Source organism: Jaculus jaculus, chromosome 6 (assembly GCF_020740685.1).
Source record: "Jaculus jaculus isolate mJacJac1 chromosome 6, mJacJac1.mat.Y.cur, whole genome shotgun sequence".
Lineage (NCBI taxonomy): Eukaryota > Metazoa > Chordata > Mammalia > Rodentia > Dipodidae > Jaculus > Jaculus jaculus.
The window spans coordinates 91,464,349-91,602,422 of NC_059107.1; the positions used below are offsets into that span (position 1 = coordinate 91,464,349).

Consider the following 138,074-nt stretch of genomic DNA (forward strand, 5'->3'; position numbering starts at 1 on the left):
AATGTGTTTGAAGTTCATTGAAGTGGCTGGAGGCCCTGGCATGCCTATTCTGTCTCTCTTCTCTCTATCTCTCTCTACTTACAAATAAATGAAAATGTATTTTGCCAGGTGTGGTGGCGCATGCCTTTAATTCCAGCACTCAGGAGTCAGAGCTAGGAGGATTGCCCTGAGTTCAAAGCCAGCCTGAGACTACATAGTGAATACCAGGTCATCCTGGGCTAAAGGGAGACCCTACCTCAAACAACAACAACAACAAATATATATATATGTATATGTGTGTGTGTTTAAAAATACAACTACAGCGGGAGGGAATTACCATGGGATATACTTTATAATCATGGAAAATGTTAATAAAAATTTAAAAAATAAAAAAAATAAAAATACAACTACAAAAAACCCAAAACAATAAAAGTCCACTAATCTAGGTTCCTTTCAGCAAGCATCCCTTTTACCCTTTTACTCCAGGATCCCTCCACCCATGCCGCTCCCACCCAACACCTATACTATGATCCATCTTTTTGGAGCCTAGTTGTCTGAGACTCGGCCACTCAGCCTGTCTCATCTTCGTACCCCTTCATTGAAGACTCAGCTCCCTACCACAATGACATGTACAGGTTGACACATGCCGCAGGATGACACAAGGTACCCAGGGCGACAGAATGGCATACACTTAATCTCCGCACTCACATACTCACACACTCCCACCTCCCAACTCAATTCTAGACCTATTTCACCCCGCAGTGAAGCTTCTGGGTCTCTGCTGTCATAGTCACCACTTCCTGACACACTGCCTGAGGCAGTGACTGTGGCAAGATGAGTTAATGATCTGTCTGTCCGGAGCTAAATTTCAAAAAAATGTGGGTTTTTTTTGTTTGTTTTTTATTTTTTCCAGGTAGGGTCTCGCTCTAACCCAGGCCGACCTGAAATTCTCTGTGTAGTCTCAGGGTGGCCTTGAACTCACCGCGATCCTCCTACCTCTGCCTTCTGAGTGCTGGGATTAAAGGCGTGAGCCACCACGCCCGGCTCAACATCCTTTAGAAAGGGTTCCAAACGTCCCTGTCTCCAGAACTAGACGCTTCTGTACACACCAGTACCCAGAAGAGTGCGCCCTCAGAGCACCTGTGCGTTCTCGCTGCACCCGCAGTTACCCTCGCTTGCTAGCCGTGCTCTCCTTCTGGGTTCATGTGCAAACGCTGGGCTGCTACAGGTTTGTCTCCGCTGCCAGTTTGGCTTGGTCAGCTCACCCCTCCACCCCACCCCTCGGGAGTCCCTGACCACAGCTCCACCCATGCCCTGGATCCCCCTTTTCTCTTCTCGGCCCAGCCGTCGGGGGTTCCTGGGCGGGGAAAGCGTCTCCGCGGAATCTCTGGCCAGAACCACAGCTTTCTTTCCGCCATTCAGAATGGGTGAGAGCCGGGACGCGGGCGGCGGGGCCCCAGGTGACGTCGTCGAGGGGATAGCCCTGTCGAGGCGCGGCGAGGCGGCGGAGCGGCTGGGGGAGGTTCTCGGTCAGCACGTCGTTCCCGCGCCCCCTGGCGGAGGCTGGTCCCCGACGGGCCCGGCTCCGGGCGCCGCCGCGAAGACGGACGAGAGCGGCGCGGCGCGCGTGGGAGGGCGTCCCAAGGGGAGGGGTCGGCGGCCAGTGCAGACCTGGAGGCGGGGGCCACCAGGCAGGGGGCGGGGGGCGAGCCCCGACGGCCAGCCTGTCAGCTCTTTGCTCAGACGGGCGGGAGCCACGGCCCCGCTCGCTGCTCATTGTCTGCAGCCCTGACCGATGCACCCTGGTGCCATAGTTCCACCCGGAGGGGCAGCCTCTTCTCGTCATTGCAACTAGCGCCGCAACTATAAGAGGCGGTGTCACCCTCAGTGGCAGCCTCGGCCCACCAGCAGGGACAGCGAACCATGCTGCCCGCCGCCCGCCTCCGGGGTTGTTAAAGAGTCAGACTGCGAACTCTCGCACCGTCACCGCCGCGTCCGGTCCCACCGCCGCCCGTGGGCAGCAGCCAAGGCGAGGCCATGGGACCTTGGGCGCTGCTGCCCAGCTGGGTTTCTGCTACATTACTACTGGCACTGACCTCTCTGCCCGCAGCTCTGGCTGCCAACAGCAGTGGCCGATGGTGGTAAGTGAGCTGGTGCGGGGGTCGCCACTTGTCCTGGGGCGCTGAGCCAGGAGCCAGCCCTACCCAGCTCCCACGCTGCAGGATCGTCAGCCCACAGACTCTTCTGCCCTCTGACTTCACCACAACGAGGGTGCTCTCGCCTGGAGCTGCCTCGCGGAGGCTTCTGGCTCTGCCCAAGCGGGGCAAATCATCTGCCCAGATACTCCAGGCCCCAAGCCCACTCCCATTTAGCATAGCATTTCCCCTTTAGGTGCCAGTTCTAGCCTCACCAAGGTGGGTGTCCACAGGTTTCCCCAGATCTTGAAGTGAAGGAGCAGATGTTATCTTAGGAAGGAGGTGAGAAGAGGGTGGGACTCCTAAGCATTTCAAGGTGGGCCAGGGCTGCAGGCAGGCCAGGATTTCCGCGCAGGGGCAGAAGGAAGCTGGGAGAGTTTACACTGATGTAGTTCCAGACTTCTCCAAACCTCCTCTTTCCAGTCACCGAGCTCGGACTTCTGGTGCACAGTTCTAACAAACTTCTGAGCCACAGAACACGTAGTCATCACGTTATTATGAATCTCTCTGCAGGCACATAACCCCAGAGAGAGGTCAGGGTGGGCACGACTTTTATGGTTAATGCGCAGTCCCCTTCCCCAGACAGAGCTCTCATTATATGTCCCACCAGGGGCATCGTGAACGTAGCCTCCTCCACGAACCTGCTGACTGATTCCAAGAGTCTGCAGCTGGTGCTAGAGCCCAGTCTGCAGCTGCTGAGCCGCAAGCAGCGGCGTTTGATCCGCCAGAACCCGGGGATCCTGCACAGCGTGAGCGGTGGGCTGCAGAGTGCGGTGCGCGAATGCAAGTGGCAGTTCCGGAACCGCCGCTGGAACTGCCCGACAGCTCCTGGGCCCCACCTCTTCGGCAAGATCGTCAACCGAGGTGGGTGCCCAGGAAGGTGACGCTTCCGGGATTAAAGGGAAAACAGGGTCACCTCCAGGGCATAGGCGGGCGAGTGCATGGAAGATGCCCCAGCCACAGGGTCTCCTGCCTGCTGAACGCCTCACTGTAGTTCGGGCCAAATTTCACACAAGACTCTTTCCAGCCGTGACCTTTGGGCACAAAACTTAACTTTTCTGAGCCACTGTGCCAGAGAAAAGGAATTCCGGATCATAGGCACTAGGCGACCCTGACCTTCCCTCAGCCTTCTTCACAGGTGTTGGGGAAGCTAGCTGCTCGCTGCGGGTGGGTCGTGCTTCGTGACCAGCAAAGCTTGCACCGCCAACATGGGCTGAAGGCTTGGGCTACCAGGGGTTTTGGCGATGCAGATCTTTCTCTCCTTTCTGGGTTTTCCTCTGTGGAGCTGCCCACTACCGCTGTAGAGCCAAAGAGTGCCCCGAAGAGTTCCAGTAAGGCGTGATCACGAGCATGCTCGTGGATGCGTGCCCAAGCATGTGTTTTCTCTATGAGATCTGGAGACCAGATTTCCTGCACTACTTTGGGTTCAGCTCTCAGGACCCCAGGGACGGGAGTCCAAGTGTTAGACTGCAGGGTGCCAAGTTCTCCAAAGAGGGCTTGACCCGGCCGGGCACGTCGTCTCACTGCCTCGTGGTACTTTCACCCACAGGCTGTCGGGAAACAGCGTTTATCTTCGCCATCACCTCCGCTGGAGTCACCCATTCGGTGGCGCGCTCCTGCTCGGAGGGTTCCATCGAGTCTTGCACGTGCGACTACCGGCGGCGCGGCCCTGGGGGCCCTGATTGGCATTGGGGGGGCTGCAGCGACAACATCGACTTCGGCCGCCTCTTTGGCCGGGAGTTCGTAGACTCTGGGGAGAAGGGACGGGACCTTCGCTTCCTTATGAACCTTCACAATAACGAGGCAGGCCGCACCGTGAGTAGTCTCCTGGACAGGCCCCGCACCAGAAGCGCAGTGGCGGGGGCTCAGGGAGCAGCGGTCAGCGATTCTTCCAGGGGCCCAAGGAGAGGGCGACCTGAAGGAGTCTTGAAGGGAGAACGAAAGAGATGGTGGTGGAGGGCAAAGGAATGCCTAGGCCTAGGGCAAATAGAACAGAGGAGGTCAACAGGCGATGCGACACACGGATTGTAGTGTCTAAGGCCCTCCATTTCACAAGTTTGAAAAATAAGGCTGAGGATCTGAGACTGCGTAAAGCAGAGTTTCGTCACATGTCCACGTCTCCCAGGGACCTTTGAAACCTCCTTTCCCTAGGACTCAGTTAGGGTTAGGCCTGGGCCTTTGCAGACGTTCCTTTAGTGTCCGAGAGGGGGCGGTCTCTGGGATGAAGGCTTAGGCCCTTGGGACACCTTTTCTTCCTTCCTTCCTCCAGATCGTGTTCTCTGAGATGCGCCAGGAGTGCAAGTGCCACGGGATGTCCGGTTCCTGCACGGTGCGCACGTGCTGGATGCGGCTGCCCACGCTACGCGCCGTGGGCGACGTGCTGCGCGACCGTTTCGATGGAGCCTCCCGGGTTCTGTACGGCAACCGAGGCAGCAACCGCGCTTCCCGGGCCGAGCTGCTGCGCCTCGAGCCCGAGGACCCGGCGCACAAGCCGCCCTCCCCTCACGACCTGGTCTACTTCGAGAAATCGCCCAACTTCTGCACGTACAGCGGACGCCTGGGTACGGCGGGCACCGCAGGGCGCGCCTGCAACAGCTCGTCTCCCGCGCTGGACGGCTGCGAGCTGCTCTGCTGTGGCCGCGGCCACCGCACGCGCACGCAGCGCGTCACCGAGCGCTGCAACTGCACCTTCCATTGGTGCTGCCACGTCAGCTGCCGCAACTGCACGCACACGCGCGTGTTGCACGAGTGTCTCTGAAGGCTGCGCGGGGCTTGCAGCCCCAGGAACACCCTCCCCAGACAAACTCGCTGGCACTCTAGGATCTCGGCCACATTCCTGCGGTGCATTCGGGTCCCCGGTTCTCCCACCTCCTCCTACCTGGGGACTCCTCAAACCACTTGCCTGGGGCGGGCACGAACCCTCTGGCCATCACCCTGGGGGCCCTGCTCCATCCTACCTCCCTCTCTCTCCGCAGATGACCACTTGTTGCACTGCCTCCTACTCGGCCAGGAAGTGCGAGAAGGATTAATCCCTTCCCCCGTTAGGGTCAGCTCCTGACAGCGATGCAGTCCCTGCTCCACTGCGCCAGCAACCTTTTTGCCTGTCTCCCCTTTGGCCGCCCATTCTCTCCCGTGTCCTTACAGGCCCATTCCCATTCTCCAGACCCTGAACACACAACGGGACAACGGGGCCTTTCCCTTTCCACCTGCAGCTGAAACGGGAGGTTCCAGGGTGAAAGGGCAGCTGTGGTGATGTGGAAAATGATGTTGGGGAACCCAGCAGAAAAACTCCCATTGTCCCAGTCTCTGTCACGGAGCCATTGAACAGCTGTGAACCATGTCTCCCTTGGCCACCTCCTACCCCTTCCTGTCCTGCCTCCTCATCAGTGTGTAAATAATTTGCACTGAAACGTGGAACAAAGCCACGAGTTTGGTTGTTGTAAATAAAACTATTTATTGTGCTGGGTTCCAGCCTGGTTTGCAGAGACCACCTTCACCTCAACCTATTCCCTTCCATTCTTCTCTCCTTTTGCCCTCCTGCCTCCCACTCCTTGGTGTCTCAGAGTTGCCATTGCCCACTAGAATCAGTATTTCCTTCCACTGTAGCTATTACTGGCTCTTCACCCCCACCAATGTAGTGTCTTCCTCTGTAGAATAAAATTTCTATTTTTATCAAAGACTTGGTAATTTTTCCTTGATTCCAGATCTCAGCATGGTTTATGGTGTCCCCTTCCCCTCTGGGGTGCTTGCTTCTCTTAAGTTTGCTCAAGTGTAGGTACATCATTGGGGGAGCTATTCCTCCCCCCACTGCCCCACCCTGAAAGAGAATCCTGAGGCTCTGACCCTTGGATGACCCTAATGAGGCCCCTGAGGATTCAGGTCTCCAGTGAGAAGAGCCTGGTCAGAAGCCAACGGATCCTGCAGGTTTCTTGTATCTAAGTAGCAGCTGGTTGTGTGGTATGGATAAGTACATCCACGTGATGGATGATGGAGCTAACCAGAGACTCTGGGCCTGCTTTTCCTACCTGGAAGAGTTGTGAAAATAGTGAGTGAGACCTGTGACCATATTTTGAAAAGCAGGAAGAAAACTCAAGCAGAAAGGGTGCCATTGCCACTGAAGTGGAGCCTGTCTTCTGCTGGGGACTGGGCATTGGGTGGTGTACCCTTCCACGACACAAGGAATCTTGGGCTGAGGACAATCCAGGTAACAGGTGACCTGGACCCAAAAGCTTAAAGATGATGGTGGTAGGAGAGATTACAGTAGCAGAAGGCTTAGAACCCAAACACAGGTGAGGCTTAAAGTAACATAACCAAAAGGAAGTTCAAGCATGGTCCATAACCAAATCATTAAGTTAGCCATTCCTGCAAAGAACCAAAATGAGGACACCTCTGTTGACATAAGTCATCAGTTCAGGGAGATGCTAATCTCACCCATATTCCTAAATCTAACTCCAATTTGCTTCCATCCAGGGTGAGGTTGAACTATGCCTTAACCCTAAATCCAGATGAACCCTTTCCTAAACTTCAATGTTTATTCTTTTTTAGAGGAAAAAAAAAAAAACCTTAAAAAAAATTTTTTTTTTATTTGGGGCTGGAGGGATGGCTTAGCGGTTAAAGTGCTTGCCTGCAAAGCCAAAGGACCTCGGTTTGATTCCCCAGGACCCACATTAGCCAGATGCACCAGGGCCTTCAGCCCCTGCAAATGAACTCCAGACTCCTGATGCATGCACTGCCTCATGCATCTGGCTTATGTGGGTCCTGGGTAATCAAACCTAGGTCCTTTGGCTTTGCAGGCAAGGGCCTTAACCGCTAAGCCATCTCTCCAGCACTCAATGTTTATTCTTAACCCTCACACCCCGCCCCTCCAGGACCAGAAAGGCAGCAGTGGGAGCTAAAAGCACCACCTCCAAGGATAACAATTGATCTTAGCCTACTTGAGAATTTCCTCTTTCCCCCAGGACTCCTTTTGCTATCTTTGCAGCCTTTTACCTCTCCCTGGAAGGTATGTATGAACTATGACCCCTGATGACCTTTGGGTCATGTATGGGGCTAGAGGAGTAGATCCAGGGCCTTCTTAAGACTACAGTGACTTCATTTCTCTCCATTGACCAAGGCAGCACCATCTCTGCTCTGATGAGATCTGATCTTGGGTAGAAGGCACCTGAGAAGCCATGGGTTTCCAGTAAAGAGCATCCACAGAGAATGGCCAATCTTTAGCCCAAGAGCTATTAGATTCCCCCAGCTCACAAAGTAAGACATTAATGGGCTGCCTCAGGTGTCTGGGGATTGGGCCACTGCTAGACAGTGCCCAGAGTCAGGGAGAAGCACCAGGGTGGGGAGTCAAGACCTGGCAACTATCTCTAACAACTCTCATTTAACTCCTAACTCCAAAATTTGAAGCTTTCAGGGTTAGAAGTTGGGATGCTCTGAGCTGAGTGAACTTGTAGGAGCTGGAAGAATATCAAGGAAAAACAATGAATCCTCTTTTCTTTTCTTTCTTTTTTTTTTTTTTTTTTTTTTGCCCTTAACTAGATAGTAACACATCTCTTGGTTTCTCAGTTTCTGTTGCTTTAACCATTACTCAGAGATGGTTATCATTATCTATCCTATCTATCAGAGAGGTAATAGAGTCCAATGAGAAGTATACATGAAAGCTTGGGTCATCTGAATACTTACTGACACCTATTCTGTACCTAGCACATACCAAATGCTAGTAATACAATGGTATGTAAACCGGAATTCCTGCTTAGAGGAGTTTATAGTCCAGCCAGGGAATCAAGCATGTTAATACACATTGTCAGTATAACGAGGGAGTACAATGAAAGGCTGGGTAGTGCATAAAGCCCCTGTATGTGAACGAAGTTTAAGGACAGAGTCCTATACCTAAGCCCTCATGGTGGAGGCCTTCTCTTCTAGGGGCTGGGACTTGGAAGAAAAGCGCTACAGGAAAGTGAAGAATAAGGCTAGGCCCTAATAAGTCATGTGCTCATCAAATGAAATACTTCAAATAAAGGGCAGGGGGAGTGTGGTTCAGTGGTGAGCATTTGCCTATCATGTGCAAGGCCCTGGGCTGATCTCCTAGCACTGGGCCCTTGGGAGCAGGAGGTTATACTGCATAGGGGTGAACTGCTTCCTTATGGTGATCATCTGTGCTATCTGTACTGTTCTCATTATGGACTAGAGTGGGTAGACCCTGGAGAGAAAACTAGCTGCACCTAGAAAGAGTCTCACAGAGGTCTCAGGACACAAACCCTAGGTGGTGGCCATAAGATAGGGCCATCAAGAATGTACCTGATGTTCTGGTTCCCACTCACCTCTGATCTTCAAAACTCCCTCTCTCTCTCTCTCTCTCTCTCTCTCTCTCTCTCTCTCTCTCTCTCACACACACACACACACACACACACACACACACACGATCTGAGGTTGGCAGGGACCCTGGACACAAGATTGACCTCAGTAAGTGCAGGAGTCCTGAAATATCCTGAGGGTGACGGAAAAGCTGAGAGGACTGAGATGGCAGGCCTGCACAGTCCCCAGGGGGTCATCAAGCTGGCACCATGCATACCCTGACACACGCACCCTGGAAAAACCCTGTCAGGGCTGCAAATACCCTAGGGTCCAGCCTCTCCGCCCCCCACCCTCCCGCCTGAAGCCCCATGGCTTTCTCAGTCCTCCCCTCCAGGTCAGAGGGAGAAAAATAACAAAATGAGGAGAAAATAAGCTGTTTGGCTGTGGTGTGAGCAGGAATATCCATGCAGAGCTGCCCACCACTCACCCTTACTCACTCTTTCCACACCCAGCCTGGGCCCAGCATGAGACAGACCACCCTCCTGCCCCCTCCCCCGTCTGGGCTAAAAGCAGACATGCTGGTGAGCGAGCAGCAGGTTATAAATATGCCCAGGGAACTGCCGCCAACTCTCCCCTGTCATCCCCTGGGAGGGGGTAGGGTGGCTCCTAGGGAGGAGCTAGGACTGTCCTGCTCCCTGAGGCCGAGGAAGAAGCGGGGCTCCCAATACAATACTGCGATTTATTCATTTTATTTTATTTTATTTTTGCCTTTTCCAGGTGAGTGAGTCACTGCCATCCCATTTTCCCTAGGCATCTGTTATATCTCCTCAGATATGGAATCACCACCCCTTCCTGTGCCATGGCCATTAGGTTTGGCCAGTGGCAAGAAAGGATCCAAAGCCACCTACACTGGTGTCATGCACAGTGCCACTTCCCGTCTTCACACCCTTAAGAAGACAGTTCATTCATTCATTCACTGAGCAGGCATTTACTGAGGTGCACGTGCCAGTGTATGTTCACAAGCTTACGTATATGTGTATGTGCAGCGCACAGCTGTCCCATATACCTTCGTGTTCAAATTACCTGCAGCTCTAGTCTCATCCCCACCCAGGAAGCTCTGGCTTTAACCTGGCAGCCTCTTAAGGAAAGGCAACTGTGGCTCTGTAATGCCTCAGTAGAGCAGGTGATGTGGGGGGTTGGAAAAGGGGGACTGGGAATCGAACCCCGCCGCGCTCATCACGAGGCCTCTAGTACTTCCCAGGACAGATAAGAAGGTCCTTGGTCCTCGCCATGCCCAGCCAGCTTGCCGGGTACCAACAGGTGGGCGGAAAGAGCCATTCTGTCAAGTCCTGCGGGTACCTGCCCGGGCACCTGCGCGTGCTGCCTCGCAGACCCGGGCCCGGTAGGTGCGCGGCGAGCCGCGCGGGGCCGCGTCGCGGGGTGGAGCTCCGCAGCCCTCCTCCCGCAGGGATGGCCCTCCCTCCTCCCGCCGCCCTATTAATCCTCGGAAGTGAAGGGGCCGTCCCTGGCGGCCCTTGAGCCCTATTGTGGCCCCTCGCCCTCCTCGGCTGGCGTCTAATTAACTCCTCCTGCCCCTGGTTTTGTGTGCCCCCCTTACCCTACCTTGTCGGCCCCGCCCCTCCGCTCGGTGCGCTCCCCCCGCCCGCCCCACGGACATTCCAGCCAGGCCGGGCCGGTGTGCCGGGGCAACCAGGGCCGGGCCGAGGCCTAATCCCCCCGCCGCCCGGCCGGGCTCGGGGAGCCCCACTCACCTCCCTGCTCTCTGGGGGCTGCGCGGCTCTGCTGTGGCGGAGACACACAATCGGGACAAAGGCGCAGCCCCCAGGGGGCTAACTCAGCCTTCACGCCCAGGTTGTGCGGCATTTGGGGAGTTTAATGAATTGTCCATCACGCCTTTCAGGGCCCGCCCGTCAGCCTGGATTAATCTTCGGAGCCCTGGTGGGGTAGGAGACACTAAGCCTGTATTTATTACTCTCCCATTGTCACTAATTGAGGTAATTATCTGTGACTCTGGCCTGGCCAACAATGCGGCATTCACTCCCGGGGACCTCGATGGGCCTGGCTCCCACTCTGGGCACCAAACCCTCCCTCCCTTCCTCTTCCAAACCCGCCAAGGGCTAAGATGGGCCGGTGAGCATGTTGGGAAAGTGGACAATGTCCCACAATGCTCCAGCTCCAACCGGTGTTTCCCACAGACACCATCACCACCATCACGGAGGTTGTGTTCAGGGAGAAGCCTGGTTCTCCTAAGGTGGGAGAAGAAGGGAGACAGGTTTGACAGGCAGAGCCTTCAGGCCCCAGAGGGGCAGGCTTGATTTTTCTAGACCCTCCAGCTAATTTGTGGGTAGGTGACCTCAGGGTCTCACAGGGCCTTTTTGCACCCACACGTCCCTGTAGCCTCCAGAACTTTAGGGTGCTATGAAGTACTAGTCTGTACTAGGTGTACTCCGAGAAAGATCTTAAATCTACCAGAGCGGATAGAGTGACTGCGGGTATGTTAGAGGCTAGGAGAAAGAACAGGAAAGGGTGTGTCAAAGAGCTGAAGGGAAGGATGAGGAGCCACCCTGGGAAGGAACATTCAGAGCTAGAGCATTCCCCAGGGTCAGGTTGACACTAATATGACTGTGAGTCCCATGCCACTAGCTCAAGGAAAAACCTTGAGTGTGGTGCCTAAGAGTAGTTGACATTTGGAGATGGCTTCCCTGTGTGTGTGTGTGTGTGTGTGTGTGTGTGTGTGTGTGTGTGTGTCTGAGTGCATGCATGTGTCTAAGAGGAAGAGATAGCTAGAGAGGTGGCTCAAAGGTTAAAGGCACTTGCTTACCAAGCCTGATGAACTGGGTTGGATTCCCCAGTACTCACTTAAAGCCAGATACAGTTTGTGGCACATGCATCTGGAATTTGTTTGCAGTGGCTGGGGTTCCTGATGTACACATATTCTCTCTCTCTCTCTCTCTCTCTCTCTGTGTGTGTGTGTGTGTGTGTGTGTGTGTGTGTGTGTGTGTTTGTCTCTCTCATACACATTGAGAGATGGCTCAGCAGTTAAGGACCTGAGTTTGATTTCCCAGTGCCCATATAAAAGCCAGATGTAGTGTATGCATCTGGAGTTCATTTGCAGTGGCAGGAGACCCTGGCGTACCCATACTCACTCTCTCTGTATCTGTCCCACCCCCACTCTCAAATAAATAAAATTTAGAAGGAGAGAATGTTAGCCAGGCCTGGTGGTCCAGGCCTATAAAAAATAAATAAATAGGGCTGGAGAGATAGCTTAACAATTATGGCACTTGCCTGCAAAGCCAAAGGACCCATGTTCTCCAAGACCCACATAAGTCAGATGCACAAGGTGGTCCTCACATCTGGAGTTCATTTGCAATGGCTGGATGCCCTGTATGCCCATTCTCTTTCTCTCTACCTGCCTCTTTCCCTCTCTCTGTAGTAAATAAATAAATAATAATAAATAAATAAATAAATAAATAAAATTTTAAATAAATAAATAATTTTTTTTTTAAGAAATAAACTGGGTGTGGTGGTACACACCTTTAATCCCAGCACTCCAGAGGCAGAGGTAGGAGGATTGCTGTGAGTTCAAGGCTAGCCTGAGAGTCAGCTTGGGCTAGAGACCCTACCTCAAAAACAAATGCGGTTGCAGGGGGTGAGGGTGGAGAGTACCTACAACCCCAGCATGGGAGGGAGGCAGAGACAGGAGAATCCGCCACACACAGCTCACAGGCCCTCGAGCCTGGTGAAAAGGAGGGATCCTGCCTCATAAAGAGGGCGAGTGAGGACCGATAAGCAAAACTTGTACCATGGCACACATGCAACTATACACACACACACATACACACACACACATTCAGTGACCTAACAGTTCTTGTGCTCCCCAAGGACCTAGTCTAGTCCTACCCAAATCTCCCATTCTTAGTCTTATTTCTCTCTCTCTCTCTGCTTTTGTTTGTTTGTTTTTATTTTTCTGAACTCAGGTATTCATGCTTATGGGGCAAGGGTTTTATTCACTGAGCCACCTTTATGACACACAGTCTTTTTTTTTTTTTTTTTTTTTTTTTTTTTTTTTTAGTTTTTCTGGTCCAGGCTAACCTGGCATTCACTATGTAGTCTCAGGGTGGCCTCGAACTCACAGCAATCCTCCTACCTCTGCCTCCCGAGTGCTGGGATTTAAAGGCGTGCACCACCACGCCCTGCACACTCATGTTTTTACAAGACCCTTGCATTGTAACTTAGTTGTAGGCACTGTCAAATAAATGATTAGATAACCTGTTCTTGCACTAAGGTTAGAGATCTATCAGCTCTTCTTTTCCATGGCTGCATTCAGGCTCTTTGTTCCCTTAGTATTTTCTGGAAGGAGGTGTCTAGACCATTCCTGGACAACTCTTGCATGAGCCCTTCACCAGCTAAAGCACTAAGGACCCAGGCAGAACTCAGAGGCATGGTTACAACCCTGCCAGCTTGTGGTGCCTTTTTGGAGAATTTCTGGACAGACTTCAACAAAGAAGGCAGAATGTCTCAGGAGCTGACAGGTAGGTGTCACACTTAGCACAGCCAGACCTCTTCCTTTATGCTTGATGCTGCATTAGCATGATAGTATTCCTATGACAAGTTTTTTGTTTGTTTGTTTTGGTTTTGCTGAGGTAGGGTTTCACTCTAGTCCAGGCTGACCAGGAATATGTAGTCTCATGGTGATCCTCCTACCTCTGCCTCCCAAGTGCTGGGATTAAAGGCGTGCATCAACACACCTGGCTAGCTTAATAGTTTGTTTTATTTTTTTAAATCATTTTCCTTTCTTCTGTCATCATTCTCAGTGTACCTGCTCCATAGCAAGTTTACAGGCACTTGAGAGTTAGATCAAAGGCATGACCCTTGAATAGTTCATAGTCTAGCAACAGACTCCATATAGTAATAAAATGAACAAAGACCATGGGCTAGGGATGTAGCTCAGTTAATAAAATGCTTGCCTAGCATGCACAAAGCCCTGGGTTTGATCCCTAGCACCACATAAAACAGTAATGGTGCTGCATACCTGTAATCCTAGCCCTGTGAAGGAGGAGGCAGGACGATCAGGAGTTTAAAGTCATCCATCCTTGGCTACATAATAAGTTTGAGGCCAGCCTGAGCTATATGAGAACCTGTCTTTTATTTTTATTGAAGTACGGTCTTACTCTAGCCCAGGCTGACCTGGAATTCACTATGTAGTCTCAGGCTGGCCTCTAACTCATGGCAATCCTCCTACCTCTGCCTCCCAAGTGCTGGGATTAAAGGCATGTGCCACCATGCCAGGTAAATTTTTAAAATATTTTTATTTATTTATTTGAGAAAGATAGAAAGAGAGTGAGTATAGGCATGCCAGGGCCTCCTGACATTGCCAACACCAGATGCATGTGCCACTTTGTGCATCTGGCTTTACCTGTGTACTGGGGAATTGAACCCAAGCCTGCAGGCTTTCAGGCTTTGCAAGCAAGTGTCTTTAAATGTTGAACCATCTCTCTAGCCCTGAGAAACTGTTGTTTTCTTTGTTTTGTTTTTGTTTTTGTTTTTTCAGTGTGTGTGTGTGTGTGTGTGTTTGGTTTTCGACGTAGGGTCTCACTCTGGTCCAGCCTGGCCTGGAATTAACTATGTAGTCTCAGGTGGCCTTGAACTCTCAGCGATCCTCCTACCTCTGCCTCCCGAGTGCTGGGATTAAAGGCGTGTGTTGTTTGGGTTTTTTTTTTGAGGTAGGGTTTCACTCTAGCCCAGGCTGACCTGGAATTTACTATGTAGTTTCAGGGTGGCCTCAAACTCACAGTGATCCTCCTACCTCAGCCTTCCACAGTGTTGGGATTAAAGGCATGTGCCACAACACCTGGCTCCATTTTTGGTTTTCCCTGGTAAGGTCTTACTCTGTCTTAGGCTGACCTGGAATTCATTATGTAGTCTCAGACTGGCTTCTAACTCACAGTGATCTTCCTACCTCTGCCTCCAGAGTGCTGGCATTATAGCATTAAAGGTATGCACCACCATGCCCAGCCTGTTTAAAAAAAGAAAAAGAGCCGGGTGTGGTGGCACACGCCTTTAATCCCAGCACTCAGGAGGCAGAGGTAGGAGGATTGCTGTGAGTTCAAGGCCACCCTGAGACTACATAGTGAATTCCAGGTCAGCCTGAGCTAGAATGAAACCCTACCTCAAAGAAAAAAAAAAAGAAAAGAAAAAGAAAAAGAAAAAAATCAAGCCTGGTGTACACCTTTAATCCCAGCCCTTGGAAGACTGAGGCAGGAGGATCCCCATGAGTTCAAGGCCAGCCTGGAACTACAGAATGAGTTTCAGGTCAGCCTGAGCTTGAGTGAGACCCTACCTTGGAAAACAAACAAAAAATAGGGCTGGAGAGATGGCTCAGCTGTTAAAGGCACTTGCTTGCAAAACTTTATGGCCCATGTTCAATTCCTCAGTACCCATATAAAGCCAGATGCAGTAAGTGGCACATCTGGAGTTCATTTACAGTTACAAGAGGCCCTGGTATGACCATTCTCTTTTTCTCTTCTACTCCCCTCTCTTCTCACCAATAAAAATATTTTTTAAATTTTTTGTTTATTTTTATTTATTTATTTGAGAGTGACAGAGAAAGAGGCAGATATATATATATAGAGAGAATGGGCGGGCCAGGGCCTCTGGTCACTGCAAATGAATTACAGACGCGTGTGCCCCCTTGTGCATCTGGCTAATGTGGGTCCTGGAGAATCAAGCCTTGAACCTGGGTCCTTAGGCTTTGCAGGCAAGTGCCTTAATCACTACACCATCTCTCTAGCCCTTAAAAAATATTTTTATTGGGCTGGAGAGATGGCTTAGCGGTTAAGTGCTTGCCTGTTGGGCTGGAGAGATGGTGTAGTGATTAAGGCACTTGCCTGCAAAGCCTAAGGACCCATGTTTTACTCTCCAGATCCTGTTAGACAGATGCACAAAGGTGAGGCAAGTACAGGTTCCCATATGCCCACTTGGTGGCAGAAGCATGTTGAGTTCGATTGTGGTGGCTGAGGCTCTGGCACACCAATTCTCTCTCACTCTCTGTCCCTCTCTCTTTCCTCTGTCGCTCCCCCTATCTCACTCTCTCGTTCTCTCTAAAAAAATAAATAATAAAAATTTAAATGTTTTTAATTTTAAAAACAGGAACAACAGCAACAAAGTCATTGCCAGGAAAAGAAGTCATTGGTGGGCTGGAGAGATGGCTTAGCGGTTAAGGCGTTTGCCTGCAAAGCCAAAGGATCCTGGTTTGATTCTCCAGGACCCACGTAAGGCAGATGCATGAGGGGGGCACATGCATCTGGAGTTCTTTTGCAGTGGCTGGAGGCCCTGGCACACCCATTCATTCCCTCTCTCTCCCTCCCTCTCTCCCTCCCTCCCTCCCTCCCTCTTTCTCTCTCTCAAATAAATAAATAAAATATATTTTTTAAAAAGTCATTGGTATTAAGAAGACCCCATTCCTGACTAGAATATTCTGAGCTCAGAAAATCTTTGTCCAGTCCGGGGTGGTGGCATACACCTTTAATCCCGGGACTTGGAGGTAAAGGTAGGAGGATTGCCATGAGTTGGAGGCCAACCTGAAACTACATAGTAAATTTCAAGTCAGCCTGTACTAGAGCAAGACACTACCTCGAAAAACAAAACAAAACAAAAAAAACAAGTAAAAAAGTCTTTGTTCTTCATCTCTTCCTGAATTCCTCTCATAAAATCTCAAGTTTCTTTGTTTGGTCTGAGGTAGAGTCTCAGTGTGTTTCCCAGTGTGGCCTTGAACCAGACTTGGTATCCTCTTGTTTCAAGTGTCCAAGTAACTATAATTACAGTGCATACCACTGTCAAGTATTTCATTCTTGCTCTCAAGAATCACTTCATGGGATTGAAGAGATGGCTGAGTGGTTAAAAGGCACTGTTTGCAAAACCTGCCAAACTTAGTTCAACTCCCCAGTCACCCATATAAAGCATGCAAAACGTGGTACAGGTGTCTGGGGTTTATTTGTAGAGGCAAGAGACCTAGTATGTGTCCCTGCACCCCATGTATGTGCAAATAAATAAGTAAAACTTTAGCCGGGCATGCCTTTAATCCCAGCACTCGGGAGGCAGAGGTAGGAGGATCACTGTGAGTTCGAGGCTACCCTGAAACTACATAGTGAACTCCAGGTCAGCCTGGGCTAGAGTGAGACACTACCTCAAAACACCAAAACTAACTAACTAACTAAATATAAATAAACATTTAGCCAGGCATGGTGGCACACACCTTTAATCACAGCACTCAGGAGGCTGAGGTAAGAGGATCACTGTGAGTCTGATGCCATCCTGAGACTACATAGTGAATTCCTGGTCAGCCTGGAAAAACCAAATAAATAAATTTAAAAGAACCATTTCAGGATTTGTTTCCCACCTTTCTCCAAGACCCCATTCTTCTGCAGCCCCTCTGCTCCCTGGAAAAGCCATATGCTGTCCCACACCCTGGAATACACCTCTTCCCCATCTTCCTGCTGAAACATGCCTCAACTATCCCTTCCCTGTGAAGGCACTTCTGAGTTCTCTTGGCTATGTGACCCTGACTGAGTTCAAGTAGTACTTGGCATGGGGTTTTCCTTGGCAGCAACTATTGGGAATTGGTTGGCTTATCTGTGCATGCAAGCCCGTGCCATGCAGGGGCAGGGATAGTACCTAGGTTGAAACTTTCTCACTGGCATGTGCACCCTCAGCTCCCTCTCTCCCAGAGGCATCACACACTCGCATTCCCTGTGAGTCCTAGTCTGGGAACTCTGCCCTCCGCCCTGCTCGCCGGCCCTCAGCAACATCGTGAAGCTACATCACACTATCTCCATGGGCTTTCTCTTCCGCATCCTTCCCTACTTCACATACATCCTAGGGCATGGGCTTCACGAAGGTCGAAGGCACGCCTGTCTCCTCTGTGTTGCCTGCACACATGCTTAATGGGCAAGTGAACAAATGAACAACGGAGGGAACACAAACCCTGGTCTCAGGATATTCTAGGGTTTTCCTGAGTTTGAAAGAGAGAGAGGGTTCTTGGCTTCTGTAATGCCATATTAACAGGGATAAAATGTAGGGCAGAGGGGGCTTCTGGGAGGGACATCGGGTCCTGTGTTAACCTAAGGTCTGCTGCCCCAAACTGAGCGCTCCTCCAGAGACTGCTGTCCATCTTCCTGATCACTGAGGCTGTTCCAGGGAAGGGGGTGGTGGCTGTGGCCTCTGTCAAGTGGCTTGCTGGCTAGCAGACACAGCCATATTTAGAAGTCATTTTCACAGCAGGGAGCCTCCAGCCTCCCACCCACAGGGCAAGGTGGGGCCAGCCTAAGATACTTACCACGGGCTGGCCCCCAAACCTGCAGTTGCTCCTCCCCTTCTTTTTCGTTTTTCCCCTAGAATTTTGGCAGCTGGTTCTGACTTTATCTTCAGATAAGGATGGAGGACACACCGAGAGGAGTGTATTGCTCTCATACCTTAAACACTTGAGTGCTTCCTGTATACAGGGAAGGGCTTATATATCTTTTATTTTTAAAAATATTTTATGTTTATGTATTTATTACAAAGCAAGAGAGAGAATGGGCACACGAGGGCCCTGCAAACAAACTCCAGATGCATGTGCCACCATGTACATCCAGCTTACGTGGGATCTGGGGAATTGAACTAAGTCATCACTCCAGCCCCACACTCAGATTCTCTTGATGTGCCTGTGGCCTCTACTGCCTGTTTCTCCCCTCTTTCTCTTGTCCCCACATCCTATTATTAATGAAATAACTCTAAAATCAGAGCTATTATTTATGTATCACATACTATATACCATGCATTGTTTTATTTTATGTAGTGAACCATTTAATCTCAAAAACTCTGTGAGAAGAGTGCTTTTGTTGTTGTTTTCTTTCTTTTTTGTTTCTTTCTTTCTTTTTCTTTCTTTCTTTCTTTTTCAAGGTAGGGTTTCACTGTAGCCGAGGCTGACCTGAAATTCACTATGTAGTTTCAGGCTGGCCTCAAACTCACAACCACCCTCCTACCTCTGCCTTCTGAGTGCTGGGATTAAAGATGTGTGCCACCATGCCCAGATAAAAGAGCTGTTTAAATATGTCTCTGTGTGCAGTATGTAGTATGTGTGTGCACACTCCATGCATGCAGAGGCCAGAGGAAGACAACAGGTGATCTATTCTACTGCTCTTTCCCTGAGACAGAGTCTCTCACTGAACTTGGAGCTCCTTATTTATTTATTTATTTATTTATTTTGAGGTAGGGTCTTGCTGTAGTCCCGGCTGGGCTGGAATTCACTATGTAGTCTCAGGGTGGCCTTGAACTAATGGTGATCCACCTACCCCTGCCTTCCAAGTATTGGGATTAAAGGTGTTTGCCACCATGCCTGGCTGTGTGTGTGTGTGTAATTATTGCTGACGACTCCACATGCTTGGGCTGCAAGGTCACTGAGAATTCAAGCTGGAGCTGTGCTGAAAATCCCCTCCCTATAGACTAGCTAACAGAAAGCTGGAAAAAGTGGGCCGGAGAGAGGCCCAGGTATGCCTATTCTCTCTCTATTTGCCTCCCTCTCTCCCTCAAATAAGTAAGATACTTTTATATTTATTTATTTATTTGAGAAGAGAGAGCACAAAAAAGGATGTGCATGTCATGGCTTCTAGCCACTGCAAATAGACTCCAGACGCATGTGCCACCTTGTGCATCTGGCTTTACATGCGTCCTGGGGAATCAAACCAAGGTCCTTTGGCTTTTGCTGTTCAATGCTTTAACTTCTAAGCCATCTCTCCAGCTCAAGAAACACACTTTTTTTTCTTTTTCTTTCGAGGTAAAGTCTCACTCTAGTTTAGGCTGACCTGGAATTCACTCTGTCTCAGGGTGGTCTTGAACTAACGGCATTCATCCTACCTCTGCCTCCCGAGTGCTGGGATTAAAGGTGTGCGCTACCATGTCCAGAGAAAAGCACTTTTAAATAATTTACTTTTTTTAGACAGGATCTTGCTACATAGCTCAGGATTGCCTCTAGCTCACTATGTGGCTCAGGTTGGCCTCAAATGTACTTATGTAGCCCAGACTGGCTTTGAACTCATGAACCTCTTGCCTTAGCCTCCTGAAGGTTGGGTGTTTCAGATATACACCACCACACGAGTAATCACCTCATTTTATAACGAAGATACTGCAACATAGAATAAGTGACTTGTGCAAAGCCACACAACTATTGAACCAAATAAAGACAACATTTAAACCAGTTCTTTTAAACACAAGATTATTTCAGTTCCCCAATAATGGTGGCAGTGTGGATGAGTCATAGAAACTGGGCTTAAGCGTGTAATTCTCAAAGGGGCTCAGGCAGCCAGTGAACCCAATTCTACTGGCCAGTCCTCCACTGTTCCTTGTAGTTTCCCTCCTCTATCAGCTCCAGGATCCTGGAGCCCCTCAGCTTATCATCATGTGCTCTGCTTACCACTGCCCTGGCTGTCCCTCCATCCTAGCCTGAAGCCCACCTGTTTTCAAGCCAAGGGTCCCATGCACAAGTCTCCTGGCCTAAGTTTTTACTACTGTCTGATCTTCTGAAATTTGTCTGGATGCCCTCTCAATGGCAGACAAACCAGACCATTTGGGGATTTTCTTTCTTTCTTTTTCTTTTTAAGAGGGAGAGAATAGGCATGTCAGGTCCTCCACCCACTGAAAATGAACTCTACTGCATGCTTGTGCCACCTTGTGCATCTGGCTTTATGTGGGTACTAGGGAATCAAGCCTGGTCCTTAGGCTTTGCAGGCAAGCACCTTAACCCTAAGCCATCTCTCCAGTCCCTCCTTACAGTTCTTAACCTAAAGTGTTCAGTACTATCATTTGTGTATTTTCACCTTCACCCCATTGCCAGGCAGGCCTCGGCTCCTCTCTTCCCTGTAGTCTAGTCCAGACCCTTGTTCCTAGTGGCTCTCAGTAAATTGCTCAGTCGCGTTTAGAACTGCCAGTTAGAACTGTAGTGGAAGGGAGACAGACATAGGATCTAGGATCTTTGATATTTGTCCAGGTGGCCCGCCTCCTCCAGAGCCACTGGAGATCTGACCGTGTAGGTTTTAGCCAGGCTCACAGGGGCACGTGGGTCTTCCCGAGAGCAGTGACCAGTGTTCTCTTCTAGCTTGGGTAACCCGAAGGGGAGACTTTTATCTGCTGAAGCAAGGCCAGCCTCAGGCTCAGGGTTGTCAGTGGCCTCCAGGCAGCCCTGCCCCTTCTTGCGTCTTGTCCAGTGTCTCCCTTGGTGCAGGCAAGATAATTGAAGCCTAAAACCATTAGTGGTTTGAGAGCAAGCGTGAAGACCAGAACACAGAGTGGCAGGAGTGGGGACAGAAGCTGGCCAGGACCTGGCCACTGAGTCTAGGCGAAGCCCCCGCGCCTGCCCAGGCAGTGGCTATATTTACCGGGGCTGACTCAGCCTTTGCCCGGAATGGGGGGCGGCGAGAGTGAGCTGGGGGCAGTGGGAAGAGCCGGTAGGGGTGCGGCAGGGGGTCAAAGAAGGGATAGTCCCAGACAGGGAGACAGGATGGGCCTGGAGGAGTTTCCACCAGAGAGGAGTCCTCCTCCCCCTCACAAGAGCGGGAAGGAGCTGAACAGCCTGGGGGAAGGACACCGTGGGGAGGGGTCAGAAAAAGGAAGATGCCAGAGCTGTGTAAGGGAAGCTTAGATTTATTAAGCGCCTACAGTGACAGGCACTGTGCAAGGAGCTTTATATACATTACCGCATTAAATCCTCACAACAACCCTGCGAGGTAGGTGTTTATTATAAACCCCATTTGACAGATGAGGAAACTGAGGCTCAGGGAGGTGAAGTGATTTGGCCAAGGTCACATGGCTAGTAAATGGCAGACACAGAGGAAGTGCCTAGGGTCGGAGAGAAAAAAAAGACTTGAGTGTCAGTCTCAAACTGGTTGTTGTGGGTGAGCACAAAGGGGCTCTGCTCACTCCAGAGGCCTGGGAGCGCGCCTGGAGGCGGCACGGCGGAGGACCGGCGAGCGGTAACTATGGATCCAATTGACTGGCATCGGGAGGTTGGGGGGAACTCGGGCACCAGCAACTGGGGAAATCTGCGACCTGCGCGCGCCCCACAGTGGCTATGGCGAGTATCACACCCCACACCTACAAGCTTCTTGGGACCAACCTCCTTTCTCGCCCGGCCATTTTCTGGAGGAAGAGATGCAGAAACTCTCAGGGTCCTGTCGGGTGGACGATGTCACCTGAGTGGGGAATCATGGTAACGCCTCAGAGTATCACTGTGGGACACAGGGGCGGAGGAAAAAGGGACGGCCTAAAGAGGTCCCAAGCTGATTCATTGGCTGCCTTCCCTCCCCAGCTCGGACCACCACAGGCCAGGGACCGTGACAGGGCCACACTATCCTGTCCTGCCTCGGGGAAAACCCACCTGAACCTGGGAGGCGGGGATTTCCCACCTAGACCTTCTGCAAGTCTCCGGAATCGAGGAGAGTGCAGGTGACAAGGGGCTCCCTCTCAGCTTCTGTTCACTTAGCCCCAAATCTCTTGGCTTGTTGAGGAGTATGAGATGGAGCTCCCCCAAAGACCCCAAAACTCCCGAGACAGAAAGATGGTCCATAAAACTCCCTGATTTTATGTACCAGAAGTCCTGAGGCCTGGAGAGGGAAAGTGGCTGGTCTAAGGCCAACCAGCAAGTCAGTGTGGCAGGATGGAATTGAAACTCAAGACTTGGAGTAACCAAAGCGAGCTCTTCCGGCTTCCTTCTGAACCCACTCCTCTTTTTGCCAAGAACTCTTTTGCCACTTTCTCACTCTCAATAGCTCCAAAGTCTCTCCATTACTTTCTCCCTCCTGCCCAGAGACCCTGCTGGGACCTTAGCTTTCCTATGGCCACCACCATCTCTGCCCTCCTGCTTGCCTCTTTGCTGGGCTCCATACCTAGTGCATTCGCTCCTGAGAAAACTTTAGTGTATGCCCTGAACTCAACAGGAGTTAAATCCACTGCTCATCTTCACCCTCCCTGAAATAAAGCCATGAATCGGCAACGCTGCCTTTTTCCTTTCCCTCTTCCCTCTCTTTTCCTTTCCGTTTCACTCACGGGAACGGGTATGGGTAGGGAGAGAAGGAAAAGAGGAGCAAAGGTAGCCTGTGGGGAAGAAAGGGGGCGGTGAGTCCAAGGATGAATGGGCTTCGGGACACACAGGTACAAGAACAGGGCATCTCTCCGCGCCTCTCCCTATTTCCCTACGGAGTTTCCCTGGCGTCCCTCGCTGAGAAGAGGGCCTCCTGGGCTTGACTGAAGACCCGGAGCACGTCTGCGGTCTTCCCGCCTTCCCCGGGCCGCGCGTCCCCGACTCCGGGCAGGGACCCCTGACTCCGCCAGGAGGCGCCAGGGGCGTCTGTGTCGCTTCCACCGGAGGAGCCGCTGTGGACGCTGAGCTCCTCAGCTTCGTCGGAGTCCGAGTCCGGGGCCGTGTGGCGGCGGATGCGGGACACGGCTTCCCGGAGCGCCCCCGCGTAGGGCCCCGGGGTCCGCGCCCAGGCCCCCGCCGCGCGCCGCGGGCCCCCCGCCGCCTCCCAGCCCTTCACGCCGCCCGCGCATCCCCGGGCCGCGGGGACTGAGGCTGGGGGCTCCGGGCTACCCGGCTGCGTGGGGGGGTCTCGAACGTTTCCTTCTCTGACCGGGAGCCCTAAACTGCGGGCGTCCCCTGGCTTTCCGCCTGCGACCTCGCGCTCTTGACCCGCGCCCGGAGGGTGGGAATCGCCATCGCTCCACGGTAGCGTTTGGGGAACGGAGGGGGAGACGACAGCTCCCTCGCCCTCCCTGCAGGGCTTGGGTGGCCTGGGGCCGTCGCCCACAATGCATGGCTCCCCAGAGGGCAAAAGCTGCGCCTGCTGGGTACGATCGGTCGGAACATACTTGGACTTGATCACCACGCACGTGGCGTCAATTACAAAAATGCCTTCTCCACGAGCCGGACCCCGGGAAGTGCGGGGAAGGGTGTGGGCGCGTCGGGTCTCCTTCCAGACCTCCGGGGTCTCGGATTCTGCTCCCTGTCTAGGACCCAGGATTTCTCTCCATCCCGTGCCTCCAGGAGCCCAGGGCCTGGGGAGGGTCTGGCTATGCCTGGGCTGCTTTTTAGGGGAAGAAATCCAACCTTTGGAACGCCAGATCTGTTCTCTTCCTTCTTTCCCTTCCCTGGAGCCCCGGAGGTGGTGCCTGGCCCTGGGAGCGGGACGCGGGGGGCTGCTTTGAACCGTGGTCGCGCACCCAGCCGCAGGCGCTAGCTCTGTGCCGGGATTCCCGGTGGGGTTGGCTTGGGAACGGCCTTCGCTGCCACGGTGGAGAGGAGCAGCAGCAGCAGCAGCAGCAGCAGCTAGGCCCAAGCTTTTCTCCGCAGCCCCCGGGCTGGGCTCCGGCTTCGCTCCGGTCGCCCCACAGCCCGGAGCTCCTCCTAAGAGACCCCGCCCCTGTCGCAGACCCCAAGCCCCGAGGACGTCCCGATAGATTCGAGGATCCAGCCTCTTCTTTGGACGACCTCCACCATCTGTCCTGGTCGTGGTGACAACTGGGGTGGATGGGGCGGGCGCCTGGGAGGGCTCGGGGCCTCGCTTCGTCCCCAAGGTCCTGTGGGGGCCTTCGTAAGAAGGAGGAGCCACGTAGGGCGGTGGTCGGTCCCAGCGGCGTCTCGGGGCCGTGCTGGCGGCACCTCTCAGCAGGAGGTGGGCCTCGTAGCTGGGGGGGCCCGGCCTCCGACCTCCCCACGGCCCCGCCCACGCCGCCCGGGGCTCACCGTGCGGTGGCGCGGATGGACGGGACGCTCGGGCCACCTGCCCCGAGCGGTCGACTCGCGCGGGACCGGGGAGCCCCGCAGACTGGGCCGCCCGTAGGGCGTTCCGGGGCTCGGGGCGGGGCTGCCCCAGGGGGCTCCGTCGGACCCCTCCAGCCTTGCGCTTTTTTCTTTCGGTCTCCTTGGTCTCCCGCTCCTGCGATGCCGCTTTCCTTTTCTCTTGCTCCCGGGCTCGGACCTCGGCTGGGGGCCCCGGCCGCCAGTTGGTGGCCTCCTGCAGCACCCTGGAGGCCCAGGGTCGGCGGGGTGGCGGCTCAGGGGATCCCTGGCGCGGCCGACACCTGGAACAATGAGCGGGAACCCAGGTAAGCAGTCGGCGGAAGGGAGGGTGCCGGGGTCCTGAACGCTGGGAGCCCCGGAGACCACCAGGGGCAGCCGTGGTGAAGGGTTCGTGTGGGTGTGAGTGTGTGCACGTGCGTCTGTGTTAGGGCTGAAGTGGAGATGACACTCCTCGCACACTTTACCAGCGACTGCCCTAATTCACCTCGCACCCCTTTCCGCTCCCGCTCCTGTCCCCCAGAACAGCGCTCAATGAGTCAGGCCCCAGCCCTCAAGGAGTGGGAGAGGGAGGCACGGGAAGAGAAAGAACCACTGCCTGCTGGTGTCTGTGGGGATGTCTGAACCCCACTCCCCGCCCCACCGCCGGCTCCCCTTCACTCCTTTCACTCACGTGCGGTTCTGGGGCCTGGGAGCCCAGTGGATGGCCTGGACGTCCATGGACTGTCGAGAAGGGGCGCGGCGACTGTAATGACAGGAAATAGTCTTCACTTCGATCACCAACAGCTTGGACTTCTGCACCCAGAGGCAGCTGCCAGACTCCTCATCCTGGAGCTCCTGGGGGCTGCCGGGCCCCTCGGAGAAGAGCGGGCCATCCAGCATCCTGCCCCACCCCACCCCGGCCCCCCACCCTCCCACCCGCCCCGTGAGCCCCCTCCCAGCCCAGGGAGCCGGCGCCCACTGCAGAGCGGTTGGCCTAGAGACTGGGAACTATATATACCCAGGCACACGTGTGTGCCTGTCTGTGTGTGTGTGTGTGCGCGCGCGCGCATGTGACACGCCGCGGATGCTACCTCCCCCATGTGCACGGCCGCCCCCTGGGGCTTGGGATTGGACGCCCCTTCCCACAGCTCTTGTCCTCCAAGCCTCATGGGACCCGCTCGGGTGCGAGAGCGTGGGGGAAGGACTTCTGGTTCTTGCCAAGCTTCTAGTGTCCCCTACTCTAGCCCCCATTTCTTCATCCTCCTGGCCGATTTAACCCTTTGCTCTCCTGCTTGTCAGATTGGCCACTGGGGTTCCACCTCTTGACTTCCTGCCTGGACTCCTTTACCTGACCAGGAGTGGTGAGAGTAGAACTCAATGGCTCTGCCTGGTACTCGGCTGGTTTCCATGGGTTTGGGGTGCAGGAGGGGCTGACCCACAGTTGGGGGCGCTATTTTTAGCGTCAGTGGCATTCGGGTGCGGGTGCAGAGATGAGTAACTAGCTTCTAAGCGGAGGAGAGGAGGCGGTCGTTTTTAGGAAGCTTTTGTGAGACTCTGGGGGACAGCTGCTCCCCTAAGCTCAAAAACCGGTGTCTCCTGCACCCTTTACTCTCCGTTTCACTACTGCTGGCACAGCAGTGGCCACACAGTCAGTCTTGGCCACCTGAGCTGCTCCCATTCTAGATATTTGTCCTTGGACACCCAGGAGCTCCCCTCAACCAGCAGCAGGCCCTTTCCCACCCCCCCAATCCAGAAGCCAGGATTCTGGGGTTGCACGGTTCTGTGCCCACACAGCTCTGCTCAACCTTATGGAGGACGGATTACTTATATACCCTTGCACACTTACATGGGGCGGGGGGGGAGGAAGACTGGTGTGCTTCCTTGGCAAAGCCAAATCCCCTAGCAACTAAAATAATAAAAGTGGCTTCTCTTTCCCAGTGTGGGGTTCTCCATCATAACCGCCACTATGCCTAGTTCACTAAGCCTGTCTGAAGGGGAGTTCATCTTCCGCACTCAGTCTCACCTGGGGGTTGTTGCTTACATCCACGTCGTCCCTCCCCCTGAGCCTATACCAAGTGTCCCGATTCACCATGGTAATGTTAGTGGCAGCACAACCCACGCCAACCCTTCCGTGCAGAGACATAGCAACCATGCTTGGCAACCATGGCAGCAGCTCCAAAGGAAGAAAGGGATGTGAGGAGGGGTGCAAGGAGGGGGGACAAAGAAGGCAGACATGGCTCCTCAGGAAGAAGGGACCATTTGCCTCTCTTAATAGAAGGTAGGCGCTGAGCTTCAAAATTGTCGTTTTTCCACTTCAGTTACATCCTCAGACTCTGAGACTGGTTGGTGGGGCTTTAGGGGGAAATGGGAAAGCAAGAGCTCCCAATTTGTTAAAACTATATAGAATATTTGGGTATAGGCCCTTTTAGAGGGGTTAGGGACCAGGATTGTTGTGGGGCAAAGGCAGGATTTACTGAGAAATAATAAAACCCAGGCCTCCTGCCCCCTAACTTGAACCTTAGAGAGAACCTAGACATCCCTTGTTCCATCCACCTCTCCCTCTTATTCCCATGTACCTACCAGCTGCACTGATGATGGCTTCTAAGCACTGTCATTCAGCTTTGGGTTCTACTAGAGTTCCACAGCTTTTTAAAGTCCTTACCTCCTCCCTAAACAAATCTTCCTTGAGGACGGTGACGAGACAGCTGCCCTTTTCACCATGCACTCCTCAGAAAATACTCTAATAGCTTGGAAGCCTTCCTCCCTCAAGCTTGGGAATGTGCTGAGTGAGCTGTGAAGGGGTGAACACAGAAGCAGGGGCTTGGCCATGCTGCAGCACTGGAAGCTAAGCTCTGAGAAGCACTTCCAGGTGCCCAGCTTCCCTGCGGCCCACCAGGAAGTCTGCTTTGGAAGAAACAATATGGTGCAGCAGGAGGTTCCTAAGAAGGCATAGGCACAGTGGTGGGTGAGCCAAGGACTCGCCAAAAAATGGCTCCTGACTTAAGATGGGAAGTTGTGTTGTACAGAAAAACTGGTGAAATGGTACCCAGGACTTGGCATCATGGTATATGGTGCCACTGCTACAGTCCATGTAGTTTCAGCAGATAATGGGCCTGATGGGGTAACCAAAATCTTGTTCTTCCTCCAACTCTGAGCCCATTCTTATCTTGGAATAAAGGTAAGGAATTTGTGGGCTAAAAATCCAGTCTAAGCCAAGCTTGGTGACACACACCTTTAAATTCCAGCACCTGGCTGTTTGAGGTCACCCTGTGACTACAAAGTGAATTCCAGTTCAGCCTGGGCTAGAGCAAGACCCTTAAAAAGACCTTACAAAGCAAAATAAATACATCTTTAAAAAGTGAAATACTGCCCGGCATGGTGGTGAATGTCCTTAATCCCAGCACTCAGGAAGTAGAGGTAGGAGGATTGCCAGAAGTTTGAGGCCACCCTGACACTACATAGTAAATTCCAGGTCAGCCTAAGCTAGAGCAAGACCCTACTTCGAAAACCAAAAAAATAAAAGTAAGTTTATTATTTTTTTAAATTGCTCATTTTTATTTACTTATTTGAGAGTAACAGAGAGAGAAAGAGGCAGAGAGAGAAAATGGGTGCGCCAGGGCTTTCAACCACTGCAAATGAACTCCAGATGCGTGCACCCCCTTGTGCATCTGACTAACATGGGTCCTGGAAAATTGAGCCTTGAACGGGGGTCCTTAGGCTTCACAGGCAAGTGCTTAACCACTAAGCCATCTCTCCAGCCCGATAAGATTATTTATTTGCAATGAGAATGAAGAGCAAGAGAATGGGCAAATTAGGGCTAAGGAACTCCAAATACATGTACCACTTTGTACATCTAGTTTTACTTGGGAATCAAACCTGGAACATTTGATTATGCATACAAAGGCCTTTAACAGCTGTGCCATCTCCCCAGACCTTTTTTTTTTTTTTTTTTTTTTTGGTGAGGAGAAAAACAAGCAAAGACAGACATACACTTTGAGTATGCCAAGGCCTTATGCCACTGCAAATGAACTCCAGAATCATGCACCACTTTGTGCATCTGGCTTTATGTGGGTATTGTAGAGTTGAGCCTGGACTGGCTCAAGAAGTGCCTTTAACCATGAAATCATCTCCTCAGCCCTAGCTTTGCTTTTTACTAGCTGTTTGGAGCTAAGCTAGCTGCTGAGTCTATAGCTCACTTTCTAAAATTCTGTTAAAATTGGGATACTAATATTATCTAGTATTATTCTTATGATTTTAAATATCCTTACTCAAAAAAATCTGGTATCTGAGCCAGGTGTTATGGCACATGCCTATAATTCCAGCACTTAGAAGGCTGAGACAGGAGAATTGCTGTGAGTTTGAGGCTTGACTGGGCTACATAATAAATTTGAGGCCTGTCTGGTGTGTATTATGAAACTGTCTCCAATAAAATAAAATAAAAAAATAAAATAAATTGAGGGCTTGAGAGATGGCTTAGTAGTTAAGGCACCTGTCTGCAAAGCCAAAGGATCCAGGTTGGATTCCCTAGGATCCACAAAGCCAGAGACATGAAGTGGCACATGCAGCTGGAATTCATTTGTAGTGGCTAGAGGCCCTGGCATGCTCATTCTCTCTCTCTATCTGCCTCTCTCTCTAAATTGATAAATAAAATAAAAATACTTTTAAAAATTGATAGGCTGGAGAGATGGCTTAATGGTTAAGGCACTTGCCTGCAAAGCCAAAGGACCCAGGTTCAATTACCCAGTACCCATGTCAGCCAGATGCACAAGGTGGCACGAGTCTGGCATTTGCTTGGATTGGCTGGAGGCCCTGGTGCACCCATTCTGTCTCTCAAATAAAATAAAAATTTTAAAAAAAGTGAAAGCTGGGTATATTAATGCATGCCTTTAATTCCAGCACTTGGGAGGCAGGGGTAGGATCTCCATAAGTCCAAAGCTAGCCTGGGACTACATGATGAATTTCAGGTCAATCTGAGCTAGAGTGAGACTCTACCTTGAAAAACAAACAACAAAAACCCCCGAAATTCTCTAAAATACAAAACACTTATGGTCCCATATATTTTGGGTAAGGAATACATAATCTGTGTAGTTAAAGCATGTAAATGTTGCCTGGAACGGTGTGTGTGTATTATTATTGTTGTTAATGAGTTGAAGAAACTACAAGGAAGAATGGAGGAACTATCTATCAACTGTACAAATAAAACACTGCAATACCATGATGACAACCTTGTCGTTTAATTAGACTCACCATGAAAAGCAATAATCTCTGTTAATCACTCTTTCCTCCTCCACATAATCATCTACCTTCATATGCACCCTGCACAGGAACTCAAAAGTGCACCTCCCCACTTGAATCATGGGAAGAAATGGACACAAATGGACTCAGCCTCCTCCATACAGCACAAAACAGGATGAATGAAAACATTTTTATGAAGACTTTCAGTGTGCTATTATCTTAAGGTAGAGTCAGCAAAGAGACAAAGACAAAAGGCAGGGTGAAGTCTAGGGATCTCTCAGAGATCAGAATTTGCCGGAGGAGCACAGAGGTCATGGATCACCCAAAAGGGGGCTATGACTAAGGGAACATGGGGCAGGATTGGCTAGGCTTAAAGTTTTTCTCAAGTATATGTGTGAGGGAAAGGGCAGCTAAAAATACTTTCTCTTTTTTTTCCCTCATGTCTTCCCTAGCTCACAGGCAGCAGGTTCCTGAAAGAGAACAAACTCAGTTCTCCCAGGATTTCATCCGATTCCCAGAGCTTTTGGCAGGCAGCAAAAGGTGGTGTCTCCCCTGGGGCTGCTGGACCCTTCCTGTGCTCAGGGCTTCTCTCCACCTGTGAGCACCAGTGCCTGCAGGATGTCAGACAGGGATACAATTCCCTTGACCACATCATTCTCATCCACCACTACCAGACGGTGAACCTGGCACAGAACAAGGAGGAATGTTTAGTGTCAGTTTAAGCTAGGGCGAGCCCCTCAGTCCCTACCCTCCTTGCCAAATCCCTCTCTCAAGACCACTCCCCTAATTTCCTTTGGTGTGGCTGTCCTACCTACCTCTGCTTCTACCAGCCTGTTGATGATGGTTTCCAGAGTCTCATGCAAGTAGCACTTGAGAACACCCTCAAAGTAGTGTGATCGATGTTGTAGGGCTTTGGTCACAGACACATCTAGGTTGTTATAGGTCTTTTCTGCTGCCAAATTCTGGGGAGAAAGAGAGAGGAAGGGCTTGCAGTGTAACAAGGAAGCTCATCCCCAAACCCTGGGCCAACCCAACCTCACTTGAATTACTGAGAATAATTTTCAGCCCAGCCCATAAACCACCTCCTGGAACTGTTCAATACCAGCAGGTCACAGAAGAGATGCCTCCTTCTGCTCCCTCTCCACATCTCAACACCCCCTCCCTGCTTCCCTACCTCCCAGGCCCTCCACAGTCACTCACGATCACATCAAACTTGGAGTAGATGTCCACCACACGCCCTAAGGGTTGAGAGGCAACTCATGAGGAGGATCTGGCAGCATGGCTTCCCCAACCCATTAAATTGCTTTCCAAACTGAGCTGAGGGGAAAGCAGGATCTCCTGGAGCCCTCCTTCTCCTTGCCCAATCTCTTACCTTTTTCATCCACTACTGGCAGGGCAGAAACTCGATGCTGTACAAAGATGCCTAGAGCCACATAGACAGGGGTGGTAGTGCGGACCATAGCAATATTGGCATAGGTACCAATCTGTAGCTCTTCCAGAGATTTAGACATGAATTCTGGCTTTGGGAACTCTGTGATCTGAGGAAAAAACTATCAGCTTTCTGGAAATACAGGAGTGCAGCACAGTGATAGAGCACTTGCCTAGCATGCATGAGGCCCTAGGTTTAATCTCCAGTACCAAAACAAAGAAAGCAAAACAAATTTTAAAAACAATCAAAAAAAGAACCAAGAGTTTGGCTTTTAGGATATAACCTCCAAGCTCGTATGTGAGAAATAAGGTGTGAGTTGAGGAGCACTTACAAACAATTTGAGAAACTTGAGGATTCGCTTGTGTGTAAGGATGTACAGAGTGTTGCCTGATTCTGGGTCAATAACTGGCAGCCTGTGGATCTTATTTCGAATTAATGAAGAAACAGCATCAAACAGGCTGTGAAGAAGTAGAAGATAATGAATATTAAGTTCCAGAGTGCTAAAGCCAAGTTACATAGCTTCTTAAGAGTGTGATTATGGGGCTGGAGAGAAGGCACTTGCTTGCAAAGTCTACAGACACTTTTTTTTTTTTTTTTTTTTGAGGTAAGGTTTCACTGCAGCTCAGGCTGGCCTGAAATTCACTATGTAGTCTCAGTGATCCTCCTACTTCGCCTCCCAAGTGCTGGGATTAAAGGCATGAGCCACCACACCCGGCCAGACCCATGTTTTATTCCCCAGTACCCACATAAGCCAGATCCATGCACAAGGTGGCACATGTGTCTGGAGTTCATTTGGAGTGGTCAGAGGTCCTAAAGCACCCATTCTCTCCCTCCCTCCTCCTCAATCTACCTCTTTCTCTCTCAAATAAATAAAACTTTTTTTAAAAAGTGTGATTATACACAGGAAAAACTCATGGTTAGGGGAGGGAGGCAATGTTCAGCCAGATTGTGTGTGCACATCTGAATTACCACTAGGGAGACAGGTAGGATTGTGAACTCAAGGCCTTTCTCCAAATGTAGCTAAACTGGTAGAGTTGCTTGCTTAGTATTCGTTAAGCCTTGGGTTCAATTCCCAGCACCACATAAAGTTGGGCATGGTGGAACATGCCTGTAATCCCAGTACTCAGGTGGGAGAGGCAGAAGGATAAGAAGTCAGGTCCTCCTTGGCTACATAGTGAGTTAAAGATCATTCTGGGATATTTGAGACCCTGCCTCAAAATTAATATTAGTTGGGGGGGCGGGTGTTGGAAGGAGTATCTTTTCTCTGTTCTGCCCCTTTCCTAGATCTTTAGGTATTTAGGGTTTAGCTATGCTGATGGCAAGGCTACTGCCCTTTCTGGATAAACAGATAACTAACTCACCTGGCATTAGGAGAAATGCAGACAAGTGGCTTAAAGGAATCCTGCAGGTACACCTCTGAAGGGAAAAGGGTTGGTTCACAAAATATTGCCATGGAAAAGTGTTTCCCAGGAAGTCTTCCATCCCTTCACCCTTTATAATCCCTAATTCCCTGTGTACCTCTCCAAGTTTCTATCTTGTGTTCTTCCAGTTCATAGATTTGTACCTAGAAGCAGAAACAGCGGATTTAAGACTTTATCTCTCTTCTTCATTAGTCACTGTGTCTTGTTTGAAGGATAGTAAACAGGAACCCAAAGGCAGGGACTAACAGGAGGGAAAGCAAGGTTGACCTTACCAAAGCTGACTTATAGTAGCGGTGCAGGATATTGATGAAATCAGTGATAGTCAACATGCCTAGAAGCCAAGACAAAAGCCTTTAGAGCAGCTCAAAACTTCAATCCCTGACCAGTAAAAGATGCAAATAAAAGCAAGTTCTAGATACTTTTGCTCACCCACAAAACTTTGCTTCTTACTATCCCACAAAGGAGCAGCACGTACACCATTAGTCACCAGAGCAAAGAAAGCTTTCTTCACCTGTAGCCAAAAGAGTAACAGCTTGAAGGAAAATCCAGAGGAGGCAGGACTGTAACGAAGAAGAGGGGCCAGCAAGCCAGGGAAAATCTGGGACTAGCCCCATAGGACAAGGCTATTCCCCCTGGATGGGATCAATGAGAGTCGGTAAAGCAGAGGCGCTAAGGAATGGGACAAAAAAAAGAGGGTTCTACCCACCTGCAGAGAAGTATCAAATACAACCAATTTGGAGCTTGTGGGAATCAGGTCATAGCAGCGATGAGATTTCATGAAGGAGGTATACACACTATTGTTGGATTCTGGGGTCTCTGTATAGGGTGGGATAGTTAATGGCTTTTTTCTATGAAACAACCCCAGAGACCAAAACAGTGGTCTAGCTTCTGAAATATTGACAGCCTCCCCCACCCCTCCAATAGGTTCTCATTTTAGCCTAGGCTGACCTGGAATTCACTATGTAGTGGCCGGGTGGCCTCAAACTCACAGTGATTCTCCTACCTCTGCCTCCTAAGTGCTGAATTAAAGATGTGCGCCACCATGCCCAACATTTTTGTTTTGTTTTTCAAGGTAGAGTCTCACTAGGCCAGGCTAACCTGGAATTCACTATATAGTTTCAGGCTGGCCTTGAACTCACAGTGATCTTCCTACCTCTGCCTCCCAAGTGCTGGGAATTAAAGGTATGCACCAACAACCCCTAGCTCAAACTTTTTTGTTTTTCAAGGTATGGTCTCGCTCTAGTCCAGGCTGACCTAGAATTCACTATGTAGTCTCAGGGTGGCCTAAAACTCTTATCAAACCTCCTACCTCTGCTTCCTGAGTGCTGTGCCACCGTGCCCAGCTCAAAGCGTTTTTTATTTTTATATTATTTATTTATTTATTTGAGAGGAAAGAGAGAGAGAGAGAGAGAATATGGGCATGGCAGGGCCTCCAGCCACTGCAAATGAACTCCAGATGTATGAGCCACCTTGTGCATCTGCCTTACATGGGTACTAGGGAATCAAACCTGGGTCCTTACGTTTTGCTGGCAAGTGTCTTAACCATTAAACCATCTTAGCTCCCAGTGATTTTTTTACATGTGTGTATAATATGTATGGCGTGATGTGTGTAGCGTTATATGCACATGTGCACAGATGTGTGCATCCCAGAGGCCAGAGGAAAATGCAGGTATCCTCTTCTATGGCTCTTCACTTGTTTCCTTCAGACAAAGGCTTTCACTTAACCTGGCTGCTACTTTTGGTCAGATCAGCTGTAGTGGTTTGAATGTAAAAGTCTGCCATAGCCTCATGTGTTTGCATACTTAATCCCAAACTGGTAGTGATGTCTGGGAAGGTTATGCAACTTTTACATGGTTTGGCCTTGCTGGAACAAATATACTACTGGGGACTGGCCTAGACATGTTATAGCCAAGCTCTGCTTACTCTTACTTTCTTCTTGCTGATGTAAGATCACATGTCTGCCCCTGCATATTTCCCCTACCATGATATAAGTCCCCTCAAAACTGTAGGCCATAGTGGTTAAGGTACTTGCCTGCAAAGCCAAAGGACCCAGGTTCCAGGTAAGCCAGATGCACAAGGTGGTGCATGTGTCAGAAGTTCAGTTTGCATTGGCTAGATGCCATGGCATGCCCATTCTACCTGCCTTTTTCTTTCTTTCTCAAATAAGCTAATAAATAAAATATTTAAAGAAATTAAACAAACCCTATAAGCCAAAAATAAACCCTTGCCTTTCTTAAGCTGCTTCTGGTTGGGTATTTGGTTCCACCAACAAGGAACTGATGATACACACTGGCTAACCAGTGAGCTCCAGCTCCTGTTTTCTGCTCCCCACAGGACTGAGGGTACGAGTGGACATGGCCACCACTCACTTCATTTGGGTGCTGAGCATTGAGTCTCAGGCTCTCATGCTATATGGCAAACACTAGTTGCCTGCTGAGCCATTTCCCCAGTCCTTTTTTTTTTTTTTCCAGGTCTCACTCTAGTGCTCAGGCTGATCTGGAATTCACTATGTAGTCTCAGGGTGGCCTTGAACTCATGGAGATCCTCCTATCTCTGCCTCCCGAGTGCTGGGATTAACGGTATGTGCCACCACGCCTGGCAGTGCTCTGTTTTTTTGTTTTTTTAATATTTTTATTTATTTGTTAACAGAGAGAAAGAGAAAGTGAGCAAGCAAACATAGGCATGCCAGTGCTTCTGAAAACAAACTCTAGATGCATACACCATTTTGTGTATCTGGCTTTATGTAGGTATTGAATCTGGCCTAGCAAGCTTTGCAAGCAAGCACCTTTATTCCATGTGCCATCTTCCCAGTCCAGCCCTGTTTTTATTATTTATTTAAATTTTTGTTTATTTTTATTTATTTGAGAGTGACAGACAGACAGAGAAAGAGGCAGTTAGATAGAGAATGGGCACGCCAGGGCCTCCAGCCACTGCAAATGAACTCCAGATGCTTGCGCCCCCTTGTGCATCTGGCTTACATGGGACCTGGGGAACCGAGCCTCAAACCGGGGTCCTTAGGCTTCGCAGGCAAGCGCTTAACCGCTAAGTCATCTCTCCAGCCCCAGCCCTGTTTTTAAAAAGTGACTTTATTTTTATTTATAGTGCTGAGGATCAAATATAGAGCTTCATACATGCTAAACTCACGCATTCCACTAGCCAGGTACACTCCCAGCCCTTGTTTTCTTGAGATAAGATCTTGCTGTATAGCTTACGCTATAAAGTCCAGACTAGTCTTGAATTTTTTTTTAATTTTAATTTACTTATTTGAGAGAGGGAATGAGGTGAGCGCACATGCACACGCGTGTGCACACACATACAGAGAGAAAGAGAGAGAAAATGGGTGCATCAGGGCCTCCAGCCACTGCAAATGAACTCCAGATGCATATGCCACCTAGTACATCTGGCTTACGTAGGTCCTGGAGAATCAAACCAAGGTCCTTTGGCTTTGCAAGCAAAAGCTTTAACTGTTAAGCCACCTCTCCAGCCCTGGTTGTGAACTTTTGATCTTCCTACTTCAGCCTCCCTAGTGCTAGGATTACAGGCATATATATACTACCACATTTTTTGTTTTGTTTTGTTTTGAATGCAGGGTCTTGATATATAGACTAGGCTGGTCTCAAACTCTCTTGCCTTCATCTCCTTAGTGCTGGGGTTATATATGTGCATCATCATACCCAGCAGTTCTCATCTCCATGTCTTTAAATTACATGCTTGTATTGCTACTTTCTAGTGTGTTGTTTTTGAAAAACAAATATTTGAGATAGGGTCTCTCTCACTCTAACCCAGGCTGACCTGTAACTCTTGAGTGCTGGTATTAAAGGCATGAGGCACAATGTCAAGCTTGTATTGCTACTTTCCGATTTTATTTTATTTTAAAAAATATTTTAAATTTATTTATTTGACAGAGAAAGAGGAAGGGAGGGGGAGAGAGAGAGAGAATGGGCATGCTAGGCCCTCCAGCCATTGCAAATGAACTCCAGACACGTGTGCCCCCTTGTGCATCTGGCTAATATGAAGCCTGGGGAATCGAACCTAGGTCCTTTGGCTTTGCAGGCAAACATCTTAACCACTAAGCCATCCCTCCAGACCTTATTTTACTTTTTAAAAATCTTTTTATTGCCAGGCATGGTAGTACACACCTTTAATCCCAGCACTCAGGAGACCAAGGTAGAAGGATCACTATGAGTTCAAGGCCACCCTGAGAATACAGAGTGAATCCGAGGTCAGCCTACACTACAGTAAAACCCTACCTCCAAAAATAAAAAATAAAAATCTTTTTATTATTATTGTGTGTGTGAGAGAGAATTGGCATGTGAGGGCTTCCAGTCACTGCAATCGAGCTCCAGACATATATGCCATCATGTGTGCACATGCAACCTTGTGCACTTTTGTCACTTGGTACATCTGGCTTACACAGGACCTGGAGAGTCCAACATGAGTCCACAGGCTTCACAGGCAAGCTCCTTAACTGCTAGGCCATCTGTCCAGCCTTTATTTCACTTTTTATTATTATCTATTATCTTCCTAACAAACAATACAAGAATTTTTAGCTCTCTTTCCTAAGTGTTACAAACATGTACTACCTACTCTACAGCCCCCATCTTTTGAGGAGTTAATCCCTAATGTTGGCTACTATAAGTTACTCTCTCATTGCTGGGACGAAATACTTGACCAGAAGCAGCACAGAGAAGGAGAGAGTTTATTTCAGCTCATATTTCCAGAAGGTAGAATCCATTATGATGGACAAAAAACAGCAGGACAGGAAGCTGACATCATACACACATCATCACATCAGCAGGGAGGAAGTAAAGAATGGAACGGGGAGCCTGTCTACAATACCTCCAAGTCTGCCCTCTTTGACATCCTTCCTCCACGTCCCAACTTTCCCAAAGAGTGCTACTGAGGACTAAAAATTCAAACATGAACCAATGGGGAACATTGTATCTCCAAATCCCCACAGTTAGATCAGTATTTAAAACATTTGGCTACATAATCATCAGAGCAAAGCCAAATAGCAAACTTTGATCTTTTTCCTTTGACAACTTTGTTGTCCTTGGAGTTAATAATGCTATTCTTTAGTTTGTTTAAAATTTCTATATATAGTACTCATAACTAACTAAACCCCAAACACATTAGTTACTTGAATCTCCTTTCATGAAATTTAGAAACATCAAATATCAATTAGAAATACTGAAAAAGCTTGCCTTGGAGCTTCCTGACATGGTCAGATCAGTGCTGGTTTGCCTGGGTGCACCACTGCCATCCTGGGGTCTTCCTTCATCACTGTCCAAGGGACTCTTTCATGCCACTCCTTTATTGGCACTCCTGTTTCCTGTGTTCATACTTTGTGATTACTTGTTTTGATGGAATGTACCTTCTAGTAACTTCTTTGGACAGGGTACAGAAAGGTAAATTTTTAGGTCTTGTAGCCTGTAGATATCTTTATTTTACTCTCATCTTTCCTTGATTTTATTTATTCCTTCATTTGGCCCTTGGACCTCATAGACTGATCCTTTCAGGTCTGGATGTTTTGGTTGTTTCTAGAGTTTGTTGTTTTTAAAATATCTCTTCTGTGTTAGGAAGTAGCTCAATGGGAGAGCACTTGCCTGGCATATACAAGGCCCCGGATTATAACACCAACACCATCAAAACTAAAAAAAAGGAAAAAATAAGGATAGAGAGGTGGCTCAGTGGGTAAGAGCAAATGCGACACAAGCATGAGAGCCTGAGATCACCTGAGTTTATTCCCCAGCACATACTCTGTAATCGAGCTGAGACCAGAGTTGCTGGGGCTCTCTGGTGAGCCAGTTTGACTGAAAATGGGACCTCTGGATTCAGTGAGACTGTGTCTCAAGGAAATACACAAATGAATGACAGAGGAAATTATCCAACATCCTCCTCTAGCCTCTGCACATGTGCAAATGGGGCATACACATTTGCACACATGTGCATGTAGCACACATGTATATATACACACATGTACACACAAAGGATAAAACAAAACAAAAATCAACAAGATTTTCTCTCTGCTTTAAATCTTGAATTCTACTTTCTGAGAGATTGCTTTACCTTGATTCCTTCTAGATTTTTAAGTCTTTGCTATTATATATTTAATATTTTTTTGGGGGGGAAAGCGTTTCATATAACTCAGGCTGGCTAAAACTTGCTATATAATCAAAGCATTTCTAATCTTCCTACTTCCATCTCAAGTGCTGCAGTTATAGGCTTGTACTGATTATCTCATGCAGTGGATCAAACCCTCTGTATATATGTATGTATACATATATGTACATACACACATACATAATATTTATTTGCAAGCAGAGAGAGAATATGGACATGAAGTGCCTCCAACCACTGCAAACAATCTCTAGATGTATGCACCACTGTGCATCTGGCTTTACATGGGCACTGGGGAATTGAACCCGGGTCATGAGGCTTTGCAGGCAAGGGCCTTAACAGCACCAAGCCATCCCTGCAGTTCTGGTAGTTTTTGCAAATGTGAGGTGTGCATGAATGTGTTCATGTGTGTGCGTACAAAGGCCAGAGGGTTGACATTGAGTGCCTTCCTTGATCATGTTCCACCTCATTTATTGAGAAAAGGCCTTTCAATTGAATCCAGAGTTCAATAACTTGGCTAGTCTAGCCTGGGGGGAATCACCTATCTGCCTCTTTAGGGCTGGGATGTGCCACACTTACCTGGCACATATGGGCACTGGGGATCCAAACTCAGGTCCTTACACTTGTACAGCAAGCACTTTACTGACTGAGCCATCTCTCTAGCCCTCAAACCAGGGCTTCTTGCATGCTATGCAAACCTCTACTGAGCTACATCCCAGTCCTGAAAATGCCTTTTATTTATTTATCTATCGGTTTTGTTGAAATAGGGTCTTGCTCTAGCCCATGCTGACCTGGAATTCACTCTCTAGTCTCATGGTACCTTGAACTCAAAACCATCCTATCTCAGCCTTCCAAGTGCTGGAATTAAAGGTGTGTGCCACCATCCCTAGCCTCTGAAAATGCTTTCATTTTATTTATTTTTTTTTGTCTATTCTTTATTTATTTATTTGAGAGCGACAGACACAGAGAGAAAGACAGATAGAGGGAGAGACAGAGAATGGGCGCGCCAGGGCCTCCAGCCACTGCAAACACTCCAGACGCGTGTGCCCCCTTGTGCATCTGGCTAACGTGGGACCTGGGGAACCGAGCCTCGAACCGGGGTCCTTACTTAGGCTTCACAGGCAAGTGTTTAAACACTAAGCCATTTCTCCAGCCTTTATTTCATTTTTTTGAGGTAGGGTCTTGCTCTATCCCAGGCTGACCCGGAATTCACTATGTAGTCTCAGGATGGCCTAGAACTCACAATGATCCTCCTACCTCTGCCTCCCACCATGCTTCATGACTTTTGTTTATTTTTTCCTGACCAACTGAATTTAATTAGGATTGCTTGCATGAGTATGGGTAGGGAGTTGCTTACTAAAGCAAGGGCAACTTACTAGTGGCTACAACACTAAATAAAATAATTTCCCCCTCTGCTGGCAACCATTAATTACCAATAGCTCCTAAGCAAGGAAGAATGCAAGATATTCACAACAAAAGGGGTCCCTCTGGAAAGTCCTTTGAAACTTAAAAAAAAATTGTGTTTATTTATTTTTTAATTTTTGTTTATTTACTTTTTTATTTGAGAGCGACAGAGAGAAAGAGGAAGAGAGAGAGAGAATAGGTGCGCCAGGGCTTCCAGCCACTGCAAACGAACTCCAGATGCGTGTGCCACCTTGTGCATCTGGTTTATGGGTCGTGGGGAATTGAGCCTCGAACCGGGGTCCTTAGGCTTCACAGGCAAACGCTTAACCACTACACCTCCCTCCAGCCCTAGTTATTTATTTGAGAGCGGCAGACAGAGAGAGAAAGAGGCAGAGAGAGAGAGAGAGAGAGAGAGAGAGAGAGAGAGAGAGAGAGAGAATGGGCTTGTCAGGGCCTCCAGCCACTGCAAACAAACTCCAGATGCATGTGCCACCTTGTGCATCTGGCTTATGTGGGTCCTGAGGAATCAAGCCCTGAACCAGGGTCCTTAGGCTTCACAAGCAAGCACTTAACCACTAAGCCCCAAACTTTTTTTTTTGTCATCTATTTCCTGGTAAAGCATGTCCTTTTACCAGAGTATACAGTAATGTTACTATTTTCTTTTTGTTCTGTGTATTAACTTTTCCCTCAGCTGCTTTTTTTTCTGTTTGTTTCCTTTTACTATTATTTGGGATAGATGGCAGTTTGAATCATTTTTCTTCACTTTCCTTAGGTGGTTGTTAATTCTTGGTTGAAAACGGGGTTGAATGAAATCATAATTTTGTGTTGCCTATATCTTATCTTATGAGGTGAGGTTTAGCCAAGCATGGTGAGTCACACCTGTCATCCTGATAGGAGAAAGAAATTGGCTAGGCAGAGCCGGACATGGTGGCGCATGCCTTTAATCCCAGCACTCAGGAGGCAGAGGTAGGAGGATTGCCATGAGTTCAAGGCCACCCTGAGACTCCATAGTGAATTCCAAGTCAGCCTGGGCCAGAATGAGACCTTACCTCAGGAAAAAAAAAAAAAGAAAGAAGGAAGGAAGGAAGGAAGGAAGGAAGGAAGGAATTGGCTAGGCAGTCAGGGTAACAGAATCTCCAAAGTAATGGTGTTGTATTCCTTAACCAGAAGTTGGAAATGTCACTAAGCTTACAGATACCTGGATGTTACACCCTCCAGGAAGAATTTCTAGATTAAGCTTGCACCCTTCCTAGATGACAAAAACTCTGACCCATGGGGTGGAGAGATGGCTTAGAAGTTAAGGGTTTTACCTGCGAAGCCTAAGGACCCAGTTTTGATTCCCTGGTACCCATGTAAGCCAGATGCACAAGGTAGCACATGCACTTGAAGTTTGTGTGCAGTAGCTAGAGGCCCTGCTGTGCCTATTCTAATAAGTAAGTAAACAAAAAACTCTGATCCTTACTAAGATCATTGGCAAAGCTATAACATCTGGTCTTTGTCCAAAGTGACCTGCTGATCTGGTCTTCCTCACATGAAAAACCCATGAAAAACACAGATCTGAGTGCCAGGGTGATCTTCTCAAATCCCCTCTTACTTCCCTGTGCAAGAGCTTCACCTTGCTTCTTTCTCTTATGTTCTAGGCTTTAAACCCACTTCTCTTCATCCTCCTAAGGCCTTAAACTGTAATAAAATCTTGTTGAACCTTATCTTCTGGTCCATGGACTTAATTCTTTGAATTTATAGGACAAAGATCCAGGAACACCTTAAATTATTGTGAACTGGAATACCAGGAACCTACAACTTCTGTATCATTTTTTGGTGCACTGGCCAGGAAGGTCAGAAGCTAAGTGGTCACCCAATTCCTGCCTTCCTCATGGCAGGAGGCATGATTTACTCTATCTCTAATTCTCCATTTTCTTCTGTTCAACTTTCCTCAATTTGTGAGCTGGGCACATTTAAAACTTCATAAAGCCGGGTGTGGTGCCGCACACCTTTAATTCGGGAGGCAGAGGTAGGAGGATCACCATGAATTTAAGGCCACTCTGAGACTACATAGTGAATTTCAGGTCAGCCTGGATTAGAGGAAGAACCTACCTTGAAAAGAACAAAAAAGGGAAAAGAAACCTTTATAGATCGTAGATTTGGGAAATTTCCATGGAAGACATGAATTAGAACTTTTGTTTTCTCTTTCCACCTGCATATATGTAAATGCTGTGTATAGAAGGTTAACTGAGTTTTGTCAGGAGATAGTTTGTGCTTGCTCTGTGAAACACTGACCTGAATTTCAGATCTTAATGACCACTGCTAGTCTGTGGGAAATGCAATTCCAGCTGTGCTAGCTTGTGTCTGCAGCAGTGCTATGGGACATAGACTCAGACAGTGTGGGCAGGGGCCCATGCTGGCAGGACTTCATGGGGCTCTGCGTGTCGGGATGTGCTGTGGGGTGCACAGACACAGCAAGGCTATGACCTATGCAAGATGGCAAACAGCAGTAGGATGATGGTAGAGGGAGGACCCATGTCACAGCCAGACACAAGGGCTGGGAGCCTGCAACCATGATTTACTAGAGAGATCTAAACTAGAGAATAGAGCATAGACAAGAAATTATAAATCTGAGGTACAGAGTCAAGAAGAGCTCTAAGAAAATCTCTGAGGCTCAACCTGTGAGGGTTCTAGGACCATCCCTGTTCATGTAGACCTCAGAAATTATCAGATTTCCCCAACACCTAAAGGCTTAATCCAGTTTTGATGATGATTTCTGTGTGGAAAGGCAAAATACAGAAAGAGGTTAATCACGGGGGTGTTAATGAAGGGTCACAATGGTGAAGAATGGCTCAATTCCATATAGGCTCCACTTCCTCATCATGTCACCAAGGATGGGGCCAAGGATACAGGGTGTACAGACCACACTGGTAATTGGTGAGTAAATCCAAAAGTCCCGTTTCTCCTAGTTGCCACACCAAAAAGAAATTAAGGAGGCTCTGGAGCAGAAGACAAAAGGCATTTGGAAGACGTTCCAGTGTTTTTGTTTTGATTTTTTGTTTATTTTTAATTTATTTATTTGAGAGTGACAGAGAAAGAGACAGAGAGAGAGACAGAGAGAGAGAGAGAGAGAGAGAGAGAGAATAGGTATGCCAGGGCCTCCAGCCATTGCAAAAGAACTCCAGATGCGTGCGCCCCCTTGTGCATCTGGCTAATGTGGGTCCTGGGGAATCGAGCCTTGAACCAGGGTCCTTAGGCTTCACAGGCAAGAGTTTAACCACTAAGCCATCTCTCCTGCCCTTTTTTGTTTGTTTGCTTGTTTTGTTTTTGAGGTAGGCTTTCACTCTAGCCCAGGCTGACCTGGAATTCACTATGTAGTCTCAAGTTAGCCTTGAACTAACTAATGGAGATCCTTATACCTCTGCTTCCTAAGTGCTAGGATTAAAGATGTACATTAGCACACCCAGCTCCAGTATATCTTTTTGTCTTCTGGATGAGTAGTCATGTGTCTTGGACAAAGGCTCCCCTAGACTGTATCCTTACCCACTGGGATTTCTTTGATTCAAAGAAAAAGAAGTGCCTGATATGCTGCACCAAGCCTGGCCTGAGTATAAACTAGAGGAAAGAGAGAAATGGCCTCTAGAGGAAATATTAACTTCATACAATTTCATAATTAGACTTGTTCTAATAGAAAATCTAAACTTATATAGGAAGTACAATATAGATTCAACTATCCTAGCAGCCACCACATCAAGGCAACCCCTTACAGGTACAGCTACCTCTGAAACAGAAAGAGGCATCTCTGCCCTCTTGTCCTCCCTATCCCAATCCCCAAAGCATGCTAGGGCTTCCCAGTCCTCTTCAAATACATCTTTCTCACCTACCATTACAGGTGACAGGTACTGAAACAAGATCATAGTTGGGTGGGAAGCTTGAAACACAGGATCAGAGAACAAGTTGGGTCCTAAAATCTTCCAGGTAAAGGCTGGATGCCAGTCACCTAGTAACTGGTAGCTTTACTCAATGGTTAGAGATACTTGCTAGTGATTGACACTATCTCACTGTAATATAAATTATACTAATTGTGATAAGCTGTTTAAATCCATGGTAAACTAGATTCTGAGAAATGTGTGGTCCCCCTAACTCATACCCCAAGCCTGTTTAAAACCATGTGTCATCCACACCTTGTCCTTAGGAAAATTGGCCAATTGCCTCTGGGTAAGGAAAGGGAAAATGACTAGTAGCATATTGTTTTTGCACATCCCCCCCTCCCTCACACACACCCCTCTCTCCCTCCCCCTCCCTCCTTTCCTCCCTCCCCCCCTCATCTAAGATCACTAAAACATTGCTAGAATACAGTTCTCCAACTTTTGTAAAACAGAGAACATATAACAAGTGAGCAACAACCAGATCTAACTAGGGTTTATAACATGTTAGAATTTTGTGATCTAGTAATATGTGAACAGGCTGGGCATGGTGGCACATGCCTTTAATCCTAGCACTCAGGAGGCAGAGGTAGGAGGATCACCCTAAGCTCAAGACCACCCTGAGACCACAGAGTGAAATCCAGGTCAGTCTGGGCCACAGTGAGACCCTACCTAGAAAAACAAAAACAAAAACAAACAAAACAACCAATATGTGAACACAGGTAATCTTTGCTATATCCTAAACATAATTCAAATCTGCCATTACTAATGAAACCATTTCTGGGCGTGTTATATTAATTTTACCTGCATTTACAAATTCATGCTTTTAAAATATATTATTTCAGAGGATCTATTAAAAAGAGGAATGTTGGGCTGGAGAGATGGCTTAGCGGTTAAGCGCTTGCCTGTGAAACCTAAGGACCCCGGTTCGAGGCTCGGTTCCCCAGGTCCCACGTTAGCCAGATGCACAAGGGGGCGCACGCGTCTGGAGTTCGTTTGCAGAGGCTGGAAGCCCTGGCGCGCCCATTCTCTCTCCCTCTATCTGTCTTTCTCTCTGTGTCTGTCGCTCTCAAATAAATAAATAAATAAAAATTAAAAAAAATTTAAAAAAAAGAGGAATGTCTCCAATCAACAGGTTATAAAGTCTAAAATTCAATTCACAGATGTTGTTTTTACTCATGCTAACAGTTATAAGAACTGTCTTCAAAATATGTAATCAGTTTCTATGCTAAGCTTTTTGTTTTGTTTTGTTTTGTTTTGAGGTAGGGTCTCACTCTAGTCCCAGCTGACCTGGAATTCACTATGTAGTCTCTGGGTGGCCTCCAACTCATAGCGATCCTCCTACCTCTTCCCCCCCAGTGCTGGGACCAAAGGCATGCACCACCACACCTGGCTTCTATGCTAAGCTTTTAATTACTAGAGAAATGGAGTACTAATATGATCAAGACTGACTTACTAAAAGTGTTCATCGCTGTGTTTGTATCTAAGGTTTACAAAAGAAATAATCTAACTTCATTCACTGTAATTTTTGTTCTTAGGGAGACAAGGAAGTCTCCCCATATTCTGATAACCCATGTGCTTTCTCAAGTTTTGAGGAGCTCCATTAACAATTCTTAGGTCAAAGTCTATGAATCTCATGTGATCAAAGCTTCATCTATTTTAATAGTCATGGGTTACAAGAATAATAAGACATAAAATCAGTTTATGTTAATCAAAGTAACCCTAAACAAGGTGCATCAAATTGATTGCTACAGATTCCTCTATCAGGATTAAGTTTAAGTTTGTGTCAGGCCAGGTATGGTGCCGCACCTTTAATCCCAGCACTTGGGAGGCAGAGGTAGGAGGATTGCCATGAGTTCAAGGCCACCCTGAGACTAATGAATTCCAGGTCAGCCTGGGCTAGAGCCAGACCCTACCTTGAAATAACAAAAAAACAAACAAACAAAAAATTTTGTGTCTACTCCAGTTTAGACAAAAGATTAAAGCCGCTAAAAATGTACACAGGTACACATATTTAAATGTGACTCTAAGTTATTAAAGATAGACTTCTAAGGTTTTAAAAAATATTTTATTTACTTATTTGAGAGAGGGGGGCAGAGAGAGAGAGAGAAGGAAAGGGAAGGAGAGGGAGAGAATGGGTGTGCCAGGGCCTCCAACCACTGCAAACAAACTCCAGACACATTCACCAGGTTGTGCATCTGGCTTAAGTGGATACTAGGGAATTGAATTTGGGTCCTTAGGCTTCACAGGTCCTGCTACAACAAGTACTCTGATTTTCTTTTTTTTTGTTGTTTTTTTGTGGTAGGGTCTCACCCAGCCCAGCTTGACCTGGAATTCCCTACGTAGTCTCAGGGTGGCCTTGAACTCATGGCAAGCCTGCTCCCCCTTAGTAGTTTTAGATATATGTTTTTTAATTTTAATATCATTATTAATAGCAACATATTTTGTATGGATACACCATGTGTTAGTACCCTCTTTTCCCTCATCCCTGCCCCCATTCCATTGGGGACCCTCCTCACTGGGGTTGCAGGTTAAGTACAAAAGAAATTCTGAAAATTCAACTTAGATCGCCTACAGACTCAATTAAAAGGTTTAAAAAAATTAGATGGTTTTAACACTTACTATAATAATATCTTTTTTTAATTTTTTTTTTTCAAGGTAGGGTCTTACTCTAGAGTTCAGGTTGACCTGCAATTCACTAGGTAGTCTCAGGGTGGCCTTGAACACATGGTGATCCTCCTACCTCTGCCTCCCGAGTGCTGGGATTAAAGGTGTGGGCCACTCCACCCAGCTATAATAACTTAAATTTCTTTTTTTAATAAAATATTTTAATTTTAATTTATTCATTTGAGAAAAAGAGGGAGGGAGGGAGAAGGAGGCAGAGAGAGAGAATGGGCATGGCAGGGCCTCCAGCCACTGCAAATGAACTCAGATGTATGCACCACCTTGTACATCTGGCTTACGTGGGTCCTGGCGAGTTGAACCTGGGTCCTTTGCCTTTGCAGGCAAGTGTCTTAACCGCTAAGCCATCTCTCCAGCCCAGTAACTTAATTTCTGCAGATTGCTTAACTTAAGTTTGTGGAGAGAACAATGTAACATGGTTATAGAAGTTAAACAGATAAAAGTTTACTCGTTAATGACAAAGGCCATTGTTATTTGTCCCATATTCAAGTTCAGATCCTCCAGGGTATGAATACCATCCTTCTCTGTGCCCCTACAGAGGTCTCACAAGAGAGTGATGATTTCATGTTGGGGCTCCATTGGAGACCCACTCTCTCCTACATGAAACTAGACCTGGTTTTCCTTATACCAGGTAACAGACACTCTAGCAGTAAGAAAACTTGGCACCTCCAAAGGACGATAATATTCTTCAGCTAGACCTGTTTTACAAAAAAGGGAAAGAAATAGACTGAGTTGTTTTATCTCTGAGACCATCCAAAACTGACCCAGAGGCATGGGTTAGACCCCTCAGGCTTCTCAATTTCCTGACAGATAGAGCTATAAGACCTTAAATTCCAGGGCTCAACTGTGCCAAGACACTATAAAGTATTTAAGATCAGTTTTGTCAGAGAAACTGGGGCATTAATGAAAGGAGAGGAGGCCTACATCTCCTGCTCATTCCCTGGGACCCTTAAGTAACTCAGGACATTCTTTAGATTCACAAGGTTCATATGTGGCAGAACCTGCCAGTAAAGAATTACACAAGAAATAGAGACAAAAAATCCAGAGTTTAGCTGGGCATGGTGGCGCATACCTTTAATCCCACCACTAGGGAGGCAGAGGTAGGAGGACCACTGTGAGTTCGAGGCTACCCTGAGACTACATAGTGAATTCCAGGTCAGCTTTGACTAGAGCGAGACCCTACCTCGAAAAACCAAAAATAAAAAATCCAGAGTTTGAGGCCCACAATTCCTGTATCAATCCCAGCACTTAGGAGGCTGAGGTAGGAGGACTGCTGTGGGTTTAAGGCCAACCTGAATTACAGAATAAGTTCCAGGTTAGCCTGGGCTAGAGTGAGACTCTGCCTCAAAACAAAAGAGGTGGTGCTTGAATGCTGACTGGACGCCTTAAATGTAAAAGTGGGGCTGGAGAGATGGCTTAGCAGTTAAGGCACTTGCCTGCAAGACCTAAGGACCCATGTTCGATTCCCCAGTACCCACATAAGCCAGATGCCTAAGGTGGTGCATGTGCCTAGAAATTGTCTGCAGCAGCTAGAGGCCCTGGGATGCCCATTTTTTATCTGCCTCTCTAGCTCTTAAATAAGTAACTAGTGAACCTTTTTGACTGTGAGCCATTCAATAGTTGTATTTTTAAGGTTTCCCCTTAAGGGGGTTCTAGACAGGATTATTCAGTTCTGAGCTTGGAAAAGTGAAGTCTGTGGAAGCACTGTGGAAGTTGAATGGGCAAAGGGCTGGAGGCTCAGCACCACTGCAGTTCACTTTAGACTCCCATTGTCAGCAAAGTACCTCAGGTCATCCCTGTATTTTTTTTCTTTTCTGAAATGTTATGTGTGCGTGCACATCAAAGTCTCTTACCAACAAATGAAATCTAGTTTTACATAGGTCGCTGGGGAATTGAAGCTAGACCAGCAGACTTTGCAAGCAAGTGCCTTTAACTACTGAACCACGTCCCAAGGCCCTCTGCAGACCCTACCATTTTCCTGGGTGAGAAGGGACAAGTTTCCAATATTACACAATGGGATAGGAAGTCAGTATCTAACTGTTTCTTGGATTTTCAATACTTCTTGATTGTCCTTATAGTTAGCTTTAACCCTGTGATATCAGATCAGCTGTCATTTAATATTCTTACATCTACTTTCCAGCCTCCAAAATTCTTTATTATTATTTATTTATTTTGAGAGAGAAAAACGCAGAGAGAGAGAATATGTGTGTGCCAGGACCTTCAGCCTACTGTGAATGAACTCCAGACAGTTGCACTCCCTTGTGTGCATGTGACATTGCATCACTGTGTGTCTGGCTACATGGGACCTGAAGATTTGAACATGAGGTTTTAGGCTTCACAGGCAAGCACCTTAACTGCTAAGCCATCTCTCCAGCCCCCAAAATTCTTTTTTTTTTTTTTTAATTAAAGACAGAGGGAGAGAGGAAGGGAGGGAGGGAGGGAGGGAGAATATGGGTGTGACAGGGCTTCCAACCACTACAAACAAACTCCAAATGCATGCGCCACGATGTGCATTTGGCTAATGTGGGGCCTGGAGAGTCAAACCTGGGTCCTTAGGCTTTGCAGGCAAGTGCCTTAACCACTAAGCCAACTGTCTAGCCCCCCAAAATTCACCTGTTCCATTTTGGTGGGTTTGTAGGGTTTTTTTAATTTTTAATTTTTAAAAATTTTTTATTTATTTTTTTGAGAGCGACAGACAGAGAGAGAAAGACAGGTAGAGGGAGAGAGAGAGAATAGGCGCGCCAGGGCTTCCAGCCTCTGCAAACGAACTCCAGACGCATGCGCCCCCTTGTGCATCTGGCTAACGTGGGACCTGGGGAACCGAGCCTCGAACCGGGGTCCTTAGGCTTCACAGGCAAGCGCTTAACCGCTAAGCCATCTCTCCAGCCCGGGTTTTTTTTTTTTTTTTTAAGTACTATTTATTTATTTGAGAAAGAAACAGAGAGAAAAAGAGAGGGTGTGTCAGGGCCTCTAGACACTGCAAACAAACTCCAGATGCATGTGCTACCTTGTGCATCTGGCTTACATGGGTCCTGGGGAATACACACACAAGCAGAGGCCAGAGGAGACTGGCAGGTGTTCTCTTTTGTTCATCCATGTACTTCTTTGAGATAGAATATCTCACACAGCTGCTGTTTTTGTCAGCCCCAGTGGTTCTCCAGTTTCTACTCTGCTCCCCACAGGATTCAGATTACTGGCATGCATGGCCACATCCAACTATTTACATGGGTGCTAGGTAATCAATCTCAACCAATCTCAGATTCTGGCAGACCCTCATGGTTTCCAGAAAGTGTTCTTAACCCCTGAGCCATCTCCTCTGCCTTAAGAGTTTAGTTTTTACACATACATACATACATACACACATACACATAAATTCCAGGTTGGGAAGACAGCTCAGCAGTAAAAGGTGCTTCGCTTATCAAGCCTGCCAATCCTGGTTCAATTCCCGGTAACCACATAAAATTGAATGCACAGAGTGGCACAAGCATCTGGAGTTCATTTGCAGCAGCAAGAGGCCCAGATGTGCCCATGTGTGTGTGTGCTCTCTCTCTCTCTCTCAAATTAATGCAAATTTTTAAAAATTCCTTTAGAGACCTGGTGTGGTGGCACACACCTTTAATCTCAGCACTTGGGAGACAGAGGTAGGGGAATTGTCGTGAGTTCAAGGCCATCTTGAAACTATACAGTGAATTCCAGGTCAGCCTGAACTGGAGTGAGACCCTACCTCGGGGGGAAAAAAAATCCTTTAGGGGGCTGGAGGGAAGAGATGGCTTAGCTGTTAAGGCATTTGCCTATGAAGTCAAAGGACCCAAGTCTGATTTTCCAAGACCCATGTAAGCCAGATGTACAAGGTAGCACATGTGTCTGAAGGCCCTGACATGCCCAGTCTATCTGCCTCTCTCTCAAATAAATAAACAAATAAATAATAACTCCTTTAGAGTAACTTAAAGAATATTTATTTATTTATGTGTGTGTGGTGTGGTGTGGTGTGGTGGTATATACATGTGTGTGCAGATGCATGCACAGGAACTGTCTGGTGTCCTCTTATCATTTATCTGCATATTTTCTTTCTTTTTTTTTGGTTTTTCGAGATAGGGTCTCACTCTAGACCAGGCTGACCTGGAATTCACTATGGAGTCTCAGGGTGGCCTTGAACTCACAGCAATCCTCCTACCTCTGCCTCCCAAGTGCTGGGATTAAAGGCGTGCGCCACCACGCCTGGCTCATCTGCATATTTTCTTAAGACAGGGGTCTCTCCCTCAATCCACAGCTGCTGTCCACCAGCCAGCCCCCAAAATTCTCCAGTCTCTGCCCCCATGGGCTGGGGTTACAGATGTGCATGGCCACACACAGCTTTTTACAGTGGTTCTGGGGACTTGAACTTGGCAGTTTCTGCCAAACAGGGCCTCATGTTTAGGTGGCAAGTACTCTTAAATGCTTACTTATCTACCCAGCTTAATTGCTTTTTCGTTTTGGTTTTCAACTCCAGGCTGATCTGAAATTCACTGTGTAGTCTCAGAGGGACCTTGAATTCATGGTGATCCTCCTACCTCTGCTTCCTGAGCATTGGGATTAAAGGCATGTACCATCATGACTGGCCTTTTTTGCTTGTTCATTTTTATTTTGCTTTTAAAACATTTGATTTACTAAGGAATAGAACTAGGTCCTTAGGCTTTGCAGGCAAGCACCTTGACTAATGAACCATCTCTCCATCCCCTCTCTTCTTTCTGTGAGGTAGGGATTCACCCGAGCCCAGGCTGACCTGGAACTCACCAAGACCCTGTGCCCATATCCAGCTTTTTTTTCTTTCAGTTTATTGCATGAAATTACAGTAGCCCAAATTAAGAAAGAGAAACAGAATGGGCATGCCAGAGCCTCTAGCCACTGTAAATGAACTCCAGATGTGTGTGCCACCATGTGATTCTAGCTTATGTAGGAGGGAATCAAGCCTGGATCCTTAAGGCTTTGGAGGCAAGTATCTTAACCAGCCCCTTGCATTTATTTATTTATTTGTTTATGAGAGAAAAAGGCAGATAGAGAGAGAGAGTGGAAAAAAGTAAAAAGAAAAAGGACACCCCAAGGCCTTTAGCTGCCACAAATGAACTTCAGACTTAGGCTCCATCCTGTGTATCTGGCTTACATGGGTACTGGAAAATTGGACCTGGGTCCTTAGGCTTCACAGGCAAACACCTTAACCACTAAGCCATCTCTCCAGCCGCACCCCCCCCCCCCGCCCTTTATTTTTACTTTTTTTTTTTTTGGTTTTCTGAGGTAGTCTTGCTGTAAGCTCAGGCTGCCCTGGAATTCATTATTTAGTCTCAGGGTGGCCTTTAACTCATGGCAATCCTCCTATGTCTGCCTCCCAAGTGCTTGGATTAAAGGTATACGCCACCACGGCCGGCTCAGAATCTACCAACTTTCATTGGAAGGCATCATTATTTTACAATGAAAACTAAGAGTCAGATGTAGTGGCATACACCTTTAATGCCAGCACTCAGGAGGCAGAAGTAGGAGGATCGCTGTGAGTTGGAAGCCAGCCTAAGACTATGACTACATAGTGAATTCCAGGTTCCCTTCTTCAGTTCATTTCACAGTAAACTTACCTTGAAGGTACTCATTTGCCAGAGCTGAGGGGCTAAGAAAATAATGTTAGATTTAAAAAATCTAAATTATCAGGGCTGGAGAGATGGCTTAGCAGTTAAGCGCTTGCCTGTGAAGCCTAAGGGTCCCAGTTCGAGGCTCGATTCCCCAGGTCCCACGTTAGCCAGATGCACAAGGGGACGCCCACGTCTGGAGTTCGTTTGCAGTGGCTGGAGGCCCTGGTGCGCCCATTCTCTCTCTCCCTCTACCTGCCTCTTTCTCTTTCTGTCTCTCACAGTCACTTTGAAATAAATTAAAAATAAACAAAACATTAAAAAAAAATCTAAATTATCAGAATTACAAGAGGTAACAAAAATAAATCCTGGGCTAGTGAAATGGCTCAGTGGTTAAAGGCACTTGATTGCCGAGCCTGATAATCAGGTACCCACATAAAACCAGATGTGGCCGGGGTGGTGGAGCATGCCTTTAATCCCAGCACTTGGGAGGCAGAGGTAGGAGGAACAACATGAGTTCAAGACCACCCTGAGACTACATAGTAAATTCCAGGTCAGCCTGAGCTAGAGTGAGACCCTACCTTGAAAACCTAAAAAATAAAAAAAATTTAAAAAGCCAGATGCACAAGGTGGCACATGCGTCTACGTCTAGAGTCTGTTTAGAGGAGGCCATGGCATACCCATTCTCTTTCTCCATCTCTTTCTCAAGTAACTAAGTGTTAAAAAAAAAAAAAAAAAAATCCGGGCGTGGTGGCTCACGCCCTTAATCCCAGCACTCAGGAGGCAGAGGTAGAGGATCGCCGTGAGTTTGAGGACACCCTGAGACTACATAGTGAATTCCAGGTCAGTCTGGACTAGAGTGAAACCCTACCTCAAGAAACCAAAAATAAAATAAAATAAAATAAGGCCAGGTGTGGTGGTACATGCCTTTAATTCTAGCACTTGGGATGCTAAGGCAAGAGAATGCTGTGAGTTCGAGGCCACTCTGGAGCTACAGTGAATTCCAGGTTAGCTTGGGCTAAAGTGAACCACTACTTCCAATAAATAAATTCCAGTCAATAACTGATAGAGGGCTGGAGAGATGGCTTAGCGGTTAAGCGCTTACCTGTGAAGCCTAAGGACCCCAGTTCGAGGCTCGGTTCCCCAGGTCCCACGTTAGCCAGATGCACAAGGGGGCGCACGTGTCTGGAGTTTGTTTGCAGTGGCTGGAAGCCCTGGCTCGCCCCTTCTCTCTCTCTCCCTCTATCTGTCTTTCTCTCTGTCACTCTCAAATAAATAAATAAATAATGGACAAAAAATATTAAAAAAAAATAATAACTGATAGACCCCTAAATAATATATCCTAAGATCTCTGACAGTATACAACCTCTTGAAACTTGTACTCAGCCCCTATTTTAATCCTCTCGGAAAAAATGTATACCTTAATGCCATAAAGAAGCTGGGCGTGGTGACACACGCCTTTAATCCCAGCACTCGGGAGGCAGAGGTAGGATGATCACCGTGAGTTCAAGGCCACCCTGAGACTCCATAGTGAATTCCAGGTCAGTCTGGGCCAGAGTGAGATCCTACCTCGAAACCCCCCCCCAAAACAAAAATGTACTAGGAAGAATAGGAGTGTTCCTGAACCAAACCCTTCACCAGAAATGCTGTCAATTCTCCTTCCCTTCCCTTACACTCCCACTTCCATCTCTTTTCTTGAACTTAGGGCTCTGAGCATGATAGGCAAGCATTCTATTATGGAGTTAAATCACCATCAATTTTGCCTCTTTCCCTGGAAGAACCCTAGGAGACTCAAAGTACTACTGAAGACAAGTTACAGTCAGGCTATGGTTTTCACATACAAATTCCCTTCTTCAGTATCTCACAGTAAACTTACCTTGAAGGTACTCATTTGCCAGAGCTGAGGGGCTATCTGAAGTGACCTAGGATGAAAAGAGAGACAGAAAAGTCAGCTTTGCATAGAATCCATCCATTTTAGTCTATAGAAACATTAGAAAAAGGGTACCTGGGAGGCTAAGGCAGAAGGGTCACCACAAGTTTGAGGCTATCCTAGACTAGTAGTAAACTCCAGACCAGCCAGAGTTGCACAGCAAGACTGTCTCAACAACAACAAAAAAAGGCGGGGGTAGAGAGATTGCTCAGTGGATAAAATGCTTGGTGCACAATTGTTTCTCCAGTGCCCATAATAGTGCCAGGTGGGTGTGTTGGCCCACCTGGAATCCTAGACCTCATGAGGCAAAAAGAGGGGATTTGGGGGGTTAGCTGGATAGCCAGACAAGCCAAATAAGCAAGCTCTAGCTTCAAGTGAGACCTTGCTTCAGTAAATAAAGTGGAGACAATAATAGAGACCCAGTGTCAACTTCTGGCCTCCACACACATGGATAAGTACATGCATGTACTCTCTCACATGTATTTGCACGTACACACATACACACACAAAGGCTAATGGGTGTAGGACTATCGGTCAGTCATACAGTGCTTGTCTAGCATGCATGAGGCCCTAGATTCAATCCCCAGTACCTAGAAAAAGGACTAGAGAACTAATGTCTTCCTTTCAAAAGCACTGTTAAGGCCCTTCAAGAAATATTTCAGCCAGGTGTGGTGACACACTCCTATCATCCCAGTACTTGGAAGGTAGAGGCAGAAGGAACAGAAGTTCAAGGCATGCCTCAGCTACAAAGCAAGTTTGAGGCTAGACTAGGTTATATGAGAACCTGACTCAAAAATAAAACAAGAAGCCAAGCGTGGTATTGCACGCCCTTAATCCCAGCACTTGGTAGGAGGACTGCTGTGAATTTGAAGTCTACCTGAGACTACAAAGCAATTTCCAGTAAGTCTGAGCTACAGTGAAACCCTACCTCCAAAAACCAAAAGAAAAGTTCAAACCTGGGCTGGAAAGATGGCTTAGCGGTTAAGGTACCTACCAGCAAAGCCCAACAGCTCAGGTGTGATTGCCCAGTACCCACATATAGCCAGATGCACAAAGTGGCACATGTATCTGGAATTCATCAGCAGTGGCTAAAAGCCCTGGCATGCCCATTCATTCTCATTCTCCCTCCCTCCTTGCAAATAAATAAATAAAATATTTTTTAAAACTCTCTCTCAGCCAGGTGTGGTGGCATACACCTTTTATCCCAGGCAGAGGTAGGAGGATTGCTGAGAGTTCGAGGCCACCCTGAGACTACATAGTGAATTCCAGGTCAGCCTGAACTAGAGTTTGAGACCCTACTATGAAAAACCAAAAACAAAACAGAATTTATAAAACCCCCTCAAATAAATAAAAATTAAAAAAATATATATATATTGCCAGGTGTGATGGCGCATGCCTTTAATCCCAGCACTCAGGAGGTAGGAGGATCACCATGAGTTTGAGACTACACAGTGAATTCCAGGTCAGCCTGAGCTAGAGTGAGTAAGACCCTCCAAAAAATAAATAAGTAAATAATAAGTTAATTAAGATACATATTTTAAAAAGGGCTGGAAAGATGACTTAACATTAAGATTCAATTCCCCATTACCCATATAAGCCAGATGCACAAGACTGCATACATGTCTGGAGTTTGTTTGCAGTGGCTGGAGGCCCTGGTGTGCCCATTCTCTCTCTCAAATAAATAAATAAAAATTTAAAAATATATATAATTAAGAAACTCAAACTAAACCAACCATTAAGTATCAAAAGCTCAGAGTAGGGCTGGAGAGATGGCTCAGTAGTTAAGGCACTTGCCTGCAAAGTGTAAGGACCTGGGTTTGATGTCCCAGTACCCACATAAAGACAGATGCACAAGGTGGCACATGCATCTGGAGTTTGTTTGCAGTGACTGGAAGCCCTGGCCTGCCCATTCTTTCTCTCTCATTCATTAATTTAAAAAGCCAAGACTAGGGTGTAGGGAGATGGCTTGGTGGGTAAAGCACTTGCTGTACAAGACTGAGGCTCTGAGTTGGGACCCATGAAAACCCACATAAAGCTGGATCCAGCAGCATGACTACCTGTAATCCCACTTACTGCTCCTACAATGAGGTGGGAAACAGAGACAAGAGATTCCCCAGAAGCTCACAGGCCAGCTAACCAGACAACATAGCAATGAACAACAAAGAGACTCTGTTTCAAACAGGTGGACGGCAAGGACTGACAGTCAACATTGTCATCAATGTGCTATGGGATCCATGCATCTGTGAACACACACCCACACACACAAAAGCTAAAACTCAAGCCAGGTGTGGTGTTAGTTACACCTAAAATCCCAGAATTCTGGATACAGGGATAGGAGAAAAGTTTGAAACCAGCCTGGTCCACGTCTCAAAAACTGAAATAAATAAAAAGGCTGGGCATTATGGTGCACCTTTAGTAACAGCACTCACGAGGCTGAGGGAGAAGAATCACTGTGCATTCAAGGGCAGTCTGAGGCTACAGAGTCCCAGGTCATCCTGGGATAGAGACCCTGCCTCAAAACACCCCCCCAAAAGATACATACATGGTATTTACCATAGTCCCATAACCTATACAAAGGCACAGAGCCGGGAATGGTGGTGCACGCCTTTAATCCCAGCACTGGGAAGGCAGATATAGGAGGATCACTGTGAGTTCGAGGCCACTCTGAAACTACATACTGAATTCCAGGTCAGCCTGGGCTAGAGCAAGATGCTACCTTGAAAACACAAAAAGAAAAAGGCACAGAAATAGCTACTTCTGAAAATTATGACACCCATCCTATGATTCTTTTTTTGTTTTGTTTTTCAAGGTAGGGTCTCACTCTAGCCCAGGCTGACCTGGAATTCACTATGTAGTTTCAGGGTAGCCTCGAACTTATGGCAAGCCTCCTACCTCTGCCTCCCAAGTGCTGGGATCAAAGGTGTGTACCACCACACCCAGCTCTAATGTTTTGTGGTTTTTTTTTGTAATCATTTGTTTTATTTATTTGAGAGAGAAAGAGGTAGAGAGAGAGAGAATTGGTGTGCCAAGGCCTCTAGCCACTGCAAACTAACTACAGACGCATGCGCACCAGTTGTGCATCTGGCTGTATATAGGTACTGGGGAATTGAACCTGGGTCATTTGGCTTTGAAGGGAAGCACCTCAACTGCTAAGCCATCTCTTCTGTCCTCTAATAATGTTTTGTACTTGTATAGTACTGTGATACTTTTTCAGTCCCCTGTCATTTTTTAAACATATTTAATTTATTTATTAGAAAGGCCAGATGAGAGAGAGAATGGGTGAAGTAGGACCTCTAGCCACTGCAAATGAACTGCATATGTATGTGCCACCTTGTGCATCCAGCTTACATGGATACTGGGGAAGCAAAACTGGGTCCTTAGAGGTGGCAGGCAAGTGCCTTAACAGCTAAGCCATCTTGCCAGGCCCCATTTTTGTTTTTGAAACAAGGTCCCATGTAACTTAGGCTGGCCTCAAATTCAAGAGGTAGCCAAATCTGGCCTTGAACTCTTAATCTTCTTGCCTCCACCTCCTGAGTGCTAGGATTAACAGTGTGCACCACTACACCTAGCTCTCAGTATCCTGTCTTATTAAAACTGTATTAGAGACACAGGTTAGACCCGACACATAGGAGCAATTTCTTCTAAACTCTTGATCCATAGTTGTAATTGACAGCCATAGTTGATAGAGTCAAAATGTTTTAACACAGAACATTTGTCCCTTCATTCCTATTATCATCTCTTTTATTTCATTGCTATATTCACAGGTGCCTAAGACTTTAGTTGATCCTTCCTAACTTATACATAAGGGCCTCAAACGCTGAACTGTATACTACAACTGTCCCTCTTCATTTCTAGTCTAGACTTTGAACTTGTATTTTTTCACTTCTGCAATATTCTCTAGGCTCTTTTATTTTATAGTTTTGTGTGTGTGTGTTTGTGTGTGGGTGTGTGGTAGGAACTGAAGACTGAAGCCCGGCCTGTGCATGTTAGGCAGGTGTTCTTCCACTGAGTTATATCCCCAGCACTGCAGCATTCCCTAAATTGTCTCCTTGCTGGAAATACAGCTTCTACATCTTTTGTGCTTTCAGCAAGTTCTCTCAAGAATGCAGCTCATTTGGGGGGGGGGGGCTGGAGAGATAGTTCGGCAGTTAAGGAGCTTGCCTGCAAAGCCTAAGGATCCAGGTTTGATTCCCCAGTATCCACGTAAAGCCAGATGCAGAAGGTGGTGCATGCATCTGGAGTTTGTTTGCAGTGGCTGGAGGCCCTGGCATGTCCATTCTCTCTCAGTCTGTCTCTTTCTCTCAATTTTTTTTTTTGTTTGTTTTTTGTTTTTTGTTTTTCAAGGTAGGGTCTCACTCTAGCTCAGACTGACCTGGAATTCACTCTGCATTCTCAGGGTGGCCTCGAACTCACAGTGATCCTCTTACTTCTGCCTCCTGAGTGCTGGGATTAAAGGCATGCGCCAACACGCCCGGCTTCAAATAAATAATTTTTAAAGCAACTCATTTGGAAAAGATTTTCGCCTCCAGGCACCTAAAAGTACTTTATTTTTTAAATTTTTTTTTTTTTTTTTTGAGGTAGAGTCTCACTCTAGCCCAGGCTGACCTGGAATTCACTATGTATTCTCAGGGTGGCCGCAAACTCACAGCAATCCTCCTACCACTGCCTCCCGAGTGTCAGTGCTGGGATCAAAACAAAAACCAACAACCAAAATTCCAACCTTGTAGCTTGGGTCTGAGTTATAAGTTTATATAAAAAATTAAAAACTATACAACGTTCTTTACTAATCCCAGTGCATGTGCTATCACCCCCAGTTCTTTTTTATTTATTTAAGAGAGAAAGAAAGAGGCACAGAGAGAGAGAGAATGGGTGCACCTGGGCCTTCAGCTGGGGCAAATGAACTCCAGATGCATGTGCCCCCTTGTGCATCTGGCTTAAATGGGTCCTTTGGCTTTGCACACAAGCACCTTAACCACTAAGCCATCTCTCCAGCCCCTGAAAGCACTTTCTAAAGTGGTTCAGTCCAAACAGAAAGCTGTTAAGAACATTCTTCAAAGTACACGTACTACTTTGCTTATCTTCCTCTGTCCCTTCCTACAAAACAAAGGTTAGAGCCAGGTGTGGTGGCACAATCAGTGCTGTAATCCCAGACTGGGCCAAGAGGATTGCCACAAGCGTGAGGCCAACCCGGGACTACTGAGACTGCTCAAAATTAGCACAATATGCAATTCCAATCTCCAAGATGGCTTACTTTTCTAGTCGTTTCTTATGTGACCAAACTCCAAGGTTCTGACACCACCACGCTCACTCCTAGTTATTCTCTGTATACCCCCATCTCTATGCCCTTGCTCACTCTGCAATGCCTCTCCTAGGTCCACTGTAATTTCTCTTTCCTCTATACTTCCAGTCCTTTGCATACTGATGATAGCACTTTCTATAGTCTACCTTAACTCATAGTGTCACTAGCTCTCTCCCACCCCCTTCCAACCCAGTACATAAATCATTAGGGCTAAATTCAAAAAATACACATAATCTTCTGAAACTGTAATAATCTGTAAATAAATGAAAAATGTTAATGTTATTTTGAACTTATTGGAATCAGACTATTTCTACTCAAAATACAGTTTGGGCATGGTGATGCACACCTTTAATTCCATCACTCAGGAGGCAGAGGTAGGAAGAACACCTTGAGTTTGAGGCCACCCTGAGACTATATAGTGAATTCCAGGTCTTCCTGGGCAAGAGCAAGACCTTACCTTGAAAAACAAAAATAAAAAACAAGCAAACAAACAAAAAAAACACGTCTTGCTCTGTAGAAAATGATCCCCTTGGATGGATGATGATCAATTGGGTATCACTTTACCACTTTAGTCTGCTTTCTTGTTTATAACCTAAGACAGGCCACCTTTGCATGCAAAATATGCGGCTAAGAATTACTCTGGGCATCGAAGTAATTGATCCAAAGAAAAGTGAATCTGCAGTCCTCACACAACTACACAGTAGCAAATGATAAAACATGAGCTGTCTGCAGAGGACAGCATGGTTAAAAACCGTACTGCACAGAGTTCTAGAGTGCCAGAGAAAGGCTCCTGAGAATGAAGTGGATCAAACACAGCAGACAAACCTGCAGCATCTGTAAGAGGGTGACAGGGACCTGCCACTATTGGTTAATGCTGCTCGCCAAGAACAAGCTATGTCAACATGCCTGCTTTAAAGTCCCAGAGCAGGAAACGACCTAAACTTGTCCAAGGGACACTGTGGCCTGCAACACTGGGATTCCCCTCCCCCCTTCGGAAACCTCAATTCTGTCTTATTTAAGGAATGTAACTACCTTGGACGCAGTATAAGTCTTTTAGATGTCCCTCCTACCACCAGGAATTGCAGGAAAGACACCACCAACCAGGGTCCAGGAGCTGCCTGCAAGCGGGAGTCCCCCGCGTACAAAGCCAGATTACAAGCCCGCTCTCTCACGCAAACTTCTGGAAGGGCCTGAGGGGCTAACCGGAAGGAGATCCGAAGCTACCAAGGAGTACGTGGGCTCCGAGGAGGGAGCCAGGATCACAGCCCACTCGGGCTGAGGAGATCCCGGACCCAAGGCCGGCACGGGCGTGGCCCAGTCCTAGGAAATGCGGCAGCGAGGGAGCCGAGGGTCCGCGCAGGACAGACCCAGTCACCCGTCGCTGGCTCGACACCAGCGCTAACCCCTGCCCGGCCCTCCCAGGCTCCTAGCCGGGGTCTCGGGCTCTACAGCGCCCCCGCGCCGCCCTGCTGCGCCGCTCACCGTCTCCATTGCAAAAGGCGCCAGGCGGCTCCGCTCGCTTTGGGAAGCGCTCTTGGGGCCGACCCCGCCCCATGTCCGGTGCAGCTACGCCACTTCCGCTTGCGTCACGGCTGACGCAGGCCCAGGGCGGACGGCGGGAGCCCACCCTTCCGGCGGCAGTGGCTTAGGCTGGCCCGGACTACCGCCCTCCCGGAGTCCTCTAGGGCCTTAGGATCTGGCTGACGGCGAGGGTCATGGGTCGGAGCCGCTTGTATTTAAAATGTTCTTTTTTTATTTGTCGTTTAAAAACAAACTTGGAAGAAGCAAAATCCAAAACTTGCCCTTTGCCTCTCGCAACATAAATTATGTACAGTTCAGAATGATCGCTGATACAAAACATGCCAAGGACAGGGACGCTGGGGGTGGAGGGAGAGAGAGCGCTTTAAAAAATGGAACTATTTCATCCGTTGTTACGAAGGACCAACCTTGCTGTACAGGTACACACAACACAAAATAAAGTCTTCACGGGATTCACACTTGTCAGCGATTTATTTTTTTTTTTAAAAAAAGAGGGAGGGTCCTGGAGGTGAAGGTAGAAGAAGGTAAGGGGGAAACTGAAAACTGAATATGTGCAAGTGTAAACCAACCCAAAATACAAACACGGGAGGAGGGGAACTCTGATGCAATTATACAGGCAGGGTACTTTAAAAAAAAAAAAAAAAAACCAACAACCAAAATTCCAACCTTGTAGCTTGGGTCTGAGTTATAAGTTTATATAAAAATTAAAAACTGTATAACGTTTCTTCACTAAATTCTACAGGACTATCGGATACCTAGCATACGCTTACAACGTCTGTCCCATCTCCTTTCCCCAGTTCAGGGTCCAAGCCCCAACTAGAGACTGACTCACAGGAACCAAACTTCCCTCCCTATGCCTAGACCTTGTCGCTCTAGCTTTGGGGGCCACAGCCTTGTCTTCTCACTCTGATCTTATTACAGTGGTTCCTGTGGGAGTGGGGTATGTTACTCTCTTTGAACATTTGCAGCTTGAAACAGTTGAGGAAGCAGCTTAAAAAAAAAAAAAAAAAAAGGAAAAGAAAGAAAGAAATCTCCCTACCCCCATCAATCCACAATCCCCCAAATTCAAAACAAAACAAAAACAAACCTAAAATCACAACAGCAACCATGCTCCCCCTCTAGCAGGCCTGCCCATTTGCCACCATCAAGCCCAACCCTACCTACACTCCAGACGGCTGATTCTTGAAAGTATTAATTACAAAATGCCCTTTGCCCACAGCCCCTAGAAGAGAACTGCATATAAGCTTCATCTTCATCCCCGTGGCTCCCTACCAAAGAGGGGTTTGGGCCTTACCCACTCCCACCCCCAGGAAGAGGTTCAACTGCAGCACAAGCTTGGGCAGAATGAGGAAGGAAAGAAAGGCAGAGAACCCAAAATTCTCTGGCTCCCCCTGGGGCCAGCTCACTTTTGTGCGTTATTACATAGTCCAACTATACAACGGGGTGCGAATCACCCAGCCTCTCTCTATACCCCCACCTTACAGCAGTCACAGCCAGGGGGTGGGGAGTGGGGGGGTGAGGAAAGGGCGGTAGGTTGGGTAATGGAGGGGGCTCCCCCACAAGGGGAGCTCCATGTATCCGCCCCACACCCCCCTACCATTTATAAACTGGTTTTGTAAAAAGAAAATAGATATATTTATATAGAATATATAAAGCACAAAATTAGTAGTTTTACATTTGCTCTCCCCGGGGGTGGGGGGAGAGGGGAGGGTTCTCACCTCCTGCCGGCTCCCCCATGCCCCACAAGACTATGTACAATCCCATGTATAAATAGATAAATACCCCCCACCCTCCCCGTGCTGACACTAAGCTCCCCACCCCCACATCACCACCCCTTCCCACCAGACCAGCAGCAGTTTGGTGACTGAGGGAAAGTGGGAGCTCCGGGCCACACCCTGCCTCACTGGGTATGGGCATGCCACTCAGGGATAGCCCTCACCCTACTCCCCACCCACCCTATCCAAGGGCTGGAGGACAGATGGGCTTATGATGAGGTTGGGAAAACTAGAGATTTCCTGGTCCTAGGTTTAGCACACCCCTCCTGCCTCCATGTCCAGATGGAGAAGGAAGGCCTAGAGCAACTAGGGGCCAGTCATCCCCTATCTTCATCACCATTTGCCTCAACCACCATCCCATGCCCATAATTAAAAACAAAGATGGATTTTTTTGTTGTTGTTTTTTTCTTCCTCCTCCTACCCCCCTTCCACCCACTCAGAAGAGGGCAGTGAGGTGGGGGAGAGGGATGGGGCAGTAGGGGGCTTGGAGAGGGTCTCACATTTCAAAACAGCAAAAAATCCAACACTTAAATGAGGTAGGTGTGGGTGCGGGGTCTCCTTGCCCGGCTTGCCCAGCTTGCCCTCATGGGCATCTGGATGCCTCTTTCCCGTTCATGTTGCATTTGTCAGAGTGGAAAACAAGGAAACACAACCCATAGAGAGACAGAAACACAGAGGAGAAGAGGGAGACAGAGACAGATCTAGAGGGAAGGGGATGGGGGTGAGGGTAGGGGCAGGACCCGGCAGGCAGGGCCAGGTGTGGGACCCGGCCTTTGGGATTGTCAAGCTTAGTCAAGTCTCTTTGCAGCCTTGAGTTGGGCCGGAGAGGTTGGTGGGGGCAGCAGGGCTATGAGGCCCGGCCACACATCCTCCCCGCCCCCCACTGCTGCCCCCCAGATGCTTCTGGGTAGTTCCCGGCCCATATCCCCCTCAAACCTGAGATGCCCAATGGCTGCTTCTGTCTGGCCCCTCCTGGGGCTGGGGGCAGAGATGCCAGCCTGAGGGCTGGTGGTGGGGAAGAAGGTTGTCCCTGGTGCCCAGGGTGGGCTTGGCCTAGGGCCCTCTGCCCCAGCCTCCTGCTCCAGGGGCTCCGGTCAGCCGGCAGCCCCAGCCCTGGGTCCTGGCTCTGGCTGCTACCTCTCTTCCCCCTCATCCCTTTCAGGGAAGAGGCTGGGGTTGGGGAAACTCCCCTGCCTGGTAGCCTCAAAGCTCCTTAGTTCATCCATTTCCGACAATTCCAGGCTCCACAGTGACAGGGGATCTTGTGCTGATCGTCCTCAAAATCAAACTGATAGTCATAGGTCAGCTAGAAAGAAAAGAGGGCAGAATCAAGGTTTGCTCCCAGAGGAAGGGGTGAGAGGTTTAGATTTGGAACCAGGTCCTGGGGAATGGCAGAGGGGAGAAAAGGAGGAGCTGCTTTGTCACCTACTCTGAATGCTTCCTCTCACCTCCTCTCCTTTGGGGATTCGCCGGCTGGAGATGATGATGATTTTATCCTCTTTGTCAAATGTCACGACTTCCGCCACACAGTTAGGGGCACAGGAATGGTTAATGTACCTGGGTAATGGGACAGAGTCAGTAATGTGAGGCAACTGACTGGAGACAATGTTCCTTGTTGGCCTATACCCAGAAGGCCTTCCTGAGGGATCCCTACCCTAAATCCCTTTCTCTCACCTGGCAGGGCCTCCTGTCAATGTAGCATCAATCACATGTTCATTGTTTATTCGAAACATGTAGATCCCTCGATTCTACAGAGGAAGAGGTTGCAGAAGAAGGGACAATTTTACCAAGAAGCAGACTTAGGCAGTAGGCTTATCTGGCACATCCTTCATTTCTCTTACTTCCTTCCCTCCCTGCAGTTTTCTAGCTACCCTCCTGGATCTAAACCTGCCCCTTGCTCCTTGGCTGAGGTGTACCACGACAGCCCCTCAGCCAGCCCATACCTGCTCCTCATAGATTTTCTCCCGGCGATTGGCCACCTCATTGCGAATGATGGTACCAATGTACTCGATGACCATAGTGTGCTTTTCTAAGTCCTTGGCTGCATAGAGCCCCAGGCCCTGGATACGGGAGCGAGCCAGATAAACGTTGTTCTTCCACTCAGTGCGCAGACGCCGGTACTGAGATGACTTGGAGTGCACAAACTGCTTGCTGTATGGGGTGTTGGTCTCGCCTGTGAAGGTGCTCTGATATGCCTTAGACATGCTGGTGCTGTTCAAGGTATGGGGCCTGGGAGGTGATACAGTCCATGACAAGACAGACTAAGCACACACTGCCCGCCTCCACCCTGGGAGCACAATGTGCCAGCTAGGATGTGTGCTGCAGGCAAGCACTGGAAGTGCTGCCCTGGGAATGAAGTGAAGGCACCTAGGTCTCTTCTCTGGAGAGGCAGTAACTGGCTATTGGGACCCTTCTGGATACCCTAAGTAGCAGAGACACCCCAGGATGGTTATGGACAGGGAAAGGGGCATCAATTCCCCTCCACTGAGCCTGCTCTCCCATTTCACTCTTCTGCCACCCTCCTGCCAAACCATGCACAGGCCATGCTCCCCTGAGAGGTCTTCCCCAAGCAGCCCAGGCCTGGAATTTAAGCTGATGGTTTGCTCAGATGTCTGAATCCTATCTCCTGCACATGCTATAAACCCTGGAAATGGGGGTTGTCTCTACTACAGTGGCTGGATCTCATTTTCAACTGGTTGTGAATTTGCAGCCTAAAGGTGGCACCCTTGCTTTTCTCCAGGCTATCCCATTCTGTAGTACAGCACTGGGCTCTGTGCAGATGGCTCAGTGCAGGGGATGACTGCCACCTGGAGGTAGCCTTTTCACCACCCTAGGGCACCAGCCAAATTCTTGCCCATCCCAGAGCAGTGGTTTTCAAACATTTGGGGTTCTTTCTTATTTAGTATAATTCTTCTTTTAACAAAATGTTGATTGGAACTCCAATCCATAAACTAGGTTAAAAATGGAGGTCCTTCTAGCTAAATCCAATTTGGGAAAGATAGAGTTACATACACATGGGAAGAGCCAAGTACCTACTGGTTTCTGTGTTGGGGCTTCTGAAACAAAGTACTAATAGTTTGAAAACCACTGTTGTAGAGCACCAAGGACTACTACCAATGGGATGGTCTCTGACACTCTATGACAGCCTAGAAGCCACCAAAGGCCTTCATAAAAGCCCTGCTACCATGGGTTCTGCCTCCCTCTACCCAAGAACCAAGGTTAGACTACTGCAGTACACAGAAAGAACGTGACCCAAAATTAAGAGGTAAGGGTCTGTCTGGTCCCAGCTGTGTGACCTTTATCTAGTCACATAGACTTTCTGGGCCTCAGTTTTCTGAGCTATAAAATGGGGACCATACCACCTGCCCTACCTACCTCATAAGGTTGTTGTGAGGATCAAATGAGATAATGGATGTGAAAACGCTTTGAAAAAAAAAGTATAAAGTGCTATACAAATGTAAGGCTTTATTATTTTTTTTCTATAATAGTTCTAATTATTTATTTCTAAACCAACTCAGCTGTAGGAAGGAAAGGTGGACCCTAGTACTCATGGGGTATCTGAGGTTTGGGAGAATTACTGGCCCCTCTGGAAGCAAAACCAAAGAAGTGACCAGTTCCCATCTATATTTCACAAAACTTCATCGTTGTCTATCAAGAACCTCCCAAGCAGCCATTCCCAAGGTACCCCAAGAGAACTGTGTCCTATACCTCAGTCAACTCAGTACATCTGAGCTGACTAAGGAGGAAAGGGATACCCTAGTGACACTTGTGTACCCTCTAATCAGGTCTGAGTGACTCTCAAGGTTGTCAGAGGAAACTCTGATCTGTACCTCAAACCCTCATAGTGTGGCCAGAGGCTCCTACCCACATCCACCCATACCAACATCCCATGGACCCTAGCTCCACAAGCTCACCGTTTGTAGTGTGTGAGGATTTTAGGCTCTGATCGGGCACAGCCAGTGGGATTGATCATGAGTGGTAACTCCATCAGAGGGTGGCGCCCATAGCGGAATAAGTAGTTCTGGCAGCTCTCTACTCCAGGCAGCTGTGGGCATACACAATGCTTACCTTAGCCTGTGCTCCTATACGGAAGGGCCAAGGTTCCCAATGTCTACCTGCCCTAACCACCCCTCACCCAACTCCTTGCTTACTGATTCAGCTATGCGAAGCACAGCATGCACAGTCAGCCCGAAGAGCTCCTCGCCTTTCAGGTACTCAGGGAAGAGCCTCAGCATGTCAGCCTCTTTTCTCATAGCAGCCACAGGCTCAATGATGCGATTCCACACAGCTAGAAGATAAAGACAGCAGCCCTTAGAGCAAACTCTGCTCACTACTTCCACAACATAGCCCCATTCCTGAGCTGTAGTTTTTCTATGGCCTTCACCTCTCCCTGTGAATCTTTAGGATCCCCTCTCAGTCTCCTAGTCCCAGAAACTTTAATTTTGGAGGGGAATCACAGAGCCTGTGACATGGAAACACAAACTCAGGTCCCAGAGACCCAGGAGGGGCCATGGTCCTTGTTGAAAGAGCAGGTTTAGAATGGAAGTTTAGAATTGAAGATTTAAGTTCAGATTTTATACTGGCCTTAGGACCTGTATCAAATACCTAAGTTTCTTTTTAAGACTGTTTCTAAATATCTATATTGGGCATAATTATAGTACTTACCTCACAGGGTTACATGAGTTTGTGGTCCATATTAATATGATTAATAAAATATACTTCTTGCTGTCTTGTTATTTAAAAAATATTTATTTACTTAATTGAGAGAGAGAGAGACAGAGAGGCAGATAGAATGAGAGAATGGGCACATCAGCCACTGCAAATGAACTTCAGACACTTGAGCCCCTTTGTACATCTGGCTCACGTGGGTCCTAGAAAATCAAACTGGAGTCCAAGTCTTTTGGCTTTGCAGGCAAGCACATTAACCACTAAACCATCTCTCCAGCCCTGTCTTGTTTTTGTTTTTTTAATTTTTTGGTGTTACAAAGTAGGGTCTCACTCTGGCCCAAGCTGACCTGAAATTAACTATGTAGTCTCAGGGTGGCCTCGAACTCATGGATGGGAATCCTCCTACCTCTGCCTCCCAAGTGCTGGGATTAAAGGTGTGCATCACCACGCCCAGTTGTCTTTTTATTATTTTTAAAAATATTTTATTTGAGAGAGAGACAATGGGCATGCCAGGGACTCTAGCCACTGCAAATGAACTCCAGACGCATGCACTCTCTTGTGCATCTGGCTAACATGGGTCCCAGGGAATCAAGCCTTGAACCAGAGTCCTTAGGTTTAACAGCTAAGCCATCTCTCCAGCCCATTGTTATTTTTGTGTGTGTGTTTTGTTTTTTCATTTTTTTCGAGGTAGGGTCTCACTCTAGCCCAGGCTGACCTGGAATTCACTAAGTAGTCTCAGTGTGGCCTCAAACTTATAGTGATCCTCCTACCTCTGCTTCCCAAGTGCTGGGATTAAAGACATGCACTACAATGCCCGGCTCTGTTTTGTGGGTTTTCTTTTATTATTAACTTCCATGATTGTAAACAATATCCCATGGTAATGCCCTCCCTCCCCTCACCTTCCCCTTTGAAACTCCACTCTTGTTCATATCCCCTCCCTCTCTCAATCAGTCTCTCTTTTACTTTGCTGTCATGATCTTTTCCTCCTATTATGATGGTCTTATGTAGATAGTGTCAGGCACTGTGAGGTCATGGATATCCAGACCATTTTGTGTCTGGTGGGGGGAGTGCTTTTTTTTTTTTTTTTTTTTTTTGAGGAAGGGTCTCACTAGCTAAGGCTGAGATGGAATTCACTATATAGTCTCAGGGTGGCCTTAACACAAAATATAAGATGAGGGCCAGGTGTGACGGTGCATGCCTTTAATTCCAGCACTCGGGAGACAGAGATAGAAGGATCCTCCTACCTCTGTCTCTCGAGTGCTGAGATTAAAGGTGTGCACCACTATGCCCCGTCTACAAAGGTATTTAAAGTGACTCAGGGACTGAATCTGGTTCTGTGGAGATTTTAAGAGATCAGTGCCTACTCAAGGAACAAGACAGTCACAAGAAAGCTCACAGACTTTTTTTTTTCGAGGTAGGGTCTCACTCTAGCTCAGGTTGACCTGGAATTCACTATAGAGTCTCAGGGTGGCCTTGAACTCACGACGATCCTCCTACCTTTCTGCCTCCCGAGTGCTGGGATTAAAGGCATGTGCCAACATGCCTGGCAAGAAAGCTTAGACTTTCTTGATACTGTAAATGACCACTGAAAGAAGCTTGCCCAATTCTCTGTAACTATTTCAAGCATACAGTACTCACCTTGGGGAGACTCATCGGTGAAGACCAGGTCTTCTAGACCCTGCTCCATGACTTTGATCACAAACTCTGGCCGCCCGTTATTTTCGCTGATGGAGCAGCGGTAGCAGCAACGGCGATTGTTGGTACGGAGGCTCCAATAGATGCGTGTGGCCTCATAGCCCACAGGATAGAGGGCAGTAGCACTGTGGAAGTCAGCCATCTGGTGTGGGAGCAGCTGTCCAATGGCATGGAACACAAGGCCTCCAACACGGAACATGTGCAGCCGCTCTCCCCGCTGGATGATGCTGGCAATCTGTTTCACCTCATCTCGCTCAATGTAGACCCGCCGGAAGACAGCAAATGAGCTTAGCTCCTGTTCACAGGGCCCCTTGATCTTATGCATTGGACATAGCATAGTCTTGTCTTTGAAGAACATGCACTTGGCACGAATGGCACAAGCAAAATGATAGACGTTGGGACAACGCATGCGATTGCAACTGCTGGTGGCACCAGTTCGCTGGCACAAGGAGCACTTGGTTAGTAGTCCTCGGTGCAGGGCAACCTCTACATTCATCAGTGCCCCACCCTGGGTTTCATACACCTCTGTGGACCACAGGGCACAGTTGAGGTGCACCCAGAGGTCCAGATCCAGATTGAGCAGACGGGCAGGGCCATCAGTAGCCCCATCCCCCTCTTCATGACAGAAGCAGCAGCGCCGCATGTCTCGAGGCACCTTATCAGGTCGCAAGGCTGTACCAAACTGCTCCATAAACTCTGCAACCTCTCGCGCATCCTCTTGCCGCCCACTACTCTTCTGGATGGTCAGCAACAGCCGCAGCCGCTTCCAGCGCACTCCCTTCCACTTTTTGAGGCGTGGAGGGCGGGAATCCTCACTTTCCTCAGAGGGCCGGGCTCGAGGCTTGGGTCGGGCAGATTCAGGGGATGAGGCCAGTGGTAGGGGAGAGGGAATTGGTGGCTCAACAGAAGGTTCAGCCTGGAGTTCAACCAGGGGCTCAGCAGGGGGGCTGGCAGGAGAGGGTGCCAAAGGGGATGGAGGTGGGGAGGGTTCTTCAGGAGGTGGGGCAGACAGCTGTCGCACATCCAAGTTGGAGACATTGCAGGTATAGTTGTGCTGGGTTGGCGGTTCTGGGGCAGGACTCTCCTATAGGAGAACACCTTGGATCACTAGTACCAGTGCTTCAGCTATCTGACCCCTCCCTCGGCTCACCCACATTCTACTCCCTTAAAAGCCCTTTGCCTTAGGCAGCAACTTCCCTCTTCCTCTATGAGACCCACCTGCTTCAGGAGGCTCAAGATGTCTAACTGGCTCTTGAGTGTATAGCCAGGCAACACTGCATCGAATTGCTTCAACCAATCAGGAACAGTGTCTGGGCTCTTCCCACTCAAACCCTTTTCTTTCCCACCTAAAAAAAGAAAGGGTCAAGCCTGGCATGGTGACGCATGCCTTTAATCCCAGCACTCAGGAGGCAGAGGTAGGAGGACTGTCATGAGTTCAAGGCCACCCTGAGACTACAGAATGAATTCCAGGTCAGCCTGGGCTACAGGGAGACCCTAGCTCAAAAAGAAAAAAAAAAAAAAACAAAGTCAGAGCCTCCCACCCAAGCCCTTCCCCTCCAATACCAAGGTGCTCTCCTGCACCACTCACCAGGACACTCAATCTCCCCCTTTTTAGGCTCAAGGCCTGCCCGGGTGGGGCTTTCTGAAAACAGCACTTCATAGGAGTTGGGAATCTTCATGCTTAGTAGTTCTGCCACCGCTACCATCACACCATTCAGGTTCTGCTAGGGCAGGTCGAAGGACGGGAAAGACAATCATCAATGTCCTCAGTGAGCCCTGCTAGTCTGCCACAAGGACACCCCAACTGCCAAAGGGGATGGTGAGTGCTGTCTATAACACCCTAGTACTCCTCATACATCCTTTCCCAAACCACTGCAGTTCAGGAAGAAGGAAATGATGCCCACTGCACTCACAACTTGGAGCTATTTACAAAGTAAGGACCTGAAGGGTCTTGTAAAAAAAATCAATACTAGTGTTTTGACTGAGTTTTCTGATTTCTTGGACCACAAAATATTGAAAAAAAAATCTTGCAGCTGAGTTCCACCAAATATGACTTTTGCCAAATTAAACTGTTTTTATCCCTAAATGATAAGCTACTGAAGGGCAGGAACTTGCTTCATTTACCCTTATCCCCCAGTCCTTATTCCAGGAGGACTCAGCACAAATATAGGTACTCAATACAATTTTTTGAGCCCTCTGACCAGAGTCTCCTCAGTCAAGGTACCTGTAGGCCATACCTTGGCTGCAGCAGCAGAGACTGTCAGCATGACTGACACCTCACTTCCTTTGCTCTTCTCCCAAGCTGTGGCAGGTAGCTTTCCAGGGACCTCCAGGTCAAGGGCCCCAAAAGGTTTAGTATCTGGGAAAACTGGATAAGAAAGAGGGACTTGTATAGAGTCAATGGCCTCCCTGCACCACCTCCTGGCTTTTGAACACTCAGCCAAGCTAGGCCTAGCTCACATCTAAAGCAGCACTTACTCGGGATGCTAGCTCGAGGAATGATGGGGATAACAGGGGAGAGGGCCCTGTTGTCCTGCTCCCACCGGCTGGAGCCCAGCTGAGGGAAACGTGGGGCCTCCTCCCCCAGGATGCTCTCAGGGGATGAAGCTGGCACAATGCTGTCAGGAGAATCACTGTCCTCATCACTCTCCATCCTGCAGGCCAAATGAATACAGGTGTTGGTACAGTCCATGATCCTCCCTCTCCAAGTTGGAGATGAACAGGTGTCACAAGCTGAACTGGTATCTGCCACTGGCCAAGGAAAAAAGAAGCCATCTGTCCTCCACCTCAACCCCATCCCCATTATTTCCAGGTTCACTGTCACCTGACATCCTCAGTTTGATTATGAGGGGGTGTAGGCAGAGCGGCCAGCAGGTCTACACTCTTCACTTCTGATGCATCTGTGGGGTGGGTAAGAAGTCAAGATGGTCATCAGATCACATAGCACTTCCCCAACATTTCAGGCTCAACTAGCATGAAGTCTTAGCTACAATGATTCACCATCTATTCACCTACCAGTTTGAGGCAGATAAGTTAAACTTATTGAGCCTTTCCTGTTTACCAGACACTGGGCTTGGCTTTAGGTATACCTTTACTTTTATTTATTTATTGGAGAGGGGGAGGGGGGGGAAGGCAGACAGAATGGGCACACCAGGGCTTCTAACCACTACACACAAACTCCTGATGAATGTGCCACCTTGTGCATCTGGCTTACCTGAGTACTGGGAAATCAAACCTGGGTCTTTAGGCTTTGCAGGCAAGCACCTTAACTGCTAAATCATCTCTCCAGGTCGCTCACACACATTCTCTCTCTCTCTCTGTCTCTCTCTTTTTTTTTTTTTTTTTTGGTTTTTGAGGTAGGGTCTCACTCTAGCCCAAGCTGAGCTGGATCTCACTCTGTAGTTACAAGATGGCCTCAAACTCTACAGTGATTTCCTACCTCTGCCTCTCTAAATGTTAGAATTAAAGGCATGCAACACCATGCTTAGCCACATTTTTTTTTTTTTTTTAATGAGAGAAAGAATTAGAACGCCAGGGCTTCCAGCCACTGCAAACTTTGAATGTGTGCATTGCCTCGTGCATCTGGCTTACATGGGATCCGGGGAGTTGAACATGGGTCCTTAGGCTTTGTGGGCAAGCACTTAATGGCTAAGCAATCTCTCCAGCCCACTTGTTTGTTTTTATTTTTATTTTTTGAGGGGGTGGGGATTCAAGGTAGGGTCTTGCTCTAACCCAAGCTGACCTAGAATCCACTATGTACTCTGAGTGGCCTCAAACTCATGACAATCCTCCTACCTCTGCTTCCCAAGTGCTGAAATTAAAGGCATGCACCACCACATCCAGCATTTTGTTTTGTTTTTAAACACAGGGTCTCACTAGCCCAGGTTGGCCTTAAACCCCTCCTCCCCAGTTTTGGCTGGGATTATAGTAATGCATACCATTGTTTAATCTTCTAATGATTAGTAGATGAATACTGTAGTGCCCAGTTTATATAGGGAGGAAATCAAGGCTCACACAGTCACACAGTCGGAAGTAATGAAGCTAAATATAATCAGCTGCTAGAATTCAAATCTAGACCAGACTGTACTTTTACATTCATGAGAGCCAGACTCTTCCTTCTACACAAACTTTACTCAGATTCTCCCTCTCACCTATCTCCCCTGTTGCCTTTGCAAAGGACTCCAGGAGCTCATCCTTGTCCCCAATTTTGAAGAGGCCCTTCTCATCCAAGCAGCCTGTTGTGTAAACACACAGGACAGTATACAATCCATGTGGCAGGGCACCACTACACACACAGAGCCCACTGAAAAAGGAAAAACAGCTCTTCACTCACCCTTCAGTGCTCCTTCAGTGTCCTGTGAAGAGGCTGCATCCTTGGGGTGCTCCCCCACTTCTTCAGAGGGAGTGACACCATTCACCATCTTCTGCTGCACCGATGGGGGTGGGGTGGGGGGCAGCGACGAGGGTGGTGTCGGCGGGTTACTCAGGTTATTCTGGGGGGTGGGGTGGGTGGTGTGTGCAAGATAGCATAGGGAGACTGGTATAATCTCCTGGACCCACATTACAGCAATTTCTGCCAGTCTTTTACCCCCATCCCCCACCCCAAGAATTTTATTATTCCCAAAGGTGTTGCCATTTTTCTAACCTTGGTGAGCAGCTGGGAATAGTAGTCAGGGCCGGTGGGCAGAGCCCCACTTCCAAAGGCCCCTCTCAGCTGGCTCTGCCCACCGACTGGGCAGCCACTGCCAAAGGGAGCAAATAGGCTAAAATTGGTGGTGATGGTAGGCTCTGTCAGGGGCAGCAGGGACAGCTCCTAGGAGGGGCAAGGTGACAAAGTCGGAAACTTGCAGCATTTGCCTGTCATTGCTCGCATGGGGAACAGGCTGGCCCTCATATCCTGGGATGGGATCCTGTGAGTCACCTGTTTCAGTTGTTTCAACAAGGTCTCGTTAGTCCTGACCCCGTCCTCCTTCCGCAACTTCTTTCGGGAGCTCACCAACCTGTCGCTTGTCTTCTGTACCCGCTTAGGCTTCAGTGTCAAAGGCTTTCTTGCTGCTGCATCCTAAGCCAAATAAGCCCTGTGAAGGCTGCTGCCCTTACCCTCAGGACCCCTCACATGTTCTGACCCAAACCTGTTTCCTCTACCCCTAGGACTACAGGCCGGCTGTCTGTACCATCTAGCCAGAGTACTTACCTCTTTGTTACTGGGGGTACCCTGCAGTTTCTGCTCCAGCCCTGCAAGCTTGCTGTCAATGTGTCCGTTGATCTCAGTTCGCAGCCCCTCAGGCCCCCGCCCAGCACCAAGCTGTACATTCTTTGCCCGTAGAAGTTTCTGCAAGAGCAGATGCCCAGCCTCTGAGCGAGGGCCCGCCAGCAAGAGGTGGTTGCTGGTACCTGGTGCCCCTATTGGCTCCCCATTGGCCTCCCTCTTCACTGCCTGGGTTCCCAGGGCACAGGGCTCTTCCCGAGGCTCCTGCTTGATACTGAGTTGGGATGGCTCATGCACCATCTGTCCATTAACCTGATCCAGATGCCCAGGAACCAGGCTGCTCTGTTCTGGCTTCTGGGCCTCTGCTAGGTTGTCTGGGGTATCCCAAGGCCCCAGTCCCTTGCCAGAGAAAGAATCTGCAAGTTGGGCAGCAGCAGGTGAAACCCTCCCAGGGGGCAGCTCCAGGGGTGGTCCCTGGGGCTTTGGAGTCCCAGGATGGGAGGGGGTGAGTTGGGCACTGGGGGAAGGTAATTGTGAAGAAGGTCTCTTTGGCTCTTGGGGACTGGATGGTGGAGGTGTGGGATGGACAGGGCCAAGGACTGGTCCTGTGGATAAGGCTCCTTGTGGAACAGGGAGACGGGATGGGCCCTGAGGTCGAGGTCCAGCCCCTAGCTCCTGGAGGGGGCCTGTCTGAGATCCAGGGAAACCCCCAGGTTGAGACTGGCACCCCAGTAGGCCTTGGAGAGGAGAAGGCTGGGTCCCCGGCTCCTGAAAGGGTGGAGTCTGGCGTACTGCCTGACTCTGCTGCAGCTGCCGCTGCATGAGGAGTGCCTGCAGCTGCTGCTGCTGCTGAGGACTCAAGTGCCGCAGCTGTGGATTTTTAGCTAGGACTCCTTGGAGCTGTGCCCGAAGTTGACCCACTGTAGGCATGACACCAACTCCAGGCAGACCTTGCCCAGACTGAAGGACAGGTCCTGATTTGGGAGGTTGTGGCCCTGTATTATTTTGCATGGGTCGTTCTAGCCCAAGGGACTGCTGGGGACCCAGAAGGTTCTGGCCCATGGGCCCAGGCTGCTCCCCTAAAGAAACAGAGGACTGGGACACCAGGTGGGGCATAGATGAGGCCTCAGATGGTCCACTGCTTAGTTGTTGCCCATGGTTTCCTACACCTGTTGTGTGGAGTACATTAACTTGCTGCTGTACTTGTCCTGGCAGCCTCAGAGTTGGCTGCAGCTGCAGAGAGTTGGGCTGGGGCTGGGGCTGGCCTTGAGGCTGGACAAGCAGGAGTTGTGAGTCTCCGGAGAGGGAGGGCTTTACCTCCCCTGGTTCAACAGCCATTGATTCAGGTGTAGTCCCCATTACTAGTGGCCCTTCCTGATGTGTTGAAGGCCCCTCCGTGCCCTCTGTTGGAAGCATGGTTTCTACAATGTTTTGTTCCTTGCCCGTCAGGAGAAGGGTTGGGCCCAGTGCTCCAGAGCCAGAAAAATGTTGAAGAGGCTTGGCTGCCACTCCATGGCCAAGTGTCACCTGCTGCTGCTGCTGCTGCTGCTGCTGCTGCTGTTGCTGAGGAGACAGTAAAGTTCGACTCTGGTTCAACAGGCCCAGCTGTTGCTGCTGTTGTTGCTGCTGCTGAAGCTGCTGTTGTTGTTGTTGCTGCTGCTGCTGCTGCTGAAGCTGCTGCTGTTGTTGCTGCTGCTGAAGCTGCTGTTGTTGCTGAAGCTGCTGTTGCTGCTGCTGAAGCTGCTGCTGTTGTTGCTGCTGCTGCTGAAGCTGCTGTTGTTGCTGCTGCTGCTGCTGAAGCAGTTGCTGCTGCTGCTGAAGGTGTTGCTGCTGCAAGGAGCCTAGGGCCGGAGCACTCAGTTTGGGTTGTCCACTGTGTGACATCAGGCCCTGCTGAAGATGGGAGAGCCCTGTCATGGATCCCTGCTGTTGGTGCTGTTGCTGTTGCTGTTGCTGCTGCTGCTGCTGCTGTGCAGTGACCAGCCGGTGTCCCATAAGGCTGTGACCCTGTTGTGCCAGCTGGGGAGAACTCAGCACCCGGGACTGAGTCATAAGCACCTGTCTGTGAGGGCCCTGAGGCCCCAAAGCTCCAGGGTGTTGCTGCTGCAACACTGCCACCTGAGCAGGACCCAGCATGCCCTGGGGCCCTTGGGGTTGTTGGGGAGACAGTTGCTGGACCAGAAGACCCTGGTGGCTGTTGGGAGGCAGAAGCCCCTGAGGCTTGGGTCCCAGGCCTTGGTTCGTCTGTACCCCAGGACCCTGTTGCTGTTGCTGCTGGACGGCCACCTGACCTAGAAGGTGGTGCTGCTGCTGCTGCTGCTGTTGCTGCTGCTGCTGCTGCTGCAGTTTCTGGGCCAGCTGCATGCGTTGCTGCTGCAGCTGTAGCTGCCTTTCCTGTAAAAGCCTTGAGTCAGGCCCAAGGCTTCGGAGAGCAAGATTGCCAGGAAAGAAGCCCCCTGAAGAGCCAGTCAAGGATCCAGAGCCACCAGAATTCTGCTGCTGCTGCTGTTGGGCTAAAGCTGTGTTGAGGAAGGGACCACCAGGCTGCCCAGGTAGTACCATACCACCAGGAGGCAAGCGAAGCCCTCCAGCTTGCCCTCCCGAGGGTGCCTGTGGTGGCTGTAGCCCGTGGCCAGGGAGCAGCTGGCCAGGAGGGAGCTTGGTGAGTAACCGGGGACTCTGAGAAGGACTAAGAGCCAACACAGCTGAGTGCTGCTGCTGCTGCTGTTGCTGCTGCTGCTGCTGCTGCTGCTGTTTATTTCGATATTCTGCCATGAGATTTGTGTGTTCCTTCTGCTGTTTCCGGACCTAACATGGCAGAGTTGAAGAGGTCAGTCTGAAGCCTGCCCACCCATGCCATCCCTTGTCTCTGGCTCTGGGTGCTAAGCTGGTTTGCTTTCCTACCTGATCCAGCTGTTTCTGGATCTTGCTCTGCTGCTCTGTAACCAGCTTGAGCTTCTCAGCATCAGCTTCTGGAAACTCACGGCCAGCCTTTTTGGCAGTACGCTGCTTGGCACACAGAGCCTTCCTGGACTTGCGGTGCACACCGATCTGCTCCTCTAGCACCTTCAGCTGCATCTGTAGAAGCTGCTGGGTATGGAACAGCCATTCTTCATACTGTCGCTGGTCAGCTTCATCTGGGAGAAAAAGTGGTTGTTAGAATCTACAAAATGGCCATCCCCTTCCACAGGCTCCTAAGCACTTCCTTGCACACTCCTCTTGTGCCCCATACTCACTGATTACTCCCTGGGCAAAAGTAGGTGGATTAGGACGAGGCTGGGAAGGGTCACTAGCATTCCGCTCCTGTAATAAGAGAGACTGCTAAAAGGTCACTGTTTTATGCCAGGCTCCAAGAAAGGTGGCCCAATACAATACAAGTTCCTTTTCCCTCCTTACCACTTACCTGGCCACTGCCTGGTGTCACATGGTTCTGCAGATCACTGCCAGATCCCCCAGAAAGCCTCTGAGCTAGCAGTGACACTTGCTGCCTACAGTTCATCAAAGCACAGAGGATTATGTATCAATGAGGGCACAGTTCAAAGACAATGAAATGTGACAAGTAGGAAGGGAGGGTCATGAAGGGAAGTGATGTGATTGGGGGGGGGGGGGACAAGTCCTACTCCAGCCCTGAGACTGAGTCTTACCTGTTCATACCAGGTGCCACTCCAATGCTGCCCTGAGCCATCACTTTCTTGATGCCTTTCAAAGCTACCATCTTGGCCTTTGCAATAGGATCAATGATATCTTCTGCAGCAAATTTGTCCAGGTCTAAAGAAGGAAGAAGGAAATAAGTTGTTTTGTATTTTATTTCAGGGAAAGAGAAGTCAATGATCCACTATATGATTGCTATTAATTTTAATAAGCCACATGCACAAGGGGGTGCATGCATCTGGAGCTCATTTACAGTGGCTGGAGGCCCTGAAGAGCTCTTACTCTCTCTCCTTCTCTCTCCCTCTCAAATGAATATGAAAATAAATTAAAAAAAAAATTTAAAAAAAGGAGAGAGCTGGAAAGATGACTTAGCAGTTAAGGCATTTGCCTGCAAAGCCAAAAGAACGCAGTTTGAGTACCTAGGATCCACATAAGCGAGATGCACAAGGTGGTGCATGCATCTGCAGTTTGTTTGCAGTGGCTGGAGGCCCTGATTTGACCTCTCTCTCAAATAAATAAAAATATTAAAAAAGAAAAGAAGGGGGTTGGAGAGATGGCTTAGCAGTTAAGGTGTTTGCGTGCTAAGCCTGAGGACCCAGCTTTGATTCCCCAGTACCCGCCAGATACACACGCTGACACATGCGTCTGGACTTCATTTTCAGTGGCTGGAAGCCCTGGCATGCTCATTCTCTCTCTCTCATTCTGTCTCTCTCTCAAATAAATAAAATAAAACAAGGAATCAGTAAATAATTATTTCAGGCTCTAGGTCATTGCACTATGCCTCTTTAGTCTCCATTCACCTCTATTTGCTAACGTTCATGATCACTACTTTGCCTACCTCATTTTGCTGTAAAGGATCATGTGACAAAAATAAGGGTATACTTTAATGAGCTGGAAAATGTCTGTCAAAGTAGTATTCTCAGGACTGGAGAGATGGCTTAGCGGTTAAGGCGCTTGCCTGTGAAGCCTAAGGACCCCAGTTCGAGGCTCGATTCACCAGGACCCACATTAGCCAGATGCACAGGGGGCGCACGTGTCTGGAGTTCATTTGCAGTGGCTGGAGGCACTAACGCATCCACTCTCTCTCTGCCTTTCTGTCACTCTCAAATAAATAAATAAATATAATAACAAATAAAATTATTTTTTAAATAAGGACTGAAGAGATGGCTTAGTAGTTAAGGTACTTGCTGCCTCTTTCTCTATGTCGCTCTCAAATAAATAAAAATAAAACAAAAAAATTTTTAAAAAAATAGTATTCTCAGTGCAACTAGAGCAGCTGAGAAACCCAAAATGTGGGTAGTGTGGCAAAGCCTTAGATAACAGCTGGATTTTAATTTTTTTTTCCCCTGAAGTAGGGTCTCACTGTAACCCAGGCTGCCCTGGAACTTATGCTAGCTCCCAAACTGGCCTCAAACTCCTGGCAATCCTCCTACCTCTGCCTCCAGAGTGCTGGGATTAAAAGCAAATGCCATCATGCCTGGCCAGATATTTTTTGTTTATTTGTTTTGGTTTGGTTTGTTTTGTTTTTGGTTTTTCAAGGTAAGGTCTCACTCTGGCCCAGGCTGACTTGGAATTCGCTATGTAGTCTCAGGGTGGCCTTGAACTCACAGTGATCCTCCTACCCTCTGCCTCCTGAGTGCTAGGATTAAAGGTGCCACCATGCCGGGCTCAGATACCTTTTAACATACAAAAAAGTATCACTTAACCACACAAGGTGGCACATGTGTCTGGAGTTCACTTGCAGTGGCTGGAGGCCCTAGCACACCAATTCTCTCTCTCCTTCTCATTCTTGGAAAAAAAAAGCAGTCTCTTGGGCTTGCCTCAAAAAAATAATAATAAAAATAATAAATAGGCCAGGCGTGGTGGTGCACACCTTTAATCCCAGCACTCGGAAGGCAGAGGTAGGAGGATTATTGAGTTCAAGGCCAGCCTGAGACTACATAGTGAATTCCAGGTCAACCTGAGCTAGATTAAGACCCTACCTCAGAAAGCCTAAATAAATAAATAAACAAACAAACAAAACAAAATAGCTGGGCAAAAAAAAAAAAAAGAACAGAAATAGAAATAAAGAATCACCAAAAAATTAAATCTTTTTAAAATCCTGCCCAAAAAACATAGAACTAATTCCCCACTTTTTTTTATATTTATGTTTATTTATTTATTTGAGAGCGACAGAGAGAGAGAAAGGGGGGGGGAATGGGCGCGCCAAGGCATCCAGCCACTGCAAACAAATTCCAGATGCATGCGCCCCCTTGTGCACCTGGCTCACGTGAGTCCTGGGGAATCAAGCCTTGAACCGGGGTCCTTAGGCTTCACAGGCCTAAGCGCTTAACCGCTAAACCATCTCTCCAGCCCTAATTCCCCACTTTCTAAAAGACTAATCAATCTCACTCTCCCAAAATTCTGAACAGTAGTTCAGACATTGCTCTACTAGTAAGTTACTCAACTTTTATTCCTGTTTCTTCCTCTGCAATCAAAGGCAACTATAATGCCTACTTAGTAAGTCTATTATGATGAAGTCAGAGAGGGTTTGGGGATGTAGCTCACTTGGTACAGTGCTTGCCTAGCATGTATGAAGCCCTGGGTTTGAATTCAAGGTCATCCTTGACTACACAGACTAGTATGAAGCTAGCCTGGGCTATATGAAACCACCTCAAAAAGTAAATGAATGAACTAGACAATTACCAATGAGTATAAAGCACTTAGCATACTTCTTGGCAAACAGTAATTTACTCAATAAATGCTGTTCTAATATGAGGTCATCTTCAGCATGGCCTCACTGATCTCTCCAAATTTATGGAAGTGCCCACTGACCTCTACCATATTACTCATTGTTCTCCAAGTACTTCATAGGTTTGTCCTGCTTCTACCTGTCTGGATTGCTTTTCCTTGAACCTCTTCTCCAAGTCCTAAGCTTTCAGCCTCACCATGGCCATAAAAAAGCCTTTGCTAATTAGGTTTCACTCATTCATTCATACACATGAATGCTGTCAGTTCCCTTTTCAAAAGCTTCTGCTTACATAGGTATGGTGTTTAGTCATACTAAACTCCAAGTGTCCCATCTCCCTTAACTAGGGCTTATCTTAGGTTGGTAGATGCAGTGCACATTTGGTGAAACTACGATCATCCCAATAACTCAACTATGCCAACAACTGAGGTTACCTGTATCCGGAAAGAAGCTATTAGCCAGCTGCTGCTGCTGTACTGCCAGCTGTTGAGGCTTCATGCACAGAGAAGGTGGCATGCTGCTCATGGGCTTCTGTGCTAACATTGGCTGTGAGCTCTGCTGGGGCACCAAGCCTGCTTGCCCTGCATGCTGCCCACTTAGCATATGCCCTTGATTAGACACCATGGCCATAGATGGGGCCAAGCGCTGCTGAAGGGCATGTGCTGGGGGTTGGGAGGGAATCAGTGGTTGACCCAAGCCTGGCTGTCGGGTATTTCCAAGACCTAGCGCAAGTTGCTGTTGAGGCCCAGGCAAACTGGGAGAAGAGCCCTCATGTGGCAAAGGCATAGGCTGGGCAGGTCCTGGTGTAGACAGGAGGGAATGGGGTGGTGGCGGTGGCTGCTGTTGCTGGGCTGAAAGTTGTTGCTTCTTCTGTAGCTCCTTCTTCTCATGTTCCAAAAGGTCCTCGATAAGAAGGGGCAACTCACTGGCTACAAGTGAGCTCTCCATCTTGTCTAGTTCATCCCCAGAGGCTGCATGTCCACTAGGCAAGGTCAGGGGCCCACTCTCTAGTTCAAACTTTTCCAAAAGAGAAGATGTTCCTGGGCCACTCAGTGGGCTGGGAGTCAGCAAGTGAGCTGGTGGTCCTCCTGTGGCACCAAAGGATCCCTTCTCAGCTGTAAGCCCACTGCTGGGAAATGGCCCTGTGGCTATCCGGGTGTCCCGGCTGGTCATCACAGTCTGTCCTGGCTTTTGCCCCAAGCCAAGAGAAGTGGCAGGAAGTGCTGGCTCTACCTTGGGGGTGTTAATGGTAAACTGACAAGGAGAAGGATGACGGCCTCCCTCTTCTACCTTAGGCTTCACCTCTGAAAGCACAGCGGGCACACGGGGCTCACTATCAGTAGCAGGAGAAGGACGTTCCTCAGGACCCAAGGATCCTGGCTCCACCCCCCGCAGCAAGGCCTCCCGCTCAGCCTTCTCATTTGCTGATTCTACCAGTCTTAGATGCTCATTGAAGATGTCCTTCTTGTCCCCAGTGTCTAGCTCAGGGTCAGTATATGCTAGTAGATCAAACTCATCTCCATTGAGCAGGTCATCTAGGTGAGGATCATTGGTCTCCAGGTTTTCCAGGGTGCCCAGCTCATCATCACCTTTGGCCACATCCACACCAAGACCCAGGTGAGCAAGCTCTTCATCATCCTCTAGGGCCTTGTGAGCATCAAAGTCATCATCCAACTCAGGATCCTCACAGGGTAACTTCCCAGTTTCCAAGGCCAGAGGAGGGGGACGGCCAAGTTCAGTGTTTGAGGGGGGCCGGCTGACCAGTTCTAAGCCAGGTGGCAAGGCAGGACCCTTGGTGTGGGATGTTGGATGGAGGCTGTTGTTCAATTCAGGGGCCGGTGGGGCAGGGGGCTTCTGTGGGGGAAGGCCTGATACTGCCACACCCCGAAGCCCTTCAGGGGCCAATCGATGGGGTTCCTCACTTACAGGATAAAAACGGGGCCTCTGAGGGGGCCCTTGACCAGGAAATGAAGATCCTCCTGATCCTAATCCTTTCTGTACATTGTGTCGCAACTCAATGAACTGAGCAGGACCAACTGGACCAGGCACTGGCTCAGCAGGGCCTGGCAGGCGGGTGGGAATTCCTGACAAAGGAGAACTTAGTGCTTGGCGGCCAAGTTCAGGTCCAGGAGTTGATGGAAACCGAGTAGACATAGCAAGTCTCATGGAAGTTGCTGCTGTTGCCTGCTGCTGCTGCTGCTGCCACAGCTGTTGCTGTTGCTGCTGTAAGGGCAGGGACCCGGGATAGGGCGCACGCTGATAGAAGGCCTGGGAACCCCCTATAAGTTGCCTGAAAGAATATAGAATAATCAGTAATTAGGATGGAGAGGTAGAAAAGGGGCTTAGGGCAATGAGGAAAGACAAAACAAAAGCAGTAACAAGGAAAGAATGAGGAAGATGAACAAGTGATACCACAGAAAAACTGAGAGGGGAAAACCAAAGCAGAATACAGTGATAATAAAATCTGTCCCCTTAGTTCAACCCCACCCCACCTCCAGAAAACCTACTGTAACCTCACCGGCTGTTCATGTCCATAGAAGGAGTGGCTGGCGGAGGTGGCCGGGAGAGTCGGTCATCATTGGAGAAGGCCCCTGGTCCCAGGATGGGACCACCTAGCTTACTTGATGGCAACCCCACAAGACTGCTCTTATCCTAAATGACAAAAGTACATGAAGGTGGAGCCACCTTCAGTATGTTGACCCAAATAGCCCTTGCCAATCTACCTACCTGCGTTCCAGTGAAGGGGGTCTGACCTCGACTCAGCTGCTCAAAGGCAGGGCTGCTGGATTCAGCACCCCAACTGCCCGGGGGCCCTACTGCACCTGCAGCTGCTGCAGCTGTTTCCTTCTCCTGCCGTAAGGTGTTACGCTGGATCTGCTGCCGAATCAGCAGCTCCCGCAGCCGCTGGCGCTGTGTAGAAAACGTTTTCATTCCAATCACAGGACTGGCACACAAGACAACAGAATCATAGGGAGCTCAGCTCCAGGCCATGCACTCACCTGCCGTTGCTTCTCCAACTCTGTCTGGCTGAGGCTAGACATGCTTGGGTCCTGGGTAGCTGGGAGTTCAGGTGTTGCCAAAGAGCTATTCAGTGTAGTCCCTGGATCTTCCCGCTTTTCTACTGGAGAGGTGATGCTTGCACGCTGTGAGGCTCCATGGGACAGGTAGGGGAGGGATCCTTCGGGTGCAGGTGGTGGCAGAACTGATGGTGGGCGAAGTGGGGACAGCCCATAGCCCTCCCCAGTGGGCCCACTGTTGGGTCCCAGGGGGCTGCCTGATGGGTGGAAGTTCCCTGTGGCTACTGTATAGTTTGTGCTTTGAGGCTTGCCCAAAGTAGGGCCAGGCCCAAAATGGCTGTTGATCCCATGGGGTGGAGGGACACCAGGCTGAGGGACAGGGGGCTTTAGGGAAGGCTCGCCTACAGGTTGTGGGAAAGTAAACCGCATGGAAGAGGTGTTGCCCACAAATGCGCCTGTCCCTGGAGAGCGGGCAAAATTGGGGGGCTGCCCACTTGGAACCTTGGCATGGAGCTCACCTGCTGGCCCTGAGGGCAGGGCTGCTGGGAAGCCCCCAGCCCCCAGTGGAGTGTGGGCTAGAGGCCCAGCCTTAAAGGCAACTTCAGGGGGCTGGGGCTGGGGACGGGGTGGCTTATGCAGTGGGGCAAATGGGTCACGGGACTGAGGGCGTGAAGGTGGGCGAGAATAAGGGTCAGGGGACTGGAAGCGAGGGGTAACAGGGGATGGGCAGAAAGCCTCAGCAGACAGAGGACGGGGAGTTAACGGGGACTGGGAACTAGACTGGGACTGAGGACTGGTGGGCACTCGTGAGAAAGGATCAGAGGGCAGTGAGCGAGAAGGTGGGGCACAGCAGCTATCAGGGGGTGGAGGCTGGGGCCGAGGGGTCAATGGGGGCTGGGCATAGGGGTCAGGATAGGCTCCAGGGCGAAAGATGTCTGGGTGGCTGGGAGGAGAGGGGGCCAAAGCCTGGGCAGGGGGTGGTTCCTGGGTCCGTAGGCCCAAGCCTGGGCTCTGGGGCTCTACCTGAGATGCCCGAGGGGTGAGGGGGGCTTTGAAAACATCAGGTGCCTTTAACTCCAGGCCACCCAGGTGGGGGCCTGAGGAGGGTGAGTCCACAAAGCCCAAGTTTGGGGGTCCATAACCAGGAGAGGATGCTCCAAGCTCTTCCTTCTTCACCTCTAGGGCCTTCCGGGACTCTCCAAAAGGTGGGGGTGAAAGCAGGGGCTCAGAAGCCTTGCCTGCCGCTACTCCTGGGCTTTCAGGCACAGCCAGGTTGTCCAATGAGGGGCAGCGGGGTTTGAGAAAGGGGTCAGGAGTAGAAGGCTGGTGTCGAGGGGTACCAGGTGGTGTAGTATGAAACTCCCCCGGTTGGCCAGTCCCAGGACGAGATGTGGTGCCCAGCATTGGGGGCTGCGCAGGGGCCCCAGTTGGGCTTGGGTAAGGGGGATAGGTAGGTGGTGCTGCAGAGAAGCGGGGCTCCAGGGCGTAGGCAGGGGCCAGTCCAAAGGGGTCCTGCGAAGGCACTTGGGCGGGCACCTGGGGTGGGAGCTTGAGGAAGAGCTCACCAGGTGAGTCAGGGCAGGGCACCGTGCCTGCTGGTGGCTTCAGGAATCCATCCGCAGAGGTAGACAAGCCGGCGGGGGTAGTGGGACTGCCAATGAAAATGGTGGGGGCAGCAGCAGGGGGCGGACTTCCCAGTGCCCCTGGCTGGGGGGGAATGCGGAGATGGAGGGCCGGTCGATCAGTTTTACGGGCTATGTCGCCCACCTTGGCCTGTTTGTTGATCTGGCTCTCAGCCTGCTACAGAGAGGAGACCAAGCAGAGCAGTCAAGCTGCTTGATGTAGGCATGACTCACATCCCCAAACCCTTGAAGGGCCACCCAACTACAGGACATCAATGGCCTCCAATAGCCCGGCTTCCACTCACCTTCTGCACCTTGTTGATGCGGTGAGCAGCCCGGTTATCTTTGGCCTTTTGCTGAGGAACACAGGATACAACATAGGGCCTCGTGCTCATTCTCAAGCCCAGCCCCCATCACTCATACTCCCTACCCAGAAACTAGTCCCTCCTGGGCCAGATGCTTCAGGGGCAGTGGAGAGTGGGGATAGAAAGATCTGAGGTGAATGTCCCACAGACACCTCCCTCAATTACAGTTCCCAGCCAGCCCATGCTTTCTGTCTTACCAGGTAGGGGGCTTTGTCAGAGGCTGGAACCTTTCTCCAGAGCTTCATGATTTGTTTGCAACGGCTAGACCAGTCTGGAGGTTAGAGGGACTAAGTTAGAGAAAACTTGGCAGGTGACTCCCTCCACTTGCTGGGTTGTTTCCCTTGCCCTCATCCCACAGGTACCTGGGTAATCTTGCTTGAGATTAGGAAAGTTAATGTTGGCGTAGAGAACAGGTGAGATTGTGGAGAGTTGGCCCAACTCCTCATCCTTCTCCCAACGCTGTAGGCTCCGCTGGTTATAGGAAAGCCCGTCGCCCTCACCCTCTGTGGTAGGGGTGGTAGGAGTGGAGGGTGTGGTGCCCCCCGAGCCTGTCCAGGGGCTGTCTGGCTCACCGGGTTCTGGGCTAAAGAAGCCCCCGCGCTCCCTGGGGCGCAGGGGCAGAAAGTCACAGAGGGCAGGGATTTCAAGATCCACCCCAAAATGTCCAGAACCCCACCAGGCCATTGCCCTGACCCAGCTGAGGAGGACCAATAACAAGGGAATGCTAAGAGCAAGGGAAGTAGTCATGACAATGGACCAAGGAGTACAAGGAGGTAAGGGAGGGACTCAAGTATAAACAATATGGACTACCCGTGAAGGTTACCCACAGATACCAACCTAGAATCCAAGAAGGGGGACTGGCAGAGGCCTGGGTAGGAGTCCATTGGGCTGCTAGAGGGAAGACTGCCCAAAGGGAGTCCACCTGCAAGAGTAACAGATCAGAGAAAAGGAAGCAACTGGCCCACTCAGAGAGCAAGCCTGGCTATACAGTCTTCAAGCTGTCCCCCTCCACTGTATTTATTACCTTGGAGAAAGGGCCTCTGCAGGGGTGTACGGCTGCCTTCTAAGCCAGGGGTTCCACAGCCTAGATGCTGCTCTCGTTCCGAGCCCAGGACATCCTTAAAGAGCTGCTGTAGGTCTTTGGACTCCATCTTGGGTAGTTCTATGGGGAAATGATTGAGGAAGACTGCAAAGTTCATGTGACATGACAGATCTACAAATGGTCATGGTAAGGGAGGATGCTCAGGACACTCCCCCCACAGATAAGAACTTCTTTTCCCATGGAGGGCCCTTATACACAAAAAAGATGTTATAAGCCTCACCTTCTGTAGGAATCCTGTCTAAGTCAGAGCTAAGCATTCCTTCACCTGGGGTGCCTGGCTTATCAGGGTCACTGGGCACTGGGGATGCCTTTACACCCCCATCTTCAGGTCCTGCAATTTTCAGAAGAAAACCATCAGCTAAGGACATGGAGGTACCACACAAGCGGCCATGAACTACAGGGAAACACTGAACAGTGTCCATCTTTGGCTGGAACCAACTAACTGATAGAGGCAAAACCGAGAAAGGCCCCACTTCTGCCAGCAGCCCTTACCTGCTGTATCGGTCATGCTCTCAGGGCCACGGGACTCTTCATCTGCAACATCTGGACCATCATCTCCTGCGAGCAACAGCCCCATTCCAATCAGAGAAGACTGATACATGACACCCAGAGAGAGTCCCCTGCTCTATAGGCCAAAGCCCTTGGCTCAACTTTACTCCTAAAGACTTCCTTCCCCAGACACTGTTGCCAGGTCCAGAGCAAAGGAAAGTTGGAACCCCTCAAAACATTTAATATCCATTTAACTAACCTTTCTGCAAGGTGGGGAGCTCCTTTCTATCTGAACTTCCATCCCCTCGGGCTTTTGGAGCTCCAAGACCAAAGCTTGGCCGGCCCACCCCAACTGCAAAAAGGGCCTTCCGGCTCAGGTCCAGCAACTCCTTCCCAAAGAAGGCTTCCTGTGGGAAGAGCCAAAGAGATGTAGCTTGGTGATGCTCTGTCAGCATAGACACTCCTCTCAGCCATGGGAACACAAGACCCACCTGCAGGTAAGCAGGGAACATGTCCTCTAGTTTGCTCTTCTTGCGCCCTCGTCGCTGTTGCTTCTTTTTCTCGTCCCCTTCCACAAGGCTCTGTTCCACAGAGCCCTCTGCAGGCAGGTCAACAGGCATCACTATGGACAGAAGAGAAGGGCTCAGGCCTTTCTGGGGAGGCTGGGCATACTGCACCCAACTCCATTGGGAGACATTTTCTACTTACTCCCTTTCCCAACCAGCTGGGCCCACACCCTCTTAGTACTTGCAATGATCCCTCCACCTTGGCCTCACCAGCACTGTCCCATGTGTGCTATGATCCCCACCTTCTCCCAGGCCCCAGTGGTGCCCTCACCCGTCTCACCCTCGTCGGGCTGCCCATCCCCACTCAACACCTCCGCCTGTGCAGCAGGCCCCCTTTTCACACGTGTGTGAGATTTCCGCTGTCGCACCATGAAACCACCAATGCCTATGAGGAAGCAGAACTAAGGATGAGAAGCCAATAGGGGAGCTACTGAGCTTCCCCTCACCACCCACCTTCCCATCCCAGGGTCTCACCCGGACGATAGGGTTTACGTTTGCGCTTTTTGCTTTCCTCGGTCTCCTCTTTGCCAGGCTCCACATCAGGACTGGCAGGACCCTCCAGTTTAATTTCACACTCCATGTGCTCCACACCACCTGCATATGGTGACAGTGACAGAGGCAGATCAGAAAGAGTGGACTCTTGCCAAGGGGAAACCCATATCTTGTCACAGTGCCACCTGAACAAGGCCAACAGTGCTAGAGGAACCAAGAGTGGCAATGAGGTCCTGACCCAACATCCCAACTCCCACAGCCTGTACCTCACCCACTATCTGCCTTTTTCTGAGATTCCCCATCCCAACCTTCACCCTTGAGCAGCTCATCAGAGTACAGGTCCCCATCCTTCTTGTCATCAGGGCCAAGGGTATCAGAGGGTTCAGAACCCTCCAACCCTGCCTCGCCTGGGAGGCCCGGCCGTCCTCGTCGTTGACGCCGCTTGTGCAGTGGTGACATGGTCAAGTTACGCAGCACAGCCATTCCCGTTTCTGTCAGCCACACACCCTCAAAGCGAAAGTACTGGGGCTCTAGACAACAAGGAAGAACTATGAGCCCTGAAAAGAGGTCCCTGGGAAACCTAAACTCTAACTTTCAACCTATGTCCCCAACTCAGACAAAAACAGTGACAAACAAGTCCACTGGAAGGTTGTTTTGTTTTGTTTTGTTTTTTTCTGTTTTTTTGAGGTAGGGTCTCACTCTAGCCCAGGCTGACCTGGAATATATGTAATCTCAGGGTGGCCTTGAACTTCACGCAATCCTCCTATCTCTGCCTCCCTAATGCTGGGAAAGGAGTGGGCCACCACATAGGGCCCACTAGGAGTTTTGAGGGCTAGAGATAATAGGCCACCAAAAGACACTGGTTAAGGCCTGAGTTTTTTGTCAGTGACCAGAAGTCTGCTTACTGCAGCACCCTGCCTTTGCATAGGATTAATTAACCACAGGTTCACCAAATGGATTCTCCAGTTGACAAGTGCCTGACACTACCTACACAAGACCATCATAATAGGAGGAAAAGATGATGACATCAAAATAAAAGAGAGACTGACTGAGAAGCAAAGGGTGTTGGTGAGTGGAGTTTCAAAGGGGAAAGTGGGGTAGGGGATTTCCATGGGTTATTGTTTACAATTATGGAAGTTGTCAATAAAAAAAATAATTAAAACAAAAAAAGGAATAGAGGTCTTATGTGCTAAATGTCAGCACACAGTGCCCTAGATGCTAAGAGTGGTGCTCACATCATGATGGAAGAGATAGCCTCATACCCTTCATTGAGAACAAGGAGGTGTGCACTCTGGAATGCAATTCTGGTAGTAAAGAGGCCAAGTTGCCTGGAAAAAGGAACAGTGAGTATCCAGGAATCTGGAGGCCTTGGGTCTAGTTCTAATTTTGCTACTAACTTAGTAGATGACACTAAGGCTGTCACTAAATCTGAGTCTTAATTTTCTCCCTTAAAATGAGACAAAGTTGAGGGATTGGAGCTAGATTTATCTGATGTCTATGGTCTCAGCTGGCTTTAGTATTCAAAATTTCTATGCCTTACCTGGCTCTTTTACCTTCATAGGTACCAACTCTGGTGGGGCAACAGGTGCTAAGGAAAGAAGGAAAAACCAAGACAGCTTGGGGTACTGTCCCAAAGCAAAAGATACTTTTTTTCCTTGCCTCTCCCAGTCACTGGTACTCACCCACAGGCTTCACCACATAGGGCTGGCAGGAAACACAATCAAAGCCCTCATCAGCTGCCTGCTCCACATCATCCTCTGTGAAGAGGCTCTCACAGCCAGCATGCATCCACCTGGGAAAGGGAGATGGCGATGAGCAAGGGCAATGCCAGCTGACACCAGAAGTGGGGAGTAGATGAGGAGGCAGGAATGCCCTTACCGTTCACAGTGGCGGCACTGGATTAGCAGGTCCTCCTCCACATATGGAGCATGGCAGATAGGACAAGTCACCAGACTGGCACAGGGCCCACAGTGTGTGTAACTATTCTGCCATTCACAGTGGAAGCCAGGGGAGGCAGCGCCACACTGCATACAAGACACACACCTGGTAGGGACAGACAGACAGACCTTCAGCACCTAACCTATCCAAGGAGTCCCAAAGTACCTTCCTCCCCAGAACATGACTTCCTAAACACAGGTTGTCATGTATTCAATACATCTCTGTCACTCTTAACCTGTCAGGCAGCAGGCTCCTTAGAAGACCACCCCCCAGCTCTCCTTACCACTTGCACTTCCAACCGCCTTTGGGCACAGTGAGCAGTGGGGGGTCCAGACAGTATGTATGGTAGCTAATGTCACAGTCATCACAGAGCAGCAGGCGGGAAGGGTCGGAGGCCTGGCCACACACCTCACACACGATACACTCCACACAACGCCAGCCCTTTAGCAGCATCACCTTGGTGATCTGGCACAGAAGATAGGATTCCTCAGGGTGAGGAGGGCAGGACTCCTATGGCATGGCTGAAGAAACCCCAAAGCAGTCCAGACTGCTATTAGAGCAGAGGGAGGCTTATATAGAACACTCTCTTCCCAAAGTGCCTCCCAGGGATCTGTGCTGAGAGAACAGTCTCACTAGCTACTGCCTCACTGTGACAGTAAAACAGACAGCCTTCACTAGGTAAACCCCCACTATTGTCAGAACTAAGTTGTACTTCCCCCAAGTTTTCTTGAACATTTAGAACCAGTTGCTAATACAAGTTAATGAATGTTAGCAGTGGATTATTTCATAAAGTTTTGAAAACCCTAAAATGACTACATACTTAGGTTAAAAATGCTGCTCTTTCTGGATATTAGCTTACATTTTTGATTTTCTGTTCCAGACTATACCACATTTTCTACTAGTAAAGTTGTTATCATTTATATTATAAACAGAATTATACCAGCAAGTTTTAGTCTGCCACAAAATTACAAAGTCTGCCATGAATTCCAAAGCACTTTTCCCCCAGATGAGTTTGACAGCCAGTGGACTGGCAACTGGTAATTGATTTCCAGGAGCCACAGCCATGTTACAGGTAGTATGGCAGGAACAGGTAGGGTAAGAAAGAACTGATGCTGCTCCCCCAGCCTAGGTCTCCCGGGCCCTGAACTCACCTTGCTGTTGACACAGTAAGGGTGATAGCACTGAGAGCACTGTGAACAAGCCAGGAGGTGGCCCTCTGCACCCCGGCCAAAACTGCCACACACCACACACATATCCTGGAAAACAGAAACCTGAATGTCCAGCTACTTCTTTTCATTGTACCCACTTCCAGCCAAAGACATAATGCTAACCTGGGACCAGTGAGTAAGTCAGAAGCCCATCTCATAGCATAAAGACACCTACCAAGTCACTGTAGGGTCCTCGTACTTCCTATTCAAACAGAAACTGTCCATTCTTAGGGTGCCTTACTGACATAATTAGGTCATTTAAGTTTATAAAGCACAGTATGGGTAAAAGAAAGAAATTACATATAGACAGGACAGGGCTTTAAGACTTGTCAGGTAAGTCATGTATGTGACAAAATTTCATTAGCTTCGAGGTTATGCAGGTGAGAACATATACTGGCTCCCTAAACTATAAACTTTAATCGGACAAAGACCATTTCTGAGTTTTGTTTGTTTGTTTTTGTTTTTCGAGGCAGGGTCTCATTCTGGCTCAGTCTGACCTGGAATTCACTATGTAGTCTCAGGGTGGCCTCAAACTCATGGTGATCCTTCTACCACTGCCTCCTGAGTGCTGGAATTAAAGGCGTGTGCCACCACACCCGGATTTTCTGACTTTTTTTTTTAAGACTTTACTTTTGCTTATTTATTTATTGGCAGGGGGGGGGGGGAGGTGGAGACAGAGAGTGAGAATGGGCATACCAGGGCCTCTAGCCACTGCAAATGAGCACAAGATGCATGTGCCACCATGTGCATCTGGCTTACATGGGACCTGGAGAATTGAACCTGAGTCCTTGGGCTTCACAGGCATGTACCTTAAACCACTAAGGCATCTCTCCAGCCCCATTTCTGACTTTATCAGTCCTATATGGGACTGATTCACTGTCCACAGTCTAATTAGGTTGGGTATCTCTAGAAATAGAGCCCTGGCTTTTCCCATCCACACACACAGAATTCAGCACACCATTTCTCCCTGCCAAGGAGAGACTACCCCAGTCAAGTATGGTACCTGCATTAGAACAAATTTGTCTGTGTTGGAGAAGAGAACCACGGTATTTTGCATGGTGTCATCATCTTCTTCCTCCTCCTCCTTGCTGGGAGAACTATCAGTATCAGCCACCTTATAAGCAGAGTTTTGTGGAAAGTAAGGAAGAAAAGTCTACCCCAACTAAGCTGCCCAAATGTTGGTGTTGGGGAAGTAAGTTTCTGGCTAACATGAAGGGTAGATGTCAATCAGGACTAAGAGGCAGAACACCCAACTCTCAAACCAGACTCCTGCCCAATGGCAGACTTCAGAGAAACCTGGAACCAAGTGGATGGGAGGCCTTAGGTTAGCAGACAGGTTAAGTGAACATGCAGAGGACTGATGATTGAGAGAGTGTTTTCCTAATTGTAAAGGGGCAATGTGAAGTATGCTTGGGGAAAGCAAAGCCTGTCCTTACTACCAGAGTCTCAATGGAAGAAGTGGTTGATTTTAGTCGGGCCCGTCCTCTTCCACGTCCACCATGTGCTCCTCCACGAGGCCGGCGTCTTCCTGGGAAACTACTGCTACGACCCTAAGTGAGGAAAGAGGACCATTACAAGAGCAAGTATACTGAATCTACAGGCTTGAAGGGAAGAAAGATGATGAATGGTTGCCAGTTGTGGTGCTGCACGCCTTTAATCCCAGCACACCAGAGGTAGGAGGATCACCATGAGTTCAGTGCCCAGAGGCCCTGGGATGCATGCATGTGCAGGACCCCCTCAAATAAATAAATATATATTTTTTAAAAAAGCTCAGGAGTCCCACACAGTGAAAACAAGCCAAATTCCCAAATATCAAACTATGGAGCTCTGACTAGATCCACTGTCCTCTCTCAAGAAAGGATGGCTAACATAGTAATGAGGATGGGCTGGAGAGATGGCTTAGCGATTAAGCACTTGCCTGTGAAGCCTAAGGACCCCGGTTCAAGGCTCCATTCCCCAGGACCCACATTAGCCAGATGCACAAGGGGGCGCATGCGTCTGGAGTTCGTTTGCAGTAGCTGGAAAACCCAGCGTGCCCATTCTCTCTCTCTCTCTCTCTCTCTCCCTCTCTGTCGCTCTCAAATAAATAAATAAATAAAAATAAACAAACAAACATAGTAATGAGGAGCATAAAAAGGTGACTTGACAGATTCAAAGTCCTCATTCCAATTCCATTACTGAGTGGGAAAATCATATGTCCCTCTATACATCAATAGTCTGCTTTGCAAATATTACATTTAACTAAGGATCTCTGAGACCAGGCTCCTGAAAGCCATGGCAAGTACAGGTAGCACAGGATCCCAAAGAGTAGCATGAGCTTGAGCTGATCAAGTGGCTGGAAAGCTTCTCACCTGTTTAATTCGGGAACGGGCTGGGGAGCTGCGCCTTCGCCCCTTGTCCCCTTCAGCTTTGCCTCCACTGATAGCTGTCCCAGCATCACACAATAGTGAGTCATCAGTCTCTGGCAGTGAGTCGGTACAAAGCCGCAAGGAGCCCTCATCTCGGGCTGGACTAACATCTGTAGATACTCCCAGTTCCATGGATAGGGAGCCACCCCCCTCAGGGTCAGGAGAGCCCAGTAGGGGCTCTGAGCCAGGAAAACTGGCACTGGCATCACCCTGGCTCAGATTAGAGATCTCATTAACGATGTCGGATTTGATGAGAGTGGGTGGTGTAGGCGCCGCTGGTGCACGGGGCTCCTCCTGCTCTTCACAGGGTGAACCCTGCCCTGCTTGTTTGCATTCTGGACCATAGACCTCCATAGGGGTCACAGGGACCAGCTCCTCGGGGTCCAGGAGCACAGGGGAACCTTTAAATTCACTACCCAAACTGCCAGGGGTCTGTCCAGTCTGTGGCTGTGAACATGAAACATCAGTCCCATTGAGAGGGGCTATGTCTTCTCCCATGCCAGAGAAATCACCCAAGGCTGGGGCAGGGCTGGGTGCAGGGCAGGAAAGGTCCCCCATGGGGGAGGGAAGGGGACTGGTGGCACTGGGTTCCAAGGCCGGGCACTCAGGTTCTGGACGTTTCTCCGTCTCCATCTCATGCAACTCAGCCTCATCTGACACATCCACTGGCTTCCCCATGGGACTCAATAGGGTGGGAATGGACAGGGGTAGTGCAGGAGGGGAACACTGGGAAGGGGGGGAGTTTGAGGGAAGCAGGGAATGCTGAAGGAGTGGAGAACATGGTGGAGGAAGGGGCTCCATGAGGATGGGAGAAGTGGGTCCCATTGGGGAGCCTGGAGATGGGGGAAGGATCATTGGGGGCACAGGCTCAGGATCAGTGCAGTTAGCTTCTGGTGGTGGGCTGATGGGTGTCTCTAGGATAGGGGCAGCCAATGGCGACTCAGGGTCACTGTCCCCTTTGGCACCAAAAGGGTACTCTAGTTCCCCCAAAGGAGACAAGGCTGGTGGGGCTGCAGCTGGGATAATGGGCGAGAGCGGAGGAGGAAGAGGATCTGAGGAGACAGAAAAGGGGCTCTTAGATTAGATGTGCCATAAATTCTTAAGACTGTCCCAGAACTAGAGGACCCTGACATCCCCTTACCTGGTGGCATCAGCCGAGGTGACAAAGATGGCTCCCCTGGTGCAGACAAGGGCAGCTCCTTGGGCAGAGGAGACAGAGGTGGTTCCCCAGGCTCAGACAGGGATGACTCTCCAAGGAAGGGGGACAAGGGTGGGTCCCCAGGCTGGGGTAGCAAGGGCAACTCATTAGGTGCAGGACACTGGCCTGCTTCCTGAGGAGGTTCTTCAGGCTGAGGAGACTGGGGTGGCTTCTCAGGCACAGGAGACAGATGAGGCTCCTCTGGCTGGGGAGACCGGCATGGTTCCTCAGGCAGGGGGGATAAGCATGGTTCCTCAGGCCCAGGAGACAAATGCAGCTCCTCAGGCTGAGAGGACAGACACGGTTCGGTAAGCACAGGGCATGGCTCCTCAGGTTGTGGGGACTGGTGCAGTTCTTCGGGCTGAGAACAGAGCTGGGGCTCCTCAGGTTGGGGGAACAGATACGGCTCCTCAGGCTGGGTACAGAGTCTCAGCTCCTCAGGCAGTGGCGACAGTGGTGACTCCTCTAGCGGCAAAGACATGAGTGAGTCCTCTGGTGGTGGCGAAGCAGGTGAGTCTTCTGGTGGCGGAGATATGGGAGAGTCCTCAGGTGGTGGAGAGAGGCGTGAGGCCTCAGGTGGAGGTGATGTGGGAGCCTCCTCAGGTGGTGGGGATAGGGGAGACTCCTCAGGTGGTGGAGACAGACGTGACACCTCAGGCAAAGGGGATAAATGTGACACCTCTGGTGGAGGGGACAGGCGTGATACTTCAGGTGGAGGGGACATAGGCGAGTCCTCAGGGGGTGGGGACATGGGTGAGTCCTCAGGGGGTGGGGACAGGCGTGATGCCTCAGGAGGTGGAGACAGGGGAGACTCCTCAGGTGGAGGAGACAAGGGAGACTCTTCAAATGGTGGGAACAGACGTGATGCCTCAGGTGGGGGGGACATGGGTGACTCTTCAGGTGGAGGGGACATGGGTGACTCTTCAGGTGGTGGAGACAGGCGAGATGCTTCAGGAGGTGGGGAAGTGGGCAATTCCTCAGGTGGGGGGGACAGAGGAGACTCCTCAAATGGTGGAGACAGAGATGAGCCTTTGGGTGGGGACAGGGGCGTCTCTAGTGCAGGAGATGGTGGCAATTCTTCCAGTAGAGAAAAAGGTGACGACTCAGGTGGAGGAGACAGAGGAGACTCCTCAGGTGGTGGAGAAAGGGGGGACTCCTCAGCCAGTGGGGACAGGCGTGATGCCTCAGGTGGCAGGGATGCAGGTGACTCCTCAGGTGGCGGGGACAAGCGTGAGGCCTCGGGTGGTGGGGACGTGGGTGATTCCTCAGGTGGTGGAGACAGGGGTGATTCCTCAGGTGGGGGCAGCAGTGGCATCTCCTCATTTAGGGGAGCCTCCAGCTGGGGTTCAAGTTGGGCCCCTGCTCTCCCTGCAGACACAACACACTATACTTCTACCTAGCTCAGGCCTACTCCACAAAAAGTGCAGGGTCTGAGGCAAAACAAACACTGACTCTTCACACATAATAAAAGATAAATTTCTCTTAAACCCTACTCACCTAGTGGTTTGGCTTCACATTGCAGGGGCCCAAGTTCCTTGGGTTGCATAGAGGTCATGTGCCCACCCTTTGGCTTCCCTTGGCATGCAACGTATAGAGCATCAGGCTCATCAGTGGGGATATCACCAGGCTCTGGGGGTGAAAATCTGCAGAGGGTACAGGGGAGCAGGCACTGTGATTCTCACCAGCTAACAACTCCTAAGAACATACTGGGGCAAGGCATGAAAACTGTGGATGGCACTGTCCACTTGATTTAATATGATCCTTGCAAATCTTAGTCCCCAATCTCAACTAGTCCACACCACTTACCTGCTGCAGACAGGCAGACGCTGCTCAACAATAGAACTGACAGGCTGACTTCCCTGGGCTTTATGACAGCGGTAGCAGACAGAGTAGTTCTCAAACCACTCAGAGTTGGGATTCAACTCTGCTGAGCCTGCCCCACAGGCCCGGCATATCCGGCATGCCTAGGAAAAGGAAACAGGCAAAACAGTCACTAGTCAAACCCACAGCACAGACTGGAGGAACATAAAGGATTGGCCCGTACAAGAGAACTCAGAATGCTGAAGGAGGCAGAAGATACTCACCTTACACTTCCAAGAGTGAGCAGGCAATTCTTCTATGGGTGGTTTTAAACAGAAAGTATGGTATCCTTTGTCACAAGTCTCACAGACCAACATCTTAGAGTCATTCCCAGGTTTCCTGAGTAGGCAGGCACAGGGCACATTAAAGGGTCCTTCCTGTTCTTATTTCCTATCCAAACGTGTACTTTGCCTAAAGCTTTCTTCTTGCTTTCCTATTCTTACCTGCAGGCTTGGCACACTTTGCAGTCAGGGCACTGCCAGCCAGCACGCTTGCGGGCAGTCAGAGCAGTGTCCAGACAGGCTCCATGGTAGTGATGCCCACAGCTGGTACAGAAGAACAGGTCACACAACTCCCCTGGCCCCTCACATACTGTACAGCGGGCCTCTTCTGCAATAAGAAGGAAGAAGAAAAAAAAAAGGTCAGCTATGAATTCTTCATACAACTCAGCACAATGGTGTATAGGTAACAGGTCCATGGACACAGAACAAATAACTAATAGTTACTGAGCATCTGTCCAATTCATGCATTACTATTATTCTACTCAGATACCACAGTAAATGAAGTGGGCAAATCTCTACACTCACAAAGTTCACACCTATCTTAGTGGGGCACAGTGACAGTACATGATTTCAGAATCTTCTGCAGAGTACCAAAATCCAAAGCCCCTTAGCCCCTAATTTGTCCTATATCCTCACCCAGATGTGCAGCCCCCTCACTGTGCTCCGGGCATAGTAGCTGCAGTGTTTTCATGGACAAGAAGGAACCGCTGGCAGTTGCACAGGGAAAGTGGTAAAGCCGTGAACATCCAGGTGAGCAACAAGGGATGGAGGCACCAAGCCTGGTGCAGTGGGAACAGTGCTGCCATGACAGAGACCAAGCCTCAGAGTCAGCCAGTTTTCTCCACAGAGACAATTTACCCACTACCCCTGCCTAGTATAACCCATTCTTCCCATTCTGCCCTGACTCTTGGAAGGCCACCAGCCCTGCCTTCATTTATGCAATCAACCCTACCTGTGAGATCCCTGAGAAGATGGCCTTGTCCACACCACATAGCTCTGGGCCCTCCTGCCCCCGTACACCTGCGGACCACACAGCACACCAATGGTGTGCCCAGCAGGATCCTTTATAGGTAGGAAGAGATACACAGGAAGGTGTTAACAACATAGTCACTGGCTCAGAACTGCTTGGTCCCCACCTCATTTCCTACCCATTTCCCCTCACCTACCTCCAGGTTCTCCTAGGTGGGCAGGTGTAAGGCCCTCAGGGAAACCAATCTGTGATAGGTCCTCACTGCGCAGCACTGCCTCACTGGGCCCTGGGTTTCCCCCAGAGGGTACCACTGAAGACCGAGGCCAGTCAAAGGGCAACTCAAAGCGCCGAAGCTCCCGCTGTCCATGCAGACTGGGCTCCCCGCAGTTACAGAGAGCACACCGCCGCACTGGACCCCCACTGTGAACACACAAACATCACCATGCCAATCCCAAGACCTGGAACACTCATGCTTCCCAATCACTCATTTTCCTAAACCTTCTTCCTGGAAGCCATGGACTCCCCTTATAGCAAAGCTAAATGTTCCCCTAAGTTCCCATTTCCTCCAACAATTTACCTGCAGTCCTGTGGAGGCTCCGGCCGCCTATGACTCCCAGAACTGGGGCTAGAGACCTCCCCAACATGTGGGTTGGGAAGGTCTGGCTCAGTGGCACCTGGCTTCTCAGAGGCTGCAGGTCCATCAGCTGAATAAACGGACAGAGCAGCACACATCAGCCTGATTTAAAATACTAAGTCCAGGTGCTAGAGAGATGGCTTAGTGGTAAAGCGCTTGCCTGTGAAGCCTAAGGACACCAGTTAGAGGCTCGATTCCCTAGGACCCATGTAAGCCAGATGCACACAGTGGTGCATGCATATGGAATTCATTTGCAGTGGCTGGAGGCCCTGGCGTACCCATTCTCTCCCTCCCTCTCTCTCTCCCTCCCTCCCTCCCTCCCTCCCTCCCTCTCTCTGCCTCTTTCTCTCTCTGTCGCTCTCAAATAAACAAAAATAAAACACTAAGTCCAATTTGCACAGCACTTGGGAGGCAGAAGTAGTAGTATCACTTTGAGTTCAAGGTCACTCTGAAACTACATAGTGAATTCCAGGTCAGCATGGGCTAGAATGAGATCCTACCTCGAAAATACCAATAATAATAATAATAATAATAATAATAATAATAATAATAAATTTAATTTAATTAAATACTAAGTCCAGGGACTGGAGAGATGGTTCAGTAATTTAAGGTGTTTGCTTGCAAAGCATGTTAGCCTGGGTTCAATTCCTCAATACGTCAAGCACACAATGGCACATTATCAGAAACTCCTTTACAACAGGCCACAGCATTCCTATATACACATGTGCTCTCATTCATGCTCATGTTTCCTCTCTCTTACATATAAATATTTTTAAAGCATTTTTATTCATTTATTTATGGGGGGAGATAGAGAGAATGGGCATGCCAAGGCCTTCATCCATTGCAAACAAACACCAGACGCATGCACCACCTTGTGCATCTGGCTTACATGGGTCTGAGAGGCTTAAAGCTGGGTCCTTTGGCTTTGCAGGCAAGTGCCTTAACTGCAAAGCCATCCCTCCAGCCCCAAATAAATTTTTTAAATTTTTATTTTATTTTATTTATTTGAGAGTGACAGAGAGAGAAAGAAGCAGATAGAGAGAAAGAGAGAGAGAATGGGCATGCCAGGGCCTCCAGCCACTGCAAACGAACTCCAGACACATGCACCCCCTTGTGCATCTGGCTAGCATGGGTCCTGGGGAATTGAGCCTCGAATCGGGGTCCTTAGGCTTCACAGGCAAGCACTTAACCGCCAAGCCATCTCTCCAGCCCATAAACTTTTTTAAAATAAATAAAATACCAAGACCACTCAGACTCATGAAATTATCCAGAACCTTCCGTGGCTCTGAGATGACATTTCAACTTCTGCTCAAAGAACAAAGTCCTTTAATTATCTATTTATTACATAGACTCACCTCTTCCTTGTACTAGAATCAAAAATATAAGGCTGTCCATGAAGAGCCAAAAGCTGTCAGCAAACTCAGAATTTGCTCTGCTCACCTGCCGGTTCTGAATCTTTATCTTCACCAGGCGGCTTCTGGATGTCCATCCCTCTCTCCGACTGGGCAGGGCCCTCTCGGGGAGACCTGTTGGTGCCAAGAGATATCTGTTATGTCCAGTAAGCTTTCCCAATGAGCCCTTTTCCCTAATGCCAAGAATTCAGCTAATGGTATCCAGATCCTTCAGACATCAGAGTCAAGCTGTACCTACACACCCCTATAGTAAAGACACAGACAGACATTCTCCCTAACCTTTATCCTAATGTCCACGTCTTTACCAAATACATAATACCTTCTCCCATTCTGGATTCTCAGGACAGAGATTCCACTTCCTTCTTCTACTCTCCTCAACAGTTCCTAGTACAGTAGCATCCAACTAGAAACACTCCAATCTACATCTAGCACTGCCCTTTGCCTCACTGTAACCCCTGGGGACTAGTGGATCCAATACTACCTGTCAATGGCAACCCAGAGCTAATCATGACCCAGGAAGTCTTAGTCAAGCCAAAATCTCTCTCCTAGAGGCAGAATGCTAGGATCTTACAAAAACACAGTATTTGAATTAAAGTATAACCATGAGTGGATCTCCTCTACCTTCACTAATTTCAACTAAGACATTCCAAGTACAATGTAAAAAAACCCCAAATGCCACCGAAATAAGGCTCAGGACCACCCCTGACCCCTGTCCTAAATGAACCCTGAGTATCACCCAACATGAAGGCCTCAGGTCGTTGTCCTTAGCAATGCCAACTGCCCTTCTTCCTTAGATGCCCCTAGTAGTTAACACAAGTGGGCCTTAAGAGTTACTGAGCATGTGTAGCCAGGCTTGAGGCTAAGCATGCTGGGAGTTGTAGTCTCAGGAAGCATACCACCACTTGGAGGAGGACAAAACCAGACAGGACATAGCAGAATAGAATAGTTTCCTTCCTCTTCTGTCAAGCAGGGTTTCCAAAAGGGGCGGGGGGGGGGGGGGGGGGAATGCTGTAACCATCCCCTGTCCTCCTTTTAAAATATGTTAGCCTGTATCAAAGGCAAATGAAACATACTAAAAGAGTTAAGATCCACACCTCTGTGTGTATTTTCCTCTACCTCCAAGGGAACTGAGCATAATACTAAGAAAAGAGTAAGAAGTACAAAGATGCTAGATGGAGTGGCACACACCTGTAATCACAGGACTTAGGAGGCAGAAACAGGAAAACTGATGCAAGTTTGAGGGCAGCCTGTTCTATATAGTTATACAGAGAGCTACATAAATAAGACCTTGTTCCCCCGCCCCCCCCCCCCCCACACACACAGGAGTTGCAGAGATGATGAACAGGAAAAAATCCTTCAGAAGAAAGGATAAAGGAATAGGTGCCTGCAGCTGTTACTGAAAAAAGTAGCTCCTTCTCTTCATCAGACAAGGTACAGTGTTCTTACAGATGGTGATGGTGTGGTGGGGAGAATCCCTAAACAACTGAGTTTGAGAAATTCATGTTCCTCCTTTTCTACTCTTTTAGTTTAACCAGAATGACCACACTACCTTGAGTGATAACCTTGTCCTCTAAAACTTAAAGGCAAACACCTCAGTCAACCACTTGGGATGAAACAACGGGAGTCCTCAAAGTACCTAAGATCACCAAATCAATTCCCCAGCCACCACAATAGCAGTTTTCCTTCCTTAAGCTCACACTTCATTTCCAGGTGCCCCTCCTGAGCCATATCACAAGAAAGTATATTACTTTATTTTCCCAAGACACTCAGGATCTGCTAAAAAGCATAAGGTATCAGCGGATACCCGCCACCTGCATTCTCAAACCATCTCTTTCCAAAACCTGCCACACAACTACCAGCTGAAAGGTAAATGGGATAGGTCATCTGTCCAGCTCACAAAAAAGCTGCCCTGGAGCTTCAAGAGGCCCTTAAAAGCCACCAGTGGGAAGTGGGGGGTTAAAGTTCAGGGCCCAAGCCAGACAGGCCCCTCTTCCTATTCATTTATTCATTCTCTTAAGGATTGGCCACACCCAGAAAGTCCAAGAAGGCCTTTACGTTTTCTAAGTGTTTGCATCTTACTTTATCTTACTATCACAAAGATCCTCCACCAACTTTGCTCTCAAAATTGAGGCCAAAGGAGTCACAAACAGCAACAAATAAAAAGCAACAGTGATAATACAGTGGGTAGGAGGACCGCCTCACAAGGCCAGAGGGACAAATTCCTCTGCCCTCCCCCGGACACAGCCCTCTCCGGCTGGTAAAGCTGGCACGGCTCAAGAAGGTACAGAAACTACCTTCTTCATCCAGCCTTGAGGAATATAGTGGCAACATCCTCCAAGTCATAGCCATATTCAATAGGCCACCACAGACTATAAAAGATTTCTAGGAAGTAAAGAGCAAACTGTCCTTCTGAACTGTAAAAGAATCTAGGGACATCTCTAAGAAGCCTGAAACCTTAGCCCCTGACTCCTCAAACCTGCAATCCAGCATCTGTACCCCAACACTGAGTCAATCAAGTCCCTGATGATATCTATGCCAAATGAGGCAATGGCTCCCCTCATTCTATCATTCATAACCAGTGAACACGGACAGACATATATACCCAGAGGTCTTTCCCTAGATCTAAACTAGGTTAGTACTTGGCCAGGCTCCTCTGATCTAGAAAGTAAAACTGTACTGACACCCCTCAGTCTTATGCCTGAAAGTCTTAACACAACAACAACAACAACAAAAAGGCAGGAATTTGTTTCAAACCACTCTCCTCCCTGTCTTCATCCTATACCAATAGCTTTCACTCCATTTTCCTTGCAAGGGGGAAATGGAAGCTTGGAGAGAAAAAGCTGAAGCAGGTCCTTGAGCTAAGGACTCTTCAGTAGGTCTCAGGACTTCCTGGTTCAGAGCTAGAGAATCAAACCACACCTCTCTCCACCCCCATTTTGGGTCTGCCCTCCAAGAATCATCCAAATGGCACACATTGTCCCTGGGTCATCCTAGGGGCAGTCACAGCCAACAAAGTGCAATCCCATCCTGGGGAAGGTATTTGGGAACAAGACATCAGGATGGACCCTCCATAGAGGGCAAGAGCAAAAAATAGATGACAGCTCACCTTACTCCACACACCTGTGGCCACATCTCACCTCCCAGAAATCTTTCAAGGGCAAAACCTCTACTTTTCCCTTTCTAAAACTACTCAAGATCTTCTAGCAAATGTATTTTGGAAGGGGTGGAATGAGGGAGCAAAATTCACTAGCCAAATCCCTGCTGGGCAGCATGACAGGTGTGAGCAAGGCTGTCTCAGCCCAGGGCCCAGAGGCGGAAGGCTCATGCTGCACCCTTCTTGCACGCACATACACACCCCTTATTCCCAACACCTCCTGCCAGGGCTGGAAACACTGGCTTCCAGCAGAAAAAAAGCTCAAATCAAGTCATTTCTCCCCCAAAGAGGTACAAGCCAACCCATTCTCCAAGGCTGGGATAACATCTGAGGACAAGTTTATATAGTCCCTGGCCAGAAAACCATTGTATAAATCTGGCAGGAGCCTCCAGGATTGACCAGGAACTCATGGACAGTTAGGTCTCCACACCAGGCACCAAAAAGGCGAAGACAAAAGCCTTTTTTTTTTTTTTTTTTTTTTTTTGCAGCCCACATTGGAAGGGAACAAATCTCAACGGACTCCTCTATAATCCCCTGGAGATTATGTCCATCCCGAGAGAAGGGGAGGCAAAGCGAGCTAAGACACCATTAGGCCTCGTTAGGGTCATTTTGCCAGGTAGAGGTAATTAAAGTTGAACAGAGGGGACCCCCTGACCCCTTCTTGCCTCAGACACCCTCTTCAGCACACCAATCATCTCCACCAACCTTCCCCTTCACCCAAAGCAAGGCCTGGTAAAGGATATAGGGCTTTAGGAGTTTTCCGGAGACTGCTTTGGGTGCCCAGCTGGGTAGGAACAACCTTAAAGTCCAACCTGGCAGTAAGTCCAACCTGGCAGTGGCACCATGCCCTCCCCCCAACCCAAGTTATTCTGTCCCAAGGAACACTGGGAGAAAGAGAGCAGCCTGAGATTGGTGCTGGCATCGGGGCCTGGGTCTTAGTTTGATCAAACTCCCCCAACATAAAAATAAACAGGTTGGGAGGCTACCTGGACGCATTCCCAAACTCCTATAGCTCCCTGAACCCCGTCTTTAAAGGAGGCACACCCCCAAGAAACCAGGCCTCAGTTCTGCCTTGGCGGCTGGCTCGGGCTTCCTTGACAGACCCTGCCAAAGAGCCCTCCCCAGGTCTGGCACCCCGTTCTCCAACCTAAACGCCAGTACTGGCCAAGATAGTCCATCTGGCTGTGCCCCTAGTCCAACCCTTTCTGGGCCCAGGCCGGACGGACTTCACTCACCTCTTCACAGGGCGATCCAGAAATCCTCATCCGAGAACATGGCCAGAGCCCGGGCCGCTCCCCGACCTCCAACCGCCAGAGCGATCACAGCCGCCCCCCACACGGGGGGGCTTACGGGGGCCAAGAACGGTAAATCCAGGTCGGAGTGGTCACCCTTCCCCCCCACACCCAAAAAAAAAAAAAAAAAAGCAAGAAGCCAAAAAAGGGGTTTCTCTGCCTCGGGTTCCAGCAGTTTAGATTTCCACGGACAGCCCCAGGGCGGTGAATCCCGAGCGGACACAAAGAGAGCACCGGTGGCTTTGATCTCGGGCGAGCAGGCTCGGCATCCGCGTCGCCGGGCGGCCTCTCAGTCCTCGGGCCCGGCCAGCGCCCCGGCCGCCCGCGCCGGGCTCGGGCGGAACGTCGAGGATCTCCAGATGGAACGTCGAGGCGCCTCCCCAGCAGCCCGGAAGGAATGCCGCGCCGCCGCCGCCGCCGCCGCCGCCGCCGCGCCGGGCCCGGGCGGAACGTGAGCCCCTCAGAGCGGCGCCGAGCCCCTGTCCCCGCCCGGCCGGCGCCCCGGGGCCGCGCGAACTACGGCGACGCGGAGCCGGCGGGGCTGAACCTGACACACACCCAGCGCCGTGCTCCCGGACCCCGAGCGTTGCCCCTCGGCGGCTTCGCGTCCCCCCCCCCAACCCCGGGAAGGGAGGAGGGTAGGTGGGCGAGGAAGAGGAAGGGGCGGGCGGTGCGAGCCCTGTGCCCGCTCCCCTCCGGCCGCTCCGGGCCCGGCGCTCGCCTCCTTTCCCTTCTTGGCCTCGGGAGCTGCCCCGCCTCCGGCCTGGTCGGCTGTGGTCCGCGGCACCCTCTAGACCCCCCGGCACGCTGTGATCGCTGGGAGTCTAGAGGTGCATGGCCCAAACCCGGCTCCCGGCGCCGGGGGGTCAGGAAACTGAGCGGAAAGTGGGGAACGAGGCAGCCATTTGCAACCGGAGAGGAAAGTAGTGCAGCGCGGCGCCGCTCCGCCTCCCCCCCCCCACCCTCCGCCTCCTGCTCCGCCGGTAGGGTGGTTCCTGCGAAGGGCTATTTCCTGGCCCGAGATCTGGGCAGCGGCCGTGAAGATTCGTGAAGCGCTCGGAGCGAGATCCCGGGGGGTTCTCGTGCCCAGGGAACCCCACTAGAGAAGGGGAGAAAGGAGAAGATGTGGTCCTATTTTGTGTTGGAGCGGGGCGGCGGAGGGGCACAGCCCACTTGGAGGAAAGGCTGTGACTCTGCAGTTCTACGCACACGCTGTGGGATCCCTCCGCCGCGGGTTAACCCTGACTGCGCCGAGCTGGCCGGCGTGCAGACACGTGGGAACGAAGCCCCCCTCTTCTTCGCCCAGGCTCTGGAGCTGCCCGCTTTTACCTCCTGGATGGTGAAACTAGGATTCTGGCCACTTTCTAATTTCGTTCCCTTACGATCATTGGTCCTTGAAACTCCAGCTATCCCCTTGCCTTCGCTAGGGACAATCTTTGCTGGGAGGGGGATGGAAGAAGAGCCTGGAGATTGGCCGCTGCTCTGCATCCTGGGAACTGGAGTCCGCAAATGGAGAAAGTGAGGCACCGTGCCTGGCGCTGCAAAGGGTGATTTCTTGCCACGTTTGGGGGCCCGAAGAAAACTAGACAAGTCCTCAGCCTTCATTTCTAGCTTCTAGACGCCCTCGTGCAGGGCTGTCGGTGCCCTCAACCACCACACACACCACCTCCCACTCCAAAACATCAATATAGAGCTTCCCTTCCTTTCAGAGCACCTCCACCCCACCTCTAGTCTTTTGAAATCTCCAGGACCTGTCTGTTACACTGTTCCTCTCAGGATCGATAAGAATGCCTTTTTTACATGAACTGTTTACATGGGGTAGGCGGGCTGAGACAAATTAACTGTGTTTGATACTTTATAGCGTGTTAGTTATTCTTCACCAGCATTATACAATTATTTCCATGTTGCAGATGAAAAGACTGAAACACGAAATTGTCCAAAGAATCACATCTAGAGAAGTTGAGCCATGATTCCAACCAATGGCCATGTTTTTCCCAGGATTAAAAAATAATAATTTTTAAAGGGCGGAGTGAAAAGAAGCAGGCAAATTAGATCTGGGGCTAGTGTTGTAGGAAAAGATTTACAGCATACTTCTTAGGGAAATGTGCTGTGCCTACTCTACCTAAGGTAACTATTAGCCACATGGAGGTAACTGAGCATTTAAAAACGTAGGTGGTGCAACACAGTAACTTTTTTTTTCCAGGTAGGGTCTCACTCTAGCCCAGGCTGACCTGGAACTCACTATGTAGTCTCAGGCTGGCCTCGAACTCCCAGTGATCCTCCTACCTCTACCTCAGGAGTGCTGGTATTAAAGGTGTGCGCCACCACACCTGGCTCAGTAACTTTTAATTATAACTAAAATATATAGCCATATGTGGCTTGTAGCTTCCATATTAGACAGTGCAGATCTGGCCATGGTCATAGGAGAGGTCAGGACTAGACATGCTCTATTATCCACACACTGACATTGTGCTCTCTACTCTGACCAGTCAAGGCTATTTCAACAAAAAAAAACTCCAGCAGTGACCCCCCAACACACCGCTGTCCAAGCTATAGAACAAGTTAAAAATTGAAAAAAATTATGGCGGAGAGAGAGCTTAGAGCTTGCCTGCAAAGCCTAAGGACCTAGGTTTGATTCCCTAGTACCCACATAAAGCCAGAAGCACAAAATGGGGCATGTGTCTGGAGTTCATTTGCAGTGACTAGAAGCCCCTCAAAATTAATTTTGGGGCTGGAGAGATGGCTTAGCAGTTAAGGCACTTCCTGTGAAGCCTAAGGACTCTCCAGGTCCCACGCCCAACTCGGTGATGCAAGTGTGCACACAAGGGGGCAAACAAGTCTGGAGTTTGAGTGCAGTGGCTGGAGGCCCTGGCATGCCAATTCTCTCTCACTATTTCTCATTTTCGCATAAAAAAACAAAAAGGCAGTCTGTTGGATTTCCTCAAAAAAAAAAATTAAAAAAATACATCTTTTAAGTTGAAAAATGGAGGGCCGATCTATTGCAGAAGAGGGCGGAAAGAATGTAAGAGCCAAAGGAAGGGCAAGACTCCTTACAAAGTGCTCCTCCGGATGAAAAATGGCCTGGATATCCATGACCTCACAGTGTCTGACACTACCTACACAAGATCATCATAATAGGAGGAAAAGATAATGACATGAAAATAAAAGACTGATTTGAGAAGGGGAAGGGGTATGATGGAGAGTGGAGTTTCAAAGGGGAAAAGGGTAGGAGGCAGGACCGGTTATTGTGTACAATTATGGAAGTTGCCAATAAAAAAAATATTAAAAAGAAAAGAAAGAAAGAAAAATGGAAGGTAGGGCTGGAGAGATGTTTTGTTGTTGTTTTGTTTTGTTTTGTTTTTCAAGATAGAGTCTCACTGTAGTCCAAGCTGACCTGGAATTCACTATGTGTCTCAGGTGGCCTTTAACTCATAGTGATCCTCCTACCTCTGTCTCCTAAATTCTGGGATTAAAAGTGCGCAGTTGGAGAGATGGTTTAACAGTTAAGGTACTTGCCTGTGAAGCCTAAGGACCCACATAAGCCAAGCACAAATGGAGAGATGGCTTAGTAGTTAAAGCACTCGCCTACAAAGCTTAATCACCCAGATTCAGCTCCACAGTATCCACATAAAGCCAGATGCACAAAATGGCACATGCATCTGGAGTTCATTTGCAAAGGCTAGAGGGCCCTGGTGCACCCATTCTCTCTCTCTTTCTCTCTGCTTGCAAATAAATAAAAATATATTTTTTTAAAAAAGTGAAAAGCTGGGTTGGGAAATGACTTAGTAGTTAAGGTGCTTGCCTGCAAAGTCAAAGGACCCAGGTTCAATTCCCCAGGACCCATGTAAGCTAGATGCACAAGGGGGCACATGCATCTGGAGTTTGTTTGTAGTGGCTGGAGGCCCTGGTGCACCCATTCTCTCCAGTTATCTCTCTCTCTCCCTCTGCCTATTTCTTCCTCTCAAATAAAGAAAAATAATTTTTTTAAATGAAAAGCTGGCCGGGTGTTGTGGCACACATGTTTAACCCCAGCACTCCCAGCACTCCGGGAGGCTGAGGTAGGAGGATCACCATGAGTACGAGGCCACCCTGAGACTAACCCTGAGACTACGTAGTGTATTGCAGGTCAGCCTGAGCTAGAGTGAAACATCTACCTCAAAAATCAAAAAATAAAATCAAATAATAAAAAGCCTGATGTGGTGGCCCACACCTTTAATCCCAGCACTTAGGAGGCAAAGGTAGGAGGATCACTGTGATTTCCAAACCAGCCTAAAATAGTGAATTACAGGTTAGCTGGGTTAGAGTGAGACCCTACTGGGGCGGGTGAGGGAGGGGGAGGGGAAGGAAGTTAGCTCCCTGTCTACATCTAGAGGCAGGGAAAGGCACAACCTCACCAGAAAGACCTGCAAAAATACTACTGATTTATAGCCACTATTTCTTTTGTTGTTGTTAACTATCTCCCCCCCCCCCTTCGGTTTTTCCAGGTGGGGTCACACACTAGCTTAGGCTGACCTGAAATTCACTCTATATTCTCAGGGTGGCCTCAAACTCACAATGATCCTCCTACCTCTGTCTCCAGAGTACTGGGATTAAAGTCATGCGGCCCCATGCCAGGCAACCGCCAGGCAACTCTTTTTTCTTCGTTAACCACCATTTCTTAAGGGTTTATAATTACCATATTGAATTCTCATCTCAATCCTCCTGCAACACTTTTTTGATACACAAATGCCTATCTACCCAGCACTTGGGAGGTAGAGATTGGAGGAGCAGGAGTTCAAGGTTGCTCTTGGCTACACACTGAGTTTGAGGCCAGCTTGAGCTGCATGAGACCCTGATCTCCAAAAGAAAGATGAACAGGTTTGGTAGGGCAGGTCTATAATCCAGCTACTGGTAGGGCTAATGCAAGATCAAGGCTTGCTCGGACAATTTAGTAAAAGCCTGTCTCAAAATAAAAATTCAGAGGACTGCAGATGTAGCTTGATGGTAAAGCATTTGCCTTGTATGTGTGAGTACTTGATATATAACCCAGGCTAGCCTGCCGAATGCTGGATTACAGGTGTACATCACCACACCCAATTTCCCAAGCTGAAACAACATTATTTCACAAATAAGAAACTGAGGCTCAGAGAAAAATGACTTCCAAAGCTAGTCAGAGAAGCTATTATCAGCTGTAACAATTACTCTTTACTGCATACTGGCCTTGAGATTGTGTACTGATAAACATCTAGAAATCCTCAGATATCTGTGTATCCTAGACCTCATAGAAATAGCAGACATAGAATGCAGTTATGAGTGGACAAATGAACGAACCTGATTGTAATAGAGGATGGAGATAACCTTAAAGAACCTCCTAGACTGAGCTAGAGTGATGGCTTAGTGGTTAAAGGCACTTGTTTGCAAAGCTTACTGACCAGATTCAATTCCCCAGAATCCACATAAAGTCAGATGCAAAAAGTGGCACAAGCCAGGCATGGTGGTGCACGTCTTTAATCCCAGCACTGGGAGGCAGAGGTAGAAGGATCTCCATGAGTTCCAGGCCATCCTTCAACTGTAGCACCTTGTATTTGTTTTTAGATTCTGGATCAGAGAAGCAGAAGCAAGTGGCAGGACATCTGATATTCAACTTCGCAGATACAAGCTAACACCAGGCACTGACAAGATCACAGCTAAAAATTACACTTAGGGGGCTGGAGAGATGGCTTAGAGGTTAAGCGCTTGCCTGTGAAGCCTAAGGACCCCGGTTCGAGGCTCGGTTCCCCAGGTCCCACGTTAGCCAGATGCACAAGGGGCGCACGCGTCTGGAGTTTGTTTGCAGAGGCTGGAAGCCCTGGCGCGCCCATTCTCTCTCTCTCCCTCTGTCTTTCTCTCTGTGTCTGTTGCTCTCAAATAAATAAATAAAAAATTTAAAAAAAATTACACTTAGGGGCTGGAGAGATGGCTTAGTGGTTAAGCGCTTGCCTAAGTACCCCAGTTCGAGGCTCGATTCCCCAGGACCCACATTAGCCAGATGCACAAGGGGGCGCACGCATCTGGAGTTCATTTGCAGTGGCTGGAGGCCCTGGCGCGCCCATTCCCTCTGTGTGTCTGCCTCTTTCTCTCTGTCTGTTGTTCTCAAACAAATAAATAAAAACTTTAAAAAAAAATTACACTTAGAAGCCAGGCGTGGTGGCACATACCTTTAAACTCAGCACTTGGGAGGCAAAAGTAGGAGTTCAAGGCCACCTTGAGCCTACATAGTGAATTCCAAGTCAGCCTGGCTAGAGAATGACCTTACCTCATAAAACAAGAAAACAACAACAAAAAATTACACGTAGGGCCCAGTGTGGTGGCACATGCCTTTAATTCCAGCACTTGGGAGGCAGAGGTAGGCGGAGTGCCATGATCTCGAGGCCACCCTGACACTTACAGAGTGAATTCCAAGTCAGCCTGGGCTACAGTGAAAACCTTACCTTGAAAAACAAAAAATTTAAAAAAATTAAATATTATATTTAGGGGCTGAAGAGATGGCTTAGTGGTTAAGGCGCTCGCTTGCAAAGCCAAAGGACCCATGTTCGATTCTCCCAGGACCTACATAAGCCAGATGCACAAGGTGGCACATGTGTCTGGAATTTGTTTGCAGTAGCTGGAGGCACTGGCATGCCCATGCTCTCTCAAATAAATAAATAACAATATGGCTGGAGAGATGGCTTAGCAGTTATGGCTTAGTGGTTAAGCACTTGCCTGTGAAGCCTAAGGACCCCAGTTCAAGGCTCCCCAGTATCCAATCCACGTAAGCCAGATGCACAAGGTGGTGCATGCATTTGGAGTTCATTTGCAGTGGCTGGAAGCCCTGGTGTGCCCATTCTCTCTCTCTCTCTCTGTTGCCTCAAATAAATTATAATTTTTTTAAAAAAGAATGCCTTAAAAATCACACGTTGATTTTGTCTTTCCTCTCCAAGTATATTGAGTACTTTAGCCTCCCCCAATTGTAGAACAGGTCTTTGACCTCCATGACAGTATTTGGTAACTCTTACAAATCATGGGAGGATGAATTGGGCTGGTAAAGCTCTCAGGCTGGGGATAGTCAAGAAAGGTAAAGGCAGAGGCGGGCGTGGTGGCACACTCCTTTAATCCCAGCACTCGGGAGGCAGAGGTAGGAGGACTGCTGTGAATTCAAGGCCACCCTGAGACTCCATAGTGAATTCCAGGTCAGCCTGGGCTAGAGTGAGACCCTACCTTGAAAAGCCAAAAAAAAAAAAAGTAAAGGCAGAGAGACCCAAACCTTTCTAGCTAAAATGTCTACCCTACTGAGGCAGTAAATATGTGATTGAGCACAAGAACAGTATCTTCTGAAACCTAAAAAAATTACAGCCCCAAATTGTGAAAGGGACAAAAAGATACCTGAACGATGACAAGACTGATAACCACAAAGGACACCATTTCTTACTTTTCTCAACTTTCTTGGGGAATCAAACATCTTTGCTCCTGATATCCTTAGAGTGAGGGGCTTCCTTCCTCCTTGCTGAGACTTAGGAAATGCCAAGGCTCAACAGCTAGGTCAGCATGTAGCAGCAGGCCACTAGAGGGTGGTGTTTCTGTAGTTAAGGGATCTTTAGAACCTACAGGCTTATGGGTGGGGCAGCCAAGTGGATTCCTTTCAGTATAGGAAGAACCAGCAGAACAGAAAGGTAACAAAAGTGCTTTGGTGGCACATGCTTTTAATCCCAGCACTCTGGAAACTGAGTAAATTCTAGGTCAGCCCAGATTAGAGTAAGCCACTGTATCCAAGAAAAAGGTGGGAGAAATGGCTTAAGGTTAAGGCACTGGCCTGCAAAGCCTAAAGACCCAGGTCAGATTCTCCAGGTCCCACGTAAGCCAGATGCACATTGTGGCCTATGCCTATGTGTCTGGAGTGTGTTTGCAGTGGCTAAAGGCCCTGGCATACCCATTTTCTCTGTCCCCACCCCCACCCATCTCTGTCTCAAATAAATAACTAAAAATAAATCTTAAAAAAAAAAAGCCAGGCATGGTGGCCCATGCCTTTAATCCCAGCACTCGGGAGGCAGAGGTAGGAGGATCACTGTGAGTTCGAGGCCACCCTGAGACTACATAGTGAACTCCAGGTCAGCCTGGGCTAGAACCTATCTCGGAACCCCCCCCCCAAAAAAAAAAGAAAGAAAGAAAAGGGCTTGAGCCAAGGCTTAGCAGTTAAGGCACTTGCCTGCAAAGCCAAAAGACTCAGGTTCAATTCTCCAGGACCCACATAAGCCAGATGCACAAGGTGGTACATGCATCTGGGATTCACCTGCAGTGGCTGCAATTAGTAAGCAAGTTTTAGGGTAATGATTTTTTTTTTTTTAGTTATTTATTTATTGGTTTTTTTAAATTTATATTAACATTGGGTAATGATTTTTAATAAGTGAAGAGTAAGCTACTCTGCATCCAGCCCTATGGGAGAGAGATGTCATCAATAGTGATCAGTGGATACTGCAAGCCTTAACTTTGGCCAGTCAGGACAAATGACCAAATGGGTGCAATAGTGACATCTGTTATGGAAGAAAACAACTGCTCTCTAACTGGACTGGAATCCCACTCCATGGGAGGGAATACATGCATAGTACTGAAAACCTAATCAAAAACCTACAGCAGGGGAAGTCATGAGTCCTAGGAGTGTGATGCCTGCTCATCTGACTAAAATGCATATTTTATACTCACCAAATTGCCCTGTAAGCACTATTCTTTTTAATATTTTTTGTTCATTTTTTATTTATTTGAGAGCAACAGACACAGAGAGAAAGACAGATAGAGGGAGAGAGAGAGAATGGGCGCACCAGGGCTTCCAGCCTCTGCAAACAAACTCCAGACGTGTGCACCCCCTTGTGCATCTGGCTAACGTGGGACCTGGGCAACCGAGCCTCGAACCGGGGTCCATAGGCTTCACAGGCGAGCGCTTAACCACTAAGCCATCTCTCCAGCCCGTAAGCACTATTCTTAATGTAAATGCCCATATATCAATGCTACTCTCATTTTTGGTTAGAGAAGCTTCTCTTGTCAGATGGTGGTGACCACTGGGATGACACAAAAGGCAACACAGTGCTGAGAAGAAGTGACAGAGGAGTGCTCAGCACTGAGACATCTCTATCACACCTTCCAAAGCTCAGGGTCCACTGCTGAAAAGGTGGTGGAAAAGATGTAAGTGTCAAAGGAAGGGTAGCACGGCTTACAATAAAGTTGTTCAGACATAAATTGACCTTGATATCCATGATGTTGCAGTGCTTAGCACTACCTTCACAAGACCCTTATAATAGGAGGAAAAGATGATGACGTCAAAATAACAGAGAGACTAACTGGGAGAGGGAGGGGATGTGATGGAGAGTGGAGGGGAAAGTGGGGGAGGGCAGGGAACTATCATGATTTATTCTCTGTAATTATGGAAGTTGTCAATAAAAAGTTTTTTAAAATAAAATAAAAAATTAAAGATGTTATGAATAGCCCCCCCACAAAAGAGTAAGGAATAAGGATGAAGTAAGGATGAAAGAAGTCTACCTAAAAGTCAAAGTCATCACTCCTTAAATAAAATATTGGCCCTTAGCTTTCCCCAGATACAGAAAAGTCACCAACAAAAGATTTCTCAGTTTATTTGCATTATACAGTTGTCACCCTGAGAGCCAGGTCCACTGACCCAACTAACATTCAAAACCTATTCAGGAGGGTGGGTCCTCTATAAACAATACCCAGCACTCATATACCCATCCTGCAGATTGTAACAGCATTCATTTAGAAAAACAAGGAGCTAGAGGCCTCTGTCCCACAAAGCATCTTTGCCCCTGTGTAAACACTGACACCCAGGACACTAGGACCTGGGGAAAATGTGCAAATATGAGGGTACCACACTGGGTACTCACAGGGCCAAGGGACACAGCTGGCAACCACATCCAGTAAGTCCCAAGGGTCTGCCTCCCACTGGAGGCTGGCAAGTGTCTGAGACAGAGACAAGGCAGTTGACAGCAAGGGCTCACATGAGACAGCATTGCAGCTCTTGCTCACAGGAATTCTCCATGCAGGCAATTTCCTCAACAACTTTAGTAAAGATGCCTTGAGTCAGCTATGAGGAATAGATGTTCAAGGATAAAAGTCAGTCAGTTCAGTACCAGTACTACCCAAATGAGGTAAACATATCACTCTCCCACCATCTCGACCACCAAGCAGTGTGTAAGGAAGACACTGCTACCCCTGCCGCCGAGTCCAATCCTTGGGCCCAGCAATTCATTCTCTTGAGCAGGTGACTCCATAAATATTTCTCCTCTTCTTCTGCTACTTTCTTCTCTTCAATTACCTGTACCTCTCTGGAAGTAAATTTGGAACATAAAAATGGGTGCCAGATGTGGTAGCACACACCTTTAATCCCGGCATTCAGGATGCTGAAGTAGGAGAATCAACATGAGTTTAGGCCATCCTAGGATACAGAGTGAGTTCTAGGTCAACCTGGGATAGAGTGAGACCATGCTCAAAATAAACAAATAAATATGGAGGACGGCAATGTCCTTCCCAAATGTTCTGCAAAATTACTAGGATCTGATTTCCTCTGACACCTCATAGCCCCCAAAGTTTGATGAGGGTGAGGAAGGGGAAAATATAGGTAAAGAAAGGTACAACTGGGCTGGAGGGATGGCTTAACAGTTAATGCGCTTGCCTGGGAAGCCTAAGGACCTAGATTTGGTTCCCCAGTACCCATGTAAACCAGAAGCACAAGATAACACATGTGTCTGGAGTTCCTTTGCAGTGGCACAAACCCTGGTGTGTCTTCTCTATCTGTCTGTCTGTGTCTTTCTCAAATAAATAAAAATATTTAAATATTTTTTAAAAATAAATAAAAATATTTAAAAAGAACAAAACAACCAGGCATGGTGGCGCACACCTTTAATCCCAGCACTGGGGAGGTAGGCGTAGGAGAATCGCCATGAGTTTGAGGCCATCCTGAGACTACATAATGAATACCAGGTCAGCCTGAGCTAAAGTGAGGCCCTACCTCAAAAAACAAAACAAACAAAAAAAAAAAAAATGGTATAGTGGGTGAATCTAGGATAGAAGCTTTAAATATGATTGTGGCTTTCATGATAGCAGGATGATTTTCTTATAACCCTCTAGGTAGAAACAAACAGAGGTGAAATGACTAGGCCTGAGATGCCAGTTAGCACTACTGGGGAGGCGAAGACAGGAGGATCATGAGTTCAAGGTCAACCTGAGCTACCTACCTCAAAAAAATTGAGAGATGAAATGACTTGAGTCAAGTAGCACAGCCAGGACTGATTTTTAATGCAGCCCACTTTCCTTCACCCTGAGTAGCAGAGATTTAATATACACCTGTGTAATAAGAGATCTACCTTGTACCCCACTAGCACCACCAGCTTCCTGTGAGGAGAGAACAGTTACTGTATAAAATATCCTCCCAAGGGCTGGGGAGATCCCTCAGTTGTTAAAGTGCCTGCCTTACAAGTACGAGGACTTGAGTTTGGTTCCCAGAATCCATGTAAAAATGAAGGATGGAGGGCTGGAGAGATGGCTTAGCAGTTAAGGTGTTTGCCTGGAAAGCCAAAGGACTCAGGTTTGATTCCCCAGGGCCCACCTGTATCAGATGCACAAGGCAGCACAAGCATCTGAGTTCACCTGCAGCAACAAGAGGCCCTGGTATAACCATATTCACCCTCCTCACCCCATCTGCCTCTGTCTCTCTCAAATAAATAAATTAAAATAAAGCCAGGCATGGTGGCGCATGCCTTTAATCCCAGCACTCGGGAGGCAGAGGTAGGAGGATTGCCATGAGTTCGAGGCCACCCTGAGACTCCATAGTGAATTCCAGGTCAGCCTGGGCTAGAGTGAGACCCTACCTCGAATAAGTAAGTAAATTAATGAATTAATTAAAATAAAATATAAGCCAGGCATAGTGGTATACACTTTAAATCCTAACACTTGGGAGACAGAGGTAGGAGGATCTCTGTGAGTTCAAGGCCATCCTGAGACTACATAGTGAATTACAGGTCAGCCTGGGCCAGAGTGAGACCCTACCTCAAAAAAAACAAAAACAAGGGCTGGAGAGATGGCTTAGCGGTTAAGTGCTTGCCTGAGAAGCCTAAGGACGCCGGTTCAAGGCTCGGTTCCCCAGGTCCCACGTTAGCCAGATGCACAAGGGGGCGCACGCATCTGGAGTTCGTTTGCAGAGGCTGGAAGCCCTGGAGCGCCCATTCTTTCTCTCTCCCTCTATCTGTCTTTCTCTCTGTGTCTGTCACTCTCAAATAAATAAATAAATAAATAAATAAATAAATAAAATAAAATAAAATTCAAAGCCGGACATGGTTGCACATGCCTTTAATCCCAGTACTTGGGAGGTAGAGATAGGAAGATTGCCATGAGTACAAGGCCACCTTGAGACTACCTAGTGAATTCCAGGTCAGCCTGGACTAGAGTGAGAACCTACCTCGAAAAACCAAAATAAAACAAAATACAAAAAGCCGGGCGTGGTGGTGCACACCTTCAATCCCAGCACTCGGGAAGCAGAAGGAGGATCACCATGAGTTCGAGGCCACCCTGAGACTACATAGTGAATTCCAGGTCAGCCTGCACTAAAGTGAAACCCTACCTCAAAAACAAAACAAAACACAACAACAACAACAAAACAAAAAAAACTTAAGGGCTGGAGACATGGTTTAGCAGTTAAGGTGCTTGCCTTCAAAGCCAAAAGACCCAGGTTTAGATTCCCTAGTACCCAAATACAGTCAGATGCACAAGGTGGCTAGAGACCCTGGCATGCCCATTCTCTCCCTCTTTCTCAATCTCTCTCTTAAAGAAATAAAATTCTAAAAATGACAGGTGGGGCATGTTTGTAATCTCAGCACTGGAGTGGTGGAAACAGGAGGGTTCCTGGGCCTCACTGGCCATACAATCTAACCTAAATGGTCAACTTCAGGCAAATAACATACCCTGCTTCAAAAAAAGGGTGGTGGCTGGAGAGATGGCTTAGCAGCTAAGCTCTTGCCTGTGAAGCCTAAGAACCCTGGTTCGAGGCTCCATTCCCCAGGACCCATGTTAGCCAGATGCACAAGGGGGCGTATGCACCTGGAGTTCATCTGCAATTGCTGGAGGCCCTGGCGCGCCCATTCTCTCTCTCTCCCTCCCTCTCTCTGTCTGTCACTCTCAAATAAATAAATAATTTTTTTAAAAAAAGGTGGACAGCAATCCTGAAGAATGATATCGAAGATTGTCCTCTGACTGCACACGCATGTACACCTGCACACACAGAAACATGCAGACACATAAAGAAGGGGCCCCTCCCATTCTCCACGGACCCCCAACTTCCTTTACATCAAAACTGAACAATTTCTCCCCTGGTTAACCAGGGATAATTTACATCCTTGGTCCTTGATTTCTCTTTAAGTTGAATTTGCCCTTCTGTTCTCTCCCATCCCTTCATGCTTACCACACTTTCTCTTTTTATTTTATTTTGTTTTGTTTTTTGTTTTTCAAGGTAGGGCCTCCCTCTCTAGCCCAAAGTGACCTGGAATTTACTATGTAGTCTCAGGGTGGCCTCAAACACACAGTGATCCACCTACCTCTGCCTCCCGAGTGCTGGGATTAAAGGTGTGTGCCACCACACCCAGCTCACCACACTTTCTCTAACCACCAGCACTACTTACTGCTTTCCCATGGCCTTCATGTAGCTCTTGGTATAAACTTTCAAGGACTTAGAAACTTGAAACAAAGATGGAGGGACAATTCTCAGGTCCTGCCAAGTCCGCATTCATGTTCATCCTTACCTATGCAGAGAGGTGACAGAATAAACAAGCACATAATAATGGACCCCAGCCAGACGTAGTGGAACATGCCTCAGGAGGCAGAAGTAGGAGGATCTCTCTGAGTTCCAGGCCAGCCTGGGACTACTGTGTGAATTCCAGGTCGGCCTGGGCTAGAGTGAGACTCTGCCTCAAAAAAATAAAATAAAATAAAAAGAAAGAAAGAAAGAGAAAAGAAACAGGATCCCAATGATGAATGAACAGGGCAGAATGCTCATCTTGACAAGAAACAGAAACATCAGTATATATATCTACACCACTCAGATAATAAAAGTTGGTGGAGCTGGGCATGGTTGCACATGCCTTTAATCCCAGCACTCAGAAGACAGAGGTAGGAGGATCACCATGAGTTCTAGAGCACCCAGAGATAGAACTAGACACTACCTTGAAAAAGAAAAAAAAAAAAAAGTCAGTGGAACAGCATCCAAGTGACCCTCCCTGGTTTATCCCTGGCTCCCATTACTTCTTCTTCTTTTTTTTTTTAATGTATTTTATCTACTTATTTGAGAGAAAGAAGGAGCGAGAGAGAGAATGGGCACACCAGGGCCTCCAGCCACTGAAAACGAAATCCAAATGCATACACTCCCTTGTGCATCTGGCTTACGTGGGTCCTGGAGAGCCTTTGGCTTTGCAGGCAAACACCTTAACTGCTAAACCATCTCTCCAGCCCCATTACTTCTTTTTAAAAATATTTTATTTTGGGGGGGCTGGAGAAATGGCTTAGTGGTTAAGCGCTTGCCTGTGAAACCTAAGGATCCCAGTTCGAGGCTCAATTCCCCAGGTCCCACGTTAGCCAGATGCACAAAGGGGCACACGCGTCTGGAGTTCGTTTGCAGTAGCTGGAGGCCCTGGCACGCCCATTCTCTCTCTATCTATTTTCCTCTTTCTCTCTCTCTCTCTCTGATGCTCTCAAATAAATAAAAATAAACGAAAAAAAAATTTAATATATTTTATTTTTTTGAGAGACGAAAGGCACAGAGGGAGGGGAGGGAGGAAGGAAGCAAGGAAGGAAGAAAATAGGTGCACCAGGACCTCCTACCACTGCAAATGAACTTCAGACATATACACCACTTTGTGCATTGTACATGGGCAATGAAGACTCAAACTAGGGCTGTCAGGCTTAGCAAGCAAGTGCCTTTAACCACTAAACCACCTCTCTAGCCCCTGCTCTCATTACTTCTATTCAACAAATATTTACAAAGCAAGTCCACTAAGCCCTGCTCACAATTAACACCTAAAATGCTGCTGGTTCTTTTTTTTTTTTTTTTTTTTTTTTTTTTTTTTTTTGAGGTAGGGTATCTCTCCAGCCCAGGCTGACCTGGAATTCATTATTTCATTATGGCCTCGAACTCACTGCAATCCTCCTACCACACCCTGTCATGCTAAGGTTTTTATTTTTAATTTTTTATTTTTTTGGTAGTGTCTCACTGTAATTCAGGCTGACCTGTAAAGTGCTATGTAGACTCAGGGTGGCCTCGAACTCGCCTCCTACTTCTGCCCCCTGTGTGCTGGGATTAAAGGTATGCTACCACGCCTGGCCATGCTGTAGTTTTTTTTCTTTTGTTAAATTTTTTTTTCTGAGTTATTTTTATTTATTTATTTATTTATTTATTTATTAGAGACAGAGAGAGCCAAAGAATGTGTGCAACAGGGCTTTTAGCCACTGCAAATGAACTCCAGATGCACGCACCACCATGTGCATCTGGCTTACGTGGGATCTGGAGAATCAAACCTGGGTCCTTAGCCTTCACAGGTAAGCGTCTTAACCACTAAGCCATCTGTCCAGCCCCATAGTAAGGTTTTTACTGTCTATATATACACTATCCTGTACAAGAACCTGGCAAAATCCACACTCTAGACACTCATTGAACAGGACTGCCAAGGAAAAAGAATTAAACATTTCATGCCCGGAATTTGATTCCCCAGGTCCCACGCAAAGCTAGAAGCAAAAAGTGGTGCATGCATCTGGAGTTTGTTTGCAGTGGCCAGAGGTCCTGGCACACCCATTCTCATTCACTCTCTCCTTGAAGATAATAAATCAAATGTCAAAGAAAACAAAAACAAACAAAAGGGGGCTGGAGAGATGGCTCAGTGGCTAAGGCACCTGCCTGCAAAGCCTAACGATACCAGTTCGATTCCCCAGTACCCATGGAAAGCCAGATGCACGAAGTGGTGCATGCATCTGGAGTTTCTTCGCAGTGGCTAGAAGTCCTGGCTGCCCACTCATTCTCTTTCTTCTTGCAAATAAATAAAATATTTTAAAAAGATATCCAAGCCGGGCATGGCGGCCCACGCCTTTAATGGCAGCACTCGGGGGGCAGAAGGAAGGAGGATCACTGTGAGTTCGGGGCAGCCTCAGACCACAAAATGAATTCCAGGTCAGCCTGGGCTAGAGAGAAACTCTATCTCGAAAAACCAAAAAAAAAAAAAAAATGGCGCGGGCGTGGGGGGAGCCAATCCAAAATCAGCTCCCCAGTATGAGTGACCCCAAGCAATGCTTTCCTTTAGCCTACTCTCACCCCCTTTTCTCCTCTCTGCAGCACTTTGGTTATCGGATGTCGCAGGAGCCTTTTCCTATCTCACCCACCTCATCCTCGGTAAGATGCAGGACTCCCTAAAACCAAATCCGCCTGTCCCAAGCCACCTGCGATTATTAGCCCTACGAAGCCCTCGACCCCGCCTTCAAATCCTTATTCCACCTAAGTCCTAGAGTAGTGAAGATGGATATTACTGCATATTGATAGGCAGCTATGGTGGTATTACTGCAACCAAGTACAATATCAACCCTCGTGCGCTCCGCTTCCTGCATCCGCGCACACACCGGCATGCTTTTTGACCTCCGATCCTCGCAGTATACCCGCCGGGTCACGAGACCGGAGTTCCTCCGAGGGTCGCGTTCCCGCAGCAGCGCGCCTCTCCTGGCCAGGAAGCCACAGTGCGTCCTCGGCGGGGCGGAGACTCGTGGGCAGAGGGAGGGGGAGCGGCTTCCCAGGGTGACCACCTTCCTGCAGCGGTCCAGAGAGAGGCACGGCAGGAGCCCGCCCCTAGGGGCTCCCGGAACTCCTGGTCCAGAGAACCTGAAGGAGAGGCGGGATGGTAGGCCTGGACGGCGCTCTGGGCCCGAAAGCCGCTCATCCCGAAGTCCCCATGGGCAAGCTGAAAAAAAGCAAAACAAAACAAGCGCAGCGCCGGAACCTGACCACGTGATGACAACACTGCACGACTAAGGCGGGGAGCCCCCGCGCGCACCGCACGGCCTGGCCGCGCAAGCTCCGCCCCCCACGCTGCTCGCCATTGGTCCATTAGCATGGTGGGGGCGGGGCCGCCGGTAGGAGCCAGGAGAGAGTCACGCGGAGCGCGAACACAAGGAGTTGCGCATGCGTACACATGAGCCGGCTCATTCATAAACAAAAAGGAACGCCAAGTGGTAGAGATGCTTACGCATTTGCAGCCTAGGACGAATGGCTCCGGAGAACCGTATATGGGAGATGAACTTTGTGGGTGAGCTGGAATTTCTGTTGAGAAAAATTCTGGGCTTTCTCCAGCAAGATCTGGGGTCTTGGTGTAGAGGAAAAGAGCCTAAGTTCCACTCCAGTCCCTCACGCTTCACACAACCTTCAGCCTCAGACCTTTTGGCATCATGTTTTCACAGTCTCCCAGGATAACAGAATTCAGGAGGCTGAGGTAGGATCCTCATGAGTTTGAAGGCAACTTAGGCTAAAGAGTGGGTTTCAGGTCTGCGTGGACTAGAGTGAGATCCTACCTCAAAACAAAAAAAAAGGGGGGGTGTTGGTCATGGAGGTGCATGCCTTTAATCACAGCTCTTGAGGGTCAGAGGACAGATGGCTGTGAGTTCAAGGCTAGCCTGACACTACATAGTGAATTCCAGGTCAGTCTAGACTTTAGTGAGACCCTACCTCAAAAAAAAAAAAAAAAAAAAAAAAGAGAGAGAGAGAGAAAGAAAAAGCCGGACATGGTGGCATACGCCTGTAATTCCAGCACTCAGGAGGCAGACCTAGGAAAGGTGCTTGACTGCAAAGGCTAATATAATAAATATATAGATTTATTTGTAAGTGAGAGAGAAGAGAGATAGAGAGAGAGAATGGCCACACCAGGGACTCTAGCCACTGCAAATGAACTCCAGTTTCATGTGCCTGTCACTTTGTGCATCTAGATTTGCTTGGGTACTGGGGAATGAAACCCAGGTCAGTCGGCTTTGTAGGTAAGCACCTTAACCACTAAGCAATCTCTCCAGCCCTTATAAAATATATTTTAAAATCACAATATAAAGGAAATCACAATATAAAGGAAGGGTAGGACTCCTTACAATGTGTTCCTCCAGGATACCCATGACACTACCTACAGAACACCATCATAATAGGTAGAAAAGATCATGACATCGACATCAAAATAAGAGACTGATTGAGAGGGGGAGGGGATATGATGGAGAATGGAGTTTCAAAGGGGAAAGTGGGGGGAGGGAGGGTCAATAAAAAATTTAAATAAATAAGTACATAAAAATCACAATATAGCCAAGCATGGTGGCTCACGCCTTTAATCCCAGCACTTGGGAAGCAGAGGTAGAACTGCCATGAGTTCAAGGCCACCCTGAGACTACTGAGTGAGTCACTGGCTCTGCAAAGGACAGGCCTCATCGTCTTTGATGCAGGTCAAGTTATGTCTCTCTGCCTGTCCAGCTCCAAGCTGACCAGAGCTGAATGCCTGCTCAATATTCCCATAATCAGGAACAGTTGTGTCAAAACATGTTCTCTCCTTTGGTACAAAAGGATTAATCACCCCATGCATAAATATTTCCTCTCCCACTTATTGTTCCCCAGTCTTGATTGCTTCATAGGTGTATCTCTACAAGAAAAAAAAATCTACAAACTCTGCCTGCGCCAACTACCTGCACCAACCGATCTCTGCTGTGGGTTTGGCCCTTACTGGACCTAACCCTCATGAACACTGCTACAGGGACGATTGTTAATTCCATGTCCCACTCAGTCCATATTGAAACTTGATCCTCTTGGCTCACTACCCTCCTTTCAGCAGTGACAGGGCCCCTGATGCTACTCACCCTCATCTGTGGGCCCTATATCCTTAATACTCTCATAAGGTTTGTCAAAAAACACGTATCTACTGTTCCTTTTATGATATTAAAGTCCCCAATATCTACCCCTAGACCCCTCTCAAGGATTTGAGATGGAACCTATCTCGAGGGGGGAATGAGAGGATAAAATTTGCTTCAGTTTATAGCTAGGCCTAAATTTCAGCTTCTGGGAGAGACAGGCAAGACTTCTGGAAAAAAGGGCATGCCCAATGTGGTGGGCTCTGAGGGCTGAGACAGTTTCTAGAGACATGTCCAAACATACCCAGACACATCCCTTACACAACCCTTCACACTTTCTGCCCTAATCGGCGATGTACAACTGTAACTGCTACTCACCTAGCCAATCATTTGATTTTATTTTATTTTCAAATTTTTATTAATAACTTCCATGATTATAAACAATATCCCATGGTAATACCCTCCCTCTCCCGACTTTCCCCTTTGAAACTCTATTCTCCATCATATTCCCTCCCCTTCTTAGTCAGTCTCTTTTATTTTGACGTCATGATCTTTTCCTCCTATTATGATGGCCTTAGGCAGGTAGTGTCAGGCACTGTGAGGTCATGGATATCCAGGCCATTTTGTGTCTGGAGAGAGCACATTGTAAGGAGTCCTTCCCTTGGCTCTTACATTCTTTCCACCACCTCTTCCGCATTAGACCCTGAGCCTTGGAAGGTGTGATAGAGATATTGCAGTACTGAGCACTGCAGTCACTTCCTTCCATCACCATGATACCTTCTGAGTCATCCCAAGGTCACTGCCATCTGAAAAGAGAAGATTCTCTACCAAAAGTGAGAGTAGCATTAATATAAGGGTATGAACACTAAGAGAAGTGCTTTCTGGGCAGTTTGATAAGCATAGTATATACATTTAGTCAGACCACAGCACACCCCAGACAACAGACGTTACACCCCTAGGGCTCATGACTACCCCTGTTTTAAGTTTTCAGTATCAGGGATGTATTCCCTCCCATGGAGCAGGCCTCCAGTCCAATTAGAGGGCAGTTGGTTTCCACCATAGCAGATGTGCCACCTGTTGCACCTGTTGGCTCATTTGGCCTGGCTGGCCAAATATAAGGTTTGCAGTGTCCACTGTTGAGTTTCTTCACTGGTGATTTCACTTTCTCCCATTGAACTGCATGCAGAATGACTTCTTCCAGCTTTCTGTCAGCTGGTCTACATAGAGGAGGTTATCAGCTCAGTTGCAGCAGGATTTCTCAGTGGCCTTGCAGCCTAAGTATGTGGAGTCTTCAGCAATAGGGTCTTACCATCTATTCCTGGTGGGAAACCAAGGACCTTGGCAATGGCCTATAATGTTTTGGGGGCATTAGGGACCTGCATGGCCAACAACTCACTGGAAGGCATCCCATCCCTGGCACTGAAAATTTTCTAGCAATAATCTATGTCTCCTGAGTGTTTCATTGTCCAAAAAAGTAGGTTTTCATATGATTTATTTATATCCTATTAGATTTTGATTAGCCCTCCCTCCATTTTTCCTTTACTCAATCTCTTCCCCCTGACCTCACTTCGGGCCTTTTAGCCTCCATTAATCTATTCTTCTACTTACATATATACAATACCATACCATTAAGTACTCCCCTCCCTTCCTTTCTCTTCCCTTTATATCTGTTTTCTACCTCACTGGCCTCTGCTATTGAGTTTTTTCCTTCTCACACAGAAGCCCAATCATCTGCAGCTAGGATCCACATATGAAAGAGAACATGCAACGCTTGGCTTTCTGGGCCTAGGTTACCTCACTTAGTATATATAATCCTTTCCAGATCCATCCATTTTCCTGCAAATTTCATAACTTCATTTTTCTTTACCACTGAGTAGAATTCCATTGTATAAATGTGCCATATCTTCATTATCCACTCATCAGTTGAAGGACACCTAGGCTGGTTCCATTTCCCAGCTATTGTGAATTGAGCGGCAATAAACATGTTTGAGCAAGTATTTCTAAGGTAATGAGATGAGTCCTTAGGATATATGCCTAGGAGTGCTATAGCTGGGTTACATGGTAGATCACTAGCCAATCATTTTAAAAGATTACCTAACCCGCCTGAAATTTTCCTAGTTGTACTTAAAAGGGGCCTGCATGCTCCTCTCGGGGTCACCATTTTGTATGAATGGTTGACCCCCACATGCTGGCTGATTCTGCAGAATAAACGCTCTTTGTTTTTACATTCTATTTGAGTCTGGGGTCTTTCTTCAGCAATCCTCGGACCCTTACATCTACCTCGAGAAACCAAAAAATATATATAGGTTTCACCTTTTACTTGCACACTGTATGACTTTACTTTTATAATATATAATTTATATTATAATTTCTACTGCATTATTTAAGTATATCTCGTAGTTCTTCATTTTACATTAATTATGTTTATATGACTTATTTTTTTGCATATATGTGGGGGGTGTGCCTTTGTTCACATGTGTGGGTACATGTGTGTGAGGTGCACAATAATGTGTGCATGTGTGCATGGTGGTCAGAGGGTAACATCAGGTATCTGCCTTATTCACTGTCTACTTTATTTATTGAGCCAGAATCTCTTATTAAACCCAATGCTCACTGATTTTGCTAGTCTAGCCAAAATTTGTCCCAAAAATCTATGTGTTTCCACCTCCTAAACACTGGGATTATGGCATGCACCACCATGCTTGGCATTTTATTGGGTGCTCAACTGAAATTGTTGAGCTCCAGGCCAATGAGAGATCCTATCTCTAAAACGTAGACCAGCCTGAAGAAATGGCTTAGCTGTTAAGGTGCTTACCTGCAAAACCTAAGGACCCAGGTTCAATTCTCCAATACCCACGTATATCAGATGTACAAGGTGGCACATGCAGTACCTAGAAGCCTTGGTGTGCCCATTCTTCTCTCTCTCTCTCTCTCTTTCTCTCTCTCTCTCTCCTGCTGCTGCTGCTGCTTTTTTATCTGCTTCTTATCAGCTGGTCTACATGGAGGTTATCAGCTCAGCTCCAGCAGGATTTCTCGGTGGCCTTGCAGCCCAAGTATGTGGAGTCTTCAGCAGTAGGGTTTTACCATCTATTCCTGGTGGGAAACCAAGGACCTCATCAATGGCCTGTAATGTTTTGAGGGCATCAGGGACCTCTCTAGCCAAAAACTCACTAGAAGGTATCCCATTCCTGCACTGAAAAATTTCTAGTAACAATCTGCAGCTCCTGAGTGTTCCATTGTCCAAAAAAGTAGGTTTCCATGTGATTTTTAAAATTTTTTATTTTATTTTTATTTGTTTATTTGAAAGCAACAGACAGACAGAGAAAGGGGCAGAAAGAGAAAGAATGGGCACGCCAAGGCCTCCAGCCACTGCAAACAAACTCCAGATGTGTGCGCCCCCTTGTGCATCTGGCTAACATGGGTCCTTAGGCTTCACAGGCAAGCGCTTAACCGCTAAACCAGTGGCTGGAGGCCCTGGCACGCCCATTCTCTCTCTTTCTGCCTTTTCCTTTCTCTCTCTCTCTCTGTTGCTCTCAAATAAGTAAATAAATAAAGACGAACAAAAAAAATTTTTTTTAAGAAAAAAAAAAAGCTGGGTGTGATGGTGCACACCTTTAATCCAGCCCTCAGCAGACAGAGGTAGGAGGATCACGAAGAGTTCAAGGCTGAGATTACATAGTGAATTTCAGGTCAGCTTGGGCTAGCTAGAGTGAGACCCTACCTTGAAAAACCAAAGAAAAAGGCAGAGAGATTGAATGGGCCCACCAGAGCCTTCAGCCACTTCAAACAAACTCCAGATGTGTGCGCCCCCTTGTGCACATGTGCGACATTGCACACTTCACTGTGCATTTGGCTTATGCAGTACCTGGAGATTTGAACATGAGTTCTCAGGCTTCACAGGCAAACGTCTTAACCACTAAGCCACCTCTTCAGCCCTGATTGGTATATTTATTTAGTTAGTTATTTGAGAGAGATAGAGAGAGGAGAGCATGCAGGTCTCCTGCCACTGCAAACAAATTCCAGATGCTTGTGCTACTTTGTGCATCTGGCTTACGTGGGTACCGGGGAATCAAGCCTTGAACTGGGGTCCTTAGGCTTCACAAGCAAGTGCTTAACTGCTAAGCTGTTTCTCCAACCCCCTGATTGGTATATATATATTGCCTGTTATGTTTTGGAGGCAACAGGGACTTCCCTGGCCAACGACTTACTGGAAGGTATCCCATCCCAGGTACTGAAATTTTTCTAGTAATAATCTATGGCCTCTGGATGTGCCATTATTTAAATTTTTTGTTGTTGTTGTTTATTTTTATCTATTTATTTGAGAGTGACAGACAGAGAAAGAGGCAGAGAGAGAGAGAGAGAGAGAGAGAGAGAGAGAGAGAATGGGCACGCCAGGGCCTCCAGCCACTGCAAATGAACTCTAGATGCGTGCGCCCCCTTGTGCATCTGGCTAACGTGGGTCCTGGGGAATTGAGCCTCGAACTGGGGTTCTTAGGCTTCACAGGCAAGCACTTAACTGCTAAGCCATCTCTCCAGCCCAATGTGCCATTATTTAAGAAAGTAGATTTCCATATGTCTTATTCAGAATATCTTGAATTTTGATTGACCCTCCCCCCACCTATCTTCTATATGATCTCTTCCCCTTCCTTGCTTAGGCCTTTCAGCTTCCTGTAATCTGTTCTTCTACTTAAATATATACAATACTATCCTCTTAAGACCTTCCCTCTTCCCTGATTGGTATTTCTTTTTTTATTTTTATTTATTTACTTATTTATTTTGGTTTTTCAAGGTAGGGTCTCACTCTAGCCCAGGCTGACCTGGAGCTCATTATGGAGTCTCAGGGTGGCCTCGAACTCTCGGTGATCCTCCTACCTCTGCCTCCCGAGCGCTGGGATCAAAGGTGTGCGCCACCATGCCCGGCTTTGTCTCTTTTAATTTGATGTCATCATCTTTTTCTCCTATTATGAGGGTCTTGTGTGGGTATTGCTAGGGACTGTGAGATCTTGGATATTGAGGCCAAATTCTGTCCAGACAGTTGTATATAAGGAGTGGTACCCTTCCTTTGGCTCTTTCCGCCACCTCTTCCACAATGGACCCTGAGCCTTGGAGGGTGTGAGATGTTTCATTGCTGGACACTCCTCTGTCCCTTCTCAGCACTATGTTGCCTTTTGGGTGATCCCAGTGGTCATTGCCATCTGAAAAGAGAAGGTTCTCTAACCAGAAGTGAGAGTAGCATTAATACATGAGTATGAACATTAAGTGTAGTGAATTCAGGGCAATTTGGTGAGAGTAATATATGCATTTATCCAGACAAGAGCAGGCTTTATAACCCTAAGGCTCATGACCTCCCCTGCCATAGACTTTTGATTAGGTTTTCAGTACCAGGCATGTATTTCCTACCATAGAGTGAGACTTCAGTCCAATTAGAGAGCAGTCAGTTTCTCCCAGAGCAGACATGCCACTATTGCACTCATTTAGTCATTTGGCCTGTCTGACCAAACTTGAGGTTTCCAGTGTCCACTGTTTTCACCACTGATGACTTCTGTCTCCCATCAGACTGCATACAGTGCAGCTTTTTCCAGCTTTCATTGGCTGGGCTACAGGGAGAAGTTTTTCTGTTCAGCACCAGCTTGATTTCTCAGGGACTTTGCTGCTCAGGCATGTGAAGTCTTCAGCAATAGGGTCTTACCATCTCTTTCTCACCACCACGCCTGGCTTGATTGGTATTTCTTTTTTTTTTTAATTTTTTTGTTTATTTTTATTTATTTATTTATTTGAGAACAACAGACAGAGAAAGAGGCAGAGAGAGAGAGAGAATGGGTGCACCAGGGCCTCCAGCCACCGCAGACAAATTCCAGATGTGTGTGCCCCCTTGTGCATCTGGCTAACGTGGGTCCTGGGGAGTTGAGCCTCAAACCGGGGTCCTTAGGCTTCACAGGCAAGCACCTAACCGCTGAACCATCTCTCCAGCCCCTGATTGGTATTTCTTAAGGGACATATGTTGGCTTGGTTTTTCATATTGTATTGAGGCTTATACATCTTGAAATGGCACACTGGTCAGCTCTTTCTGGCAGTTTGTTTTGAGTAATTATTTATTTATTTGAAATAAATTTGAAAGAAAGAGAGAGAGAATGGGCATGTCAGGGCTTCCAGCCACTGCAAACAAATTCCAGATGCATGTACCACCTTGTACATCTGGCTTACGTGGGTACTGGGGAATCAAACCGAGGTCCTTTGGCTTTGCATGCAAGTGCCTTAACTGCTAAGCCATCTCTCCAGCCCTGTGTTGAGTATTTGCAACAGTGCTTAGTGTTTCTTTTATGTTCATTTGTCTCTGATTTGCTTTGTGGGGCTTGGAATGAGTTCAGTCTTAGAGGTATTTGGGACTGCCTTGTGGTTAGAGTAAGTGAGGTAGACTCAATTTGTTTGCAGCTGTATTGGAACTTACACTTGGATTCCAGCACAAATGAGAGATCACCATTGCACATCCCTACCTACCCTCATGAGGGGCAGACAAATGCTGAAGGGAACCTGACTACTGGAACTCAACACGAGTCCTAGTCCCAGTAACAGATTGCACCCACAGGGTAAAGGGAAGAGGATTCCTGCAGATAATCCAAGTGTTGGGACTTGAATATTGAACCCATCACAATGTTGGCTCATATGTGCCCTGCCCACCATCCCATGGGGTATAGGTAAGAGGATTCATTTTTTTTTAACTTTTTTAAATTTATTAACAACTTCCATGATTATAAAAAATACCCCGTGGTAATACCCTCCCTCCCCCCCACTTACCCCTTTGAAACTCCATTCTCCATCATATCCCCTCCCCATCTCAATCAGTCTCTCTTTTACTTTTGATGTCATGATCTTTTCCTCCTCTTATGATGGCCTTAGGCAGGTAGTATCAGGCACTGTGAGGCCATGGATATCCAGGCCATTTTGTATCTGGAGGGAGCATGTTGTATGGAGTCCTGCCCTTCCTTTGGCTTTTACATTCTTTCCGCCACCTCTTCAGCATTAGACCCTGAGCCTTGGAAGCTGTGATAGAGATGTTGCAGTACTGAGCACTGCAGTCATTTCTTTCCATCACCATGATACCTTCTGAGTCATCCCAAGGTCACTGCCATCTGAAAAAAGAAGATTCCCTACCAGAAGTGACAGTAGCATTTATATAAAGGTGTGAACATTAACAGAAGTGCTTACTGGGCAGTTTGATAAACATAATATATACATTTAGCCAGACAACAGCAGACATTACACCCCAAGGGCTCATGACTACCCCTGTTTTAAGTTTTCAGTATCAGGGATGTATTCCCTCCCATGGAGCAGGCCTCCAGTCCAATTAGAGGGCAGCTGGTTTCCCCCATAACAGACGTGCCACTATTGCACCCGTTGGCTCATTTGGCCTGGCTGGCCAATTGTAAGGCTTGCATTGTCCACTGTTGAGTATCTTCACAGGTGATTTCTCTTTCTCCCATTGAACTGCATGCAAAATGGCTTCTTCCAGCTGGTCTACATGGAGGAGGTTATCAGCTCAGCTCCAGCAAGATTTCTCCGTGGCCCTGAAGCCCAAGTATATGGAGCCTTCAGCAATAGGGTCTTACCATCTATTCCTGGTGGGAAACCAAGGGCCTCGGCAATGGCCTATAATGTTTTGGGGGCATCAGGGACCTCCCTGGCCAACAACTCACTGGAAGGCATCCCATCCCTGGCACTGAAAATTTTCTAGCAACAATCTACAGCTCCTGAGTGTTCCATTGTCCATAAAAGTAGGATTACATATGATTTATTTATATCCAGTAAGAGGATTCTTTTTTTTTTTGTTCATTTTTTATTTATTTATTTGAGGACAGACATAGAGAGAAAGACAGATAGAGGGAGAGAGAGAGAGAATGGGCGCGCCAGGGCTTCCAGCCACTGCAAACGAACTCCAGACGCGTGCGCCCCCTTGTGCATCTGGCTAACGTGGGACCTGGGGAACCGAGCCTGGAACCGGGGTCCTTAGGCTTCACAGGCAAGCGCTTAACTGCTAAGCCATCTCTCCAGCCCCAGTAAGAGGATTCTTAAAGGGAATCTGGGTTCTGGATCTTAGACACACTGGTCCCAATCAGATCTGGATCACAAAAGCAGCCTGATTTTTTTTTCTTTTTTTTGAGGTAGGGTCTCCCTCTATCCAGGCTAACCTGGAAGTTATTTTGTAGTCTCAGGCTATTCTCGAATTCATGGGGATCCTCCTGCCTCTGCTTCCCAAGTGCTTGGATTAAGGGCGTGAGCCACCACGCCCAGCCATACTCTTAAAAACATTTTTAGGGGGCTGGAGAGACTTAGTGGTTAAGGCACTTGCCTGCAAAACCTAAGAATGCTTGTGCGAACCTTCAAGTCCCAAATATAGCCAGCCACAAGTGACGCAAACATGCAATAGTGCACATGTGCACAAGGGGGAACACACGTCCATAGTTTGTTCACAGGGTCTGAAAGACCCTGGAGAGCTCATTCTCTCTCTCTCTCTGGCTCTTTCTCCTTCTCTGTGACTTTCTCAAAAATAAAATTTTTAAAAAGACAAAAATGCAGGCATGATTGTGCATGCCTAAAGGCATCCCAGCACTCAGGAGGCAGAGGTAAGAGGATCACCATGAGTTCAAAGCCACCCTGAGACTACATAATGAATTACAGATCGGCCTGAGCTAGAGTGAGACCCTACCTCAAAAAAAAAAAAGAAAAAAAATTAAAAAGCACCCCCCTAAAGCACCCTACTGTTTTAAAATGTAGAATTACAATTAAGTAAAAAGCAATCAGTTTAAAAATGACTACCCCAGCTGGGTGTGGTGGTGCATGCCTTTAATCTCAGCACTCAGGAGGCAGAGGTAGGAGTATGTATTGCCTTGGGTTTGAGACCACCCTGAGACTACACAGTGAATTCTAGGTCAGCCTGGGCTAGAGCAAGACCCTACCTTGAAAGGCAAAACAACAAAACAAAAAAGTGACTACCCCTGGAATGATCCTTGAGCCTCCTCAAGATCATCCCAGGAATTTCCAGAACTTGATTTAAATTTTTTGAGGTGTAAAAAAAATTCATTTTCTTACCCTATCAGACAAGTCCATTCATGTCTAGAAAATTTTAACAGTCACTGAAAATTAGACAATTCAAAGACAAATCTCTAGTGGCACTCGCCTTTGATCGCAGCACTGGGGAGGCAGAAGTAGAAGGATCACTATGAGTTCAAGGTCACCCTGAGACTACACAATGAGATCTAGGTCAGCCTGAGCTAGAGCAAGACCCTACCTTGAAAAAAAAAAAAAAAAGACTATTCAGTTCTCATCAGATTATACAAGAATGGAGTGAGGGTTGGAGGGATGGTTTAGCAGTTAAGGCATTTGCCTGCAAAGCCAAAGAACCCAGGTTCAATTCCCCAGGACCCACATTAGCAGATGCACAAGGTGGCACACACATCTGGAGTTCATTTGCAGTGGCTGTAGTCCCTGGTATGCCCATTCATATTCATTCTCTCTCTCTCTCTCTCCCTCCCTCCCTCTCTCCCTCTTTCTCTGCCAAATAAATAAGAGAGGAGAGAGAAAGAATGAGTGAGGAGAAGGAGGCTATGTGTGAGAAGACCCACATTATTCTTCCTGTAGTGGTCCGGAAGAGATTTGGACCAACTGGGCCCAGAAGAAGATAGGTGATATCTATTCTTTTTTTTTAATTTTTATTAGCATTTTCCATGATTATAAAAAAAATCCCATGGTAATTCCCAGCCTCCCCCATGGTGATATCTATTCTTAAAGATTCTATGAGATACTGTAGACAATCAAGGACTGCTACAAGAAAGGGATGTATGTGGAGGAGATGAGATTAATCCCAGTTTAAATGCTGAGTGGAATCGCAGCTGCTGAGGGCTTAACCAGTTGTTCCCTGGGCAGCTGCAGTGCTCAACCCAGGTCCGGCTTTAGGATGGCAGCTCTGTCTCAGCTTGTGACCATCAGCTGCAAGCTAAGCCAAGGCTCTCCTCAAAGTATTGCTGTAAAGCCAGAAAGAACAGCACAGATAGAGTCCCCAGTTCCAAAACTTCTGTTTGAGCACCATGTGTACAAAAAAAAATCAAACAATAGTGTACTTAGGTTTTGGGGCCCCAAGGAGAGAGGTTAAGAGACAATTTGGGCCTCGGTTTCCAAAGAAACAAAGCCAAGGCTGGAAATAGGAGCCTGAATTCTGTTCCATTCCTATCCTATCTCTCCTCATTTCTCTGCGCTCTCCCACCTTCTGCTCCCACAAGTACACTTTGTATGGGACTGGGAGCATTTCCTACTCACCACTGAAACTAGTGCAAGGGAACTCAGCTCTTCAGATGAGAAATAATCTTCCCAGGGATTAAAAAAAAAAAAAAAAAAAAAAACTATCCAGAAAGTTCTGCCCAAGCCAAATGTGGAGGCGCACACTTTTAATTCCAGCACTTGGAGGCAGAGGTAGGAGGATTGCCATGAGTTCAAGGCCACCCTGAGACTACATAGTGAATTCCAGGTCAGCCTGGGCTAGGGAGAGTTTCTACACTGAAAAACAAAACAAAACAAAAAAAGAGGGCTGGATGAGAGATGACCGCTCAACTATTACAACACTTGCCTGCAAAGCCTCAGGACCCAGCTTCGAGTCCCCAGCACCACATAAAGCATGATGGGCACATATAAATGTATGGGTGGTCTTTGTGGTATAGCACAGGGTGGTCTGACAGGACTAACACCTACCAGTCTCTGTACTGTTTAACAACTGGGAGCACATGGAAGGCTCCTTACTCCAGCGTCACTCTGAAGATGAGGCCGCCTCATGAAGGGAGACACCAGTAGTCACCCAGATCAATGAAGTCAGTCTGGAGTCACTCCCTCTCTTCTACCTGCAGTTCTGGTTTGCTGTGATGAAGGTCATCACATGACATGATGGTAGGCCAGGATTGTACTCCTTGCCCTTAGTGAGCTGAAGCCAGGCCCTGTGGTGGCTCACTGACTCTTTTTTTATTTTTTTTCTCTTCTCTTTGGGGAGTGTAAGGTTCAGGAGTGAGCAAGACCACGGAGACCACTCTGAGGCAAAGATGGAAGTTTTTATTCGGGAAAAACACGAGCTGCCAGGACTGACTGTCAAGAGTAGAGCAGTCAATCTGGGATTACAGATAGGGGCTATATAGAGCTCTTCAGCTGGGGGAAGGAGAGGAAGGGGAAAGTAAAGAAAAGGTTTCTTTAGGGGAGACCTAAGATAGCCGGGTGTGATACCAGAAGAGTAACCTGGTGTCCTGAGAGATGAGGGGCAGGACACCTAGACTGGGCATTGTTAGGCAAGGGAGGGGTGATGGCTGGGTGGTTCCTTGAGGACTGTGGATGACCCACTCCCTTGTGTCTCTGTTGCCCTCCTGCTGCCCTCAGTGACTCCATTTTGTCCTGACCTAACAAAGAGGACCTTGCACTTGTTCTGTCCTGCACCCTAACTGGAAACCACTTACTCCCTGGTTTCAGGGCATTCCTACTGTAAACACTTTGTCACTGTTGGGTTAATATCTGAAACTGGTATTCCAAATAAAGGGTGAAATAGAACACAGAGAGAGAGAGACAGAGGGAGGGAGGGAGAAGGAAAGAGAAGTACAGGGAGCTCCTACCATGTAGAAAGTAGGAGGAAGGCAGAAACAGGTAGATCACCATGAGTTTGAGGACACCCTAAGACTACACTGCATAGTGAATTCCAGATCAACTGGGGCTAGCACGAGACCCTACCTCAGAAACTCCCTTCTCCCCAAAAGAAGAAAGCCGGAGGGTATAGAGAGGCCACAGGGAGTAGGGGTCCCTCCCCACCATGTCAGTCCAGCAAGGCTGAGATGAAGGGGACTTACCAGACCAGGGACCTGGACATTCAGGAGAGGTTAAAAAGCCAAAAAGAGACCTTGTCTATCTGGTAAGGATACATTTATAATCTTATTGTGGTAGGTTTTACTCTCAGGCCAAGATGAGCCTGGGAGACCTGATTGGTCTGGGCTCAGGAAGAGGTCCACACCTGGGTGGGGTGAGAAAGAACTGATTGGATAGACTGGATCAGATGCTGTAGCAGACAACTTCAGGTTCACTGAGATGAACTTCCAGACCAGGCACAGTTATGGAGGAAGGGATTTATTGAAGCTTACAGATCCAGGGGAAGTTCCATAAAGGCAGAAGAAACTAGCCTGCCTTCACAGGACCAAGCAAAAAGAGAGAAGTACAAGCCAAAAGTCAAAAGCCACAGCACACTTCAGGAACTCCAGCTAGGCACACTTTGCATATCTTTAGATTGAAACCTGAAACCCACCACCACACCTTAAGATCCACCCAGTGATGCTGCCTCCAGCCAGGTGGCAGCAGATGCAAACTACAAACAAATAAACAACTGAATATATTGGGGGCCATCTATTCAAACCACCACAGATGCTGAACTCTTTTTATTTATTTACTATTTATTATTTTTTTATTAACAATTTCCATGATTATAAAAAATACCTCATGGTAATACTCTCCCTCCCCCCACTTACCCCTTTGAAACTCCATTCTCCATCATACCCCCTCAATCAGTCTCTCTTTTACTTTTGATGTCATGATCTTTTCCTCCTCTTATGATGGTCTTATGCAGGTAGTGTCAGGCACTGTGAGGCCATGGATATCCATTATGTGTCTGGAGGGAGCACATTGTATGGAGTCCTGCCCTTCCTTTGGCTCTTACATTCTTTCCACCACCTCTTCCGCATTAGACCCTGAGCCTTGGAAGGTGTGATAGAGATGTTGCAGTACTGAGCACTGCGGTCATTTCTTTCCATCACCATGATACCTTCTGAATTGTCCCAAGGTCACTGCCATCTGAAAAGAGAAAATTCCCTACCAAAAGTGAGAGTAGCATTAATATAAGGGTGTGAACCTTAACAGAAGTGCTTACTGGGCAGTTCGATAAGCATAGTATACACATTTAGCCCAGATGCTGAACTCTTGTTCAGCTGAAGCAGGCAGGTTTGGTTTCTCTCCTTGGTCCCTATCCCCTGACTGGCTACCTAATTCCCCCTCAGTATATGCACATGTATGTCCATATAATGCAGCACATGTTCCCCTGCAGCGGGGTGCACTTGCCTGCAATAGCGAGAGTGGGACATCAGGTGTCCAGCGCTATTACTCTTTCACCCGTTCTTATTTGAGCCAAAACCTCTTACTGATCCTGGAGCTTGCCATTTGTGTGTGTGTGTGTGAGCTCCAGGGAGTCTCCTGTCTCTGCTTCCCTACAGGACTGGGGCTACAGACGTAACAGAGGAGGGATGAATATGCTAATTGGCCACAACATCAGCTGTAACCAAAGAGAATATCCATCGTTTCTTTGTTGTTCTTTCTGTTTATTTTTTCTTTTCTGTCTTTTTTTTTTTTTTTTTTTTTGAGGGAGTCTCACTCTAGCCCAGGCTGACCAGACTTCTTATAACTCACTGCAGTCCTCCTACCTGAGCCTCCTTGAATGCTGGCAGCAGAGACAAGACGTGAAGTCTCAGCTTGCTGAGCATGGTGTACACACCTTTAATCCCAGCACTTGGAATGAAACTGGAATCCTTACGCTCCTGCCTCCACCTCCTGTGTGCTGGGATTACAGGCATGCACCATCGTGCCTATGGTGGTGGTTTTTATTCTAATTTCTTTTATTTATTTTTCTTTTTTCTTTTCATATTTTCAAGGTAGGGTGTCACTCTAGCCCAGACTGACCTGGAATTCACACTGTAGTTTCAGAGTGGCTTTAAACTCACCGCATTCCTACTACCTCTGCCTCAGGAGTAATGGAATCAAAGGCATGCACCAGTACACTTGAGCCTTTTCTGATTATTTCTATTAAATACTTGGTCTTAGCACTAGCCTCTACCTAATTTAAAGTTGTTTTTTTTTTTTTTTTTTTTTTTTTTTTGAGGTCGGGTCTCACTCTGGCTCAGGCTGTCCTGGAATTCACTATGTAGTCTCAGGGTGGCCTTCAACTCACAGTGATCCTCCTACCTCTGTCTCCCAAATGCTGGGATTAAAGGTGTGCTCTACCTCATCTGGCCTGTTTTTGTTATTTTGAAACAAGAACTCATGTACCATGGGGTGGCCTTGAACTCACTGTACAGTAAACTTCTGATATTTCTGCCTATAACTCCCAAGTTATGGAATTACAGGCATGTGTCACCACACCCAGCATTGTCTTTGTTTTATTTTGGTTTGGTTTTTCTATGTATTTATTTATTTGCTTGAGACAGAGAGATAGAGAGTGAGAATAGGTGTGCCAGGGTCTTCAGCCACTGCAAACGACCTCCAGACAATGTGCCATCATTTGCATCTGGCTTACATGAGACCTGGGGAATTGAACCTTGGTCCTTAGGTTTCTCAGGCAAGCACCTTAACCTTAACTGCTTAAGCCATCCCTCCAGCCCTGGTTTGATTTTTCAAGATTTTTCTAACTCTAGCCCAGGCTGACCTGGAATTCACTATGTAGTCTCAGAGTGGCCTCGAACTCACAGTGATTTTTCTACCTCTGTCTCACCAATGCTGGAATTAAAGGTGTGCACCACCATGCCCTGCATTTTTTT

General features: G+C 48.3%; 4 protein-coding genes across 20 annotated transcripts; 1 reads left to right on the forward strand and 3 right to left on the reverse strand.

Annotated features, from left to right (window-relative positions):
* Positions 1-2,016: 2,016 nt before the first annotated feature.
* On the forward strand, positions 2,017-4,932 carry Wnt1 (Wnt family member 1). Its single transcript, XM_012951192.1, has 4 exons — positions 2,017-2,120; positions 2,785-3,038; positions 3,724-3,989; positions 4,444-4,932. The coding sequence occupies exons 1-4, from the start codon at positions 2,017-2,019 to the stop codon at positions 4,930-4,932; spliced, it is 1,113 nt and encodes a 370-aa protein (XP_012806646.1).
* A 16,210-nt stretch (positions 4,933-21,142) lies between these two features.
* On the reverse strand, positions 21,143-26,980 carry Ddn (dendrin). Of its 4 annotated transcripts, none has more exons than XM_045153602.1 (3): positions 26,872-26,980; positions 24,983-25,054; positions 21,143-24,593 (listed from the first exon to the last, which is right to left on the reverse strand). In XM_045153602.1, exons 1-3 carry the CDS (start codon positions 26,904-26,906, stop codon positions 22,706-22,708), a joined length of 1,995 nt encoding a protein of 664 aa, XP_045009537.1. In that variant the 5' UTR covers positions 26,907-26,980; the 3' UTR covers positions 21,143-22,705. The 4 variants fall into 4 exon arrangements, 3 of the variants coding, with proteins under 3 accessions (XP_045009537.1, XP_045009538.1, XP_045009536.1); XM_045153603.1 differs by having other exon boundaries at positions 26,954-26,973; XR_006637811.1 differs by lacking the exon at positions 26,872-26,980 and having other exon boundaries at positions 21,143-21,353; positions 21,631-24,593; positions 24,983-25,200.
* A 2,521-nt stretch (positions 26,981-29,501) lies between these two features.
* Prkag1 (protein kinase AMP-activated non-catalytic subunit gamma 1) lies at positions 29,502-60,899 on the reverse strand. Of its 3 annotated transcripts, none has more exons than XM_045153259.1 (12): positions 60,796-60,899; positions 53,961-54,006; positions 33,083-33,192; positions 32,806-32,887; positions 32,649-32,707; positions 32,474-32,519; positions 32,317-32,371; positions 31,287-31,413; positions 30,899-31,064; positions 30,727-30,764; positions 30,342-30,488; positions 29,502-30,209 (listed from the first exon to the last, which is right to left on the reverse strand). In XM_045153259.1, the coding sequence occupies exons 1-12, from the start codon at positions 60,802-60,804 to the stop codon at positions 30,105-30,107; spliced, it is 990 nt and encodes a 329-aa protein (XP_045009194.1). In that variant the 5' UTR covers positions 60,805-60,899; the 3' UTR covers positions 29,502-30,104. The 3 variants fall into 3 exon arrangements, with proteins under 3 accessions (XP_045009194.1, XP_004668629.1, XP_045009195.1); XM_004668572.2 differs by lacking the exon at positions 60,796-60,899 and adding an exon at positions 60,346-60,681; XM_045153260.1 differs by lacking the exons at positions 53,961-54,006; positions 60,796-60,899 and adding an exon at positions 52,094-52,122.
* Positions 60,900-61,295: 396 nt separating this feature from the next.
* Kmt2d (lysine methyltransferase 2D) lies at positions 61,296-104,690 on the reverse strand. Of its 12 annotated transcripts, none has more exons than XM_045151519.1 (55): positions 104,530-104,688; positions 100,169-100,254; positions 98,672-98,798; positions 98,291-98,514; positions 98,077-98,186; positions 97,761-97,923; positions 97,287-97,452; positions 97,068-97,182; positions 96,790-96,947; positions 96,481-96,626; positions 94,927-96,351; positions 93,729-94,837; positions 92,817-92,927; positions 92,381-92,491; positions 91,321-91,425; positions 90,453-90,634; positions 90,110-90,274; positions 89,914-90,023; positions 89,772-89,819; positions 88,540-88,761; positions 88,214-88,333; positions 88,020-88,124; positions 87,665-87,795; positions 87,433-87,580; positions 87,177-87,242; positions 86,905-87,015; positions 86,607-86,744; positions 86,420-86,504; positions 85,945-86,186; positions 85,780-85,853; positions 85,523-85,573; positions 83,578-85,395; positions 83,306-83,488; positions 83,097-83,230; positions 81,013-82,868; positions 77,844-77,967; positions 77,603-77,687; positions 77,436-77,502; positions 77,104-77,336; positions 74,185-77,007; positions 73,912-74,052; positions 73,636-73,803; positions 73,324-73,483; positions 71,815-71,890; positions 71,469-71,644; positions 71,228-71,358; positions 70,579-70,711; positions 70,209-70,336; positions 68,934-70,074; positions 66,779-66,915; positions 66,542-66,672; positions 64,571-64,856; positions 64,302-64,375; positions 64,076-64,184; positions 61,296-63,933 (listed from the first exon to the last, which is right to left on the reverse strand). In XM_045151519.1, exons 2-55 carry the CDS (start codon positions 100,215-100,217, stop codon positions 63,841-63,843), a joined length of 16,524 nt encoding a protein of 5,507 aa, XP_045007454.1. In that variant the 5' UTR covers positions 100,218-100,254; positions 104,530-104,688; the 3' UTR covers positions 61,296-63,840. The 12 variants fall into 12 exon arrangements, with proteins under 12 accessions (XP_045007454.1, XP_045007451.1, XP_045007448.1 ...); XM_045151516.1 differs by having other exon boundaries at positions 77,436-77,520; XM_045151513.1 differs by having other exon boundaries at positions 77,436-77,520; positions 88,011-88,124.
* Positions 104,691-138,074: the final 33,384 nt, after the last annotated feature.

Coding starts and splice junctions, on each gene's coding strand:
- Wnt1 (XM_012951192.1), top strand. CDS start 2,017: ATGGGACCTTGGGCGCTGCTGCCCAGCTGGGTTTCTGCTACATTACTA. Junction 3,039..3,723: donor CGGCAAGATCGTCAACCGAG/GTGGGTGCCCAG, acceptor TTTCACCCACAG/GCTGTCGGGAAACAGCGTTT. Junction 3,990..4,443: donor ATAACGAGGCAGGCCGCACC/GTGAGTAGTCTC, acceptor TCCTTCCTCCAG/ATCGTGTTCTCTGAGATGCG.
- Ddn (XM_045153601.1), bottom strand. CDS start 25,191: ATGCTGGATGGCCCGCTCTTCTCCGAGGGGCCCGGCAGCCCCCAGGAG. Junction 24,594..24,982: donor CCCAGGCCCCAGAACCGCAC/GTGAGTGAAAGG, acceptor TCATTGTTCCAG/GTGTCGGCCGCGCCAGGGAT.
- Prkag1 (XM_045153259.1), bottom strand. Junction 32,520..32,648: donor GCTACTATAAGTCAGCTTTG/GTAAGGTCAACC, acceptor TTCTGCTTCTAG/GTACAAATCTATGAACTGGA. Junction 31,414..32,316: donor TGCATTTCTCCTAATGCCAG/GTGAGTTAGTTA, acceptor ACTTCTTCACAG/CCTGTTTGATGCTGTTTCTT.
- Kmt2d (XM_045151511.1), bottom strand. CDS start 100,217: ATGGACATCCAGAAGCCGCCTGGTGAAGATAAAGATTCAGAACCGGCA. Junction 77,521..77,602: donor TGACACCAGGCAGTGGCCAG/GTAAGTGGTAAG, acceptor GTGACCTTTTAG/CAGTCTCTCTTATTACAGGA. Junction 64,376..64,570: donor AGAAAATCTATGAGGAGCAG/GTATGGGCTGGC, acceptor CTTCCTCTGTAG/AATCGAGGGATCTACATGTT.